At 44.2% G+C, this 121,896-nt stretch overlaps 1 protein-coding gene across 1 annotated transcript; it reads right to left on the minus strand.

Moving 5' to 3' along the window:
- Positions 1-46,400: 46,400 nt before the first annotated feature.
- On the minus strand, positions 46,401-121,264 carry Gipc2 (GIPC PDZ domain containing family member 2). Its single transcript, XM_006989491.4, has 6 exons — positions 121,025-121,264; positions 91,326-91,511; positions 83,374-83,554; positions 63,101-63,207; positions 56,562-56,643; positions 46,401-46,870 (listed from the first exon to the last, which is right to left on the minus strand). The coding sequence occupies exons 1-6, from the start codon at positions 121,262-121,264 to the stop codon at positions 46,722-46,724; spliced, it is 945 nt and encodes a 314-aa protein (XP_006989553.1). The 3' UTR covers positions 46,401-46,721.
- Positions 121,265-121,896: the final 632 nt, after the last annotated feature.

The following is a 121,896-nucleotide window of genomic DNA, read 5'->3' on the forward strand; positions in this document are numbered from 1 at the left end:
AACTTGTCTCGTCCAGGACCTGGCCCGTGAACTTGTCTTGCCCACAACTGAGGTAGATTCTCATATCAGTTAACCAAACAAAACAATTCCACAATGTCATGCCCAGAGGTTAGTTAGTCTCCAACGTGATTCTGAATTCTGTCAAGGTGGTAATTAGCACTAATTATCACAGATGATTGAACAAATTAGCAGAAGAGCTTAACAAAGAGGAGAAAGAGGAGTCACAGAGGATTCCAGGGATGTTAGCCCAACTCCATCTATGTAGTAACAGTGGGATTTCCATACAGATAAAGTTGCAAGACCAGATTGAGTAGCTTACATCTCCTCTGAGGGATATTATGGTGGAGCCCTGTGCATGGTGCACACAAGGGGTGTATACAGTTCTATGCCATTGAAACCCAAAGTGCACAGTCAAGAACAAAAGATGATGCTGAGAGTAGATGCTGAAGACAGGCTGTAAAGAACTAAGAGAAAACAAAACTATGTATGACAGATGTACCAGCATTTGACTGCAGGCTACAAACATAAAAAATGCACAGATCTTCCTCCCATAATCCACCAGAAAACCTTTTGGCTCAGTCCTCAGGAAGAGAGCTCCTGAAGAATATTGACTAAGTTGAATTAGCCAGTGTTGCATCATTGCTAAAAAATTCACACTCAGGGAAAAGAAAATTAGGGATATTCTTTATGAGAATATAAACCAATAACAGAGTCCCAACCCTTGCCCCCCACCCCACTGATGTTTTAAAAATGACAAACTCTAAACATTGTGAAATGACACTAATGAATTGAATAGATTTGTTTCCCAAACTTATGGGTGTTGTCAAGACATTTAAAGGGTCAGAGTTTAGCCTCAGTACTGTGAGGAAATGACTGAGGGATGTGCCCACTTTAGGAGCCTCCCAGTCACACAGGAAACTCCAAATTATGAGAATAAACTATTGCAAACTGTATTCACGCCAAAATTGACTAGTGTTGCTCCAACATCTATTCAAAGGCAGCCAGAGTCTCTCCCATGGGGATGTGACTTCCAGTGAGCCCAAAAGGATTCATGCCAACCTGCGAACAACACAATGGATCCTTCAGAACTTAGCAATGGAGCTTCTCTTGCTGGAAATACTCATGAGCCTTCCAGGATTCTTTCTCCTGGAAGCAAGCTGCACCCAAGAGTTAGATTCCCAAGTTCATCCACAAATGTTTAATGGAAACTCTTCCTAAAATAGTTCACAAACATGAGTAGGATGTTGAGGAAGCACAGGTGGGAGCAGATGCCAAAGCAGAAGGATGTGCAGGGCTGAGACCCAACGGGAGAAAAGGTCAGATTGGATGGAATGGTAGTGCAAACACAACTGCTAAGGCACACTCAAGGGCAGACACAACTGCTATGGCACACTCAGGGCAAACACAACTGCTATGGCACGCTCAGGGCAAACACAACTGCTATGGCACACTCAGGGCAAACACAACTGCTTAGGCACACTCAGGGCAAACACAACTGCTTAGGCACACTCAGGGCAAACACAACTGCTAAGGCACACTCAGGGCAAACACAAGTGCTTAGGCACACTCAGGGCAAACACAAGTGCTTAGGCACACTCAGGCTAGAGTTCAGGGTATGTTTCCCTCCGCCATTTCTTGTTTTTACTCCCACAGCCTGGAGCCCAGCAGGCTCAGTGCTCCAGATGAAGATCCTGCTGGTGTGGGGTGAGACTGGGCAGAAGAGGAAGCCGTGAAGACAGTAAAGTGTGAGAGCAAGTGTCCCGGGGTCACAACAAACCTTCAGACAACAGGGCTGATCCAGGGTGTGCTGGCCTCAAGGCCACTGTGTCTTCCCAGAATCCATTCCTAAGGCATAGGGGTTATTGTGAGCAAACCAGTTCAGTATTTATTAAAGGGTAATAATTTTCGTAACTGTTCTATTGCTGTCGCTAGTGTGGACAGTCTTGGGGCTGAAGTTTCAGCGACTATTCCTGTCAGCTAGACCTCGCAGTCAGGATGCATGTTGGTGATGAGTCCCTCTTCACAGGTGAGAGGCTCAGCTCTGCTCCACCTCACACGTGTAAGCATGTGTGAGAATCACGTCGCTTTTTTGTAATTCCTGGTCTTTAGGTATGGATTATCTGAACAGTGTTTCATTCTTACTGATCTTAGGCAGGGAAAGCAAAGGAGGAAGGGTCATTCTGTCCACTGCTGAGGAAAGAAGCAAATGACAGCCAGACTTAGGAAACAGGGTGGAGGCGCGAGCATTTGCAGGGCACATCCTGGTGCTATGGTTTGACCATCTTCCAAAAATTCATGTATTAGAAACCTAATTTCCAAATTTATATGTTAACGGCTTGAGAGGGTATGATCTTTGGGAAGCATCTGTGATTAGATGAGGTCGTGAGAGTGAGGCCCCTATGGTGGCATTAGTGCCCTATTTTAATTGAAAATGAGTTTTTTCAGAGACTATGTTCTGATTATAATTTTTCCTCCCTGATCTTTAAACAAACAGGTAAATTAAAAAGAAAAAGAAGGAGGAGGAAGAGAGGAAGAGAAAGAAGGAGGAGGAGGAGAAGAAAGCACATAAACACACACACAAAAAAAACAGTAAAACAAAAAATTGGAAACCATAATATTCAAGCAAAACACCACTAAGATTTAAAAAAAAAATAAATTCCCAAACAAAGCAATATGAGGGAAAATGTCTGCAAAAATACCATTGAGTTTGTTTTTATGCTGCCCATCGATTGCTGAGTATGGTGCCTGCCCTTAACTGTGGTTTGTATACCCAGTGAGACTCCATTAGAGAAAACTAATTTTTCCTTTGCAAGCAGTTTGTGTCTTGGTTAGGGTTGGGAGTTCTTGCCCACTTCCCCCTTTTGGTGCTGATACCCCATCTGGCTTGAATCTCTGCAGGCCCTGTGCATGCTGTCACAGTCTCTGTGGGTTCATATGTGTGAACGGTGCCTTCATAAGAAAAAAAAGAGAGGTTCAAGCTAACGCTCATGCTTTGTCACCAGAACCTCAGCAATAGTGACAGCACACAGGTCCTGAGCAGAGGCTGAACAGATGTCAGCATCATGCTCTTAGACATCCCAATTGATGACATCAGTCTCGGATACTTCAGAATTACAGCAACAGGAAGTAGACCAAGACATCCGATGCTCTAAGCTCCAACCTAATGTTTTATGCTTTCTAGATCTCCTGTATCTTCACTGAGGACTGATCTTCAACAAAGATTTGGTTACAATAGTCACAGAGCAGCCTCTGTATTCCCTGCTAAGAAGCATCCTTAAGCATCCTTAAGAACTATTGAGTTCTTTCAAGTCTCCAAGAGTCAGTCATACCTCCCTATCTATACTATTCCAGAGTTACAAATTATGAGAGAAATTTTATCAGTTCATCTTATGAAGTTAAGACATTCTTGAGACTTAAAAAAATTCCCAATAAATACAATATAAAATAACTATGACAAGTAGAAAAAAATCTAAATAATATTACCCATTGGAATTCTATATTATCTTTAAAAAATAATGGACCATAACCATGTTGGGTCTATTTCTCAGAATAAAGAATAGTTCAAACAGTGGCTTTGTTAACTTTATGTGTAATTTAGCATCTTAAGTATCCTGTCTTTTGACTACTGGGTTGTGGATCTAATTTCTCATCAAATTGCAATGTGACTTTGTGACTTATGCTATGAATGCATTAGGGAAGTGTTCACAATTGATAACATTTTGGTGGGCTGTGTTTTATGAATGCTTCCTCTACATTATCAGCATGACTTTGCCTTCACTTTCTTTTACCTGTCATTAACAGAAGTTACTATGCTTCCATCAAACTCAAATCCAACCCACATCTATTTTCTGAAATATGTGAAGAAAACTAGAAGAACCACATTCAATCTGGCTGAAAGTGAAGACACTTTTCCCACTAGTGAGAAGAGTATGCCTGGTATTACCATTACTTTTTTATTCCGGAAATACTAAATGAAAAGTTAAAAAAAAAAAAAACAAGTCAAGGTGGAAAGGCTGGAATAGAATTAGAATCATAATTGGTGACAAATAATTTCATGATGACAAGCCAAATCCACGTGTACACTTGAAGAAACGTCTTTATCAATCAATAATCCTCTTACTCCCTAGAAAAAATAAACAAAATTTGATCATTCTCATTTTATTTGTCAGTTCTAACTCCACGGTGCTATAAAAGCATTTGTTAATTAATTACGTTAAAGCAGTGTATCCAGTAAGGCACATCCAGGTTGTCCTTGAACACCTCAGACAGATGACGTGCAGACAGCTGATCTAGACAGTCTCAGAAAGACTGAGCAACTGGGCACAAGAAAGGATGGGGCAAAACATCTCTGGATGAAGTTTCAGAAATCTGTAAGATGTTCCCAGTTATTTCAAAAACCTTTCCCAAAAATGCCTATCAAATTTAGTTGCAAAAAAAACTCTAAAATCTGAGCCCCAGAAAGCAACCTTTCCTCTACTTACTACACAGACAACAGGGTAATTAGGAATGTGAAAATATCTGTGAACTACACAATGATGTTGAGCTATAATCATTCAAATGCATAAAGATTGGTCACTAGGGTTTTTCTGTTAACTTGTTTTACTTGGCATTTAAAAAGCTTTAGAAGGGATAGAGAGAAGGGTTGGCAGTTAAAAGTGCATGTGTTCAAGCAAGGGGACCAGAGTTCAGATCCCCAGGACCCACATAAATTCCATGAAGACACAGTGGCCTGTCTGTAATTCCAGCATCAGAAGGCAGAAACAGTTACCCTCAGAGGAAGCTAAAGAGATGATACATACAGGAGTTCTGAATTTAGCTCAGAGACACTGCTTCAAAAAAAGACTAGGTGGAAGAGCGATCAAGGAAGATTTCAGAGTCAACCTCCAGGCTCTGCATGCATACAGTGCACATACATGCATCCACATACATGCAAACACAGATGCATATACAAGCGTGCATGTATACCATACATACAAACACATGAAAAGAAGAAAAAGACAAAGTGAAAAGCTTTAAAGAGTATAATAGTATCATTTATTATTGATTGAGTTTGTTAATTTATGGCCAATGGACATTAAAAACCAAGTCCATTATTGGAGACTTCCCCTCTTCTTAAGAATGATATTTGATTATCTCAATTTCCCACCCCAGTTTACCATGACTGGCAATCTATGTCATTAATATTTCCTATATTCATTCTACAACCACAGTCTCTTTCCTACCTCTCAATTTGTTGGATTAAACTAGATTCTTTCCAAAGACAAAAGAGTCTAACATGAATGTAAAATGATCCCACCCCTGCAGGTTTTAGCCTCCATTAGTAAACAAAAAGCTAGCATACTTCCATGAGTCTAAAAGACACCAACAGCTGCTGTATTACATAACACTACAAAATAATATTTTTCTTGGTAAAAAAATTGGGTGAAATTCTAGGGAGCATCTAGAATGATTGTCTTTCTGGAACAAATAATTGTGTTGATGGGAAATTAAGACAAAAACACACATCTGCATTAAGAATTCAAACACAATTCCCAAGTGAGACATTAGAATTCCATTGGATTTTATGGGAGGAAATTATTGTAGCTTGGTTAAAATGTGCATGACTCTGGCCAACTTTAACCACATAAGACTGCTTTTCATCTATGTGTTTTGGTAAACAATTAGTAAAACTAAATTGATTTAAAAAAAAATACTTGAGCATCTTCAACAGCCCCAAAATCAAGCACTTGGCTTCTGTGCAGCTGACCCCAGCCATGATGTCTGTACACAATGGTAGCTACCCCAGTTTATTCATTGGCTTTTTTCCATTCTCCAAAATACCCATGAATGTAGCTATATGCTCTATATATAGCAATGAAGGCTGTCACTATGTGCCCCTACCTAGAAAGAGTATACATTCCTCCCCTCTTGTTGTGTTCTCTATTGGATGGATCAGTCACTTTGGAAAGATTACTTACTGTTCTTATAAAATACTCCAAAGCAATCCCACTTCCTGGGGAACCACACCCTTGTCATCATCAAAAGACAGCTTGACAGACAAACAATCACAAGAAGATGGCATGTGTTGAGTCCAGCCTGTGTTCTTTATAGCTCAACCTATAGTTCTACAGACAAGCAAATCCATGAAGGGAACCAACAATAACCTTTAAAAGATTTTTCTGTTTCCTCATTGGAATATAACCTTGAAAAGATTTCTCTGTTTCTTCTCATTGGAATAATAACCTTTAAACGACTTCTCTGTTTCCTCTCATTATTTTTAATGTCCTTCTTTAAAACAATATCTTAAAAAGAAGCTAAGGATTAATGATCAGTGATAAAGTGGGAAGAAGCTGAGTCACACATTGCATTGCCCATCCCCAAGTTTCAAGGACAGCCTCAAGGCAGACAAGGTGAGCAGCTTATCCATGACCACAGCCAGCGACACAAGACTGACGTATTTCAAACCTGACTCATGAATGTGTCTGCACTGCCAGGTTAGCATGGAGCTCTTGACAACTGAACTAACAGCCTGGAAAACAAAGAAAAAACAAAATACTACCATGATCAAAATTGTTTTGTTCTTAAATTTTGATAATGTTGGTATAGCCAAAACTCATCTTGGCCATAAAGCAGCCTTAGGAAAACATCCATAAAATCTGAAGTTTTAGGCAACATATCTTCCTAACTAGTCATGTGTAATAAAGTCACCACAAAAAGTTTCTGCAATGAGCCACTTGCTTTGTGGAATTACTCTCTATAAACCAGTGAAAAGTTGGGGAGCAAGGGAGCTCTCTTTAGCTGAAAAAGAAATTATCATAAAAGTGATGGTTCAAAATAGCACCCCTGAAGAGTACTGTAAGTCAGAAGCACATCATGGTGTGAACAGGTCCAACTCAAGATTTTAAAAGGCCAAAACCAAGGTGTTTGCCATAATGAGCTCCTTCTGAAGGCTCCAGAAGAAAATCCACTCCTGTGCTCTGAACGTTCTGGGAAGCTTGCTCTCAGTTTCTCTCGTGGTAGATGACATTCTAAGTCTTGTTTCCTTCTCATTCTTCACCCAGAAAAGGAATTCCCTCCCCTGAATTGGGCCAAGTGCCCATCTTGGTGAATATGTTGGTTTAAGCCAGTCAGGGTCAACCTCTGGAGCCAGATGTGATATCCACTTCATGGTTGACCAAAATGCAACCTAACACAAAAGACATAAACACCAAAAGAAAAAGAAAAAAGAAAAGCAATCAACTGTGGTGATATTTTGTTTGTACTCTCAGAAAATAAAGCTTGCCTGAAGATCAGAGGACAGAGCCAGTCACTAGCTTAAACATAGAGGCAAGGCAGTAGTAGCACACACCTTTAATCCTAGCACTCAGGAGGCAGAGGCAGAGATCCATCTGGATTTCTGTGAGTTCAAGGTCACACTGGGCTACACAAGATTAATCCAGTCTAAAAGAGAAACAGAGCCAGGCAGTGGTAGCACACACCTTTAATTCCAGCACTTGGGATCACACACCCTTAATCCTAGCACTAGGAAGGCTGAGACAGGACGTGATATGGCTGGGCAGAGCAAGGAATATAAGGCTGAAAGAGACAGAAATTCGGTCTCTTTCAGGCTGAGGAGTTGATGAGGTAAGAGGGGGTGGCTGCGGCTTGCTCTGTTTCTCTGATCTTTCAGCTTTCACCCTAATATCTGGCTCCTGGTTTTTATTATAAGACCATTTAGGATTCATGCAACTATCAACAAATGCCTATTGCACAGAGGAGATAAATTCTCCAAGGTCACTATCAAGAGCTTCACCTCTCATGAAAAACTAGTCATTGTTATTATGTAACTTACGGACTCCTCGATCCTTAGTGTTAGAACCCTGTCTAATTTCCTCATGTTTCAGCAATTACAGCACAGAAAATTAAAGCAATGTGCCTGGGGATACACATCTCATTAGGCCGTTGAAAAGAACATTGCCCAGGTGTTGTTATTTCTGGTCTAACCCTCCTGGTATGTTATTACTACACAAACAGGATGAAAATCAGGCCATGTGATGTGTCATTTCTGTTGTTCTATAAACACAGAGTTTACTGGCAAAAATAATGTGTTTGCTAGATTTCTAAGGAAGGCCGATAGGGAAAAAAAAGATTGAAATGGGGTGGGGGGGGCAGTACAATATCTTTTGTTTTTAACTCATAGAACCCTAGAGCTCTTCTGGAGGTCGAGGAAATGTGGCAAGGGACATCGATGATAAGATCCAAATAGTAACACATTAGGCTCATAAATTCTGGTTCCAGGACTGAGCAATGACTGGAAGACAGACAAGTCCTTGGCTCTGCCCTCAGCAACCTGTGTACCTGGGACCTTTCTCAGCATCCTCATTAGTGGTGCTTGACCTGAGGAGATACTCTTTGGGGTGCAAAGAGGAAATCTCGTTCTGGTTAACTTTTAAAAATCATAGATGGTGATGTCATCAAGGTCATCCATATTGTCACATATGGTGGACTTCCTTCCTTCATAAGGCTGAATGACATTCTGTCATAGTCACTGTCCTGGCAGGAATATAGGTCATCTAAAGAGACATCTGTGCCCTTCCTTTTAGCTACCAGACTACTGAATCAGTGTACACCCAGGTATACTAGACTCTAGTGATGGAAGAAGAAATGGCTAGGAGACTAGTGCCAGGCAGAGGTGGATCTTGTCTCCCAGAAAGAGATCTGTTACTTGTAGCTGAGACTGGGGCAGAGATGACAGGGATGATTAGGACCATGCCTTGGCTGGGATTGCTTAGGTACATCCCTCACCTGCTCTTTAAACCTGAACCTAATGTTAGGAGCCCAAAATGGAGTGAGGGTCACTGAACCTCTTTGGTGCTCTCCCAATGTGGCCATATCAAACAAATCTCCTTTTTCTGCTTCTCACTACTAGTCTCTTTAATTGGCCTATTAAGGGTGGTAACCAATCCCAGTTCATTAGGGCATCCAGGACCAGGCTCTTACCTAACAACTCCTGTAACAATACCACAATTTCTTCATCCACTCTTCTTTGGATTTCAAGGTACGTTCTCTTTCTTAGCTGTTGTGGAGAGTGCGACAATGACCATGGGGGTGCATATACGCAAATATTTGTTGGAATCCTTAATTGATTTAAACATATTGGTAATAATCTTGGAGTACCAAAAATGTGCTGGTGTTTCAATAAAGAAAGAAACAAAATACTTCCCCTTGGGGTAGTCTAGCCAAGAGTAAGCCCAGATTTGAATTCTGCTCCTCTCACTATTTCTCCCAGCTGACCCAGAAAACAAACAAACAAATGCTATCAAGCAATATCCATAAGTTGTCTTCAACATTTATGGTGGATATTTATTTTATATGGCTGCTTTCCACCTCTCTGCTGTTTTCAGCATTTGTGACTATAATATACAAACATATCTTCATTACTAATTGGTCAGGAGCACAGCAGAGGACCTGCCTTAAGATTACAGCTATGCATTAGCTTGGATTGTAAAAGCTGATTACATGGGAAATCCAGGCAAGTAAGTAAGGTTGATTATTACACTGTATTAAAGGCAAGTTAAAGAACTGGGCTGAGTACATAGTAGGACAGCAATCAAGTCTTAAGTGACCTCAGGGTGTATCATTAACTCAGATGTGGAGTCCACCAGAAGTTCCAATCTCTTTGAATATAAGGGATATTTTCAAAATATTCTATCACCACAAAATCCTAACTTTGTTTCTTTTAGGTAACACCATAAAATTGAGGTTGTTGGGTCATGTGGTAGTTCTATTTGAGGACAAACACTTCATGACTCCAGTTATCTGAATATTTCAAATGATTAAACTCGAAGAAGCAGAGCACACAAGGCTAATGACCAGGGGCTTGGAGTGAAGAGGAAAATGAGGAGCAACTGATCAAAAGATGCGCGGTTTCAGCTATGCCAGGCAGGGAGGTCAGGAGGTGGACCCCCAAGTTGTACTAAGATGGCAGTAGCCCTTACATTACCAGTAGTACCACAGGAACAACAAACGACATTTTAAAAATATTTAAATCCTCGGAAACCTGCATACTGGGGCCTGGGAACCTAGCCGGGTCTCAGAACTGCGGGTCATTTTCAGGCAGGTCACCTAGTGACAGCCAGCTGGTGGGACAGAGAGACCGGACAGGGGGTAATCGGGATGTGGATGTGCACTGTCTCCCGTGTGCGCATGTGTTTGAACACGTGGTCCTCAGCTGACGGCACTGTTTGAGAAGGTTGTTGGAACCTCGTGTGCAGCCTTCCTGGAAGTGGATCAGTAGGGGCCGACTTCGAGCTTGTACAGCCTGGTCCACTTCCTGTCCACTCTGTGATTCTGGACTGAAGATGTCATGTGACCAGCCAGCCTCCTACTCCTGCCGCATGCTTTCTCTGCCTGCTGCCATGCCTCCCTCACCGTGATGGAGTCTCACCCCCTCAAACTACACACATATAAACCTTCAGGCTGCTGCTTGTCAAGGATTCTGTCACATAATCCAAGGTGCCTGTCCCAGAGGCCTGGAAACCCTGTCTAGAAGTAAGAGCCATTGCAGATGAGGAAGAGCCCATTCCAGGGCCAGCTGCTCCACTGGACTGTCAGTCCTAGCCTGTAAGTTATGTTAGCATCTCATCAGGAGTGCATTTAATCAAGTTTTACTCACTCAGCTTCCTTCCACATCCCTGCCGGCCTTTGTCCTCCAGGCCTTCCTGTACCTTCTGACCTAAATTCTCTTTCTAAACATAAGCTGAATTGCATAATTGTGTTATGCACAGAACAAATAGTTGTAGAATAACATCTGCCTTGCTAACAAGACCCATGAGGTCCGGCACCAGCTGTGACTCATCCTGTGATCTCACCCACCAGACCAGCAAGGCCACCACCTCCCAACCCACCTTCACATCATGCAGGCCTCCTCCCAACCCACCTTCACATCATGCAGGCCACCTCCTCCCAACCCACCTTCACATCATGCAGGCCACCACCTCCCAACCCACCTTCACATCATGCAGGCCTCCTCCCAACCCACCTTCACATCATGCAGGCCACCACCTCCCAACCCACCTTCACATCATGCAGGCCACCACCTCCCAACCCACCTTCACATCATGCAGGCCACCACCTCCCAACCCACCTTCACATCATGCAGGCCACCACCTCCCAACCCACTCTACATCATGCAGGCCACCACCTCCCAACCCACTCTACATCATGCAGGCCACCTCCCAACCCACTCCACATCATGCAGGCTCCTCCACACTGCTTTCCCTCTACTGAAAGCCCTCTCCAGACTGGACTAGAGAAGACCTTGTCATTTTCTTAACAGTACATTTTTAAGTTGCCTATTCTCTCCATTCCCTTGGATTCTCTTTCAGCATTACTTAGAACACTGTTTTATTTTATATCTAGCTTAGATATTTAATGAGCTTACAAAGTAGCAGGTTTCCTTGTGGCATTTTCATGTATACTTAAATTTAGTTGAATCTTCCTCTGCAGTCTCCTCTCCCCCATCACTCAGTTACCCTGTCCTTGTACTCTGACCGCCCCTGTGTTCCCCCTTCTGCTGTAATATCATGTGGAACAGTATTTACCCCTTGGTTTCCTCCAGGACAGGATCTGTGTCTTGTTTACCATTGGGCTGTTCGCCATTTTGGAGTAGATGGAAGACAAGTTAGTATGTGTGGAGTTTAACCAGTTGAATCATTCAATGTATAGCTAGCCTTCAGGCTGAAAGTATACTTTCTTCCAGCAGGCAACAAAGCGTCCTGACTTTTGGTTCAACCTATGTTTTGAGCAATCCTCATTCCTGCCTCTTTCTAATTTCAAAACTAAAGCACCCCTAGTCCCAACTTTTGGGATTAATGAGGGCAGAGAAAAGAGATTTCCAAAAGGTCCAGTCCACACACTCCAGACTCAAGATCAAATCACCCTGCCACTGGTTGAGAACTTAATAACCTACTGAGAGTGTTGGATTGTATCAATGCAAAGAAGTGAGGGCGATGAGTGGACAAAGCCACCCACCCCTCAGTGAGCCGCAGTCTCGTTGAAAAGGATGGAAGCGGTGTGGACAGAGCTGCTCCACTGCTCCACCACACCTCACCTGATCCTGCGGTGTGGACACACTGCCGTCATTCCACTGCTCGCCACACCTCGCCTGATCCTAAATCTCTCTGCTCCATTTACTTTCCTTGGAATTCTGTCTTGATTCCTGTTCCGAAAACCTCCACCCTTTTTTAAAGACGAGCTTTCCAAGACACTGTCAGAAAGCAGACTTGTGCCCATATTTCATTTTCTTTTAAATGAGACTTCCTGCTGGTCCCTCTTCATGGAACGAAGAAAGGCCCACTTTCCGTTATTTCCATAAACATAATCCATTGTTTCAGGACTCTAGCTATGAAGTCTGGCTTCTCAGATGAATCATCCAGAAGTCTGTAAAGTAGTCAAGATTCCTTAAGGTCCCTACTTTGTGTATATCCTCAGACTATATTCCAGTTCTCTGTATTTCCTTTCAAGCTCCTAGGTATTTGGAAGGACATGAACCTTGAGAAATACTGTCCTAAGGTCAGCATGCATTTAACCTCAGAATCATGTATGTACACTGTCCACATCTCACCCACACAACTCCTGGGCCTATTTTCCTAACTCTTGGAACGCGTTTGCTCATGAATATCTAATCTAATCATTTTTTTCATCCCCTGGCCACCACCCCTACCTAGTCAGATTGGTCGTCAGAATCCAGCCCAGTCCATTCAATTAAAACTGATCACTGTACTTGGGTCCTCAAAAACGACAGCTCATGTTTACATTCTCGTTATCTGAAATCCCATAGTACCAATTATTTAAATCATTATTTACACTCATTAATCATGGTCCTATTACCTGTCAGCATGTTTGTGTGTTTAGTTGGTTGGTTTGGTGTTGGGTTTTTTTTTTTTTCAAGACAGGGTTTCTCAGGCTGTCCAGGAACTTTCTCTGTAGACCAGGCTGGCCTTGAACTCAGATCTGCCTGCCTCTGCCTCCCAAGGGCTGGAATTAAAGGCATGCACTACCACGCCTGGCCTCATTTTACCCATTTCTTATTTATCCAGATGACTATAAATTAGAATTACTGAGTATTTATAGATTAAGTAATCCTAAAAGCTTCAATTTAAAGGGGGATAAAGTAAGAAATGCATAATAATGGTAAAAGTCCAGAGAATCTGATATTATAGGGAAAGAGGATGGATTTTACATTGAGTTCCAGAAAGAAGTTTTAGCATGAGATTTACTGAGGGATATTTATATGCTGAGTACTGTGTTAACTGTATTGCTCATGTTTAATCCTCACAGCTGTCCTATGAAGAAACAAACTCAAGAAGTCTCTGCATTTCACTGACACACAATGAAAACCCTGAGATGATGTGGTTGACCCTGAAGACCATGAACTTTCCACTACCTACTCAGTGTGCAACAAGGACCTCCACCTCGACGCTACCCAGCTTCTTCTCCCTTGAAGACTCTAATGTCACTTGGAAATCTCCAATATTGTAAAACAATTTTATAAGAAAGAAGAAAACTTTCCAGAACAATCAAATAATATTAAACCATGTATCTACAAAAAAGAAGGGGAATTTTTCTGTCATTCAGCAGTTTTCATTTTTCTACTCAACTCTGTGGTATGACATGAAAGACACTTAAACTCCGAACATTTTAAGATTGTTTTCTTTTTATATTCTTTAATTTCTTTTTTAAATTTCATGTGTATACTGTATTGATATATATACATGTCATTCTCCTTCCTTTCCTCTCTCCAACTTCTCCTGTGTCCCCTCCCCATTACCTCTCAAATTCACACCCTCTCTTTATTATTGTTGCATATATATATATTACACAAATATATAAATACAACCTGATGAGTTCATTTAGTGATACTGATATGTTTGTGTTTTAAGACTAACTACTTGTCATTGGATAAACAATTAGGAGGCTCCTCCCTGGAGAAGACTGATTCTCCCTCTCTCAACAGTCATTGATTACCTGTAGCTTTTCATCTGGGGGAACCTATGAGAATTCCCCCATTCACATTGACAAATCAACTGCTATTGTCATTGTTCAGGTCTTGTTTAAGCAACCAACCATATTGTGGAGACTTTGGGGTGCAACTTCCCTATCGTGTATAGGAGACACAGCCTTGGAGCAGACATTCAGGTCCCTCTGGCTCTTAACTCTTTCCACCCCTTCTTCCACAATAGTCCCTAAGCCTTGGCTGTTGGTTCTGTGATAAACAGGTTGTTTTATCTTTGGAGAATCTGATTTCCACTTCATAAGGCAAGAAAACAGACAATTGAGTGGACTGTCTCACTGCTCATCCAAGTTAGAGTTCATGCCTGAGTATCTGTGGTTTCTTTGCCAACTTATAAGAACCCCTACTACCTTTCCTAATCGCAGAGGTCGGATCACCAGCCCAAGCTGAAGAGCACTTAGTGTCATGCTAACCAGAACATCCTCTTGGCTTCCAGGCCTTTGGCTGGTGCTAAGAATTACTTCATTGATGTCAACGTGATGAAAGCTTAAGATGAGGGCACCACAAAGCCTGGAAGCAGATGCAGAAGAGCCACAGCCTCATACTCCCAGCTGTCCAGCTGCAGTAGGAGCAGCCAGGAGCACACTAGACTTCAGGTCCCAAGCTCAGGGCTCAGTCTACAGGAACTTGGGTCTCTCCAGTCTTTCTAGAACTGATTCCTCATCTATAAATGAGGAGGGTGATCCCTGCATGCTCATTGCACAGATGTGGGAGAGGATCACATGGGATATTTGGGTGTGAGCACTCTGTAAAGACTGAGACTAGATTGAGGCCCCCCTCAACGCTGCCACAACGAACACTAGCCTGTCTCACACCTGCTTCTTTGTCCTTCTCTTCTAGATGGTACGTACCACAGGGGTAGAACCAATAGTGTTTACCACTTTCTCCTAGTGTTCACCATAGTTCTGGGCATTTAAATGGTGCTCAGTAAGTATTTTCAAGGTCAGTGGGTGGGTGGATGCATGGATGGATAGATGGATGGATGGATGGATGCATGGATGGATGGATGGATGCATGGATGGATGGATGGATGGAGTCCAATAGTGTTCATTTTTTTCCATGAAATTCTCACACCATGCCAAAAGATGTCTGATGTTTTCTGATTGACAAATTTGCTTCACTGTGTAACTGAAAAATGCCTATCCAACACAGCTGCCTGAAGAACTATAGCACAAAAGAAACAAAACAATACATACAATCGATGCCACTTTCTCAGTTTCTCCTTTAATTTAAAAGTTCTCATAGAATTAACTTCTAAGCTGATTTCTATACCCTAAAACCACGTGTTTCTATATACAGATTTCTTAATATGACTAGATGGAGTATTTTTTTAAAGATTTATTTATTATGTATAGTGTTCTATCTGCACATATGCTTATAGGCCAGAAGAGGGCACCAGATCTCATTATAGATGGTTGTGAGCCACTATGTGGTTGCTGGGAATTGAATTCAAGTCCTCTGGAAGAGCAGTTGGTGCTCTTAACTGCTGAGCCATCTCTCCAGCCCTAGATGGAGTATTTTAAACATAAACTCAGTCATGTAAAACTCTCAAATATTTCCTTGTGGGAGAATAAAGCAAAGAGTTTAGAGGCCCAGAAGTAAATAACATACACAGAGAGGATGGGGCAGACGGGAGCAGGAAGCATTTTGTAAAAGACAATGATTCAACCAGAAAGCTTACAGACTCTGTCATTCCAAACATCTGAAGGCAATAAGAAGACACTGGGAAGCAAACACATGGCAGAGGTTTCATGCCCCAATACTGTGAGTACCTTAGAAATACAAATAGTCTTTTCTCTGCTTCTATGTGGAACAAATATGCAGACCTAGCAACTCAATCAAACCACCAGAGGTTTTGTTTGAGGGATATTTTTCCTTTGTGGTGATGAGTCTGCAGAGGAGCTGAGGACAGAGTGATCATGTGACACCATTGTCATTCTGGAAGAACTGAATAAAGTCTGTATCACTATAGAAAGTTGAGGTCTGGAAACATGGTTCAGTGGGTAAAGTGCTTATTGTAAAAGCATGGGAACCTGAATATGGATCCCCAGAACCTACACAGGATGCAGTGGTGTATGTCTTTACCCTAGCATTCCTCTGTGAGAAAGGAGGTAGAGACAGGAGAAGCCTGCAAGCTCATAGAACATTAGCCTACGGTAGAGACTCTGATCAATGATACTTCCCCCTGCATGGGTGGAGAATCTTGAGTTAGTTACACTTGTACTACCACATCCTTTCGACTACACTCAAAACAGTTCTCAGGCAATAAGGTTGTATCACTGGCATTCTATTTTCAGTGTCACAGAATCTCAGTTCGTCATGCTAATTATTCCTGCACTTTCTGATAACACAAGTCATAAACTAGTCTTTATAGAAATAAAGTTAGGATCAGGATTAAAATTCATTATTAGTTGAAATGTTTGCCTAAGGAAAAAAACTAATTATTATTTATTAAGTAGGCCTTTGAACTTGTTAAACATTCAAGCAAGTCTTATAACTCTTTTCAACATTTGTAAGCCAGGAGATGTTAAGTATGTGAATACTCGGGGCTTCACATCTTATTGCAATGGACCAGAGACCAGTGTGTATGAGTATAAAGCCTGTGATCTTCCCATTGAATAACACCACTCAGAAATTGTGGTAATGTTCAAACACAGATAGGTTCTTTTTTTTTTTTTTTTTTTTGAAAGCCTGGATATAAAATAAAGAAGAATAGAAATATGTACATGCAAACTCAAAGTAATTACCACCTTAATTAATGTAGAAATACTAGAGATTCTTTGACTCTAAAATGTTCTCTATGGCAGAAGAAATTACAGTAATTAAAATGTGTAGGAAACCCTGAGCAAAGGAGGAAGAAAGAGTTTGCTCCTACAGATATTCAAAAACAGTATACAAAGGGGGAAATAATCATCTCATCGTACTGAGAAGGGGGCAGCTCTGTTCTTCCCCTGCTCTTGCTGCTGGCTGACGTAGGCTAGGGCACACCCTGGGAATAAATGGAATGTGCTCTTACCAAGTCAGCAGTGACACAAACAGGCTGCTCCAACTGACCCAGGTCAGTTCACAGGCCAGCTCTCCCTGGACGTTTGATTTAAAAGAAACGACTTTTAAAAAACTGTCTAAAGTTTGTATTTCATCCATGGAACAGGAAAGGTGCTTTCGTTCTCAGCTCTGAAGCAGGAATGTGATCGGTTTGGCAATGACTGCCTCAGGAGCACACACCTGTAATCTCCTTTATCATTTTTTGCATCCCTCTCAGACCATCGTCCCTAGAATCAGATGAAGAATAACTTGTCTCGCTACATCTATGCAGTATACTCTGAAATTATAACATAGGAGTTTGTTATTCTCTTATCCTGGGATATCTGGATGCTATCCCAGATTAATATTCATTTATTCAGTAAGCTTTCTTGAAAACCTACCATATCACATACAAAGTGCTAAGATAAAGGGATTGGGCCACTCGGTAGGTAAAGGTGCTTGCCTCCAAGTCTCATGGCCTGAGTTAGATGCCCAGGATCCACATGGTGGCAGGAATGAAACAACTCATGTCAGTTGTGTGTCCTCCACACAGGAACCATGATCCTCAGGCCCACAAATATGTAGAGGCACATACACACAAAATTAACTATTTAATAACTAAATTGAAGGATACCAGGAGTTTCAAAATGAATCAGATGGAGTCCTACCATCAATATACCTTTACCTATAAGAAGAGAAACAGGCAGGTTTTCCACTAACGAGTTTATACTAACAACAAGTGTTGGGACAACTACTGTGACCCTGGAGTTCATTTTGGGTACAAAAGAAGTGAAGACAAAAGTCTATGCGTCCACAGAGAAGTAAATAATGTCCAGATGAAGCAGAGAAAAATTCCAGGGGCAGTAGTTTTAAAGATCCAGGAGGAGTGAGCATTCTGAAGTGAGCTGTGTACAAAGGAGAATTACTTTGCTGGACAAAAACCTCTGCTTCTGGAAATGAGATGGAAGAACATGCATACACTAAGGAAGGCAGACTGGGAAAGGCAGAGGGATATCCAAGGCTCCCAAGAATGTCCCCATCTGGTGTTGAAGCTGGAGACTAAACAAGGTAGCAGCATTTCCCTCTGAGATTTTTCCCATGCATTTCATTCATGCTACAAATTAGTAAATTGTTTACAAGACAATCAAGCCTGGTACTGAGTGCCAGAGATAGGAAGGAACAGCAGTTAGTGGCTGAGTGTAAAATTATCCTAACACAATAGTTCCGATGAGAAACAGTGGCTCCTCTTAGGAGACGTCCTTTGACTCCCAAAAGATACCAATGTTTCTGGGTATTTACTTTTTCCCCTGTCAGTGCCAACCCAGCAGCACAGTCTCTATATTTTCTAGGCTGTGGGGCTCATGTTGGCTTCGTTGATTTCACTTGAGTAACACAATCAGCCAAGTGTAAGGCCTGAATGGACTACGAAACACTGCCAAGTTTTGATCTCCCCTATGCAAAAGGAACCTTACTTAACATTTTGCTAATTTCTAGAAGCATTTGAATTTGCCCCTCTCTGGAGTTTCCACCTATTCTAAGGAAGGGAAAAATAGTTATAGATTTTTGTTGTTGTTGTTGTTGTTGTTGTTGTGGTTGTTGTTGTTGTTTGGAGACAGGGTTTCACTGTGTAGCTTTGGAACCTGACCTGGAACTCACTCTGTAGACCAGGCTGGCCTCGAACTCACAGAGATCCACCTGCCTCTGCCTCCTAAGTGCTGGGATTAAAGACATGCACCACCACCGCCCCGTTTATAGATATTTTTTAAAGACAGCAGATGAAGTACAAAAATCAACACTAACTAATTCAATTCATGGAATGATTTAGAAGACCTATCCTGCTTTGGGAACTCTAATGGCAAGTTATATCGGTATAAGCCACCAAAGCAGAGGGTGGGGAGAAATGAGTCAGCTGCCCAGTCTCTTTGCTTACCCCCTTCTCCCTACCACCTCTTTAACCCTGGCCTCTGCTGGCCTCAGAAAAGATAGAGCAAGGTAAAAATGCCTTTAAATGCTGCTAGTTTTTAATATTTGTTTTGTGTATTTCCTGTAGAAATTGTCACCTTCCTGGAATTATGACACATGAAAATTGGAATGCATTAATCCAAAACTGAAATGTAAACAAAGTTAGTCACTGCCTACTCTCAAGTGAGTCCTTACTAGGAAATGAACTTGAGGAACTTTGGCTACAGTGGAAGATGGTAAATGTCATTATCCACTTGGCTGTATCTTTGCCCAGGAATTCACAGTGATGGTTCTTCTGAGAGCGCATTTCAAAGAGAAGTTGATAAAATGACATGAACCAGAACTGAGCTAAGGACAGCCCTGCCCCCAAAGGAGATGTATCCTCTTTTACATCAACAGCCGGAAGACACAGCTTTGCTGTGTTTGTTCATCCAAACACTGCTGAACAGGAGCAAAATAAAGAATTGTACTGTATCTTTGAGTTGCACTTCATCTACTACAAAATGATATTTTTTATAATGAAATCATCACACAGGGACAATTATCATGGAACATTAGTTTAAGATGTGTTACATTCATTTATGCTGTGGAATATTTGTGTTTTTTTAAGATTTATTTATTTATTATGTACACAGAAGAGGGTTCAAGATCTCATTACAGATGGTTGTGAGCCACCATGTGGGTGCTGGGAATTGAACTCAGGACCTCTGGAAGAGCAGTCGGTGCTCTTAACCTCTGAGCCATCTCTCCAGCCCACAAAATGATATTTGATGGTGATTCCAATTAAAAATCAGAATAGCCAAGATCCAAAACTGTTCAAATAGACCAGAAATTCTCAAGTAATAAGTATGTAGTTCAATGTCATTTCTCCATCCCATACGGTATTTTCATGACTCTGTGGGTAAAGTATGATCCTGCTCTTAACTACATCCTATAGAAATTACATAGGAAAAAAAAAGCCAGGCAGTGGTGGCGCACACCTTTAATGCCAGCATTCAGGAGCCAGAGGCAGGAGGATCTCTGTGAGTTCAAGGCCAGCCTGGTCTACAGAGCCAGTTCCAGTACAGATTCCAAAGCCACACAGAGAAACCTTGTCTTGAAAAAAAAAAAACAACAAAAAAAAAGTTACATATTGGATGTTTGGGGTGACTAGTCCCATTTTTAAAAAATAATTCTACTTGAAGCCAGTGAGGGCAGGCTGAAGTTTTGATTCTGGTGGATTACACAGCAATCCTCTGTTCTCTGAACCAGCAGCATGTGGTCCTCCAAGAGCATCCCACGGGTCCTGTCAGCACCAGCCTTGTTACCTCACTCACTTGGCTCCTTGCCCTTCTCAAGGGCAGAAACAAGAGTGTGTCAGAGCCCATTCTTCAACACTTGGCCCAAAATTTACCCACCTGTTTGTTGCTGGTGGTCAAACTTTTCATTTCCTTCTTGCCTCAAGCGTGGTTATTTTGTCGTTTGTTTCTCTTCCCTCCCTCAAACACTTGGACCCCCGTACCCTTTCCTTCCTTGACCCACCCATGATAGAACTTTCCACACGCTTTGTGACTACAAACCTCTCTCTCTCCTCTATGGGCCTCTATTCCCCTCCATGGTAAGCTGCTAGAACACCATTAGGTTCACAGAAGTGTTTTTGTAAATACCTTATTTGCTTGCTCCCTTGCCTGTTTGTCTGTCTGTCTCTCTGTCTGCCTAAGTCCCTGGGTTATGTTTTATAATTTAGCTTCAAACCACATTTTCTTCTTCAAGGTTGAAGGCTTTTGCTTAAGGACTTGCCTGGGTTTCGCAGCCCAGCTGCCGAGCCTACAGTTAAGGCAACGCAGCCCTCTGCTACTCTTCCCTGGCCAAGGCCACCAGGTTCTACCCAGAAACCCCTTCTACCAGCCCAAAGTGAGAAGTGTTCAAATCTATGTCTTCTGTCAGAAAGACAATCCTCAGGTTGCCACATGATCTGCTGCAGTCCACACCCACAGCGAAGAAGCTCTGAGAAGGTTCTGTGCTGTGCTATTTCATCTCATTTAATCCTTAAATTCTAAGAGTAAGAGGTTATTCTATCCATTTTACAAATTAGAAGAACTAAAATTTGAAACTGATAACCAAACAGCTAAGTAACTAGTAGGTTAGAACCACAGAAGTTAGAAGTAGGTTAGAATCACAGCCAGATGTGCCCATCTCCAATGCCGACATCACTGCTACTTCCCCTGAGTCATGTAGCTACACTGCAGGTGGCCTCCAAATACTCTCTACCCAAAAAGCCCATCCTCGAAAAAATGAAAAATACATCCTCAAAATAGAAGTCACCAAGTCTAAGAAAAGGATAAAACTTGGGGGAGGGGGTGCATTCCCAATCAAAGGCATTTAATGACAGTTAAGACACAGCTATGCAAAGTGTCGACATTCTGGTTAAATAATGGTGCCATGTTTTCAGGAGTCATAAAAGATCCACAATAATTATGGGGAAAGTCCATCTCTGAACTAGCTGTGAGTAATACTGCTGGAACAGAGAGAACACTACCAGAGAGCTAAAATTAATTACAAAGTTGTAACTGTTTTTCCCACCTTGCCTTTTCAAGCACACAAACTATCTCATTAGTTGTGAATATAAAATAATCTAAGCCAGAAGTGACCAGCGTCCAAATGTCTGTGCAACACACAATGTTCTCCTACCACCAGATGACTGAACAAGATTAATGTCAGAGGGCATTTCCACCAGCGCTTAACTTTCTAACACTTGCCTTAGACAGAGTATCAAACTATTTCCTTGATCACATGACAGATAAAAAGTAGGGACCAAATTCACACGGGCGGGGGCAGGGGATGGTGTTTAAGAAAGAGCCAGCATTTTCATACACAAATCTGGGCTTTTTCATCAAGCTTTCAAGGTACCTCTGATTTATCTCCTCCCCCAGCTACCCTCCCTGACTGCTTGGTCCACTGCCAGCCATGAGTAAAACTCCACTCGAACATTCTAGCCACAGATCTGCACCAGTTTTCTAACTCTTTCCCATGGCAAGCCCTTCACTCTGTGCTCCAACAGCCCCAAAAGACCCCTGGAGCTGCCTGCTCACCCTTCGGGTTCTAGCCTGAGGGCATTCTTCATTGGAGAGGCCTTCCCTAGCTATTAACATAAATCCAATCTCGCATTTGACTCTCCTGGTGCACTTTTCTCTTTGCCTAGCGAATGCTGGCTGGTTTCACAAGGACGTACGTAGTCCTCGGTGGATTTATTACTTAGCCCTTTACATCAGCACCCAGCTATTTCGTTCATCATCAATTTTCCAAGATTTGACCGTGTCTAGAAGTTAAGAGTAGCTCCAAATGTTTGCTGAGTGGAGGCTGGAGAGATGGCTGTGGTTGGGGGCATTTGTTGCTCTTGCAGAGGACTTCAATGCCCAGTATGCACATGGCGGCTCACAGCCATCCATAACCAGTTCCTGGCCATCCAACAGACACATGCATGGTGCACATAAATGTTGCTGGAGGGCTTCTCTCCAGGTTCCCCAAGCCCTGCAGTCCCACAATCCACTTATAAAATAATCACTCAGATGCTTATATCACTTATAAACTGTATGACCGTGGCAGGCTTTTTGTTAACTGTTCTTTTATCTTAAATTAACCCATTTTTATAAATCTATACCTTGCCACGTGGCTGATGGCTTACCAGAGTCTTTACATGTTGCTTCTCCTGGCGGTGGCTACAGTGTCTCTCCCCTCAGCCTTCCGCTTCCCAGAATTCTCCTCTCTCCTTGTCCCACCTACTTCCTGCCTGACAACCTACTTCCTACCTGGTCATTGGCCATCAGTGTTTTATTTATATAAAACAATATCCACAACACATAAATCCATGCAGGCAAAAAATTCATAATCATAAAATAAAATAAATCTACAATCTTTTTAATTTGCTAAGTAAACCAAAATCCATAATATCCCTATATCCTTTACCAAGAAAACCCTCTATCAAAAACACTATTCTTCCCCAAACAACAGACACATGCATGGTGCACATAAATCCATGCAGGAAAAAATTCATAATCATAAAATAAAATAAATCTAAGATCTTTTTAATTTGCTAAGTAAACCAAAATCCATAATGTCCCTATATCCTTTACCAAGAAAACCCTCTATCAAAAACACTCTTCTTCCCCAAACACACCTTCTCTACTACCTTGTGACTGACACTAAACAAACCTACCTTTCAATCAGACCTCACTGCAGTTCACTTTCCTTACCTAAATAGCTTACACTATTGAATTATTCCTAATCAGCTGATAATAATAACTGACTTTAGTGCTCACATGACTGGTGGGTGATGTCATTCTGTATGCTGTAAATATGTGTTGCTCTGATTGGTTGATAAATAAAGCTGTTTGGCCAATGGTGAGGCAGAATAAGGTTAGGTGGGACATTTTAACTAGAGGGAGAGGAAGGAGAAAGAGCAGAGAGATGCTGCTAGCCAACACTATGAGAAGCAATGTGTAAAGATACCAGTAAGCCATGAGCCACGTGGCAAAGTATAGATTTATAGAAATGGGTTAATCTAAGATGTAAGTGTTAGCTAGGGAGAAGTCTGAGCCATTAGGCCATACAGTTCGTAATTAATATAAGCCTCTGTGTGTTCATTTGGATCTGAGCAGCTGCAGGACCACAGACCATGGGAGCTGAACAGGACCAGGAAAACTTCAGTTACACATGGCTTTTGAAAGTGGTGCTTAACATTGTCTGAAACGTAAAAATAATTCTGCATCTACACTGACAAATGTAATTTCTACATACATGTTCAGTTCACTCGTATGTAAAATGCTCTTCTCCACTGGGAAAATTGTTAATAGTTCAGATTGTGCAACATGTCTGCTGCCTTTATGTGTCTGCGCATCATGTGTTCTATGTATAAGAATCTTCTGTATCTCACCAGCACAACTACCTGATTAATTTAAAAAAGAATTCATGAAACCATTGTCTCACCCCTTTTGTCCAGATCACACATTCCTGAGATTTCGCTCCTCGGTGTCTCTGGAAGCCACTCACATCTGGCTCCATTTCACCACATCACCATCTTCAGGCTGCAGAAAGCTTCAGCAGTGGTTCTTCACGGTCCCCTACGCCCACCACATCTCTCTCTGTCCATTCTAAAAAGCCAGATGCTCTTTCCAGGCTGGGTGCAGCTCTTGCCCACCCTCACTGAGGTAGGATGCACCATGACTGTCTGCCCCCTCTGAAAACAGGGCCCTCCCCAGACTGGGGGCTCACATCCTCCCTCACCTCTTGACCTAACTGCCCATTCCTTCACCCTTCATCACGAACTTCTTTAACCTCTGAGGAAGTACCTCAGCTACTCCCCATCCCCACCCCCGGGTCGGCTCCTCCACCACAGTTAAGAGCTCGGTTTTTTCTCTAGTCCTGAAAGGGGCTGAAAGGACATATCTAAGTGTTCTCCTTCCTTATCCCCGGCCATCCAGAACATGTTTATGTTGTCCTGTTATTTCCACTTTACTCCATTCATTAAAAAACAGTAATAAACACAGCAGAAGTTGAACAGTTATGTTTAATTGACTGATAACTACAACTAAAGGTTATACAATGAGGAAGCCACATGAAACACAGAGGCATGCTCATCGGGAATACACGTGCATGGGCTAGAACCATACCTGCTAATACAAAAATGTTAGACGAAGGTGATGAGATTATGAGCGTTCTTTTCACCTTAAACAAAGGCTAGCATTTTAGAAAGTCTAGTAACCTCTTCAGAATCACTTCCCGCGGCCTGGAAAAGCAAGGGTTCACAGCCCTCTCACAGGCAGTACTGCCCCAACCCAGCCTCATCCCAACCCCTCCATTCTATTCTTCTTGATCCTATTAGGTACATGAAGAAACCTTTCAATCTATTCTGTCTTTCTTTATATATTATGAACAGCTTAGGGGGGAAATTATTGTTTCGAGTTACAACGCCACATTGTAGTCTATAATCCGGGGAAGTCAGGACAGGAGCTCAAAATGCATGGCCCTGAATGCAGGCCTGAGCTCTTCCACACCGCAGGAACTGTGGAGAGCGCAGCCTGGAACTGTAAACCATTACAACACCTTCTCCCCTACACTGCTCTTTGTCAAGCTGTTTCATACCGCAAGAAAACTGAAGGTGGGACGGAGATGTTCACATCGTGTTTCATCGTCACTGTCGCTGGTTAGGAAGCTGCAGCGCAGCAGCAACCGAGCGGCAGAGACGGGTCGGGCACGGAAATTACCGTCAGCGCTTTGAGGTGCAAGTCGGGGGTGGGATGGCTCAGGGGTGCATCCACTGAGATTCTCAGCACAGCACCTGGAACTAAAAAGAGATCCATCCCCGTCAGCAGGGGCAGAGCTGCACGAGTTCCGGTCTCCCCAGGGAAGGGGGGTCTTCTCCTGAAGCCGTTGTAGCAGGCAGCCCTGAGGGCTGGGACTCCCAGCAGACAGATCCCAGAGTGCTGTGGTAGAGGCCGAGTCCTGCCTTGCAACCCAACAAGTCACTTCTTTTGCCCTCCGAGGACTGAGTGGGGGCACAGATGCCACGGGGTGTCGGAGGAAAGGGGACTCACCCTCCTGGTATCGTTTTGTCAGCAAGGCTGAGTGAATCTCCTTCACTTACGCGTTTGTAGTTGGCCTGTTATCCCCTTAAAACTAGTGTCTAGAAGTGAGACAGAAAGAGCAAGGGGCATCTCCGGCCCTTCTCAGCCATATGATCAATCTGACATGATACACAGATCTACTTTCCTAACAGCAGTGGATGCCGGCGTCCACTCCTTCACACCTGCTGTGGTGACAGTGGCCGATGACAGCTCGTTATTGACTCAGTCTGGAATTCTTTACTAGTGTGGGCAAAGCGTTTTCCACATTGTATACACACTCATAAACTCCCTGGTCATTTTTATTTCTTCTTTTCTGACTCCTTTGATTAATTGCCCTTGCCCATTTCTCTACTGAGATTTTCATCTGTTCTTACACATTTATAAGATACAAAAGTATGTAAGTCATTCCTTCATCTTAGAACCATGACACATTGGGCAGGAGTCAGAATGGCAAGCCTAACAAAGCCATGATGTTGAAAGTGATCATTTCCATGTTTATCTAAACTTTTACTTAAAGCAAAGTGAGAACTTCCTTGAAAAGAGACAGCCTTTTAGGACAGATAGATGTGAAGAGCCCATGGAAGTGCTTAGATTTAATATCTATTAATAATTTTAAGAAATTCAATGATTATTAATACAGAAATATGAAATTTCCTTCACAGATATACTCTATTTAAAACATATTGAAGATGTGGAAATCTGAAATTTGCGAGAAAAAAAAATTCAGAGAGTAATTACTTGTCTTCTCTATCAATTAGAACTGCCATCAGAGAGAACTTTATCAAGCAAAATGAGCCAGAACCATAAAGACAAGTATTGTATACTTCTATCACATGAAACCATTTCTATCACATGAATCAGTTTTCACAATAAATTACCCCTGATATATGTGTGTATGTCTGTGTGTAACCTATTGGTTCTGCTTCTGTGGAGAACTTTGGGTAATATTGGATATCTTTATGGGATAGACCAGATAGCAAAAAATAGAGTTTATTATGATATCATCAAGATTGAGAAATCAGGGGCTCATCCAGGAGGAAGGGAGAAATGGAGAATGAGTGTATTCTAGCCAGGGGAGTTGCAAGATGGGTAACAACATAAAGAATAAGTAGTTCAGTTTGGCAGAAACATCACTAAATGGGAATACAAATTGGAAGGAAACTACAGTATAAGAGGATAATATTTCAGCATCAGTTAGCACATGCTAGACAGTACACTCAGTGCTTTATAGCTCATTAAGATCCAACCAGAACTGTTGAGGAAAGGGCAATTATCAACCCTTTCTATTTTATTATTTAAAAAATACAAGTTCAGTTACATTAAGTAGCTTGTCTATGGTCACACTTTTTTAAGTGGCTAAGGCAGAATTCCAACTGAATTTTTTTTTTAATTTTTGGACATGTCTTCTAACCATTACTAGATCATGTGTTATGCTAAGGAGTTTGCCCACCATAGCAAAGCCCATGAACAGTCAAGAGCTGTTTGACATCCCAAGTTGCTGAGGAGAGTTCAGGTGACACTAAGATAGAACCATTGTGCTGTGGAGGTTCATTAAGCTGCGGTCTATTAAGGGTAGCCCCTGGGGTTGCAAGTTAATAGCAATGAGAGCAATCCAGATATAAAAAGTATGAATGTTTGAACTAAGGAAAGGCGATGGCAAAGAAGACGCAAGGATATCATTCATGGACATCCAGGGTGTAGGACCAGCAGGATTGGATGATGAAGTGGTTTTGTTCTGTCCACCTGAGTAAATTAGGACCCCATTTTAGAATCCCCTGCCCTATTCAGTTCTAAGTTTGGTAATACTAAAAGAGAAACTTGTACAAACTTTGGAGAGCGAAGTAGCAGTCACTATCTCTGATGGTCTCTGTGGTTTACTCATGTTGAAAGAAAGAAACAAGTGCTAGAAGGTGTCACTCTCTCCTTTTTTTTTCAATTCCGCATCCTGAGTCTGCTCGCTCTGTGCACACTGTCTTTCCAGCCCTGTAGACCAGCAGCAATGCAGGACCAGATGCCTGCTGTAAACTCACAGAAGTAACGGCCAACAACAGACCTTCTGAAGACTTCTACACAAGCTGCTTTCAGTCCCACCCCAGCTGACGCCCCAGAAGCTCTGACTTGTCCACAAGGCCAGGGTTTCTAGAGGGCTCCTTGGACACTCTGCCATTCACCAACTCTACTCTGTCAACCCTTGCTTTCTCACCTCGAGTTCCTCATCCAAGTAGGTTTTCATGTAGCAGTTTAAACAGATGGTTCCGAAATCTGGATGGGGCTGCAGAGGACCTGTGGCAATCACAATGAGTTTGAAAAGAGTAAACTTGGAAGATCTCCATCATTTTATTTCAAGACTTTTTCTAAGAGTTCTGTAACCAGTACCTTGTCTTCTGCTGAGAATTCTTTGCTGCTCCCTTGTTGGCTAGTGTCTGATGTGCCACTAACGTTCTGCCCATGAGGTCATCCCTGGTTCCACTGAAGTCTGTTCTTCCACTTTACAATACCGTTGTATTCTAGGGAAGTCATCATTTTCTGCTTTCTATCATTGCTATTTTCTGACTTACTGCTCTCATCCGGGCTCTAAGCTCTATAAGAACCAGGAGTGTTTCTGTTCCTTTCTTATATTTCCAATACCAAGGAAAGTTTCTTGCATGTAAGAATTCTCTGAAAGTTTGAATCTTATATCCAAAATCCAAGACCTGCAGACACTAACTACACACACCAGTGGTCACTGCAATTTGCTCTTTGGTGCAGAGCTTAAATATTAAGACATATGTGGTGTTTTCTTGAGGAAGAAGGGGAATTTTGTAAGAGAATTCAGTGGGTGTAGCAGGAATTCTTAGAAGGTCTTGTTAATAAAATCAAACCTGAGGCCAGTTATTGGGGTGAAAGCTGGAAGATCAGAGAAGCAGAACAAGCCACAGCTACCTCACCTTGCCAGTTCCTCAGCTGATCCTGTTTCCTCAGACTGGAAGCCTCTGAATCCTCATCCAGAATGGGTCTTAGCTGAACTGTAGCTCAAAGCCTAAATGTTTAACCAACCAAATGCTTAACCAGCCAAATACTTGTAGTTTCTGGTCCTCACACCTTATATACCTTTCTGCTTTCTGCCATCACTTCCTGGGATTACAGGCTCGCTTTCTGGGATTAAAGGCGTGTGTCACCATGCCTGGCTGACACCTGCCACCAATGTGGCCTTGAACTCACAAAGATCCAGAGGGATTTCTACCTCTGGAATGCTAGGATTAAAGATGTGAGTGCCACCATTTTCTAGCCTTTGTATCTAGTGGCTGTTCTGTCTCTGACCCCAGATAAGTTTATTAGGGTTTATTAGGGTTTATTAAGTTTATTTTGGGGAACACAGTACCACCACAAGTGACCATGAAGAAAGTATAAATAATGCTGCATACTTGTTTCCAAGTACTGCTCAGTTATGTCACCAAAATTATCCATCAGACTTAACTTACTGATTTAGAAGAGGTTGCAATCTCCAAGTCTTCTTTATGGCAAAATACTGTTTTGTGAAGAATCTCTGTTAACCTTTTAAGATGGCACGTCAGCATTTCCTTTTCCGAGATCCAGCAGAGAAAAGGGGCAGTTGCCTTGGCAACATCAAACCCATTAGTAGATGGTATTGATAGGAGGGCAGGAAGTGGGGAGGAAACATTGGCTGTCCATATGCCCCCACACGGATGCTGTAAGAGACCTAAAAGATAAAGCTCAGATCTGAACAGCATTATTCACTGTAGAATGGTGGAAGCAAAGGCAGAAGAGATCAATGTCATGAAATATTAAATATTTCAGGTTTGCTGACTGCAATCTAAAATATAATACAGAAAACGTATGCTCAATGTTTCAGATTCAGGATAAATAAATGAAGAAGTTATCTTTCTTGGTGGACAAAACTTTTAAGCTTTGATTAGCTAAGAGATAAATGCAACAAATTATGAAAAGGTAGATGGATTCATTATTTCAATGACATTTTGTGGGAATAATAATCAGTCTCTTGGGGTTTGAGGCCAGGTGGCCACTAGTTATCATTCTACAAGCTGACCTTGAACACCCACACAGTGACATGCCCAATACACTTGAACCAGCATTGGACACAAACACAGAGCTTTCACTGCGGAGCAATGAACGTCGGGTAGATTGAGGGAGCCAGGCAAGGAGTAGGCCTGGGAAAACAGGAGTGCTGGGTGCCAACAAGGCCATGAATCAAGAGCACGGGATCAGAGATCTCACCAGAGCTTCTGTTTTGCTTTCCTCCTCCACAGCTTTCCTAACAACCACCCGAACGGTTACTGTTACCGTCCTGGGGAACAGGATGAAGAGAGTGAGGCCCAGAAATGATAGTCACACAGCCGGTAAACATGCCCCACGCATGACAGAAGGAGCCTTTCCAGCCCAGATGAGGTGGAGTGCGGCTGTAATCCCAGCACTCTCAGTGTTCCAGGCCACCGGAGGATACACAGTTACGACCCTGTTTCCAAAAACATAGAGTAAAATGGGTCTGCAGAGGTGGCTCGGCTATAGAGTGAAATGGGTCTGCAGAGGTGGCTCGGCTATGCAAAGCCCTTGCTGCTCTTTCAGAGGCCCAGACTTCAGCTTCCAGAACCCAGGTAGGGTGGCTCACAACCACCTGTAGCAGGCTCTAAGGAATCTGATGTCCCCTTTTGGCCTCTGCATGCTCATGCACAAACACACACATATACATACATACATAAATAAGGCTAAAACTTTAAAAATAGTAAAATAAAATCGAATGACCTTTTTAAACATATTCTTACTATAGCTTTATAATTTATATACTTATCTGCAATTTATTTAATATAAGTATTTTTCAGTCTTCAATATTTATGCAGTTTAGGCTATGTTTACACCTGTACCTTTGCTCTTAGTAACTGGAAGTCCCCATGAGACATAAATGTAGCCTTTCTATTACTAAAGCCTCAGGAAACACAAACTCACTAAGACTTATGTGATTGGTAATTCTTTTGGAAGATTCTGCTGTGAAAAACCTTAACTGAATTCTATTTATTATTTTTCACACTTACCAAATAGTCAAAAAGAGAGAAAGAGAGAAAATGTTTGAAGGCAAGAAATGAGTGCCTAAGAGGCGAAAAGGATAACTGAAGGTATAAATATCCGCTAATAGAATGCTAAGCTATAAAAAAAGAGAAGAAACCAAGCCTGAGGACTGTGAGAATGATGTCCGGACCATCCGGTCGGGAGCTGAAAGTCCGAGTTTGGACTAAGTGTTGAGACTGGACTTCCCCAAGAACAAGAATCCATCTGTGTGTCCCCAAGACCTCATAGCAGGAGCTGCAAAGATGTTTTGAGGCTAAAGTAATGCATCCTTACAGGAAACTAATTTAGCAGAAGGAATGGGAGGGAGGAGGAGGAGGTGGGAGTGCTTAGATGCAGACTTATCGGGTTCGGAGGCAGAGACACATTCCCCTTGCCTTAGGCAGCTCCCCAGTCCTCATGCGCTGGCTGAGTCCGAGAAACCCTTGCCCTCCTCCTATGGCAACAGAACTTACTAAACTTAGACACTTGAAACCCGCACTAAATCACCATGCACTCGGCTACTTCTTTTCCCTAAAATCTAGTAACTTTTCTGGGTTAACTGGGAAGGAATGGTGTTTGTCCAAGTTCTCTTTTTCTGACATTTCTTTCTACCACCTTTGAGCACTTGGCTTTCTCTCTCTGACAGAAAGTCTGTTTTGACAGATTTATACTGAGATTTATGTCAACTGCAGTTCCAAGTAGAAATGCAGGGCCACTCAGATTTGCTTGTGGCCGTTATGAGAATTCTGAAGCAGTCAGAGGTCAGACACTCCTACCCAACTGGAAAATTCTCACACAGACATATAAATATATAGCCATCAAAAAAAAAACTCTTCACTTTGTGTAATACATTTCCTGGGAAGAAATCCAAAAATTTCACAATCGATCCATGACCAGTTCAGGGAAACCTTCTCAAAACTTTCAGAAAGAAACAAGACCATTGGCACAAGACACAGGGTCCGGACCTCTGCATCTGGAGAAAGTGCCTAGAAATCCTGAAACTGGAGGACTCTGTCTGAAGGACTCATCAAGGCCAGCATAGGTTCCAATTCACACTAGGAAGCACATTAGGAGGGAGATCTAATTGGAATTAGAGTGTGTTCAGAGAAGAATGGAAGCCACTCGTCCTGGGATTAGATAGCAATCTAAGAACATTTTTTAGCCACTCTTACTGATGAAATCATAAGATCAGAGGAACTCACCACAAACATCAACAGACCATCTGGTTTCAGTGGCAATACACTTATCAGATGCAGGGTGTCTTACTTGAGTTTCTGTGCTATGATAAAATACCATAGTCAAAAGCAACCTGGGGCAGAAAGAGTTTATTTTGCTTTATACTCCCACATCACAGCTCCTCATCCAAGGAAATCAGGGCAGGAACTCAAGGCAGGAACCTGGAGGCAGGATCTGATGCAGAATCCATGGAGGGGTGCTGCTTACTAGCTTGCTCCTCATGTCTTGCTCAGCTGACCTTCTTATAGCACCCAGGACCATGGGCCCAGAGGTGGCACCACCCACAGTGAGCTAGGTCCTCCCACATCAATCATTAATCAAAAAAAAAAATGTGCACAGGCCAATCTTATGGCAGTATTTTCTCAATTAAGATCCCAGATATTTCTGGATTTGTGTCAAGTTAACAAAACAAGACCCACCGGCACACACACAGCAGTTTATGATTTTGTTAATTCAATTCTTGTGTTAAATGGAATGCAGCTGGAGGTGAGTGAGGAAAAGCTTGAATGTAGAATTTCTTAAGTTGCTGGAAATTTTGTATACATTTAATGAACAGCGCTTTGTCTTAATAGACACTACAAGGTTAAGCCAAATCTCAGTCCTTTGGGGTCATGGGGAACTTTGGCACTATCTCAGTTTCCAATATAAATTCACAGTCCTTCTGAATCCTGGACTGATTTTTTGGCTGTTTCCTTGGCTGGTGGAATAACACTTCATACTACTTAGATATCAAAAAAAGAAGAAGAAGAAAAAGCTTGTCAATCTGGGGGTGGAAAAACACCTGTAACTTTAGCACTTAGGCAACAGAGGCAAAAGAACTGGAATGTAAGCCAATCTGGGCCGCACAATGAGACACTGTCTAAAAGAGCTTTTAAATGCTTTTAATTTGTTAATGGCTTATCAAAAACCAAAAAAAAAAAATACAAGATGAAATGTTACTCAGGAAATTATTTCTTTTTTACTTTAATAAAATGTAGCTTGTACTACTTATCTCTAAAATGGTGAAAGATCATTGTCCCAAACAGGTGCCTTGCTTCTCCTGGGACATATGCCCACCAACATGGTCATCACCAACACAGGAGGAGCCAGGTATCTTATGCTAACATTTCTCTGTGGTTTTAAGACACACACATTCAAAGATGCTCCATCTTTTTTCCTGCAGTAAAAGTATTTGTAATAAATAATGTCACAGATGCTTAGCATTCTCTAAATTTCTTCCTTCTAGTCGGTCATTTGTTCTTTAAACACTTTATCTGACACAGTTTCAAAGTGGCCCTCAAGAAATTTCCAGGAAACTAATATACAAATCCACTTTAAAAGTTATATCCCCCCCACCCCCCGCCAGTTGTGATAGCGCATGCTGGTAGGATTTGCTGAAGGAGGCGGAGGCAGGAGGATCACGAGTTCGAGGCCAGCCATAAAAAAAAAAAAGAAAAAGTTATATGCCCTAAAAATTGATCACTTACATCTCTGAGATAAGTCAAAGCCTAAAGCAAAACAATTGTCATTTATATAACCTTAATTGTCTAGGATTATCCAAATTTCATGTATTTAAACATAGATTGAGCTATCTAATAGTAAGGATTTTGCTAAATAATAGATACAAGGTCAACCTTTGCAGCCATTTAAAAAAATATAGAAGAACATGAAACATGGATACTTCTTTTTTTTTTTTTTTTTTGGTTTTTCGAGACAGGGTTTCTCTGTGTAGCTTTGCGCCTTTCCTGGAGCTCACTTGGTAGCCCAGGCTGGCCTCGAACTCACAGAGATCCGCCTGCCTCTGCCTCCCGAGTGCTGGGATTAAAGGCGTGCACCACCCCGCCCGGCGAAACATGGATACTTCTGAGCTACATAGTTATGATAGAAAATAAGATACAAATGAAAAACAGTATTGGAATATAATCCTGATTTTATAGAAAGGGAAAGAGAAAATGTACACATCAAAATAACAATTGTAGCTTTATTGGAGTGGCAAATCATGATTTAATCTTTGCCTTCAATTTTTTCATACTTGAGCTTTTATTAAAAGACCTCATTTTATTAAATGTATTTTGAAATATTATAAAAACATTCACTATGATACATTCGGTGAAGCATCCTGAAAAGGTAAAAGGTGAAATATCTTCTGGACAGGCTTACACTACCAGAGGAAGTAGGGCCTCAAGTCCAACCAAAAGGGTTTGGTTACCCACAAAACAGCTGCGCCCCTGTTGTACCAGCGAGCACACACTGTGTGGCAGGTCGCCTGGCTTCTGATATGCTCTGACTGGCGCTGCTTGCTGGCCGCATTCTTCAGAGGAGCCCCTTCTGCAGTGGTGACTGCTGATGCAAAGTTCCTTCTGGTCAAGAGCTGAGAGTAAGTGACTGTTGTATGCTCAGGCCACACCAGGACATCTACGTCAGCCCTCCATGCCCAGGGACTGTTGCAGAAGAGAGGGCAGAGAGTGTAATAGCTGGAAAAAGGAGAGGGGCACTGTAAATACCGGCTTCTGGACATGACATGGCTGTGGTGGTATTGTGTTCCCCAAAATATTATGTACCTTAATAAACTTATCTGGGGTCAGAGAACAGAAAAGCCACTAGTTAGGCAATGATAGCACATGCCTTTAATCCCAGCACTCCAGAGGCAGAAATCCATCTGGGATCTCTGTGAGTTCAAGGCCACATTGGAAACAGCCAGGCATGGTGACTCACGCCTTTAATCCTAGTGAGTGATGGTAGAAAGCAAGAAAGGTATATAAGGCGTGAGGACCAGAAACTAGAAGTATTTGGCTGGTTAAGCTTTCAGGCTTTGAAGCAGTACAGTTCAGCTGGGATTCATTCTGGATGAGGACTCAGAGGCTTCCAGTCTGAGGAAACAGGACCAGCTGAGGAACTGGTGAGGTGAGATAGCTGTGGCTTGTTCTGTCTCTCTGATCTTCCAGCATTGACCCCAATAACTCGCCTCAGGTTTGATTTTATCAATAAGAACTTTTAAGATTCATGCTACACATGGCCATTGCAATCATGAACGCACAGCAGCTGTGGCCACCTACATGCACACACGCATGCACACACACACACACACACACACACACACAAATAAATGTAATAATTTGATTATTATATCAGCATCATGCTACATTAAAGTATTTAATTGGTCAAACTTTAGTACATTGCCTCTATGCTCTGCAACCATTCATATAAAACATGAATCATCTTTTCCCAAAACAAATTCTGTGATGGAGTCTTCCACTGCGTAAGACTTGGCTTGCACTGGGGCACAGGAACAGAAAGGCTGGGTCCCAGGTGGGGGCTACAAAGAGCAGAAGCATCCTCTGGGTGTAGAAATCACCCCTCCTGTGGCCTACTAAGGAAACAAGGCTTTGAACTTTGTCCCAAATGCTGCCTCGTTTTATTTTCTCTCAATTCCTTCCAACTATTCTAGGGCCAGTCACCTAATCCCTTTCTTAGACTAGATTCTATTCTCCGTAACTCAGGATCATGTAGAGGAAATTCAGCTTAAAGGGGCCTAGGGACAACAAGCAGAATTAGGACCATGAAGAGAGGGGCCCTCTCTCAACATCAATAAGCCTGATGCTCCATGTAGAGATTATACGCTGTCTTATATAGGTTTCTGCTGCTGCAATGAAACACCATGACCAAAGGCAAGTTAGGGAGGATTTATTTGACTTACACTTTCACACCATAGTTCATCATTGATGAAAGAAGTCAGGACAGGAACTCAAACAGGGCAGGATCCTGGAGGCAGGAGCTGATGCAGAAGCGTGGAGGGTGCTGCTCACTGGCTTGCTCCCCACTGGCTTGCTTAGCCTACCTTCTTATAGAACCCAGGACCAGCAGCTCAGGGATGGCATCACCTACCATGGGCTGGGCTCTCCCCCATCAATCACTAATTAATAACAGCTGGATCTTATGGAAACATTTTTTAAACTGAGGCTCCCTCCTTTCAGCCAGAACCACAGAATCTCAACTCAAAATAGAGCCTTTTTGTATTTTTATTTGTTTTTTTAATTGTTGACAAAGCTATCCAGCATCCTTGACCCCTTGTCAATTTAACACAAATACATCCTGTTAAGCCACAATCTTTTCTTTCTTGTTCATCCCCAAGATTTCACATTAATATCATCACAATATAAAATATTTTACCAACTTAAAAAGTCCCACAGGCTTTATAGATTCAAACACTTTAAAATTCAGTCTCTTTAAAAATCCAAAGTCTCTTTTAAAATCTAAAGTATCTTTTAAAACTTCAGTCTCTCAACTGTGGACTCTTGTAAAACCAAAAATAAGTTAAATACTTCCTTACTTCAAGAAAGAAATACCAGAGCACAGTCAACATCAGATCAAAGCAAAACCAAACTTCAACAGGGTAAATAACTCAGTGATCAATATCTGGGACTCACTCACAATCTTCTGGGCTCCTCCAAGGGGCTTGGGTCACTTCCCCAGCTCCAACCTCTGCAGCACACACGGCTTGTCTTCCGAGCTCCAGCAGGGTCCGTTCCTGTACTCCTTGCTCTCACTCTCTCAGTGGTCATCCCATGGTTCTGGCTTCTCCAAAACACATCCCATGGTTCTGGCGTCTCCAAAACACTCGGGTCTTCTGCTGCAACTGGGCTGCACTTTCACCGATAGCCTCTCATAGGCTCTCTTCATGGTGCCAAGCCTCATCTTCTTTGCATAACCTTCAGTCCTGGCCCTTCAAGTGCACTGAGGCAGCCTTCACCGATGGCCTGTCCCGGCCTCTCACAGTGCCAAGCCTCAGCTGCTCTCCATGACCCCTTCATGCAGTCAAAACCAGTACCACCTGGGTGACTCTCATACTACCAAGTTCAGCGGCCCACATGAGGAACAACCCAGGCCACCTCTGGAACACAGCTTCTGTGATACAAACTCTCAGGAATCACTTCCCAGAAGACTTCACCTCAGTGATGCTGGTTTCTTCTTAACCACAGCTAATTTCTTAGCTCCAGTTGAACAGCATCAGTTGTCCCAGGAAAGCACAGGTTCTAATTCAGTGGTTCCGGTTCTGGTCTCCTGTCAATCACAGCAGACCCTTCCACCCTAGTGCAACCAGAACCACAGACTCTCAACTCAACAAATAGCTCTGATGGAGTCTTTTTGTATTTGGGGTTTTGTTGTTGTTTGTTTGTTTTTTGTTTGTTTTTTATGTGTTTGGAGGGTAGTTTTTCATTTGGTTTTGTGGAAGTTGTTTTGGTTTGGATTTTGTTTGGATTTGGTTTATGGTTTTTTGAGACAGGGTTTCTATATAACTGTCCCGGCTATCCTGGAACTCACTTTGTAGACCAGGCTGACCTCAAATTCACAGAGATCTACCTCACATTAGGCCTCCATTTTCTGCATTGCTCTCAATATTCTTATCTTTGAAGTTCCCACAGAAAAGCTCACCAAGCTCTGAACAGTCAATGGTTTTTCTAGCCCAAAGTTCCAAAGACTTTTCACAATCCTCCCCGAAACAAGGTGAGGTCTGTCACAGCAGTACCCCAGTCTCTGGTACCAACTTGTCTTAGTTGGAGTTACTAGTGCTGTGATGAAACACCATAACCAAAAGCACCTTGGGAAGGAAAGGATGTAATTTTCTCCCAGCTCTATATAACAGTTCATCGTCATCAAAAGCAGTGAGGGTAGGAACTCAAACAGGGCAGGAACCTGGAGGCAGGAGTTGATGTAGAGAGTGCTGCTTACTGGCTTGCTCCTCATGGCTCTTTCAGCCTGCTTTCTTATAGAACCCAGGACCACGAGAATGAGGTACCACCAGAGTGGTACCACCCACAGTGGCCTGAGCCCTCTGGCACAAACCACTAATTAAGAAAACACTCTACAGTCTTGCCTGCAGCCAGCTCTGATGGAGGCATTTTCTTCGGTGAGACTACCTCCTCTCTGATGACTCTGACTTGTGTCCAGTTGACTAAAAGTAGCCAGCATGTGCCCTTAAAGAGTTGTTAGAATACTCCAGATCCATAGAAAATGAGTCATATAGGGTCCCTGTGACTGTCAGTCAAGAAAACACAGTCTCTCACGGGCTACTAAGATCATGTCCAACATGTGACTGGGATATTTGGTTTCAATTGGGAAGAGGGCGACATACCTAATAAAACAGTATGAACAGAGAAAACAGACAGTGGTGTAAAATAATGAACCACAAATCAGCAATGTCAAGGAATCTAGATAACTTAATGCCTGGCATTCACCACCTAATTGTCCATGCCACTCCTGGAGCCAATGAGTAAGTTCTGGAAAGTTATGTAATCCGATTATCAAAGCAACATGAAGAAACTAGACAGAGTAAGAGCGATGCCCAGGACAGGGCTTTCCCATGGGTGTTCTGTGGCGTTCTCTAGACATGACTTATCATCCTTTTGCTTTCGCAACTCTGCTATTCCCTGTGAATATGTGATATAAGAACCAGTTATAAAGCCCAGAGCAAACCTTTCGATGGAAGGAGTTGACTTATGATCAGGCTGCGTCTCTCCTAGGAAACTCCACCTCCTATAGACATCATCCTACAGAAATCATCCTTGTCTGTACTGGACCACAAAGGCACAAGTGTACCCTATAAAGTAGACGGTCTTTATAGTTATAATTATAGGAAACTACGGCAGATACTACTTTTAAAACTTTCAGGTAGAGAAGGTTGCTCAATGGTTAGGTAAAACTGCTTCCTGCACAGTCTGAGAACCCGTGAACCCATGTAAAACAATGGATTCAGCTGCACACATCTGTAATCCCAGCACTCCGACAGTGAGACTGAATCAGCCAGAAGCTTAAGGACCAGCGAGCCTGGAGGACAGAGTGCATCAGTAAAAGTAGCAAAAGACCCTGACTCAGAACAGAGGAGGAAGATGAGAACCAACCCCCGGAAGTCATTCCCTGACCTCCACACGTACACAGAGGCATGGGAGCCATTGAACACATGTCATTACTCAATGCAAATGCAAAAGTCATTATTAGTTAATTAGCAAAGGCACCAAGGCGCCATACAATTTAAAAAATAAAAAATAAATGAAAAATCTTCTTTTTACAAATCGCCTTTAACTACAATTAATGAACCTCCCAAGCAGCGACAGTAGAATTAAAACACAATTCATCAGAAGAAAGACTCCTGAGATAAACACAGTGTTATAGCTCAAAGCGTTGGTAAATTACTTAAACGCCACAAAGAGTGAAAAGCTCAACCGACCACAGTTGAAACAGTAAGATCTGAATCAACCTCTTATCAGAATTCTATCTTAATAAAGATAAAAGCTTTTTCATGATCTACACAATATTGACTATTAGCTGCAAAGAAGCTTGGCTTGTTTATTCGAGCAAAGAACAATTTAATTCACAATTTCCTGTGTGCTCGATTCTCATTCAAAAGTTTCACAGCCATGAATTAAGCTTTAAAATTTGTAATGTGCCTGTTTAATTTTATGTTTGGTATGAAGTCTTCTGTAATTTTCACAGGGTATTACCCACAATCATTCCCGCAACTCTCCACTGTTCAGAGCCTCTCTGGGCTAGTGGAACCTGGCCTGATTTCCGTAGAATTTGTCATTCAGCCTCAAAACTCTCAGAGACCACCAAATGCAATCCCAGGGCTCAGAAAAGAAGCTGAGTATCCGAGACACTTTAGCTGTCAACTGGCTATGCTTGAAAATCAACTAGACAAGTCAGAATGAAGATAAGATGATACCAAACACCCGACTTGCTGTCCATTTCTCAGGAGAAAGGCGGCTTCGAGTAAGCAGCCTGGACAGGTAGTGCCACCTACTGGTCAGACGAGGTAGAAAACAAAGAAACAGGGTTGACCCACCTGAGCCATGAAATGAGTACGGCTCACCTGAATGAATCTATCTGGAAGGGGGTTAATTCACTTTAATTTTTTATTATTATTTTACGCATCTGACGGGTTTGCCTGCGTGCCCGTCTGTGCACCACGTATGTGCCTGGTGCTCATAGAGGCCAGAAGAGGGCGCCAGATCCCCTACAACTGGAGTTCCATAAGGTCATGATTCACCGTGTGGGTGCTGCAAATCAAACCCAGGCACTCTGGAAGAGCGTCCAGTGTTCTTAGCCGCTGAGCCATCTCTCCAGCCCCGGGCTAATTCACTTTAAAAGACTAACCCAAACTGAGCAGTGGTGTTTAATCAAGAAAACTAAAGGAGCAATATGGTCGTATTCCACGGAACTTTAGAATGATCAGTTAAATGCCACTGACTCCAGCCCAGTCCACCTTCACACTCCAGAGCCCCAGTTAATTCAATAAGTACATCCTCTGACAAGCTGAATATTTGATCATCTGGGGGAGGAACGTCTTTTCTTTCTTTTTCTTTATTTGTTTGTTTGTTTGTTTTGTTCTATTTCATTCGTTTCATTTGAGGTTTAATATTGAAAACATCCTTTTTTGAATATTCCTTATTTATTCGAGGCAAAAAGCAAAATACTTTGTTCATTGTGTTCAAAATCAAGTACTCACTGTAGCTAGAGTTTTCCTGCCTTGCCCACAGTCAGGACAAATCTTTGTCACCCGCCAGTCCCACAGCCGCTCAGACCCAACCAAGTAAACACAGAGACTTATATTGCTTACAAACTGCATGGCCGTGGCAGGCTTCTTGCTAACTGTTCTTATAGCTTAAATTAATCCATTTCTATAAATCTATTCCTTGCCACATGGTTCGTGGCTTACTGGCATCTTCACATGCTGCTTGTCCTGGGGGCGGCTGGCAGTGTCTCCTTCTGCCTTCCTGTTCTTTCTTTTCTCCTCTCTGTTAGTCCCACCTATACTTCCTGCCTAGCCATGGGCCAATCAGTGTTTTATTTATTGACCAATCAGAGCAACACATTTGCCATACAGACCACCCCACAGCAACTCACAGTTGGAGTCAAATCAGTGAAACCATGAAATCACCTTAGGCAGGAAGGCCCGTCACATGTGTAAGGCCAGTCCTTACTCTCCAAGAAACAGCCCAGCCTTCATCTTCTTAATCTTCTCTTTGAAGTCATTCTAGCAAGAACTTGCTACAGCCATGACTACGCTGGTAAACACAAGTGCCAGGCTTAGTTATTACTGACTTCAGTTTTCGTAGCCTAAAGAACCACTGCGTCCAAGTATGGTTTCCATCCTAAAATCAATCATTTATCCATCTGAATCTACTCCCGGCTGGACCAGCCTCTGGGGGCTGCTCCTCCGCAGACAGTGAGAGCAGTTGGTTGAATCTACAACCTTGCTTTCTGGGCTCCCGTTCCCTAACAACTTCCCAAGTGACTTGTACATTTTACATTGTTCCCATAAAATATTAGCAGAACTAGCTTTGCAGATCTGAGGGATTACCTGAAGACTGGGTTCAAATCCTGGATTTGCCACTAGCCACGCATGTACCCTGGGGCAAGTGACTTAATTTCCCACAACCTATTTTCTTTAACATTGAAAATGAAGGTGGTTGCTAAGGACTGTGTGAGGTGGTTAACTGAGCAAGAAGTGCTTGCTGACATTCCTCATCAGTAACTGGGATAATCTTCAAGTTTACAGTTTCCTGTCGAGCAGCACTCAGACTGTCTTTAGCCGCAGATAGCCCACGGGCCACAGGTTGCACAAAAGCTGCTGAGATAACAAAAACGCCAGGAGTACAGAGAAGGAAAGCAAGGCCTGAGCACTCGCAACATCCCTGCCGCTCATTCAAACAACACTTAAAACCCTAAAACTGACAAAACGCCAAAGACACTTTAAACTTTCCAGATGTGTTCATTTTATGCGCCTGCATGTGTGGAAGTGCACCATGCACATGTCTGGTGTCCCCAGAAGCCAGAAGAGGGTTCGGATCCCCTGGAACTGGAGTCACAAATGATTGTGAGCCACCAGATAGATGCTGAGAACTGAACCCAGGTCCTCCTCCGCAGCAGGAAATGCTCTTAACTGCTCGATCATCTCTCCACCCTCAACTCCAAACCTTTTGATAACAAAAACTGATCCATCCCTTTTTTATGAAAAGGTTTACATTTTAAGAAAGTGTGCTTTGAACATAAGCCTTAGATTATAACTTACTTTTTGATCAACATTAAGTTTTGCATCTACAAGTAGAAATACACTAAATAATATATGCTAGGATAGTATCAAAATAATTTATTGTTTTATATATAGATCAATAAATCCAAAGCCAGACATTAAAGTATATGGTTTTTATTCTAAAATGTCTTCCCAATAAAGCAGAATGTTTTGTCTGACTCTATTCGATGCTATTGTATGACATACATTAGCAAATAGTTATATTTACCCAAAGCTCCTTTGAAGAATCTTTTCGTTTCTCCTCTTTGTTGCCACTTGAAAATGATCCATGACCATGCCCTCTTCTCACAGACACGGACTATTCCAGCTGACATGACTCAGTTCTTAGAGCTCAGTTTGCAGGTGATGGTGCTACTTTGTAACTTCACAAATTTAGAGCCATTTTATCACCACGTATTGAGGGCTAGTAATTACTTTTATATTGCACCACCCAGTGTCAGGAACATAAAAATGCATTTGACAGAAGGCAGCTTTTCCCCCTCTGTTCACTAGCAGCCTGGGTAACTTAACTCCCCTAGGCAGTATCACCACCAGGGTAGCAGCAAGGCTGTTGTGAGCGGCACATTCTCAGACGTCTCAGAGGGCAGGGCCATTCTGTAGTCTGCGTTGTGCATCTGTGCTCTGACTAGAAGATCTGTCACAGTGTAGAAAACCCCTTTTGCAGAGAAGGTCATGTTGCCACCACCTACAGTGGACAGTAACTGCATCACAGGATACCAGAGAGTCACCCGACATGGTGAAGGATGGGCAACCCTGGACTTGGTGAAGACCCAGAGACACCTGTTTACTGGTGTTAGAAAGAGAAATATTAGAAATCACACATCCTCAAGGAAGGTAAGACATCTCTTTTTACCTAACAATCAGCTGCATTATCATATTGATTTAGTGATTCAGACATGGGCCAACAGAACACTACTTTTATAAGTGAACTTTTGAAGACTTTCACATAGTAAAGCCTATATAATTACATTTCCTTTTTTTTTTCTTTTTTTTTTTTTTTTTTTTTTTTTGGTGGTTCAAGACAAGGTCTCACTATGGAGCTCTGGCTGTCCTGAAATTCACTATGGAGACCAGGCTTGGCCTCAAACTCACAGACATCTGCCTGCCTCTACTTCCCAATGCTGAGATTAAAAGCACACAACATTATGCCCGGCATATAATTACATTTTTTAAGACACCTCAGAAACCAAAAATATACATATTAATACTTAGAATCATTAGGATGTGCATCTGATCAGGACCCAGATCAGAGCTCCACTGAACCTGTCTGCAATCCCTGCCACCATGGGATTCTTACTGGGACATCCACACAGACACACTGTTTTGAATGGGAGGGAATCAAGGAAAAATCAAATAACTGTCTCCCACTGAAGGACAAAAGAGTACACAAGAAGGCCTGGGGAGAATGGTCGGGGGAGGGGGGGAACCTTGCTGTTCGAGCTCGAGGACCTGAGTTCTTACCCCAGCGCCCATGTGAAAGTCAGGGGTAATGTGCATCTGCAGTCGGTGCTGGGGAGGCAGCTCTCTGGGGCTCCCGGCCAGTCGGCCTAACCAATCAACGAGTCCTAGGTTCAGTGGGAGGCCCTGTGTCCAAAAAAATGAGCTGAAGAGTGATTGAGGAAGACACGGATGTCAGCCTCTGTTCTCCGCATGAGCACACACTGACACATGGCCCCACATACATGTGTGTACACAAACTCTCCACTCAGACTACACAAGAGAAAATGAAAACAACAAGTAGTGGTAATGATGGGGTCCTTTTCAAAAGATGATCTGTTCCCACAAGTGTAGAGCTGCTCAAATAATTCTGCACTGTGTGTTGCCAAAAGGTGCAAAGCTCAAAGACAGATGTATCTCCAGGTAGGGGGACAAAACGGCCTGAGGAACAACTGACCCCGCTGTCAGTCTCCCGGTGGAGGGGAGAGATGAGAACATTGCAGAGACTCCTCTCAGACAGCTGGGTCCAGCTGAGAGCCTTGGTAACAACGGTGGCCTTCGAATTCTAACAGACAAGAACAGTTGAGGTTGTTCATGGATACCGCTGCCTTGCATACCCAAGTTCTAGAAGTATCACCATGACGGTGATATTCCATAAGACACAGCAAACAGCACCAAGTTCTAGTCTTCCTGAAGGCCTCCAAAGGAGAAACTGACCGCTGCCGGTAATAGTCGATTAGCCAGGCACAGTGGCAGGGATCACCAGTCCCAGGTATTGAAGACTAAGGTAGAAGGGTAGTTTGGGCTAGGACCAGAGTAAACAACACAAAAACCGGCAAAGACAGGAGAAAAAGATGGCTCGACACTTGCGTGCTTACTGCGCACGTGTGAGGACACACACACACACACACACACACACACACACACACGCACGCACGCACGCACGCACGCATGCATGCAACATGCTGGGTATGGCTCCATGCATGCCTGCAACCATGGAGTGGAGTGCAGACTAACTATGAGAAAAAGAAACACTAAGAACAAGAAAATAATCAAGCACAAGATTGCTGGAGCTTGCTAGCTCCCAACCTAGCCAAAAAATTTAAAAAAAAAAAACAAAAAACATGAATTCCAGGTTCAAAGAGAGACCTGGCCCCAAAGGAATGCTCTCACTCATACACACTCACACTCACACTCACACACACACACACACATACACACACACACACACACAGGCACACACTAACCCAGACACACACTTGCACTCAGACACACACTCTCATACATACTCACATATTCACACATTCTCATACTCAAACACACCAAAAAAAATCACAATGATATAAAAAATATACAGTAAACATTTCAAATCTAACATCTAGTGACCAAAAAAAATTACACTTTTGCTATTGTTTAAGCTACCATGTTTCTATGGGCCCTCCTACTTCATCTGGTAACTTCCCCGTTCCTAAGACATCAGCTCTCTTTATGTGTCTAAGACTGTACAGGCATTTTCGAAGCCTCCGAAGAAAACTCACTGAACATTACCAATGGATCACAGCTGGAGCACACAGAAGAATTAACCAGTCTGTGTCCTCTGGGCTACCTGTGCTTCATGTTAATGACTCAAACGGCTCCTGTGCAGGCTTCAGATTAATAAAGAAAATCAGCCCGAGCATCGCTCTGCTGTGACGGAGGCAGTGACAGAAAAAGTAGCGTCGTGTCTGTCACAGGAGGACAGAGTTATCTAGGCATTAACCCAGCATGAAGAAGGCATTACTTCTGGTCCCCAGAACACCCCACCCCCGGTTGTTACTTCTGATTACTGCTGCAGTGCCCAGCATCTTTCATCAGATGTACTAGAGTGGTTGGCCACGCTGTCTTCCACCTCATTAAATGATCTGTGCTGGAGCCATTTATTTCCGTTTCTCTTACATCCGTGAAATGTCCAAGAAGAGTGAGGCTGTCATTTCCTCTCAATCTTCTCAATAAAGCAGGGGTGAGAGGAAGGGAGCCTAGGACTCTACAATCACAGCTAATGCACTCCTTCCCACTCCGCCCTCCTCCTTTATTTCCACTGGGGAATCAATTTCTGACAGCATTTCCTCCGATGCTTGGGAGGCTGAAAACGATCGCCGCTTAAACCACATACTCACACAGCAAAGACAGCATCTCAAACACAGTTATTTTCTGAGCAAATGTGTTTCAAAATAAAAATGCTACAAATATAAACCCTGGCCTGGAGGCCTTAGAAAAGTCAGCAGGAAAGAAGCTATAGGTGAAAACTGAAATAATACTTTAAGGTCTGAAAAGAACAAAAAAGTACAACGGCTTCTACCTATCACCTTTTTACCTTGAATGCCCACCCACCCCAGACCCCCTCCCTACACACACACACACACACACACACACACACACACACACACACACACACACACATTTGCGTACACAGCACAAGTTCAACCAATTGCTCTTAAGAGCAATTACAAATTTTTTAAAAATCAACCTTACTTTTACAAAGCGTGCCCTAGGAACCAGTCAGCCAAAGCAACCTCCCCCTGCTGCTGCTCATTTCAAAATGAGCACCTGCTTCTACACTGGCAGGTGTCACCTGCGCTTCACTTCCTCCACGTATCCTGTTAGGTTAACATAACAAAATGAAGATGTTATGAGGTAAATCAGACTCTGAGCCTAATTCCCACAATATTAAGATTTTGGAAGAAAGGAGTCTGGAGATGTGGCCCGGTACTAAAGGGCACTGGCTGCTCTTGCAGACCACCCAGGTTCAGTCCCCAGCACCTACACGCCCCTCACAACTGTGTATACCTCCAGTTGGAGAGTTGTAGACTGTTACAGACGCCCTCTTCTGGTCTCCTCAAGCACTGCATGTGCATGGTACGCATACAGGAAAGCACATACATGGAATGATAAATGCACAATTGTTTAAAAAGATATTGAAGGAAAAAACGCCCCCAAAGCTGTTGTAATCAACTATTTAATGTGGAAAGTAAGGCATGAGTGTCAACGGAGAACAAGACCATGGGTGTAGAAATGCCCTTTTAAAAAATCACTGTTAGAAACTTTTGAACAAATATTGAAATGGATCATACTTTATCTTAAGCATACTTACTACATAGGAAACTATATTAAACATTATCCATAAATCAAAATTATATTCCGTAGACTGTATCTCATACACATGAAGCTAAAGCAGAGTTCATAAAGTTATCTAAGAGTCCCCAGGAAGGCTGCCTTCAAAAGAACTCTGGTCATGTCTGCAGGAGGATCATCCACACCATCATCGTCCTTGCTTGACATCACCGATGGCTCCCCACACGTCAAACACAAATTCGTCAGGAAAAGCAAAGTCTCCCAGAGTCTCGTCAAGTGCCACAGCAAATTCATCCGGGTTGCTTTTGTCTTTTCCAGCTTCAAACATGGTCGTGGCTGTCAATGATAATTTGTAAAGGTTAATGAGCCATGAGCCAACATCGGAGGACTGACTGTGTCCACTTATCAGATATGAAGCTGTCGCCTCTGCCCTGTCCCCAACCTGAGAGCCCATCCGTTGGGAGTCTCTACATTCGTTTGGGATTATTTTGTCCTGTTTTGTCTGGTGTGGAGTGGATGTACATGCATAGAAAGACCAGAAGGCGGCCTCAGGTGTCAACCCCCGAAATGTCATCCACCTCTTTTTGAGACTTTGCCCTCACGGGCCTGGAGCTCACTAGTTAGGCTTCGCTGGCTGTCTAGCCAGCACCAGGAATCCTCCTGTCTCCACTTCCAACAGTAAGTTTTAAAGCACACACCACCATATCTGGTATTTTGACCTGGGCTCTGTGGAGCAAACAGTAGTTCCCAGAGAAGCATCTCACTGAGTCCTCTGTGCAGCCCTGCAGCATCTGACGGCTGGAAGACACGCGATTAGAAAACCTCATGACTAACCTCACCAGGAGTGTTAGCACACACAGCCCCTCCCCTTCCCACAGTCACTAACACTCTGTCCCTTCAGTCCACCCCTACTCCCAGCTAGCTGGGTATACTCTCCCCTCACCAAAGGAACATGTACAGCTGGCCACACAGCAGCTGGATTTCGGTGGCATCTTTCTTGAGCACCTTCTGGTTTAGGATAGAATTAAGATGCTATGCATGGTCTGCCTTCCTAGAAGTGACTTACACCCTGTGTTCTATGTCTGGGAAACAGCATCCCCACAAGCACACATTCCCAGAGGACTTTCCCCAGGATCTAGAAGGCCATTTTTGCTTTGCCCTTATAAGCGCTCACAACCACAAAGCATTTTTTAATGCCACATATTACAGCTAAGTGCTGACCTCTTGTGGCCGCCCTGAGAATATTTTTATGCTCCTTTCACCACAGAACTTTGACCAACACACAGTCTCCATTAAGTTTGTAAACATTTAAAGAACTTTCAGGTGTAAAAACCAACCTACTACTTAAAATCTTTACTGTATGTATGTATTTATATGTACATGTATATATGTGTGTGTATGCGTATGTATGTATTGTATATATGGGTAGTGTGTGTGTGTGTGTGTGTGTGTGTGTGTGTGTGTGTGTGTGTTAATGGAACTCCAACTCAGGGTCTCATGTATTCCAGGTAGATGCTCTATCTATGAGCTGTACCCTTAGCCCTATAATGCATGTTTTAAAAATATTTTATTTAGTCACTATTTTTTATGTGTATGGGTGTCTTGCCAGCATGTATGTCTCTACACCATATATATGCAGTGCCTATGGGGGCCAGAAGAAGGTGGTACACGCCCTGTGACTGGATGTTACAGATGACTGTGAGATGCTATGTGGGCCAGGTCCTCTGAAAGAGCAGCCAGTCCTCTTAATCGATGAGCTGTTCCTCCAGCCTCTACAATGCACTTTTTAATAAAAATCCACTCCGGACTTCATTGATCTCAACTTAGAAGCTCTTCACAGTGTGCATTGCTTTACAGACCAAGGCAAGGACCCATGGAAGAAACATCATTAATATACCTTTCTAACCAGCTATAAAAGGTATTGTGGGGAAAATGATTTAGAAGCTGCCATTTTAATTTCCTTCCCACACATTTCTAGCCTTTTTAATAGAATAATCTTTTAAGTTCTGAAACTGCCAGAATTAGTCCAAAATCCTAAATTGGTATCAGAAAACACTGTAGGTCCACAGGTAGTTACACTGTTGCTTTAAAGCTTCCAGATGGAATATATAATGTATCCTTGAGTTAGATCACTCCAGGGGACTCAACATCTTCCAGAATTTTTATTTTACAGATAACATCTGGAGGTACCCTGTGTTAGCTTGGCTAGTTGAAAAATCACAGCTTAAATTACAACCATTGATGTACGTTCATCCTCAAAGTTATTTCCTACAAAGACTCATTTGAAGCCAGGTGGTGGTGGCCCATGCTTTTAATCCCAGCACTTGGGAGGCATAGGAAGGCAGATCTCTGAGACTGTGGCCAGCCTGGTCTACAGATCAAGCTCCAGGAAAGCCAGGGCTACACAAAGAAACCCTGTCTCAAAAAACAAAAAGAAAGAACATTCCTGAAAGCCAAGAAACACTGGCTCTGCAGAGAAGTAAAGTCATGCATTTGTCTGTTAAGTTAGGCTCACATTTCTGAGTTATATTTCATGCTAATCGTATCTGAACAACAGAAATTCCTAATTTAACAACAGCTGACATTCTTCAAATAATGACTCTTCTTACACTTTGCCTCTCTAAGTGACCAGTCACACTACTAATCATGTATGATGACAATGACTTTGTGTCAATTAAAGGAATTTGCTACAGATATTTAATTAAACTGACGAGGGACCACTGGGTGATTTTGATGGATTTTTTAGAATATTTAATGGTCTACATTTCTGAGCACAAAAGAAAATTCACTCTTCTTTTTTAAGATTCTTTTTCGAATTATATTTATTTCTTCAGTGTGTGTGTGTGTGTGTGTGTGTGTGTGTGTGTGTGTGTGTGTGTGTGTTTGGGGAGCAGACATCTGGTACACCACAGTTGTGAAGGTCAGAGGACAACTTCAACTTGCAGGAGGCAGTGCTCTCCTCCCACCATGTGGATCCCTGGGGCCAAACTTGGGTCACCAGACTTAGTGGGTAGTGACTTTACCTGCGGGGCCATCTCATCAACCCAGAAAATTTATCCTTAAAGACTTACGTCAAACTCATTTATAACCATTTGTACTATTATCCATTATTCTGCTGTACTATATTTGTATTTTTTAAGATTTAAGAGCTTGAAAGATGGCTCATCTATTATGAGCACTTATTCTTGCAGAGGATACAGGTTCAGAAGCCAGCTTTCACATGGTGGCTCACAATCATCCATAATTCCAGTTCCAAATATGAGAGGCAAGCCAGGAAGCAATAGTCCTCTATGGCCTCTGCCTCTGTTCCTGCCTCTGTTTTCCTTCCCAATCTGAGTTCCTGACTTGGCTTTCCTCAATGGATTGCAACTAATACATAAGCAAAATAAACATGAGGGATACATAAGCCAAATAAACCTCTCCAAGTTGCTTTGGTCATGGTGTTCCATCACAGCCATAGAAACCCTAACTAAGACAATACTCTAGATTGCCATGTAAGAAATTGAATATCCATGATGCTACCATATTTTAAGCAAACCTGGGCCATGCAGATACCACACACAAATGCTATGGCACATGGCCCCAGCTGATATCCCAGGAGACTAATAATAAACCTCCAAACAAATAGGATTCCAGGTGGTTCTGGCCTTGGTTGTAAGAGGCCAGTCATCTTGTCACCCCAACTGAGATCCAGACAATACTGAGCAGAGACAAGTGGCTTCCACTGTGCACTTCAGTTCCGTACCATGGAAGCTCTAGATATAATACACTGGATGTATCATGTAGATCCCTTTTAGAGTAGTTTGTTTTGCAAATATAGGAACCAGAACAGCACCGTAAGATAAGAAGTCATATTTTCAGTTTTCAAACTAGAAAGGGGAGAACTTAAGTAATAAACCAAGGTCACAGAAAAGCAAGGCAAGAACTCAGAAACAGATATATCTGATGATAAAACCACATCTGTAGTCATCCTACCACACTAGTTTTCATGCAGACTTCCCTACCTCTATATCTCTTCCTGATAATACTTCCCCAACCAAGCACAGTGTGCACATAGAATCTGCTTCCCTGGGACCAAATCATCATGCAAGGTCTTACTAACTCCACCCTCATCCATAAGATTCATGCCTACACTGCAATGGTTAGCAATTTCTCTGTCTTCTAGTGGTCATGGGGTTGTTTTCCTCCAACTGGACAATTAATGCATACTAGTGATGCTAATTCATAATTGGTGAATTTGTTGTTTTCCTTATGTATGTGCAGCCCCTGGTTGTCCTCCTGAATTGTGTTCCTAGATTAAGGCTGAACTGTAACTGTGTACAGGATTACAGCAGGTAACATATAACTGTGAGGTGGAGTGAGCACAAAAGAACAAAACCGATATGGAGTATGTTGTTGCAAGAAATAAATGTCAAGTGTAAATGTACTGGTCACCACCTAACTTCAGCCCATGACTTTCTTCAGGGCATAAATCACCACCTTACATGTTACATGTGTGAATGATTCTTGCCTCTCATTAAAACACAAGATCTCTAGAAGCAAAAATCATAATAATAATTCCAGTTCCAGGGGATCTAATGCTCTCTTCTGACCGCTGAGGGCATCAGGCATACACATGGTGCACATAAATACATGCAGGCAAAATACTTATACACATAAATGAAATAATTGTTTAGAGATTTGTTTTATTTGGGGGGCTGGAGGGATGGCTCAATGGTTAAGAGCACTCAAGTTCAATTCCCAGAACCGACATGACAACTCACAACCACCTGTAATTCTAGTTCCAAGAGCTACTATGGCCTCTTCAGGCTTCCATGAGCACCAGTTTATTTTATCTCTATTTATTTGAATGTATGTTTGTGTGGTGAGTACAGGGTATATGTGTGTGAGTGCAGTACCCCTAGAGGCCAGAAGAGAGCGTCAGATCCTCTGGAGCTAGAGTTACAGTGGTTGTGAGTCACTCACCATGGGTACTTGGAAAGCAACCCACATCCTCTGGAAGAACAGCAAGCAGCTTAACTGCTGAACCATCTCTCCAGCCTCCATATCTGCATTTTAATAATAATTAGTTCTGACTTATATAACTATGAAAAGTTCTAGTGTTGAAGACAGCCCTGAGGTCCTACCTTGAAAGCACTGTTCTCCTGTATTCTAGCTCATGATCCAAGAACGGATTTGAATCCCGAATCCTACCCTGTTTGCCATTACCTGTAGCTTCTCGGCTGAAGACTGATGTATGATATCACTTTCCAGCAAACACTGCCTAGTCCGTATTTCTCAGGTCCCTGCCCTCTCTAAACCCTCTTACCCCTATTTCCATGCGTCTGAATTACCCCCGCAAGCCTGTGTCATGTATCTGAATCCCAGAATTCCCCCCAAATGTAGGTTCTAGAGATGAGGTGACCCTGGATGGATGTACACAGGACAGTCTTAACACTACCTTTCTCTCCTCCGACCATGCCCACCTGGGGTTCTGCTGTGTTGGAATATTCATTTCTTTCCCTAGATTTGGAGGATTTTCTCCTACACTGACTAGATTTTCTGTTCCTTTGGTCTTTAATCTCAGCTCATTTGTCTGCCCCATGGGTTCTCAGGTTTGGTCTCTTGATCATGGTCCAGAGATCTTGGAAGCTTGTGGGCTTGACTGCCCAGTTCTCTTCTTCACTGGTATGTAAGTGGGAGATGTGTTGACCTAGTCTTCCGGTCATGGAGTCTTTCCTTTGTTTGATTTAGTTTATTGATGATGCCGTCTGCTGTGGTTTTGTGCATTTGTTGTTGTTGTTGTTTTGTTTTGTTCTTATGATTCACTGAATTTTTCATTTCAGTACTTCTTTTTGTTTGTTTATTTGTTTGGTAGGATTTTGAGACAAGGTCTCACTGTGTAGCCCTGGCTGTCCTGGAACTCACAGAGACCCACCTGCCTCTGCCTCCTGAGTGCTATCATTAAAGGAGTGTGCCATAGCACCTGGCACATTTCCCTTCCTTTTTACTGACTTTCTTTTCTACACTCAAGATTGATTTTCTTACTTCATTTATCTGCTTTTATGTATCTTTATGGATCTTGTGTGAAGTCCCTGGTCGTTTTTACAAGTAAGCTCTTAAATCCTTTGCCTGACATTTTACCCATTTTAGTTAGTATCTTTGAATTCAATTGCTGCAGATTTATGATCTTTTGACTAGCTGAGGAGTTACATTGCCTTGCTTTCTATGTTTCTTGTTTTTCTGTGTTGAGAGGTGTGCATCTGTGGGTTGTACATCTCATGCAGTTTTATCTGGGATCTTAGTGAGCAGCCTGCTCTTAAGGTTCAGTCCCAGCACCGCTCGGAGAGGAGAACACAAATTACTCAAAGAGCAACAACAGCAACCAAACAAGATACAGCGGTGCACTTAGATTAAGACCTATACTATATCACCAGTTACCATGAAACAGACTGTGAGATGAGGTTAAAATTATTCAAGGTTGATGTAGAGACAAAAACAAGGAAATAATAGGGTAGGGAGGGGGTGGGGCAGAAGAGCCCCAAGTAAGGAAACCAAGAATGAATGAGAATGTTATAAGGGGAAAGTTGAGGGAAAACTTTTATTAAAAAACAAAAGTCAAAAGGAAGTCACCTAATAATAATAATAAAAATACATAAACAAAATCAGAGAAATGATAGAAACATAAAGCTTTTAGAAATAAGATAAAGTAATAACAGTATACTGGAAGCATGATAAAAAGAAAAATAGAAAACAAAGAAGAGGAAAATAGATGGAATGTTAGTGTCTTCTCCTGAATCCTTTAAAACTGCAGTAAGTCAGGTGGCCCTAGGGGCCAGGGCAGCTGAACTTGTAGATTCTTGTCTCTCTTCATTTATGCCACTTCTATGCCTGTGTGGGTCACATGGCAGCTGTCCCCAACTTGTTGTGGAATATTCCTTTATACTGTATAAAATATGTCACTCTGATTGGTTTAATAAAGAGCCTAATGGCCATTAGCTAGGCAGGAAGAGGTTAGGTAGGACTTCCAGGGACAGAGAGCTCTGGGAAGAAGAAAGGGAGAATCACCAGCCAGATGCTAAGGAAGCAGGATGGGCAGTACAGAGTAAAGGTAACTGAGTCATGTAAAGAACATAGATTAAAAGATATGGGTTAAGTCATAAGAACTAGTTAGGAACAAGCCTAAGCTAAGACCAAGGTTTCATAACTAATAATAAGTCTCCGTGTAGTTTTCTGTGAGCTGGCAGCCCACAGAAAAATCCTCCTATCCTAACTGCCTTCCCTTCCGTGGCTTCTTTGCGTGTGAGGGGCTTCTGCTAACTACATTTAGCTTTGCATTCTGTGGGGCAGGCAGGGGCTGCTGTGGCCCCCCAACCTCTCAGTTCATACACCATGGCGTTACTAAAGTTCCAAATGAGGGAGCATCTCCCAAATGTGTTAGCAGTCAGAAAAGTAAGCACAACTCTGTGTGGGCAGACATGTCTCTGAACTTTTAAAAACCCTCTAAACCACAGGGCATGGTGGTACATGCCTTTAATCCCAGCACTCAGGAGGCAGAGGCAGGCGGATCTCTGAGTTCGAGGCCAGCCTGGTCCTCAGAGCGAGTTCCAGGACAACCAGAGCTATTACACAGAGAAGACCTGTCTCGAAAAACTAAAAGAAAAAAAAATTTTTTTTTAAATCTCTAAGCCTTAAACACCCTGAAGGGGAAGGGAGGCTGCCAGTGCCAAGTGTCTCGTTGGAGCCACAGAGTTCCCCATTCCTGTGGCAGCCCCAGGTGGCTCAGGGTTGATCAACCTTCCGGCATCAGGGTCAGGGCTCTTAGACTCCAAAGTCATTGTTGGATAATGAGGCCAGCTCCCAGACACTGGGCATGGGACCGCATCTCCTATAACTTCACTGCCATCCTCCCAGTCTCTGAATACCTCTTCTGGCTGTATGTCATCCAGGGCTGTAGTAGATTGACTTAGGGCTCCCTGACCACTAGAGCGTGGGCCTACTGCTTGAAGTGGATAGATGCAGCAGCGTGGGAGAAATCAGGCCACACTGTGCTGCAGCCAGCCCCTTAGAACAAAGATCAATTCCCTGCTGCTGAGACTGAGAGGGTACTCCAGTCTGGATGAGGGGTGGCAAGCCGGTCCCTCCCACTACAACTGCAAGATAAGTCTAGGGTCCTGACTAGTACTATCTCCATAACAGGAATTTAGCAGACGAGGCCTAGTTAAGTCACATGGTATGGGACTTCCCACCACACCCCTGAAAAGCTATGAGACACAAACACACACACACATACATACATACATACATACATACATACATACATACATACATACATACATACGTGCACACCAAAAGTAAAGAATAAAAATACTCTGAGAATCTTAAGCCTCTTTCCTTCAGTTCCTCATCCTGAAATACACTACAAGGTGGCCACCTCTCCTAACGCAGCCCCTCTCTGGACCTGCAGCCTGCACACCCCTCCCCAGCTCCTAATAGAACATTTTCTGAAGGGTAATCCTATGTCGGCTCCTTTCTGCTGAACCTGCCACTTCCATTTTTAATTTTTTTGTAATTTCTAACACTGACTTGGGATTGTCCTTTATTCTCAGAGCCCAGGGTGGCTCAATTTTGAATAACCACCTCTTAGAGTAGCGGCACCCAGCCACAGCCCTCTGAGACATGGGGAGTGGCACAATAGACCTCTTCCTCAAGTGTTGGGGGGTCACCGTCTCATCAATTGTGTCTGGGGCATGCGGGCTCCGCGGCTTTTCCTGGGCGGCTCGCCTTACCTCCCTGGAACCACCCAGCCTTAGCTCCGCGCTCTTTCCTTCTTTGTGCTGAGCCACCTTTCTGTGTACCCACCGGTCAGCTGCCCTGTCTCTCCCTGTATGGATTTCCCACTCCTTCTCTCCTATAAGAGTCTGTTCTTTGTTATCCCAACTCCTCACTGCACAGAGGCAGCTGCTCATGCACACTTTGTCCGCATTATCTCCGGAGGTACACATCTGGTCTGCATTATCTCCGGAGGTGCGCATCTGGTCCACATTATCTCTGGAGGTGCATGTCTGGCATTCTTTGGTTTGCATGTGAATGTTGCAGCTGCACCGTCTGTGTGCAGTGCCCTTGGAGGCCAGAAGAGGGCATCAGAACCCCTGGAACTGGAACTGTAAGTGCTTGGAGCTGCCGCAGGCGCGCTGGGAACTGGAACCCAGGAGAGAGTGCTCTTCGCTTCTGAGCCGTCTCTCCAGCGCCCAGATTTCCCCATTTTTGACGTCAAGACCCATGTCTGGATTTTTCGGTTATAAAAACCATAAATTTCTCCTATTTTTTCCTCCTTAATACAGTTGGAAATAAGGTTTTTTGTTTTCATTTTGTTGTGCACTATTTGCTACTGGTAGAGTTTTAGTTGATAAAGCAAGAACCTGACACATTCGTGGTAGCACAAGAAACAACAGGAAACACCCAGCAGCCCACTGCCGAGTCACTCTTACTCATGAGTTCTGTGTCTTTTTCTTCCTATTTCAGGAATCCTACTAAATGGTGTACAACTTTGATATCATAAGACATAATTTAACCAATAACCAATATAAATGTGGCCCATCAGATAAGAAAACTTTTCATATGCATCATTTAGCTATATGTTTTCATGAATATTTTAATGCAGGAAATAGGATAAAGGTGGTATTATTCACAGTGTCTAGATTAAAAGTTACATTTTTTGTTTGGTTTTTGATATAGGGTCTTTTTATTATGTAGCTCTGGCTGTCCTGGAATACACAGTGTAGACCAGGATGGCCTTGAATTTACAGAGATTCACTTGCTTCTGCCTCCATAGTGCTGAGATTAAAGGTGTGTGCCACCATGCCACGTTTAGCTAAAATTGTAAAAGTTAACAGCAGTAATACCCCCCAGCAAGAAACTTGGTAAATCACTATTCGTTACTATTTTTATGCTCTTTCGTACTCCAGAAATCCTTTTCATCTTGAAGAGTACAGTTGGCTACCGTCTATAAACAACATGGAAATTATCACTAAGAGTGTGGCCTTACCCAAGTCAATATCTCGAATTCCCATGTACAGTTCGAGGAGATCGTCCACCTTTTCGATCGCCTTTGCTTTGGCTTCAGAGGGCTTTAAAAAGAAAACAAGATGTTGCATTTACAATAAAGTCTCTTGACTCTCAGGGCACACCCAGCAGGAAATCTGGTCCATTAGCTGATTTTAGTGGATGTATCTGAAATATACCTTACAACCTTATAGCTAAATGCAAATCAATACAGTAAATATATAGCAATGGTGTCAGCATTAAATATTATGGATTCAAGGGAGGAAGAGAGGAAGAAAGGGAGGGAGGGAGGAGGAAGGGAGAGAGGGGGAGGGAGGAAGAGAGGGGGGAGGGAGGAAGAGGGGGGGGAGGGAGGAGGGGGAGGGGGAGGGAGGAAGGGGAAAGGAGGGGGAGGGACGGAGGAAGGAAGAGGAGAGAAGAGCACAGTTCCCAGGTACTGAACTACCTAAATGGGAGAAAGATGTGACCTCAGTGATTAGACAGGAGTTTTAAGGCGTAGGAGGGACAGAAGCCAGAGGTCTTCAGAAGAAAGTGATTTAAGGGCGGTGTTTCCAGGGATGCAGACGTGTCAGACACACAGGGGAGAGACACCGTGAGCAGACGGTAACACACGGAAAGCCATGGAGTTGTAAAGTCTCATAGAAGAGCACATTACCATCACTGTAAGAAGTCCATGGGCCTGGAGAATACAGTTGGAACACATGACTAGGAGTTGGGGAGCATTGCCACTAAAAGGTTGGGAGTCTCCGAGCTCTTTGCCATGGTGTGTGTGTGTGTGTGTGTGTGTGTGTGTGTGTGTGTGTGTGTCTGTGTGTCTGTGTGTCTGTCTGTGTTTATGTGTATGTATGTCTATGTGTGTACCTGTGTCTGTATGTTTCTGTGTGTCTGTGTGTGTTTCATGTATATGTACATGTGTGTCATGTTTGTGTGGATGTCATAGTCTGATACTAAGTGCTCTCCTCAATTGCTCTCCTTATATTTTTTGAGACAGGGTCTCTCACTGAGCCTGGAGCTTGCTGACTCAGCTAGCAAGCCCCTGGGCACCTCTAGTGTCCACCTCCCCAGTGCTGGGATCACCAGTGTGTATGACTCTGTACATGAGAAAATGCCAGTGCATTAGGTATGACTGTACATGTGTGAGGAGTGAGGGTATGTGTGTTTATATAAGTGTGTATATGTAAATGAGTGAGCTTTTGTGCTGCATTGTGTAATATGTGAGTGTGAATTTCAGGAGAGGGTGTGTATGTGATGTGTACATGTAGAGAGGAATGTGGGTGTACACATGTATGTGAACATATGAATTTGTGTGCATGCGCAAGTATGTAGAATGTTTGTATATAAAGTATGTGTATGAATGTGTGAGAATGTGTGTGTGCATTTGTGTATTGTGTGAGTGTGTGCTCAGACTTTCTGTGTATATACATGAGTTTATGAGTATATATGTGGGGGGTTTGGAGTATGCAGGTGTATACACTTATATGCTGGTGAGATAAATGTATGCCATTCGGTGTGTATGTGTGTATGTGTCATTGTGTGAATATGTGAGCATTAGTGTGTGTGTGTGTGTGTGTGTATAGTGTACGCATGTGAGTGAATGTGTAAAAGATACATGAGTGTATCTGCAATTGAGTGGATATCAGTATTTCTGTGTGTACACATGTGGAGTGTCTGTGTGTGTCAAGTGTGTGGACATGTGTGTATGTGTGGGTGTGTGTGTATAAGTATTGTGACTGTGTGTTTGAATGTTTGGTGTCATTGCCTGAATTTGTATGTGAGTGTAATTGTATGTGAGTACATATGTGTATTTATAACTGTGTGGAATGTGTGAATAATGTGTATATATGATGTCTGTGAATGTATGAAGGTAGTACAGAGTATGTGTAAGTATGCATGTAAGTGTGTGTGTGTAAGTGCATGTGGTATGTGTGAGTTATGTATGTGGGTGAGGGTATATAAAGTGTATGTGTGTGCATATGTGTGAGAAAATGTTAATGTGAGTGTACTGCCTTGTTGGGGCTCATACCCAAGGCTTATGCACTGTAGGCAAGCATCCTACCTGAGTGACACCCCAGCTAGGGCGCATCATCTATAAGAACTAAAACTTGTAAAGTAAATAACAAGACTGATTGCTCTCGCTTCATTGCAGTGTTTTGAGTTGTCTGTAAAGTTTCAGGCTACAAGTGTGATGGTCTGGATGAGAATGGTCCCATAGGCTCATAAATTGGAATGCTTGGGTTAGGAAGCGTGGCCTTGCTCAAAAAGGTGTGTCTCTGGGGGGTGGGCTTTGAGGTTTCAAAAGCCCACACCATCCCCCGTTAGCTTGCATGCCCCCCACTTCCTCGATTGTGGATTGAACGTAGCTCTCAATTACTTCTGCAGTGCCGTGCATGCCTGCCCGGGGCGATGCTCTCCACCATGATGGTGGTGGACTCACCCTCTGAAATTCTAAGCTAAATGAACTCTTCCTTCTGTAAACGGCTTTGGCCATGGTTCTCTTCACAGCAGTACAACAGTAACTAAGACATGAAGTAACTCAGATTTTAACCTGTTTCTACCCAGCCTAGGTATAAGCTGTGCTAACAAGTGGCAGCACCCTCATACACAAATGCCACCGGTATCGGGCCACGGGTCTCCGGAACAGCTCTTGACCCATCACCTCCTTCTGTCCACATTCCGTTTGTTTGGGTTCTCATCCTTTCAGGCAGAGGCTTCCTAATTCTCTTCCCTGCATTTCCCTCCCAAATCCACCCTGCTCAACAGCACATCCCTGGAACCAGGGAGGTCTTCTAAAACACAAATTGATAGTGTTGCTGCCCCCACCATTTTAAAGGGATCCCCAGTCAACCGCGGGACCTTTGACATCCTCATCCCATCTCTTCCTCCAGCCTCAGCATCACCCACTCTCCAACCTCACGGGCAGGCAGCGTGCACTCTCTCTCCCCAAGCCCACGACTGTTTCATAACTCATCCCCCACTTGCACAAACTCCACCACTTCTGCAGGGAACCGCTGGCTGACCTCTTGTCTTCCCTGGTCCCTGACAGCCTCTTTGTGGTGGCACTGAGTGTCCTGAACTGTTCTTCAGCCCTGCACCCCTGGTTCTTAATAGCTCCCGTTAATGCCCGCCCTCTCTGAGGAAAAGGGTCTTTATTTGTTCTTGTATCACCAGGGCCCCGACTGTGCCAGGCTCAGCAAACACAATGAATAAAGAATGAGTTCTGGGAACGGAGCATCATCCTCGGCTCCCCGGGTTTGTGCCAGGTTAGAATAGAGATTGTTTACAATCTTGTAAGTTTAAATCCTTTAGAACCTCAGTTGCAGGCTACTTGTACCGATTAAGTATTAGCATCAAACTAGCTTCTTTTCATTATGAGCTAGTTTTAATTGACCTACTTAATTAAGCAGACTATGCAAATGGATGAATTTGTAAAGTTTGCATTGAATAATTCTTTCCAGCACCCCAGACAGACTGCAGGCTCCCCTTCCTCTCACTGTAGCACCTCATACCCAATGGGGGCTTAACAGACACGCGCAGGGTGTGCCATGGCGGTGCCCCACATGCCGTACTTCCTCCACACGCCGGGTCCCGTCTGCTCACTTATCCTCACAGCTGCCAAGAGTGTGCCCCACTGCAGCTCCTGCCCACTGATTTGACGTTCTCTTACAGATTCCTGTCTTCTGGGGAGGCATGTTCACTGATTCAAGGGACAGTGACCATCTTCAGCAACACACCAGGAGGTGGAAGGAGCAGAGGAAAAAGCAAAGGCTCGACCACTAGGTGTTCCTACCCTGCTGTTGTGCAAGAGACTCATTGCAGCTCATTTTCAAAATGCTTTGGCTCTACTGCGTTCACAGCTGTATTTGCCGCTGTGCTAGCCAATCTTAACCGCCAACTTGATGAGACGTAGAATTGCTATGGAAACACACCTCTGTGCATGTCTGTGAGGGAGGTTCTGGATTAGGTTAACTGGCAAAGGAAACCGGCTCTCACCCTGGGCAGCACCATTCCTTGAGCTGAGGACCCAGACGGAATAAGAAGGAGAAAGTGACCTGAGTACCGGCATGCATGTCTCTTTGCCTCATAGGCAGCAGCTCAAGTTCCTGGCCACCATGCTTTCTCCAGCATGAGGGACTGAATTCCTGACTCACCTTCCTCCTCAAGGTTCCTCAAACACACAGCATCCTGAGTGACTCACACAGCCCCAAACGGCCTTTACCTAGTGGTTCTTCAACTGTCCACTCTAAGGAACCAGCCCTTCCCTGACGCTGGACACTGTCATCCAAAAGCTCTAGGAACCACTTTGTAAACAGCCACCTACTGGTCACCTGACTCATTCTCTGCTCTGTGAACCTGGAGATCTGAGGGCAACATTCACACACAGACTGTGAGACCTGGGGATCTGAGGGCAACATTCACACACAGACTGGGGATCTGAGGGAACATTCACACACAGACTGGGGATCTGAGGGAACATTCACACACAGACTGTGAGGCCTGGGGATCTGAGGGCAACATTCACACACAGACTGTGAGGCCTGGGGATCTGAGGGAAACATTCACACACAGACTGTGAGGCCTGGGGATCTGAGGGAAACATTCACACACAGACTGGGGATCTGAGGGGAACATTCACACACAGACTGGGGATCTGAGGGGAACATTCACACACAGACTGGGGATCTGAGGAAACATTCACACACAGACTGTGAGGCCTGGGGATCTGAGGGAAACATTCACACACAGACTGGGGATCTGAGGGGAACATTCACACACAGACTGGGGATCTGAGGGGAACATTCACACACAGACTGGGGATCTGAGGAAACATTCACACACAGACTGTGAGACCTGGGGATCTGAGGGGAACATTCACACACAGACTGTGAGACCTGGGGATCTGAGGGAAACATTCACACACAGACTGGGGATCTGAGGGGAACATTCACACATAAAGGCTGTGAGGGCCTGTGCCTGGGCTCTGCTCTCAGGAGCTGCGGCCTTGGATGCCTTCGCATCTACGGCATCACCCACCATCCCCAGTGTGATGGATGGACCTGCCCCTGCCCCTGCCCCTGCCCCTGCCCCTGCCCCTGCCCCTGCCATCCTCAGTGCATGGGTGGACCTGCCCCTGCCCCTGCCATCCTCAGTGCATGGGTGGACCTGCCCCTGCCCCTGCCCCTGCCCCTGCCATCCTCAGTGCATGGGTGGACCTGCCCCTGCCCCTGCCATCCTCAGTGCATGGGTGGACCTGCCCCTGCCCCTGCCCTTGCCCCTGCCCCTGTCCCTGCCCCTGTCCCTGCCCCTGTCCCTGCCCCTGCCCATCCTGGTCACTGCCACCCACCCCCCTGCTGCTCTCTTCCTCACCTTTGCCCTCCACATGTCTTCACCTTCCGACACTTTCCACTCAGATACTGACCTTTACATTGACAGTCAGTCAATAAGTGAAACCCTTGCTTCCCTCAACCTAAAATAAATCCATCATTAATTCACTGATGCTGCAAAAACTTGAGTTCCTTTGAGATTCTAGCCTGGGTGGCCAAGACTATGAACCAACAATAGATGAAACTAAACAAAATAAAGACATGAGCCCCGCAGTATTTGGTGCTTTGGGAAAGTCGGAGAACTGCACCCTGTGACAGATATTCCGAGAAGACGGTGTAGGTGAGGTGACCGCAGGCAGAAACATGAAAAAAGAAGTGAGAGACCGGAAGGGGGGGGGGGGTGACAGCAGCCGGAACACCCTGAGCACAGGGAACGCTGGGGTCTGGTGAGGAGGAGGGAGCCGGCTGAGCAGAGGAACTGGGGCAAGGCGGTATAAATGAGGTCAGAGTGGGAAGGTGGGGTCAGGCCACAGGCTTGGGAAGTCTGAGGCCTCAACTTTTATTCTCAGGGACCCAGGAAGCCCCGGCCTCCCCAAACTTGCATCTCTAAAGGATAACCCTGGCTGCTGTTCCCAGCACAGAAGGAAAGAGGAAGGAACAGGGAATGACCCAGCAGCCTCCCGGGGAGGACAGGTGCCTGGAGTCTCAGGGCGTCCAGGGGAAGGTTGTTGGAGGCTGGTTCATTGCAGGCTGGATCCACAGTTTCCCTGGCGGGAGGAGCGTACAGCATGAAGGAAAAGAGTCAGACATGACTAGAAAATATTTATCTTAGGAGACTGGACATCTCGGATATAATCTTTCATTCTAACAGTCTTCATAAGTGCATGTCTCCTGACTCATTTTAAGTTTTTAGAGACTTCAAATGTCCATAGACAAGTCTAGACAAATGACCTGCAGGTGAGGGGGCTTCCCGCAGACCACAGGCTCTCTTCCACGCTTTGGGGTATTTTCCTCTTCACAGCTCAGTGGTTTTCAGGAGGAGGAAACATTGCATGAGGAGGAAATGAATTCAGAGCATGTGCTCTGCACCCAACCAGCGCCTTTTACTCACCGGGATTACTTTAGCTTTATTTCCAGCTCTAATAAATGTGCATAGCTGTATATTTCCAATCAGAATGGGAATTAAATGAACATAACATACCAGTTCTTCTACTGTGGCAGGACCTTTTGATCTCAGACGAAGAGTTCCTCTTGAAGTACCAATTTTTTCTGTTGACGTCTTTCCAGCTTTTGACCTTGGTCCTATTTCTATAAAAACATGTGAGTAGGAAAGGCATGAACTCAGAAAGAATTCCAACAGACTGTGTGAAAGTGGAGGCATTTCCTTAAGGAAACAATATGTAGTTGTGGCAGATTTGATAAAGAACTTGCCTTCTTACAGAATCACCTAAAACACAACAAGCCCACCTGGCCTCCGTTATTCTCGTGGGTGTGTCTATGGGACAGCTGGATCAACAAAACAAAAGCATGCCCTGAGATGGGCTGGAAGCTTTGGGGAAGAAACAGTAGGATAAAGAGTTGGCTTTATTCTCAGAGCAAAAAGCTGTGAGAGGCCAGACAGCAGCCTGGAAATCTCATCTGACCTTCATCTTGATCTTGAAGAAAAGAAAGAGAGGTCTGAGAAGGGCCAGAGCACTGGAACTTGACGCTTTGTAGACAAAAAAAATCCACCAACACACGGACTGCCCTATGAGGCCTGTTATCAACCCCATTTTACAAATAAGGGAGGTAAAAATCAGTGCAGCTGAGATTCAAACCAAGTCTTGCCAGGCATGGTAGCTCCTGACTAATCTCAGCACTGGAAAGGCTGAGGCAGGGGGATTGTTAAAATCAACTCATATGATGCCAGACTCTTGCCTCTTTATTCAACCTCTGCAGCCCCACACCGACCAGAAGCTGGAAGAGCAAATTGAAAGGTGACATACGGAAGGGTGAGGTCGGGAAGAAAAAACCTGGGGCAGTTCCACAGAAGGAACCAGGGGCCGTCCAGAGGGGCCAGCCCTGTCCTGGGGCTGCCTCTGCCTGCACTTTATTTGTTCTTCTTTTGCAATGAACGGAGTGGCTTTGCAAGGCACTAATCCTAAGCAGCAACAAACCCAGGGAGGGCAGGGAGGGGAACTGGGAGAGGTGTGCCCCATCTAGACCTCTCCAGTAACACATGCCCTGTGGGAACAGGGGCCCTGCTTGACCAGATTCACTCACTGTTTGCCGGTGAAACTGGATATTCAGAGGCTTGTATCAATTTCCTGATTTTTTTTTTCAGTTTAAACTATTATACCCGACCCTTTAAAAATAACACAGTGGCAAAAATAAAAAGAAATCAGAGTCTAAGTAAGCACAGGCTATCAATCCATAACTTCTGCAAATGTGCCCAAGCCCCTTTGGCTGGGGCCTCTCTGCAGCTACAGCTTAAGGCCAGGTCCAGGGGCTCTACCACCGGGGAGACAGCTGGGCTTGTAGACAGTGAGACAGAGCAGGCTGCTAGATGCAGCAGGTAGAGGGTTCTGTGCAAGCTGTAGAGGTACAGGCATCATAGGTACATGTGGACGCATTCTTGATAAGACCCCTAGACTGGCCCCCATCTTCTGCCAGGTTTTGTTTTCTTGCTGGGAATCTAGGGCAATGGGATTAAGAATCTTACACATTCATTTTAATCTGAATTAGGGACAGAATCTCCAAAACACAAGTTTTCCTCTGAAAGTTACCATCGGATGAATAGACAGGCTCCCCAAAAGGAAGGAAGCCATAAATGGTGGTGAGCCCAAATGCTAGTCGGTGACTGAGCAGCTTTCCAGGTCACCGAAGCTGCCCCTCCAAATGACCGCCAGCACTGGCCTCGCCAGTTACTACATGTCCCCGGGGGAGAAAGAATTCTCAGCTGCTCAGAGCACAGTTCCAAAAAGAGTGTCCAATGAGAAAGAATAGGTCACTCCGTCTTCAGCACTGGCCAGCAATGGAAGTGTGCCCAGCCAAGGGTCACATCCTAAGGTAGGAAAAGTCAGGTGTTGTAGGATGTTATTTTAACTGGGCAGAGATATGTTACATTTGTCTATGCTGTGGAACATTACTTTAACTATGTAAAGACGTGTTACATTTGTCTATGCTGTGGAACATTACTTTAACTATGTGACAGTGTGTTACATTTGTTTCTGCTGCCTTTGTTAACTATGTAGAGATGTGTTGCATTTGTTTATGCTGTAGAATATTACTGTAACTATATAAAGGTATGTTACATTTGTTTCTGCTGCCTTTAACGATGTAGACATGTGATACATTTGTTTATTCTACATTTGTTTAATTATGAAAAGATGTGTTGCTGGTTCACCTTGCCTGCCTAAGGCACCTGGTCTAATAAAAAGCTGAAGAGCCAAAAGCTAGGCAGGAGAGGGATAGGTGGGGCTGGCAGGCAGAGGGAATAAGTAGGAGAAATCTAAGCTGGGGGAGGAGAGAGTGAGGGAGAAAGAAAAGCACATGCCTAGAGCCAGAAGCCAGGCAGCTGCCGGTCAGAAGTGAAAAGCAATGAATGTAAGGTATACAGAAAGAAAGGAAGGTAAAAAGCAAACTTAGGTCAAGACAAACAGATTAAAATATGAGCTAAGCTAAGGCTGAGCATTCAAAACTAATAATAATTCTGTGTCCTGATTTGGGAGCTGGTTGGTAGCCCAAAGAAAGCCTGCTACAGTCAGGCTTAGCTGAACAGTACCAGCAAGTGAACAACACACACAAAGGCACACACCACACCAAAGTTTTACCATGTACTAACAGAGCTCAAAACCGTGCAGTGCACACATGCTCACATCACTCCACCTCACTAGAGACTAAACAGCACACAAAGTACGCTGGGTGGGTGGCACATCGACACCACCACCACTACAATGTCACCATGCCACCTGCCCAGCAGCAATAGCGCACGCCTTTAATCCCAGCACTCGGGAGGCAGAGTCAGGCGGATCTCTGTGAGTTCGAGGCCAGCCTGGTCTACAGAGTGAGATCCAGGACAGGGACCAAAACTACACAGAGAAACCCTGTCTCAAAAAACAAACAAACAAGCAAAAAATTTCTTCAGAGTAGACAGTAAACTACTCCCTTAACACATTTATGATTTATGCTAGTATTACATCCATGTGTCTAATTGCATGCATATTAGCATCTGGTTCAACAAGTGTTGCTCAAAGGTTTGTGAACTTGATCTAGAAAATGAAACAGCTCCATACGCTGTTGAACCAATAGAAAGTTTCTGGTGTTTGCAAAGCTAAGGACCCAGATGCAGGACTGTGCGCCTTCCGAAAGGTGTGATCGGCCTTCTGTGAATTCAGCTGGCCTCTGGGATAGACGATTTTAATTGCCAAGTTGACACAATCTCAGTCTCGGTGAGAGGTTGTCTCAGTCAGGTTGGCCCTGTACATGGCCTTGGGGCACCTTAATTGATGTAAGAAGACCCACCCTAAAAGTCAGCGGCACCATGCCCCAAGTTTGGGTCCTGGACTATAGAGAAACTGAGCTGAGCCGAAAGCATGTGCGAGTTCCTTCCTTCTGCTCTCAACTGTAGATGAGAGAGGACTGTTTTCAGTCCCTGTCGCCATGACTGCCCTGCTACAGTGGACGGTAGCCTGGAACTGGAGCTAAAATAAATATTTTCTCCACTTTCTGCCAGGATATTTTATCATAGCAACAAAACAAGGCTCGGGTGAGTCTCCACTTTATCTTACTCTTTGCTGCAACACCAGAATCTAGAACAGGAAGCTATGAAAGTCGCAGTGTGAATATGATTAATAAGTTACCTTTAGAGCTACAGAAAATGAGCAAAAATACAGAAGTTTCCCATATACTCCATGCCCACCCCAGACTACCACCCCATAATCAGCACCCCACCAGAGCAGGAACATACCCCAACTGTCCTCATCACCCAGAGTTCATGGCTGATACCGAGGCTCACCTCTGGTGTTCTATTTGTCTGTGAAACTGCTTAATGGCATGCACCCATCACTGAGTATCATGCAGAATATTGTCACTGACCCAAATCTCCTTATCACAGAATTTATTTTTATGATCACCTTTTTTTTTTTTTTTCTGACAACCGTTTTCCTTGGATCATGTGATATCCAAACTAACCACTTGGTGGCACCAAAGCAGAAGTTAAACATTAAGCTCTGGCTTAGACCAGCCTCCAGATTGCCGCCACCTAGGTTTTCCAAGATTAGAGGAGGTTTCAGGTAAGTCAACTTGTCCCCACAAGACAACAGGCAGGGTGATCCTGCTCATTCAGGCTGAGGTGGTGGAGGAGAAAACAGGTCTAGTGTTGGGGGAATGTTTTAAAGATTCTGAATGTTGATAGTCTGGCCTAATTTGGAGTACAGCCTACCTAAGCATGTCTGGGCAGTCAGGCCAAGCCCTCAATCCGTCAGTTCACAGAAATGGGTGGACACAAGACTTCTCTCCGGGATGAGTTAGGAGAAGATGTAGTTTAGACTGTAGACTATGGTGACCAGCCCTAACCTGTGAAATCACTGCACGCATCCGTAAGGGCTCCCAGGTCCACCCAGGTGCATGCATACCCGCCTCAGACATCACTCAGGATACAGAACGCTCCAGCTTTCGCTGCTTCTGTAGTTGAACTTCCTATCACCGAGAGAGCTGTGTTCCTCTCCAAGCCTTCTCGTGGCCGTTATATCTTTCCCTCTAATTATGTGATTTAATTTTAAAGAACATGAGCTGATGACGACATGGGGAGCTATAATTGCTGTGAAAATGAGGCTGAGTGCTCGGGAAGAACTCCATAAGAGTTGAAAGAACAGGGGTGTGGGCAAGATGGCCCTGGAGATTAGGAAAAGTATGTTAACAACCATAGTTTCACATACCTGACTCTTTTTTTTTTTTTTTTTTTTTAATGGAGGCGCTCACATGTGTTCATTAAGGTTGTGATTATATAAGAAAAATTTCTGGTTAGGAATGACAGTCATACTCCAGAGACAAAGGTGGGAAGATCAGAAGTCCAAGGCCAATCTTGGCTACATAGTAAATTCAAGGCCAGCCTGGGCTACACGAGACCCTGAAAGGAAGGAGTGAAACAGCTGAGCTGGGCAGGTTTCATACGATTCCGTTTGTGTGCTCAACCCAAAAGAAAGGCTTTTCAGGAGCCGAGGGACAAAGACAGTCGCCATGTGCGTCCCATCCACAGAACCACACAAAGTTGTCCTCTGACCGCCACCCATGTGCTGTGACACGTGTGTGCCACATATACACACTAACAATGATGATGGTGATGAACAAAAATAACTTTAGAGGCCATTTAGATCAGGAATAATAAAATAATATATATTTTTATGTTTCAAATTAAAATGCAACATTTAATACAGCCATGAATTGCTTTAGTAACTATTTAGTTGACATTTTTAGCCCCAAAACTCCGAATCTCAGCTGTATGCTGGGGAGATGGGGAAATGAGCAGGAAAGTGTTGGACTCCAGTCCCAGCCCAAAGCCGGGATGTGAGTCCCAAGGAAATTAGTGCAGACAACATGACTTCATGCCCACCATGCCCTGGCGTTTTAGGTCATCTTGTGAGGACTTTCTGCTGAGATGTGATTGTCTCCACCTTCTCACTTCATTTTCAATGTGGTTCCTAAGGTTTCATAGCTCACGGCTGTGTTCTAAAGGCTATGGCTAATGGTTTACCCTATAGGACAATCAACCTTTGGCCAAATCTGTACTGTGATCCACAGGCAGTGGTTAAGAGCATGGACTTTAGACTCTGAACACCTCAGCTGGCATCCTCGGAGCCTCCATCTGCAACTTGAGAGTGAAGTCCTTATCTGTAAGCAGGAGGCATCTACAGTGCTAAGCAGGCACCCGGGGGCTGATGCAGGGGGCCTGGGCCTGGCAGCCTACTCCTGTTAGCAGACTGTTGCTGCCGCCACCCAGAGGCTTTTGAGAGAGAGAGAGAGAGAGAAGTCTGCTCTTCACTCCTTCCAGAACAAAGCTGTTCACATTCTCTCAGAAAATGAGAAACCAAAACAAAAAACAACAACCAAGAAGCCAGGCAGTGGTGGCACATGCCTTTAATCCCAGCACTCAGGAGGCAGAGGCAGGCGAATCTCTGTGAGTTTCAGGACAACCTCGTCTACAGAGCGAGTTCCAGGATAGCCAGGGCTACACAGTGAAACCCTGTCTCAAGCAAAACCAAAAAGAGAAACATGCAAAGGTCCTTCTTCATAAGCTCAAAAAGTTGTCACTTTGAAAACCAAGCACACAGCCCCCCCCCCCGTGTGTGTGTGTATGTGTGTGTGTGTGTGTGTGTGTGTCTGTGTGTCTGTGTGTGTGTGTCTGTGTGTGTATGTCTCTGTCAATGTCTCTGTGCATTAATCAGCATATATTTTACCCCTCTCTTAAATAAAGCTCTTCCCTTCAATTGAAAGTAACAGCAGATAACCCCACCCCACTCACCCCAGGACTCCACTCAGAACCCCCAAAGGATACAGATTTAAGCAACGCCCTCACAGGCACTCCATACTGGAGAGCCTCCAGTCTGTCTCCCTGATGGGAAGCCTTAAGAGGAAAGGGTCTAGTGGAGAATCAGGGTGATGAATAGAATCCCAGGACTCTGGTCTCTGTCCCTTCCATCCCAGAAAGGGAAACACAGCTCTCCCCTACGTGCCCTGTGGGGTTCTCAGCTGCCTCACAAGCCAAGCATTCCTATAGCTTCCGTGTCTGCTGCACAGCAGAGGAAGAAATGTGGGAGGGCAGCTCCCTGACCTTGCGGCAGGACTGTGCCGCTGTTTGGGCTGCAGACCCAGGGGTGCTTGCTGTCCCGGGATTCTCAGAACTGACCTAGTCTCTGGGACTGATCGTTTCACGCCAAATTCACTAGGAGCAGATCCGCCATCTGTTATTCCACAGGAAAAGAGAATGATTTTACACAGCACTGAAACCATCCCTCTGCATCAGCCCTTTGAGTGCTAAGAACTGCACACTGGTGTCGTTTTATAGAGCTGTAAACACACGACCTGGGGAGTTAACTCAAGTGCTCTCATTTGAAAGTCTATGTTCATTTTTTCCTTAAAAATTTAGTTTTATTTTTAATTATATGGATATCTGACCAGTGGGAAGGGTAAGTGCACATGAGAGCAGGTGCCTTCCGAGGCCAGAACAGGACACTGGATCCTCTGGAACTGGAGTTACAGGTGGCTGTGAGTGGCCTGATACGGGTGCTAGGAACTGAACTCTGGCCTTCTGGAAGAGCAGTAAGTGCTCTTAGCTGAGTCATCTCTCCAGCCCCCCAATCCATGTTCTCAACTGCAGCTATTAGAGACCCAACAGGGCTCCTGTGCTTCGTGTTCATGGGCCAGAGTCTTCCTTTAAAAGGGCCCAGCCTTCAAGAGTAAAGATGGCGAGACCACAGCCAAGGGAGAGGCAGAGCAGAGAGCAGGACAGAAGAGAAAGTGTTCCAGGCAAAGTCAAAGACGCCAGAAGCAAGGAGATGAGGCTTCAGAGTCCCTCCCAGCGGGGTGACTCGGCTCGTTTGCTCTCCAACTTCCTGGGAATGATTCATCTGAAATTTTCCTCCCACTGGATACCTGAGCCGCTTAGCATACTGGGCAGCAGATCAAAGGGCTGGGCATGAAGGGCGTTCCCTTAGGTTAAGGCTCTAATAGGGGGTTAGCAATCACGTCTGACGCATGTGTATGTATGTGTTTTAGGCATACCATGCTTTTAGGGTTGTTGTTTTTTTTAATTAGTTGACAACTTTTTGGTTATTAATTTTTTTTTTTAAGGCATGGTCTCACATAGCCCAGACTGGCCTTGAACTTACTATGTAGTCAAAGGTGATCTTGAACTCCTGGTCCCCCTGCATTCACCCCCCACATAATGGGAGCACAGCTTGAAGGATTTTAACATCCTGGTTTATGTGCTACTGGGGACCAAACCCAAGGCTTTGGGCATTTTGGGCAAATACTCTACAACTGAGCTACGTCCCAGCACCAATTGGTTTTTCTTTCTTCTTTCTTCTTTTTCTCCTCTGGGGGTTGGGGGAGGGGTCCTACTCACGATATAGATCAAGCTGGTCTCAAACTCACAGAGATCTGCCTGCCTCTGCCTCCTGAATGCTGGGGTCAAAGGCATGCACCACCATACCTGGCAAATTTTGTTTTTAATAAAGGTTTACAGCTTGCTTAAAAAGAATCTCTAGGGGCTGGAGAGATGGTTGAGTGGTTAAGAGCACTGGCTGTTCTTCCAGAGGACCCAGGTTCAATTCCCAGCAACCCCATGGTGGCTCACAACTGTAACTACAGTCCCAGGGGATCTGACACCTTCACACCAATGCACATAAAATAAAGTTGTTGTTGTTGTTGTTGTTTTTTAAATATTCTTATAGTTATGTAGCTTGGTCTGTTTGAGGGGCCCCTGGCAGTGGGATCAGAATCCATCCCTGGTGCATGAGCTGGCTTTTTGGAGCCCATTACCTATGGTGGGATGCCTTGCTGGGGGAGGGTCTTGGTCCTGCCTCACCTGAATGTACCAGGCTTTGCTAACTCCCCATGGAAGGCCTTACCCTTTCAGAGAAGGGAATAGGGGGGTGGGGGAGAGAAGGGCTGGGGGGAGGGGGAGGAGGATGAGAGGAGGATCTGTGAATGGTATGTAAAATGAATTTTTAAAATTTCTTAAATTGAAAAAAAAGTCTCTATATTAGTAACTTGCTGGGTTTTACACTGAAAATACTTAGACCAATGTCACTTAGAATTCATATCAAACATCTGCCACACCCCATAAAAGCCAACCTGGCTCTTCATTTATCTTCCACAGAATAATTGTGACAAATGTCAAAGCCATGTCCAGCCAGATATTAGAAAGCCAGAGTTAGTTCTACCGCATTAAAACATGACTAGTGACCATGCCATTTTGTCCTTGTAAGCACTTTAAACCTTGAACAAAACAGAATGTGTGTCAAGAACAGATAAAACACAATGTGTGTCTAAAACTGAAGTCTTCCTGACTTTCCCTAGAGTTGCTCTGCACCCCAAACGCCCCTTTCTAACTTTTACATCATTCTTTTTTGCAGCCTCGAAGACCAGACTTCCTGCCCATTGGCCTAGGCCACCCAGCTCCCACCCCTGCAGCATTACTTTCTCCCTAGAGTCCCACTGCAGTCCACAGCCCTAAGCACTTACCGTTTCCTCTCTGCTAACCTGCTAGATAAACATCTCCCACAGCTCCTCCTCCTCAGATACAGCAGCATTGGTCTGTCTGACACAATCCCCATAACTTCATTTTGTGTTGTTCTTAATCCCAGGATGATGGCTCACTGTCAGCCTCTAAGGCACCAGTGTGTTCCCCACCTGGCTTTCAGGCTCCTCTGACATGGCTGTAAGCAGCTTTTTCAGCTGACCCGCTACAGTTCCACAGGGCCTTCCTTCACTGTCACCCCCAGAAAACCTCCTGCCTTGGATCATGTCTTTCCCATCCTCCCAGGGCAAGTTCAAGTGCAATCTTCACAGAGGGTCCTTCTGACCTAGTCCAACCTACTCCTATGTCCCCTCTCATAATACCCAATACATGCCCAGTGTGTTCTAAACGTAACTGTAATTCCATGCATAAGAAATGCCAGGGCAGGGGCTGGAGAGAAAGTTCAGTGGTTAAAAGCACTGGCAGCTCTCTCAAGGGCTTGGGTTTGGTTCCTAGCACCCATATCTGACAGCTTATCACCTTTAACTCCATTTCTTGAGGATATGACACCCTCTTCTGGTCTCTTCAGGCACCAGGCACAAACAGACATGCAGACAAAACACTATATGTGTAAGTCTTTTTTAGAAGTGTAAAAAACAAACAAAAATAATTGCTGTGGAATAATCCTTTTGTACACTATGAAGATTTGTCGCTTGGATTGTTTTAATAAAAAGCTAAATGGCCACTAGCTAGGCAGGAGGTATAAGCGGGATAGCAAGACACAGGGAAGGCAGGGAAGAAGAAAGGCAGAGTCGCCAGACAGACAGAGAGGAAGCAGCATGGGCAGGACAGAGCAAAGGTAATAAAGCCAAGAGACAGAAAGTAGATTGATAAAAATAGGTTAATTTAAGTTGCAAGAGCTAGTTAGTAACAAGCCTAAGCTATCGGCTGAGCTCTTATAATTAATAATAAGTCTCCATATTGTGAAATGCTATGGAATGATCTTTTTGTACACTGTGAAGATGTGCTGCTCTCATTAGTTTAGTAAAGAGCCAACTGGGCAGGAAGAGGTGAGATAGGAGAGCCAGACTGAGAAAATGCTAGGAAAAAGAAGGGTAGAGTTGCCAGCCAGACGCAGAGAAAATAGGATGTGTAGAAGATGAGGTAATAAGCCATGAGCTACTTGGCAGCACATAAATTAATAAATATGGTTTAATTTTTTTATTTATTTTTTAAATTACACTCATGATATTCATTACTTACACTCATTATATTAATCACATTTGTGGTATTCATAGATTACATTCACAGTATTCATTCAAATATATATACTTTTTAATTTTAAATGTCAAATGTCATTTCTTGAAAGGGGTAGGAGATCTTAAATACAGTCTTACAGCACAATGGGAGAACCCCAGAGGGCAGAAGTTCGCTACTGATGTTTTACAATCTTGCATCTAAGCTGTTAACGCCCATTATTCAGGATACACAGACAAGGAACTTCCCTTAAGCATTCAGGAGGGTGGAACCTAGCAGGGAATTAGCACTGGGAGGATATCAAGGTCAAGGTCCACAAGCAAGGCAACAGTTACCCAAAATGGGGGTCAGGGCCCTGCAGGTCCCCTTTTTATTAAAATATGAGCTTCTGACTTGAGTTGCGTGGGACATCAGCAGGTCACCTTACCCATCATGGAGACACCTGCCCAGGCCACACAGGTGCTCTGTCTTAGGTTGGTGAGTGCTCCCCAGGCATTACCCATCTCTGAATACTCATTATCATACCGGCTCAATCGTGTGTGAGCTGCATGGTTAATTGCTGCCAAAGATCTCAAAGTGGCACTGGGCTTGCAATCTGTGTGTTCAATACAGAAAAGACCCACAGAGGTCCTATCTCACCCATAGCCAGTAGGCTAAAGGCAACTGAGCCAATTCCCTTCCTTAACGAGCCATACTGTATGTTGGAGTCCTTGTAAGATGGTATCCCAAAAGCAACTGGAACTTGAGTTTATAAATTTATAATTTTCAAAGCCAATTGACATGTATATAACTACTGAATTAAATTTATCATGCCCAATAGAATGAAAGATTAACTAACTGTGGTAGCTACTTTTGTTGCCAGGGTCTCCACTGTGCTAGCTGTAGTAAGCAATTATGAAATGGTAATCCCAGAAACAGTAGCAGCGGTGTGTGCCATTGTTATAACAGCAACAGTGGCAGCAGCAATGTCAAATTCTCTTCTGGATTGTGTGGACATCCACTGGCATGGATACAACTCCAGGAACACGAACCGCCAAGGCCCGTTTTTCTTGATCCCAGCATGACTTTAGCTGGCAGCTCTTCTGGATAATCCAATTTCATGGCTACAGTTCCTAGGCTTACATTAATGCTTGCCAAAGCTGCCCATATTGGGCTCTCAATCTCCATTGGCGGGTTTAATTTTGTTTTTGTTTTTTGTTTTTGTTTTTGTTTTTGTTTTTTTGGTTGTTGTTTTTGGCTTTTGGTGTTTTGTTTGTTTTGTTTTTCGAGACAGGGTTTCTCTGTGTAGCTTTGCTCCTTTCCTGGATCTCGCTCTGTAGACCAGGCTGGCCTCGAACTCACAAAGATCCACCTGCCTCTGTCTCCCAAGTGCTGGGATTAAAGGCGTGCCCCACCACCACCCGACTGGTTTTGTTTTTGAGACAGGGTTTCTCTGTATAGCTTTGCACCTTTCCTGGAACTTGCTCTTTAGACCAGGCTGGCCTCAAACTCAGAGATCCACCTGCCTCTGCCTCCCAAGTACTGGGATTAAAGGTGTGCCCCACCACCACCCAGCCAATATGGGTTAAATTGTAAGAGCTACTTAGTAACAAGCTTAAGCTATTGGCTAAGCATTTATAATTTAATAATAAGTCTCTATGGGGTTATTTGGGAGCTGGCAGGCAGGACAGGATATTCTCCTGACAAACAATTGTCAAAGTGGATCTGTCTTTGACCACCTACTAATACCACACATGGCTCTGTGTGTGCATGCATGAGCACAAAGACACACACACACACACACACACACACACACACACACACATACACACACACACACCAATCCCCAGCTGTAAGCTTCATGAGAAAACCCATCTGTCTTAGTTTTGTTTGGGTACACTTATTTGCATCCTAGGATCCAGAGGACTCAGGTTGTTCTGGCGATCATGGTCCCACCCTAAAGCCCCATGTCTAGTCAGCGTGTCCACTTTCAAGCCAAGCTAGGGTGAAGGAAGTCTTTTGTAAAATGGCCACTCTCAAAGTTCTAACACCCTGCATCCTCTGGTCAGACAGCCCAGAACTTTGATGGGAAGTATCTGGTCCTTGACATTGTCAAGAGCCTGGCATAGCCATCTGTCTCATGGCATTCTCTTTGGGGAAGTTCCCATCCAGCCTTCCCACTCCGCCCTGTTCCATCACTCTCCTGGAACCCCTCTGATCATCAGTCAGCTCCTGAGTGAACTGTACGGTCCATATCTGCAAGCAGCAGCCTCTGAGACTGCATGATATTCTGAAGCAGGAACACATATGGTTAAACCTTGGAGTCAGCCAGATTCATCTCTCCCTGCACTTTCACTCCACCCTATGTGACTCAATGAGTGATTAAACCACCCCAGGCCTCAGTTTACTCATCTGGAAAAGTCTCACCAGAACAGCATGAGGACTAACTTAGGTCCTAACAGTACTAGACCTGCCAGCACTGACTTCCAACTCTGTGACTACTCCAGTACTATTCCAAGTACTCCACACACATAACCCATGTATAATTTAGAGATGCTATGGATTAGGACGCAGATAAATCTGTGTTTTATAACACCAGTGGTCATGGAGCTAATAGGAATAAGGGGAAAGAGGCAAACACCAATGTTTTGGCTCAGAGTCCTTAACCTTCTCACTCGCCCTAAGGATCTTCAATCACACATCCAATAAATACCTGCTATTACTGTTAGTGAGATTAGTAGATTCTTAGTGTGTTTGCCTCTTTATGCAAATGTAAACTCTTGAGGAGAGCAAATCATGACCCCCCCCCTCCTCACTAAGACCCTGGACACTGTCCACCTCCTCCTCACTAAGGCCCTGGACACTGCCCACCTCCTTCTCACTAAGGTCCTGGACACTGTCCACCCCCTTCTCACTAAGGCCCTGGGCAAACAGCTTTAAGTTTAGGATGACTATAGGGAGCAAATGATTTCTTGCTTAGAAAGTACTTATAGAAGAAGATTGGAGAGATGGCTCAGTGATTAAGAGCACTTGCTATCTGAGTGTGAAGACTTCAGTTCAAATCCCCAGCACCTACATAAGAAAGCCAGGCATGGGGCTGGAGAGATGGCTCAGCCATTAAAGGCTAGGCTCATAAGCAAAAACATAAGAAAGCCAGGCATGGCTGCACACACCTCAAACCCCAGGGTTGGGGGAGGGTTCGGGAGCAGAGTCAGGCAGAACCTAGGAGCTCACTGGCCAGCTAGCCTCACTGAAACTGAGCTTTGAGCTCAGTGAGAGACCCTGTCCCAAGGTAATGAGACAGAGAGAATAGGAGAAGCTACCCACTGTCCTCTGGTCTCCACATGTAAGCCACACTAACATGCATCTCCTTCCCACACATGTATTACACCCACACACACACTAACATGCATCTCCTTCCCACACATGTATTACACCCCCCCACACTAACATGCATCTCCTTCCCACACATGTATTACACCCCCCACACACTAACATGCATCCCCTTCCCACACCTGTATTACACCCCCCACACTAACATGCATCTCCTTCCCACACATGTATTACACCCCCACACACACTAACATGCATCTCCTTCCCACACATGTATTACACCCCCCACACACTAACATGCATCCCCTTCTCACACATGTATTACACTCCCACACACACTAACATGCATCTCCTTCCCACACGTGTATTATACCCACACGCACACTAACATGCATCTCCTTCCCACACGTGTATTACACTCCCCCCACTAACATGCATCTCCTTCCCACACGTGTATCACACCCACACACACTAACATGCATCTCCTTCCCACACGTGTATTACACCCCCCCAGACACACACACACAGAGAACTCTTACAAATGTGAATGGCAGCGACTACCTGATATATAGCTGTTTTCCACCATGTGATCTGAGGTGAGACAGCAGGTTTCGACAAATGTCTGCTCATCGCCAACTCGTCTGTCCCTGCGTCCGGTACATTTCTAAAATCATTCCTTGCAGAAAAGGCTATCCCTCTGCAAAGAGCTGCAGGTCCCTTGTCTGAAATGTTTAGTCAGAAGTGCTTTGGTTATCAGCTTTTCAGATCTGGGGACATCCCTGTGTACGATGGGACACCCTGGGACGGGTCAAGACCGCACGTGAGCGTCATTTGCATCTCATACACCCCGAACTCACAGCCTGAAGGCCACTGTAAACAGCATTTTTGACGTATCTGCTGTGGTCCATCATGTCGGGTCACCTATGGAATTTTCCATTTCTAGTCAGAACCAATGTTCAAAAACTTTCAGTTGGGGAATGTTTCTGATTTTAGATTTTTTTTCAGTAAGGGATGCTTAACCTGTAACCACAGCTAGCTGTAACTGAAGACTCTATACATCAAGGACTACTGTTCAGTTTTTAAATGTATTTAGTCTTCACAACAGGTTAATGAGGTAAACTCTGTGGACGGCTTCACTTTTTGTATGGGAAACCAAGGCCCCAAAAGACTGAGGAATTTACCTGTTATCACACACCTGGCAGAACAACATACTTCAGTATTGCATTTCATCTCTTGTAATTCACCTCGTATTCTCCAGGGTAAGGTAGGCAGGTGTGGTGGCCCACGCCTGTAACTCCAGCCCTTGAGATGCAGGAACCCAATAACTGCCTCTGCAAAGTGGAAGCCAGCCTGGCCTCCAGAGGGGAGAAGTCGTCTTCTTCTTCTTTTTTTTTTTTTTTTAGTGTTTGAAATGTTGAAGAAGTTGTGTAACACTGAAGAACCACAGCTTCCCTCCAAAGGTGCTACAGGCAGCGTTTGAAAAGAGCCCTCCCTTAGAAGCTGACTCAGGACAATGACATCCCAGCTGTGTGTGACTCAAAGGACTAACCACCCTCTTCGCATACTTAACATCCTATTCTGATGGGTACACATCACAGAAAGGAAGCCTCTAAAAGCAGACATAGCAGACCTGCGACAAAAATCTAAATACCCCCCAAAATCTAACCCGCAAATATCTTAAGAGGAAACCATTTCCTTTCAACCCCCTTTCTGACTTGGTAAACACGGGTCTGCTTCTGGTAAAAGTCACGTACTGGGCAGATTCTCCAGGAAAAATGAGTTGAGACTCATTTAAACAAAAGGGGGCCAAAGCTACACGGACCCACGAGTTATTTCCCTACAGTTCAAAGGTCTCCTGGGGAAGGGACGGTTTGCTCTGGTTTCAAGAGTCTTCTCAACGGTAAAGTGGATTTCCACAGCCTGGGACAGTCTGGGTTTGCCATGAACAGGGTTGAGTTTATTGTGAAAGTTATGTCCCTTAGCACTAGCACAAGGAGAAAGGAAAAGAGCCAAGCCCTAAAAAATACCTCCGAGACATTCCAGCCAACACTTGATAAGGGCTGGAAGGCTGCCATGATGGGGGCTGGAGAGAGGAAAAACTGGACCAGACAGCAGCTCGGCAGGAGAAACCGTGTCAGGTCGGGGGAAAGCTGCACCTCACATTTCCAACAAGGAAACCCTCCAACCCAGAAGCTCTAAGTGCTGTGGTTTTGCATGACTCACTGTGAGAAACAGATACGTGATGGTGTTTAATGAATACTATAAATATATACAAACACACGTAACTGAAACAGACATGCGTTTGTAACAAATGAAACATTCCCTGGGGCTGGGGATGTACCTCAGTTGGAAGACTGTTTGCCTTGTATTCATGAGGCACTGGGTTCGGTGCGGAAACAGGGTGTGTTAGTACTCAGTTGTGACTCTGGCCTTGGGAGGTAGAGGAGGACTAGAAGTTCAAGGTCATTGTGGTGGTTTGAATGAGAATGACCTCCGTAGGATCATAGATTTGGATGCTTAGTCATCAGTGAGTGACACTACTTAGAAGGCAAACTTAGATTAGGAAGAGTGTCCTTAGAGGTGTGGCCTTGTTGGAGGCAGTGTGTCACTGGGGGTGCAGAAGCCCAAGACCAGTGGCTCTCTCTCTTCCTGCTGCCCGTGGATCCCTGATGTAGAACTCTCAGCCCCTTCTCCGGTACCATGAGTGCACTTGAGCTGCCAAGCTCCACACCATGAGGATAATGGACTGAACCTTTGAACTGTAAGCAAGCCCCAATTAAATGCTTTCCTTTATATAAGAGCTGATGTGGTCATAGTGTTTCTTCACATCAATAAAACAGTGACTAGGCCAGTCATTATCAACCACAGAGCAAGTCTGAGGGCATCCTGGGCTACATGAGACCCTTTAGCAAACAGAATAAAACAGAACAACCCAGTATACTCCATTCTATGTATGAGGTACTACGATACTTCCAACTCTGTTCTATTTTGTGTTCTATGCACTGTGTCTGGTCCCACTAGTTGCAAAAGAGTGACTGGATGGCTGACCAGCACAAAAGATCCCAAGTGGCCTTTACTCCTCTCTCAGCCCCAAGGCCAACTCAGGAGAACCCAATGGTTCTGCTCTTAGAAAGAATGAGAAGGACACCTACGAGGTAGTCTCCCCAATCTAGCCATTCCTCACTGTGCCAGTTCCTCTTCCCTCCGCTGCTTAAGTGCTGGTGTCTCCCACGAAGCTCTGATTTCTGTCCTTTGTCTTCACTCTGAATCAGTAGATTTGTTCTTAGAGCATTTCAGCTCAGTCATTCATAAAACCCTTCTAGGCTTCAGTTCTCAATGCCCACCAGCCTCACACATTTCCAACTACACTGTTTCATGGATTTCAAACACATTAGATCCCAAATTGTACTTCTCATTTCTCTTCCCTGTCTCCTTCCTAAATCTTCCCACTTCCCTCATCTCAAAGAGTCCCCCAACCAACCCACAAATCTGTGGGTCATTATTTGCCATGTCTCATTTCTTTACCTCTGCATTCAATAGCTTTGCAATCCAACCTAATTAACGTTCAGGAAGAACAATAAACATTCAACAGTCAACTCTCTAAATAAAAGTTCTATCGAGGTAGCTCAGCTGTAGGGTACTTATCTAGCATGCTCTGGGATTAATCTCAAGTACTTCGGAATGGAGGGTAACCTACTCTAACGATCTTAAGCAGTCAAGCTGATGCCCTATGGTAGGGCTAGGAAGAGATTCATGTCCACAAATGGTTACGGCATACCCTTATCTGTTCCAAGCCATTTTTCCTCTCCACATCTGTTGGGCTAGCCTTAATTCAGGACTCTGTCTTCAACCACAGATAACACAACATGATCTTTCTGATTTTCTGACTTCAACCTCAAATCCCATCCATTCATCTGATACAGTATCCAAATGTCATTCTGAAACCGACAGCTCACTACGCTGCTGCCTCCTAAACCCCATCCTTGGCCTTCCATGGACCACTCTTTGTCTTCACAAATAGGGCTTTTGATCACTTGGGCCCTCCTGACTCTTGGCTTTCATGCCTTACAACGCCTCCACCCAACACTTCTATTTCCAACACACTGATGTGTGCAACATTCCCAAATATACAATGGCATTCCATACTGAGCTTATCTGTTCCGTTCCCTAGGACACCAGTCTCCAGTATGTGCATGGAACAAGCAGCTGCTCACCTCTCAGATGCAGCTCAAAGCCCTTCTCTCAAAAGCTTTTCCTGGGCTGGAAATACAACTGAGAGAGAGAACAATTGCCTGGTGTGAGCAAGGACCCATATTCAATCTCAGTACCCACCTCCCTCCCAGAGCTTCTCCTAGACACTTTACTCCCAATTTTTATACTTCTAGTGCATTTACCACTTCAACATCCATTGCTCAATTGATTTATTTTCATATTCATTTCATCTCACTAGATAGGAGCTTACAGATCTGAATCTTAGCATATGAGAGTACATGGTACAGAGAATGAACAAATATCTTTACCTTTAGTCCAGAGACAAAGGGGGAGCCCCAAAATGCAGGGTCAGAAGATGGCAGCGTGACAAGGCTTCCTTCTGAGAAAGACCCCCCAGACTCAGTCCACTGAAGGGAGAAAACCGCTACAGACTCACTATTCCAAAATCAACCTGCGGATAGCCCAATCCCCACACCAACAGAATGTGGCCTCTAACAGAATACCTCCCTAGCCAGGGGCTTCTTCAGCATGTCAGTGGGCGCCACGAGGCAACAGAGACGTTCCAGGTGTAGCCAGGCACAGAAGTTATTTATTACACATGTCTCTGAAAGTCCAACCCTAGCACAGTCAGGACTAAGCATAGTGGCCCCAGCAACCAGCAATTCACACCCAAATTAAGGGGTAAGAGCAATGTCCATATGGACATAGGGACCCCAGGGGTGTTAGTGTATACAACAGCCAGGAGGGATGGCATGTGCTTGTAATTCCAGCACTTGGGAGGGAGGAGTAAGTCAGGAGTTCAAGGTCATCCTCCAATATACAGTGAACTTCAAACAAACACAACAACAAAAGTGGGAAAACGTGGGGAAAAAAACAGAAAGAAATAAACTCAAAGACAGATTATGCTTTTGAGACAAACGTAGGAAGAAATTCTATTTCTTGAGTTATACAGAGAACAGTCTGCATCTGAAAGACCATGCATCTGAGGCCCCTACTCCCACCAGCGTCAAGATCAAACATCAGAAGAGCATGTGGAAGGGCTGCTGCTGCAGGGAGGCCTGCACACCTCGCGCCTCCTTCGAGGAGGAGAAAAGGGTGTGGATGCTGCTGCTGCAGGCAGGAGTCTGGCAGCGCCACTGCTGGCTCCTACCATGGTCCCTGAGAAGCCAGGAGGCCACGAGCATCCTCTCTCAGCCTCCAGTGGAACTGTCTCCCTCATGCAGCACAACCCCCACGGCATGTCTATTATCCTACAAAGGGTCCCATGGGAACAGAGAACTTCCTAATTCCACAGATAGAGGCGATCTGTCACTCACTGGAAGGCAGAAGGCCATGTGTAATTTTTTCCACTGTTTTCATTAGCTGCCTTGAGAAAACAACATTAGAGACAAGTTAGAAGAAATATTTGTGTTATGTGGGCATCAGCAAGAACACAGGGTGTGTGGGGTGGGGTCAAGGATGAGTCAGGGCAGGCCCAGATGATTCTGCTGAAGATATTTTAGCACTGAGGTGCATGAGGCTTCCATCTGACTTATTAAAATAGTGCCGGGTAGTGAGAGAAGCTGGTACATTCTCACACCCATGACATGGCCCTGGAAGTTTGACCAACAGTTGAGACACAGCTGCTGTGGCTAAACCAGGCATGTACAGATGTGACCGGAAAGGGGGAGTCACATCATGACATCCCAAACTCTAAATGTCAAGGGAGAAAGTGTTTAAGAAGTCTGTGAAACAGAGTGGATGACTGTTAGATACCACTTCCATGCATATGGAACCCTCGGCTGCTTGGGTCCCTGGAAAACAACTGTGGTTTGAAGAGCTCCATCAAAAATCTGCCTGCTCAGCAAAGTGAGACAATAGAGCAGAGATTGGCTCGGCCCCCGCATATCCACCTCCAATGCCCAGACATCTGACTCTGCAGAACCAGAAGCTGGTTTAGAAAAGGTCTTTCTGGCTGGGCGTGGTGGCGCACGCCTTTAGTCCCAGCACTCAGGAGGCAGAAGCAAGTGGATCTATGTGAGTTCCAGGCCAGCCTGGTCTACAAAGCGAGAGTTCCAGGACAGCCAAGGCTGTTACACAGAGAAACCCAAAACAAAACAAAAAGCAAAAACAAAAGAAAAGATTCTTTTACTGGAAATTTTTCTTCCCCCTTCCATAGCTGCTTTCCTTCTAAGGAATATTGTCTATAATTTCCTGTATTCTTCATTAGTACGGTAGATAAGAAGGGTAGTGAAAGCGCACGTCCCCACATGGCAGTTTTCTCACTCTTAAATAATGAGAAAAAACCAGTTTCTCTTTGTCTGTCTGTCTCTGTCTGTCTCTCTGTCTCTCTCTGTCTGTCTGTCTCTCTCTCTGTCTCTGTCTCTGTCTCTGTCTCTGTCTCTGTCTCTCTCTCTCTCTCTCTCTCTCTCTCTCTCTCACACACACACACACACACACACACACACACACACACACACACACACTCAACTTACCAAATGCCTTCTTGGGTTCTATTAACTGCAAAGTAAAGAGTTCCTCTTTTTTCAGTTCCTTTAGCTTCTTAGCAACTTCAAAGTGACGCCATCCAACAATATTTTCTCCATTTATGCATTCAATATGATCCCCCACACAGATCGTCTTAACCGAGTCAATGGTGCTGCCATCTTTAATTCTCTGAAAGAAAGAAAATCAATGAACTATCCAGTGGAACTGTGTGGCGTTACTTCTCGGGCTCCTGAGATACATCATGCTGACATATTTACAATATAGTTTAAAGCTCACTTAAAGATGGAAAACCAAGCAAGAACGAACAAGCATCCTTTCCCCCACCCTGCTTTGTCTTCCTTCCATTCAGAATTCAGCTAGCTCACAGCCACCATCTCACACAGCATTCCAAACTACACAGTGATAAATGATGCTCACTCTGTCTCACACACACACACACACACACACACACACACAGAAGCCAGATGAAGCTACAGGAGGCTGTGATGCTGGCAACCAAACACACCCTCTGGAAGAGCAGCAAGTACTCGTGGCCACTGAGACACTTCTGCTCCATGGACAAGTGGCTTTTTTCTATTTTTAATAATTTCAACAAGAGACGCAGAGAGCTTAAGCTCTGTCTAGTGGCTTTGTGTTTAAATCTGTTGCAAATGCAAAGACGCTGTGATAGTCAAGGAGACCAGTGTCCCCTGATTGACAAGCATGGTTAACATTTCAGAAGTCAGAGTCTGCGCTTTGACATCCCATCAGTGAGGGTGAGGTCTTACTATTGATTTGCATACTGTTGATTTGCATACTACCAATTTGCATTGATGCATTTTAAATGAGACAAGCTTAGGACCCACGGAGAAACTTCAAGCTCTTTGATAGGGTAGTTTTCATTTTTACATTTTTATGACGTGTGTGTGTGTGTGTGTGTGTGTGTGTGTGTGTGTGTGTGTACACGCACGCGCGCAAGTGGCATGGCAGGCATGTAGAAGTCAGAGGACAGCTTCCAGGAGCCAGTGTCCCAAGGACACTCCCCTCAGCTTGTCAGGCTTGGCAGCAAACACCTTTCCTTACCTGCTGAGTCATCTCACCAGTCCTGTTTTTGTTTTTGTTTTTGTTTGTTTGGTTGGTTGGTTTTTAAAGACATCTCTCTAGGTAGCCAGGCTGGCCTCAAACTTGTAATCTTCCTGACCTTAGTTCCTAAATAATGGGATTTCAGGCCTGTTCTACCACACCCAGTTTATTAAATTTTACTTCTCTACAATGCACCTGGCATGCAGAGTTTCACCATAAGAGTAAAATCCATTCGATGGCACCAAGAATTCTGAAGGTATCTTACGGAAAGGGACCCCAGAAAACTCTGCTAGCTAAGAGACCCCAAAACATATGCAAGATCTCCCCAGTGATGAGGAGGGAACAGAACAAAATCCTTCATGGGAAGGACAGACCAGGCCAGGCAGGTCAGGGGCTTGGCTGCTTTGTTATAAAAGTGTATGGACCCTACCCCTGCCAGGGAGATGTGCGACACCACATCTGCCTGATCAACATGTGTAAGAGCTAAGCAAAACCAGAGGTAGCCAACATCTCCATAATGCTGTTATCAGGAAAATCTTGAAAAAGATGGAGCTTAGCATGATAAGCATTTTTAATTGTATTATTGCATACCATAACCAACAATAGATTTCATTTTACTTCGATTCTAAAAATAGAGTTATGTTTTTTTATTCTAGTAATTATTAAAATACTGTATACAAATAGCATGCTAATACCCATTTAAATATCCCTCATTTATTATTACACACAAAAGGTAGTAAAGCCGGAAGTCTCCGAATCTAACTGACGTTGTTTTACTAAAATTCATCTGTAGCCGGGCGGTGGTGGTGCACGCCTTTAATCCCAGCACTCGGGAGGCAGAGCCAGGTGGATCTCTGTGAGTTCGAGGCCAGCCTGGGCTACCAAGCGAGTTCCAGGAAAGGCGCAAAACTACACAGAGAAACCCTGATTCGAAAAAAAAAAAAAAAATCATCTGTAGTGGGTAGCTGTTCCAGACTTGACCTTGAAACACTGCCCTAGTGTATCAGCAGTCACCTGCCTATGACCTGCCCCTGGGGCGTGGCCGGGAGGAGACCCCCTAAGATGCATGCTTGCTCTCTTGACTCCTTGTGATCCTGGATGCTGGACTGCAGACTAAGTCAAGAGTTCTCCAGAGAACCACACTGGACTGCACCTCATCTCTCCCAGATCCTATAACTTACCCTTGGTGGCTGTAAGTTACCCCTGAAATAAACCTCTCTTGATTACCAGCGAAACTACGTGGAATTGCCTCGTTAATTGCCGCTATATTCATCATCTCTTATGCAACTAACAGAAACAAACATGGTCACTACGACACACTGTTTAAAATGCAGTTCTGCCGGGTGGTGGTGGCCACGCACCTTTAATCCCAGCACTCAGGAGGCAGAGGCAGGCAGATCTCTGAGTTTGAGGTCAGCCTGGTCTCCAGAGCACATTCTAGGACAGCCAGGGCTACACAGAGAAACCCTGTCTCAAAACCACCACCATCCTCACCCCCAAAAATCTACAGTTTCTAAATTGTTGCAGAAAAGAAGATTAAACAAAAGATTTTTCTTCTAAAGGGAAAAAAAAACTATTAGACACACTGCTAAATAACCATTCTTAAGCACCATGGGATTTGAAAATCTGCATTTAACTTTGACTTTTTTTTTTAATTCTAATTGATGTCTTGATACACCTGCAGCCTATTTTCCTCCCTTTGGTCACTTATATCAAAGAAATTTCAATAACCTCATATACGTATCTTTAGTTTTTTCAACACTTGTAATCTTATTTAAAATAATGAAATATATAAGCTTAATCAGATAAAAGACTTAGAGGAGATGGATGACTCTTACCTGTGAATTAAGGGTCAGGGTCATGAGGAGACACTGTCACCCAGTCTGTAAGAAGCCAGAAAGGTCACCAGAAAGCGTCCAGAGTACAGGAGGAAAGGCAGGTTGCAGAAGTCGGACAGGAGCAGGCAGAGACCCAGGCAGCAGCTGGAGACAAAGCTTCTGTGAGGACAGACGTGGATTGGGGATCAGGAAGAGGAAATGAAGGAGACCCACCGAGAAGGAGCCGGAAGACACACCTGATGCGGAAGCACAGTAGTGACCTGGCTGTTTTAAGTGATCTGAGCCGACGCCTAAGCCAACAGAATAAAACTGAGGTGGTGGGTGTCTTAGGGTTGTTACTGTGATAAAACACCAATGATCAGGCCGGGAATGGTGGTGCATGTCTTTAATTTCAGTATTCTGGAGGCAGAGGCAGTAGGAACTCTGTGAGTTTGAGGCCGCCTGGTCTACATAAAGAATTCCAGGGCTATGTAGAGGGACCCTGTCTCTTACAAACAAAACAAAACAAACAAACAAACAAACAAAAATGAAAAAGAAAAGGTTTAACCAGTTTACATTCCCTGGGTCACAGTCCATTGAGAAGCCAAGGCAGGAACTTAAGGCAAGAACCAGGAGTCAAGAACTGATACAGAGACCATGGAGGGGTGCTGCTTATGGATTGTTCCTCAGGACTTGCTCAGCCTGCTTTTCCATACAGTCCGGGGCCACCTGCTCGGGGTGGCAGTGCACACAGTGAGCTAGGCCCTCCTTCATCAATCAGGAATTAAGAACATGCCCCAAAGATCTGCCTAAAGACAATCTGATGGAGACAGATTTTCTCAGATTCTCAGCTGAGGTTCTTCTTCCCAGATAATTCGAGCTGTGTCAACAAGAGAGCTCACTCTGTGAAATGTTAGTTGTGAAGCATGGACACGCGTGTGTCCTGGAGAGGGGGAGGCAAGAGGACGCCGGGGGCTCCCTGGCCAGCTAGTCTAGTCGGTCGATGAGCCCAGATCCCAGGAAGTGATCCTACCTTAGAAAGGAAGGTAGCTAGCTCCTGGGGGACACCCGATATTGACCTCTGGCCTCCACATATACATGTGAACAATTTTTTTTTTAATTTAAATTGTTCGGCTAGAACCTCCAGCTTACTCCTGCTTGATCCAAAAGGTGCAATCTCCCTCTCCAAACGCCGCTCTCTCAGAGAATCTCCAACAAAGAAAAGGCGCCAAAAAGCCCAGTTCTGCATTCTGGGCAGCGGCAGCTGCTCCTCCCCTGGAGAAGTCCCCGCCTAAGCATTCCAGCTTTTGACCAAATTTGGGCACAAACCCAGCTTATGGGAGACACATCATCACCCCTTGCCCACAGGCTATATAAGCTCCCTGTAATTCAGCATGAGACTTCTCCTGCCTCGAACTCTGGGACTGGAGAACTCACCGGGAGTTGCTTTGCCCAAATAAACCTATTCTTTTGCTTTTTCAATTCAGCTAGATCTGGTTTACTGTGTGGGCAGAGAAATCTATTAATGCAATACCGAAAACCTATTATAAATTATAAACTTCTGAAATATAATGTGTTTTAACCATCAAACAATAACTTAACAGAGATTAATAATATTTGTCAGCATATTATCTGGTCCCAAGGATCAAGAGGCATGAAAAAGAAACATTATTTGCTAATGTTTCTTGAGTCATTTATATTATTCAATATTTGCTTAAGAATCTAAAGAACTTTTTCTCTCATCTGGTTTTGGAGATTAATGCTGCAAAAGGCAAAGAAGACATATTTAATCTGGATCTAGGCTGGTGGCAAGCAAGCAATCCTCCTGACTCTCAACATGTCTCCACACTCTCATCTATTATTTATAAAAGAAAATACAGTATCACAAATAATGAGACAACAAACCTCACATCCCTTCCAAAGTGGTCCCCTGAGGAATTGTCAGCACTTGGATAATTTCCTGATCCAAGGAGTATAACCAGTCTCTCAACATAAGGACACATCAGAACATAACAGATTAGGGACTGAAGAGATGGCTCAGAGGTTAGGAGCACTGAGAACTCAGGTTCAATTCCCAGCACCAACATGGCACTCACAACCATCCCTAGCCGTTGATAACTCCAGTTCCAGGTGGTCTGACACCGCTCTGGCCTCTGCAGGCACCAGGTAATCATGTGGTGCACGGAGGTACATGCAAGCGAAATACCCACACATATAAAAAAAATTTCTTTTAATCAAGGAAAAAAAGAGATTAAAGAGAACCCTACAAAAAGCTGAGGAATTATTCCAGGGACACAGAAGAACTAACAGAAAGCAGGAGGTTGCTCTGGGACTACAGGAGGGAGGGGGTGTGGGGAAGGTAGCCAAAACCAAAGCGGACTAGAGGCAAGTTTTTCTTGTTTGTTTGTTTTTGTTTTGTGGTGAGACAAGAGCTCAAAACAAGGCTGATTTCCAGCTCTCGACAGAGCCAAAGGTGACCTTGAACTTCTGATCACTCTGCCTTTACCGGCTTTGGGATTATAAGCGTGTACCTGTATGCCCAGTTTTATGCTGTGCTGGGTACAGAACCCAAGGCCTTGAGTATGTAAGACATACTCTACCCATTGAACTACATCCCCAGCCCAGTCAAATCAATGTTCAATTCTTCTCAATTTCATGATTGTGCTATGGTTAGATGTAGCACAAAGAATACTTTTGATCTTAGTAATCACACTCTGTAGTTGGGAGTAAAAAAGGATGCATATGGAGATACAGATATAAATGTATACAAAAACAACATAGCAAATTAGCAAATGATAAAAAGTGGACATTTATGTAGGTGACATATAAAAGCTATTTTTATAATTATAAAATTGTAATATTTTCAATTTTGAAATTATCCAATTTATAAAATTTTTATCATCTGTATTTTAAAGTACTCAGTATTTATCTTACCGTGCCCTCTGTCCCCAAAGGACTAGTGACTAGTACTCTAAGGCAGGCACATGTTTGACAAGACATTTAAAAAAAATAGAAACAGCAGCTCTGAATGTCAGATGCTAACATCTAAAGCTTCCACCCTCGTCTGCAGACATAGGCAGGCTCTGCTGCCAGGGCCTGTGTCCTGAACTTCCCCTGGATGATCCCACATGACTTTCCCAACTCAATGGTTTTCCATTTGGTCACCCACTCAACCTCCAGTGTTCCAAATTCCTATCTTCTGCGGAGCTAAAAATAACCATCTTATCAAGCGGGCAGTTAGAGCAGCATCTACAGCTAACATAACAACCCCGTAAACGTTTCTTTAACAATGACGTGCAGCAGCAAAGAATCGCATAACCTGTCCTGTGTTGCACGAAGCCTGTCGCTAAGTCATAGCCCAGTGCCTAGAAATGCTGGCCCTAGAGTCAGACTTCTTGGGTTCAAATCCTGAACCTGCCTGGTTGTATCCATCTGTAAAGTGGGGTTGGTAACACTGCCCACCACGGATTGCAAAGACACACTGACAAACGCAGGGACGGCAGAGTAAATAACGATGATTCTAGGAACTTCAAGAAGCAAACGGCCGCAGATGCCGCTTTTCAGGGTAGGTATCAACTGGAAGGGCAAACAGGGGAGCCTTCAGGGTGGCAGGAATGCAATTCCTATGGATCTTACACCATTATACCAGTGTTAGTCAGTGAACCGTCATGAAGCTGTAGATTTTTTTTAAATGTTACTAGACTATAACATAAAAGCAAATTAAAAAAATGCATAGTGCCAATAAAGTAAGATTATTGTGAAAATGGGAGCTAGATCAGTTGGAAAAAGTGCTGGCCGTGAGACCCTGAGGACCAGAGCTTGGATCTCTAGCTCCCACATAAAGAGCCAGGCAGGCATCTGTAATTCCAACAACGGGGAGGCAGAGACAGTCAGATCCCTAAAGTGCTTGACAGACAACCTAAACTAACCAGTGAGCTCCCTGAAAGGCTCACTGAGATAAGTGACTGAGGAAAACTGAGGATCATCAACCTTTGGCCACCACACACATGAACACATATACATGCCTCTACATGCATGTGTGCACACCCACACGAACACAAGCACCTCTGTACACATAAAATTAAATGAAAATAAATCGAAACAGGATGGCTGTGAAGGTTAAACAAAAAACGTGAAGTGATAAGTGTTTGATAAGCTTCTCAGTGGCTGCTATACAGGCAGCCACCCCACCTCACCCCACCCTCCTCTAGGAGGTAGGATCACCTGAGCCCAGTTCAGGGACAGCCTGGGCTACATGGCAAGACAGTGTCTCAAGAGAACATTCAAGAATTGTGTCTGCACTGGACATATAGAGATATTCCCTTGGTCTCAGCAATGTGACACATAGCTATTTATATAGATGTTGTAACTCATCTAGAGATGTTTTGAGCTGTACAAGAGGGTATACATAGGTTCTCTACAAACCTGTGCTATACAAACAAATGCTATGCTATTTGTATTACACACTTGAGCAGGCACAGATTTTAGCACGCACAGGGGTTCCTGAGCCAACACACACACACACACACACAGAGTGGGGGGGCAGCTGTACTCATTACAGCAGAATGTTTACTTCTTAGCTATTCTCATTTTCATACTATTTTAAATCTCTTACCTTTACAACTCTGTATTACTCTTTTTGTATTCATACAAAAGAATTACACTGTTCAGATAATTCTGAAGAACATTTTTTTAAAGAAATTGGTGCAGTTAGAAGTAACATTAAATCACAGGAAATCATCCCGGACATCCTCAGAGATACACAAGCAGGGCGACTTCCCAGAGTAAAGGGAAGGCACCAGGGCCAGGCCTTCCCACTCAAGAAGTTCTAAATTGTAGACACTGTTTAAAGCAAAGGGAAGAATTTCAAAAAGAATATAAAAAAAAAAATGCTGTCTTCAAACGTTTTTTAAATGACAGTGAAATACCTATTTGTGAATCCAGCCGAGCTACTTAGCTCTCCCTGAAGATGATTTCTAATTCTCTTTGACCTGGCAGTTTTCTTAATTGGGCCACCCTGTGATTTCTGTCTTTTTTTTTTTTTTTTTTTTTAATCTTACCTTGATAAAAGCATAGCCAACGCCATTATCTGTGATGGTGAGTCCTAGCGAATCCTCTGATTTATAGACGTTCACTTCCTTTTTTATCCCTTTCACATGGGCAAATATGAAATCTTCAAGACCCAACTGCCCGCCGAGGAGCTTTGCCATGTCAATTCTGGGTGTGTTTAAAGTACAAAATAAGATCTGTAAGAGAAAGGAAACTTTTAGAGCAGTCTGGTCATTAATTAACTTATTTAATAAGTCTTCAATTTATGATGTAAAAGTCCCTGTCATAACATGTATTAGTAAGGTGGTGGGTGGGTAGAATTTGAGGCCACATTCTCATGTTAACATCAGACGATATCTATTGGATATTTATGAAGACCAGTCCCTAAGCTAAGTCCTTTACATCCACTGTCCCCTTTAACCCTCACGATGACTGTACAAAGGGCACTGTCATCCTCCTGTCACAAACAGGAAATGGAGACTTAGCAAGATAAAGTAATTTGCTTTAAGGTCACAAAGTGTCAAAGCCAAGGATCTGAATTCAATCAGGTGACCCATTGCTCACACCTTCAAAACATAAGGTTCTAATCCCAGAGGGCTTCATGAAGCATACACATGATAGTGACTCAGGGTGATGAAAATGAATATAAAAAACAGTAAATAGATTTTTTTTATTTAAAAAATTTCCTTTTACATACCAACTCCTGTTCCACCTCCCTCCACCCACCTACCCCTATCCTACCCAACAGATCTTTTTAAATGAGAGAAATTTTATTCTTTTGCATCATAGTGCTACAAAACAGACATTTAAGTGAAGGTGTTGGACCTCTTGCCTAGCATGAATCAGGCTGTGGGTTTGCGGGGGCGGGGGGGGGGGGGGGGGGGAGGGGCGGTCCCTACTACCTAAAGATGGCTAGCCCACATAGGGCCCACCTTGAAAAAAATTGTTGTCCTGGAACTCACTCTGTAGACCAGGCCGGCCTGGAACTCAGAGTTCCGCCTGCCTCTGCCTCCCGAGCGCTGGGATTGAAGGCGTGGGCCGCCAGGCCCGGCCCTTTGCAGGCCAGTACGGGCTTTTAACACAAAGAGACAGCCTTGTTGAGTTACTTCCACTCGCTCCTGTGCTCCTTTGTGAAACACCAAGGTCACTATTGGTTTCTAACAGGCTCAATGCCCAGCACAGGAGAGAGGGTACAATTTAAATAGTGGATGAAATGTTTTAGGAATGAATTGTACGTCAATAACTAACAAATACATTTAAATTTTAAAAAAGAAATGGAGGGACCAAGCATGCTGGCACATGTCCTTAATCCCAACATTCGGGAGGCAGAGGCAGGGGGACCTCCGTGAGTTCCAGACCAACCTGGGCTACATAGTGAGACCCTGAGGCTTGGACGGCATTGTTAAAGTTTGGGAAACATCCAGAGTTCTTACAAAATTGAGTAAGGTATTATGCATAAAAAGAACTTCACAACCCAGCACGTTCTAAGGGTCCTACACTACTATTCCCATAAGACAGCATGTTCTGAAAAACATCTACAAGTATATGTGAGAGGTTCTTAAAAGGCATGATCAGAGTAAAACTGGGCTTTGCTCATTTTTAAAGATGAGAACCAGGATAAATTTCATTTCCCCCAGAAAACGTAGGTGGTGGCTATTCCTGGTTGCCAACTAATAGCCCAAGTTGCCAGGCACACCTGTGAAGGATTTCTAGTTAAGTGGATCATTTGAGGTAGGAAAAGCCACATTAAATCCATACCACTTGAGTTCCGAATCTGGGCCACACCTTCTCGTAGTAGCCTACATAAAGGACAAGGAGGAAGGAAGTTTTTGCTCTTTGTCTGCTTGCTCTTGTTCTCATACCACCAGCAGTAGAGCCTACGAAGTACACACACACACACACACACACACACACACACACGTTGAAATATACATATACTCTATCAGTTCTATTCTTCTAGACAACTTTGACTAGAACAGTATTCTTACTGTGTATTTTTAAACTTTAATTGCTACTTTCCCAGTATTTTAAACTTCTACCACGTACTTGTTACTACTGATCAATGAAACTCACCTGGCTAAGACAGAGAAAGCCTAAGAGTAGAACCTGCAATATAAATTAATGCTACATTTCTTTCGGTGATACCATTACACATTCTCTTGATACTTTGTGGGTAGCACAGAATAAATATCTGTCACTAGTGCTTCAGAAGGTATTCTAGTCCATAGTCAGATGAACACATCTTCAAAAACACATCCAAATTATTTTTAAAACTCCAGGAAGTTCATTTCTAGCTCTCTTTTGTTTGATATTTTCCTTAAACAGGAACTACCCTGGCCAAAGATTGTACATGTTCCAACAAGATGTGGGGGGGAGGAGCTATGGTTTGTACACCTAGAAGTGCGTTATTTGTGGGTGTGTGTTTTTGAAGTAGTCTTCTCTCATACAATACATCCTGACCACAGCGTCCTCTTCCTCCCCTCCTCCCCACCACCTCCCCCCTTCCCCTTCCTTTTTCCTTCAGAAAAGAGAAGGCTTCCAAGAGACAACCAAACACGATAAAACAAGATACAATAAGGCAAGTCAAAAGTCCTCACATCGAGGCTGGACAAGGCAACCCAACAGGAAGAAGAGTCCCAAGAGCAGGCCAAAGAGCCAGAGACTCTTATGGGTGTTGTTTTAAGGGTGAGCAGGTGAGACGGTTGTCTCCTGTGGCTACCTACAGTAGCAATGCTAAAGGATTTCATGGAACGGTCTTCTGTATCTCAGTTTTCCCACTACCTTACCTTCTTTCTACCCTTATCTCAAGTAAGAATTGTAGAAATGCCAGTCATTGTCACTGTAGAAAATAAAAAAGGGAAACAAAAGCCTAGTAACCCTCCCTACTCTCACGAAGGGATTTTCACTCCACAACTACATGTAAGAAAACATCGGCGTTTGTTCCCTTCGTTAATGACTAGGTTCAACCTGAACTATTCTCTTTTTTTCAGATTTATTTCATTTTTAATTATGCATATGTGGATGTGTCTATGTGGGGGAGTATACATCTGAGTGCAGGCGTCCAAAGAAACTAGAGGTGTTTGGTCCCTCTGAAGTCAGAGCTACAGGTGGTTGTGAGCCAACTGATGTGGGTGCTAGGATCTGAACTCTGGTTCTCTGAAGAGCAGCAAATGCTCTTAACCACTCCACCATCCTCCAGCCCTGGGCATTTGTATTGTCTGAGTTTCAAAGGCTGGTCTACATATTGAATTCCAGGCTAGCCAAGACAGTCTAATAACCCTAAAACAACAACAACAAAAACCTTCCAAAAATTTCAGTGTTTTCTGCTATATAATGCCCCAGGCCTTAGTCATTGTTCTATTGCTATGAAGAGACAATATGACCAAGACAACTCTTATGAAAGAAAGCATTTAATTGGGGCTTGCTTACAGTTCCAGAGAGTCCATTATCATCAAGGCTGGGACCATGACGGCTTGCAGGTGTGCTGTTGGAAAAGTAGCTTAGAGCTACATCTTGATCCAAAAGCAGAGAGAGAGACTGGACTTGTCATGGGCTTTTGAAACCTCAAAGCCCACTCCTAGTAACAGACTTCCTCCAACAAGGCCACACGCCCTAATCCTTCTAATCCTTTCAAACAGTTCTACTCCATTGTGACCAAGCATTCAAATATCTGAGCCTATGGGGGCCACTCTTATTCAAACAAACACACCCTCAAAGGATAAACATGTAATATCAAAAAACTTTCATAACTCAAAATTATTTTCTATGCTGACACTGGGGCAAGGTATATCTGTCCTAACATGGGCTCCCATTTCCACTAAAGCACAGTGGGTACAAGCATCTACTTCCACTGAGAACAACATGCTGAGGAGATGAAAGTCTTAAAGGAGAAAAGAAATTCAGCGTTAAGTACAGGAGACACTGATGAATTATGGGTACCAGCCACTTCTACATTTGATGTTACAATAACTCCTGGTGGTGGTGTCTTTCAGATTAAGCAACACTAATCTGAAAGTCCAAATTCAGAACGTTCCACAATCCAAAACTTTTTGTACCTCAACATGATGTGGAATATTCTATAACACAAAATTGTGTTTTCTGCCCAAAATTACTTTTAAAAGTATTATACACCATTACCTTCAGTCTATGTGTATGAGATTTAAACAAATTGTAAGTGAATTTTATGTTAAATATGCAAATATTCCAAAATCCAAAATGAAACTGGAATCTAAAATACATCTAATTCTAAGCCTTTTAGATAAGGGGCATGCAACAGAGAGGTGTGTTTGTTGGTTGGTTGGTTTTAGTTCAGGGTTCCAAGCATGATTAGAACATGCCTCAGGGGCGGCTAGGTGGCTCAGGGCGTAGAGGTGATTGCCAAGCAAGCCTGACATCGTGAGTTCAATCTCCAGGACCCACATAAAAAGCCATATGCAGTTGCTTGCCTCTGTAATGTCAGTACTCCCTCATAGAGATGTGAGGCCAGCGGAACCAGCCAGTTTCAGCACTTGGGCAGAAACAAGAGAGGCCCTGCCTCCAAGCAAGATGGAAGAAGAGAAGCAGCTGCTGAAAGATGTCCAACTTCCACCCAGGTGCCGTGTCCTACACAAGCTGCCTCCCAAAGTAATCTTTAAGAACACACTACCACTGAACTGTATCTCCAGCCTTGCTTTTCCATTTATTTTTCCCAGCTTAGAAAATAATGGCTTAGAGAGAAAAAAGGAAGTCTTGTCTGGGACTCCAGCCATGACGAACCGACTCCAGTCTCTTTATCCGTCAATGCTTCTCTGAGATCGAACATCTGTATAGGGCCATCTTGTCCCTGTCACTTCCCAATGCGGTAGCACAGCTAATCCTTCTGAGTGGGGTGTAAAGGTAAGACTCCTGTGCTCTCAGCAGGTAAGGGCATCAGCTCAGATCCAAAGGAGTGTTCGTTTGTCTAAGGTCAAAGTCGTGACAAGAGTAATTCAGACTCAGCCGGGCGGTGGTGGCGCACGCCTTTAATCCCAGCACTCGGGAGGCAGAGCCAGGCGGATCTCCGTGAGTTCGAGGCCAGCCTGGGCTACCAAGTGAGCTCCAGGAAAGGCGCAAAGCTACGCAGAGAAACCCTGTCTCGAAAAACCAAAAAAAAAAAAAAAAAAAAAAAAAAAAGAGTAATTCAGACTCTAGTGATATATATATATATATATATATATATATATATATATTTATATATATATATAAAACATTCAGTCTTCAAGGGAAAGCGTCTATAGATCAGAGAGTGTGCATTCTATACTGTGTGGAACTAGTTTGTGTAATAAATTATTCACTTCCTAAAAGGAATAAGACAACTTCTGGAAGGAATTACTTCTCAATGGCTCTAAAAGTCATACACACTGGGCATTTTAACAAATACCAAAATACCAGTAAAGCATGATTGCTCAACTTGAATTATAATAATTGAGGTTTTGTTTTTAATGTTGCTTCTGGTAACTTTAAACTATTTACATTTATTTCTTCATACTACAAACATAACCATACCAAAATCTCATGCCTACTATTTTCGCATTAAAACATCCATACTTAATCTCTGGTACCGCTTTAAACAATGTGCCACTCAATATAAAAGGCCTTAATACCCGTAGTCACTAGAAACAGTCTCACAGCTTAGAAAAGATATAAAATTGGCAACAAGACAGACATTTGGAAACATGATACTGTATGCTTTATTTAGACCTTCATGAGGATATTGTAGAAAGCCCTGCCTCGAACAGGGTAGAAGTTTCTATAAATGATCCACGTCTAAATTAGCCTCCCTGGGTCAGCAGTGGCAAGCCTTAAATAAAAACTGAATCACTCTTTGTGATCCTTCACCAGCACAACACAAGTACTTTCCCCCGATGTTTCTAATGACTAAAATAGTATGACAAAAGAATTCTATCCAAAAAATGAAAGTCAAACCCATATTTTTAAACCACCAAATGACTTCCCAGAATAACCAAGGATCATATTTTTCTGCTATGAGGTCCAATCAAGGGAACTATGTAACCAAGAAAATCAAAATCACAAGGCAGGTCTTGAGACATGAGAAAAGGTTAAAAGGACATAGGTTTTAATCTTGTCTGTGTGGATGCAACCCAGACACTAACCCAACAAGTGAGACATCGCCCTCTCCCACAATACCCCTGCAATAAGAAGACAATTGAGAAGGTACTTGCCAATTTTAATATATCATAAGTCAAGTGATACTTCCAAGTACCCAGCTTCCATAACCAATTACCTTCCATAAAGTTTCCTCTTCCTCAATACGAAAAATAATGAAAAACACAGCCAGGCAAGGACACTGGCTCAGTTGTTATATCCCGACCCAATGGGATGGCTTATGAACATAGTAAGTGTGTGACGAGGTCTGTGAACTGGACTTTCCAGACGCATCAGCAAATCTGCACACACAGTTGTAAAGATGCCCATTCGACATTAAGGGAACCTTTAAGCTGAATATCCCACTGTGTTTTGCAAAATGCTCATGAAGAACTACGTTGAGTTCTTCGGGGAGTCTGACCTATAACACTTAGAATAAACTGTCTAAAGAGCAGGTGATGTTTAAAAACCACCTAAACGGGGGCTGGGGAGAAGGCTTAGCAGTGAGATTTGCTGCGCTTACAGAGGACTGGAGTTCAGCTCCCAGTGCCCATGTCAGAGAGCTTACAACCACCTCTAATTCCAGCTCCAGGGATGCAATGCCTTCTCCTGGCCTGTGTGGGTTCTAGTATGCATGTGTGAACACCCTCACATACACACGTATGCATATGTATGCACACGCACACACTAAAATTAGACCAGAATTATGGCATGATGAGACACACAGACACCCAAGTGGAGTGAAAAGGGAAGATGGTCTGTTACCACCGTCTAGAGAGAATTCTGACAAGAAGCTGCACTGGTGGAGGGTACACTAGAGGGACTGTCAGGACGAAGGGCAGAGGGAACAGGACATGGACGTGTATTCCGGACCAAGACGTTCAAAAGATGTCAGGAGAAGACACTTTTGGGCTCCCTAGATGAGGTAAATGAAGAATTTGGGAAAAGAAGGTGAACACCACCTCAGGAACTCTAATCTTTATTAGGAGATCGGAAAATGTAAGAAACGAATCAACGGATAGAGTGGGGCAGTGGCTGAACACACAAGTGTGGTTTCCCTTACTGTGTGCTAAGAGCTCTCTGCTGGGAGTGGATCATGCTTGACCCCTGCTCCCTGCCCCCACCCCCTCCCCCACCGCCACCCCATTCCCACCACACAGCTTCTTCCCGCCCTGTTTGCCAGCACCCCATCTACTCTGCCTGTGAGGTCCCTGGTAGTGGGGCAGGCAGAGCATTTGGAGGAGAGAGGACCTAGCAGGGTCAGAAGTCTTCCCCAAAGGCTGGCAGGCTCCTGCAGGGCTCCATGCTCTACTCCCAAGAATGTGTCACCACACCAGAGCCAGGACAAAGAGTCCCAGGCCCCTGGCTCCAGGCTAGGTACTGGCTCTGTGACTGTGCTACCTGCTTCTATTTTTATGCCCACACATGCCCTTCCTCCAGCCCTCCTCAGATGCTTGTGATGCGGAACCCTCCTCGCTGCTTTGAGAAGGGGGTGGGGGGTGGGGAAGCAATCCTGCTGCCCCTCCACTGCAAATGTACAACCAACTTCTTCACCTCCTGTCTGCCTTTGCCCTCAGGCAATTTTGTTATCACTAGGTTAACTTCCGGTCTGGGGTTATCCTTTGTCTCAAAGTAATTGTGAGTACAGCCTCTTTTGCTCTCTGGATTATTTGGCTGTGGGATATAATTGTATGGTCTCCTGTTCTGTTTTGTTTCCTCTTAAGAAAACCGACAGACATGGCCCTGTGTGTTAGCACACTGAGACTAAGACATATATAAAAAGAAAATTCTGGTAAGATGGCTCTGTGGGAAAAGCTCTTGCAGTATGAAGCTGATGGCCTGAGTCTGGTCCCCAGAACCCTTATGAAAAAGACAGATTTGATGATGGTATCTAAAATCCCAGCATCCAATAGCAAAATGAGAGACAAAGACAGGAGAATCTCCAAGGACCAAAGAGCTTGGGATAGCACATGCAGCAGGAACAATAAGAGAAAGCCCTCCTCAACAAATTGGAAGCACAGAACCATCTCCTGAACATTGTCCTCTGGCATGCACATACCATGACCCTCACGTGTCTGAAGAGGAACAGACAGACAGACACACAGACATAGACACACACACACACACACACACACACACCACCACCACCACCACCACCACCAACAACAACAACAACAACAACAATAATAATAACTTATGATTAAAAATAAAGGAAAATCCTATGACTCAGGTGCTGGGAAGAGGCTGTACTTGAACATTCTGCCACAGATAGCCAACCCCAGGCCCCTAGTCTGGGCTCCTGGGGCTGTGATATGAACATAATTACCAAGATCCTAAGAGATTTAGTGTAGAGAGAGCCAAAAATTAGCTTCAGCGGCTGAACATGAATGCATGTTTAGCAGAATGATAAGCTAAGAAATATCCCCTCATGGTTCTGTATGCTTAGCAATAATACACAGAGAAATACCCTCCCAAAACCCACCTCCCCACCCGACCTCAAAGCCTATGCTTTCTGTTGGGCCGTGCTGATGCCCCACCTGTCAAGAACCTTGCAAACCTGCCCAAAGCTTCAGTAACCTGTGACACTTTGAGACATTGCAACCACATGCTCTTCTCTGCACATTATATTCCTGTAAGGGCTAGAACTGTAGTTCAGGGCTTGCCTGGCATGTGCCAGCCCCTGGCTTCCTATTTCTAGCATCTAAAGAAAAACCAAAGCATTCCATACAACTGATTTTAAAAGCCAGCAGAGGTCTCCTCCTGTCCTCCCAGTGGAAAGCATCACCTGCAGTAGCTGGGGCAGGGGTGGCAGGTAACAACCACTAAGGAAATGGAGGAAACCTGTGAGAGCTCTTGGTTGTCACAATGATCATGTGATGCTGGCATTTGCAGGAGATTTGGAAGGGCTCAGAGATGCCACATGAACTGCCTGGCTTGGTGAAGAAATGGGTAACATTCCAAATAAGTTTCAAGTGTCCTATTAGATATTCCTGCTGAGAAGGTGAGAAACACATTCATTTAAGCCTAGACTCTAATTCTGTGTTACAAGTGAAGTGAGTATTTTTTGTTCTGAATTCTCCTAGACTGCAGTGACCATGCAAATCAAAGACCCATTGGTTTTATGCAAATGTTTACCAAGAATCGTTCATTTGAGAAAATGAAGTCACTAACAGAACCCTACCCATATTATTTACTTTTTAACAAGTGTTTCAGTCAGCTCCTGGTGTTGCTATGTTTATTTCACGTGTAATAGTGTTTTGCATGCATGTATGCCTGTGCACTGTGTATGTGTCTGGTACTGAAAGAGGTCAGAAGAAGGCCTTGGGTCCCCTGCAACTGGAGTTACAGGCAGTTGTGAGCTACCACATAGATGCTGAGAATCTGGAAGAGCAGCCAGTGCTCTTAACTTCTAAACCATTGCTCCAGCCTGCTATGAAAATGTATTTTTAGCCAGGTGGTGGTGGTGGTGGTGGTGATGGCGGCGGCGGCGGCGGCGGCGGCGGCGGCGGCGGCGGCGGCGGCGGCGGCGGCGGCGGCGCACGCCTTTAACCCCAGCACTCGGGAGACAGAGCCAGGCGGATCTCTGTGAGTTCGAGGCCAGCCTGGGCTACCAAGTGAGCGCAAAGCTACGCAGAGAAACCCTGTCTCGAAAAACAAGAAAGAAAGAAAGAAAGAAAGAAAGAAAGAAAGAAAGAAAGAAAGAAAGAAAGAAAGAAAGAAAGAAAGAAAGAAAGAAAGAAAGAAAGAAAGAAAGAAAGAAAGAAAGAAAGAAAGAAAGAAAGAAAGAAAGAAAGAAAGAAAGAAAATGTATTTTGTCTTCTGGTTTTTCCAATTATCTGTATACTTAAAAACCTTATTTGTTTCTCTCTAATATTGTGATTAATTAATATATCACTCTTAAATTGTATGCATAGATAGATAAAGTTTAAAGTATTATTTCAGAGTGGTAATGATGGTATCACATGTTTAGTATTAGACAAATTTGAGCATGAAGTTAAGAATCATTTATGAAGCCAGGCTTGGTGGCACACAACCTTTAATCCCAGTACTTTGGAGTTCAAGGCCAGCCTGGTCTGCCTAACGATTACAGAACAGCCAGAACTGCATAGAGAGATCCTGTTTATTTTTTTTAATTAAAAATCATTTATAAAGGAAGGAGAGGCTTTGAAGGGAGGCATGCAGGAGGAGGAGGGTAATTTTGAGACCAGTTTGGGCTACATGGAGATTTCTAGCTAAGCCTGACTACATAACAAGACCTTGTGTTGTCTGGGGAGAAAAGGGAGAGAGGGTGAACTTTGGATTTCGAGAGACACTCGGGATCAAAGGTGTTGCCCTGCACTGTCTTCATACTTCACTTGTGCTGAGAGCTCCAGTCGCCTCCACTGTGAATCGTGATCATTTCTAGAGGCTCGGGAAGGAGTCATCACTGTGGATAAGGTAGCATGTGTCAACAGTAATCACGTTCTTTCTGTTCCTGGTGTGTACTTCCCTTCTCCCACCCGTTTACACAGAGGGAAAATCAAGCTAGGAAGTGGGAAATACGAAGAATACAGACAGAGAATGAAGTAACGGGGATGGGAACATCCCAGCTATAACCAGAACGTGAGCTAATGTCAAATGAGGGGTATTTTGGGAGGCTGAATCAGAATTGGCCCTGGATCAGGAAGGAAATAGCTCTAACACAGACCAAGAGGCCACCCCTGCATGCAAGTGACACACTGATGTGTGAATCACGGTAACAATGATACAGAATCACCATCTCCTTAACTCTGACACTGTGTATCCCTCCAAGGCCACTTTAACACTGTAACTTAGGAACCTGTTACTTTTACAAACTGCTATGTGGATCCTGGGTGTCAGCCACCAAATAAAAACGGTTGGACCTGTCGCTCTACACGCGCTTTATCTCCAGGGAGATTTTTATACACATAACAATGGTGCTTTCTCAATGCTTGAGTTCCTAGCTGGCTCAGCCACTAATAGAGGGTTAGACACATTTCTGAAAAGTGAACACGGACACGCTCTAAATCCCTTCCAGTTTTTCAGATATCCAGAAAAACTGCAGAACCTTGTAGACCAATAATAGAGAAATGTAGGTTAGTAGTCACTTATTACAATCAAACTTGTAGTCATATTAGGTATGTTTTCAAGGTCAAACAGAGATATTTTAGATAGAGAGGTGGTCTTCAAACACTTCAGAGATCTACAGAATGTGACATTTAAGATGTTTTAATGACATAGATTTTTTTTTTATGACTATGAGACATGTCTGCTCCTGGCAGCACCAATCCACTTCAGGACCTGGCTGGTGTCAGCCAACTCCAAGCTTTGATTTCCAGCTATTCATTTAACACCCAAACACTCAGCATACCACGCAAGAGCTACAGTTCCTAACGCCAAGCTTTGCTTTTTGGTTTTTGTTTTGCCTTTTTTTTTTTTTTTTTGGATCCTAACCCAGAGAAGCCACCTCTTCACTGCCTTTCTCCTGCCTAGGTCAGCAAGCAGCTAGCCCAAAGGTATTAGTTAATTAGTTACTCCTCTCTGAATAATTAGTTTCAAGAAACACCCTTGGCTAACTCAGGGCTTTATCCTCAGGAGACAGAGAAAAACAACGAAAGAGTACAAGAGTCTTCCAGGAGACACAGACTTCTTAGGAATCATTAAGATGTGGCTCCGCCTTGCTGACACAATAGCAGTTGTCCTAACCCGGGGACACACACACACACACACACACACACACACACACACACACACACACACCACAAGCTCCCAGGCTTCCCCTCCCAGGCCTTTGTCTCTTTCTTAGATCCGCTCTTCTCCTGCCACTACCAACCGTGCGGAACAGGTGTTGAGTGCGCTTCTAACCAGCTTCACTTTTAAAGCACGGGGAGAGAGACAATCACACCATTGTCTTTACCAAACATACACAGAGCCCTGAGCCCGGACACTAAGGTTCTAGCCTTAGTACCACATAAATCATGCTTGGTGGTGCAGTCACACAAAGCCCCAAATTTAGGAAGGTGGGAAGGAGTGTCAGAAACTGATGATCCAGGCCTGGCTAGATGGGTGAAGGTGTCTGTCACCAAACCTGATGACTTAAGTTAGATTCCGGGATCTATACAGCGGCGGAAGGAGAGACCCAGCTCCCATAACCTGCCCTCTGACCTCCACAACCATGCCATACCAGTGCACCCCACATACAAATAAACAAAGGTAATAAAAAAATAAGAAGTTCAAGGTCTTTCTTGGTTACAAATAGAATCTGAGGCCACACGAGACACTGCCGAAATAAAAAAGTCTACTGAAGTGATCAAAGTGTAAGCACAGGGCTGGAGAGATGGCTCCGAAGTTAGGGGCACTCGCTGCTCTTGCAGGGGACCCAGCTTCAATCCCCACATAGCAGCTCACAACCACCTATAACTCGAGTTCTGGAAGACCCAAGGCTCCCTTCCAGCCATCGCTGCACCTGCATACACGGGATATACACAGCCACTCATAAATAACTTTAAAAACTACAAAGATCTGTGTGAGACTCATTACCATAAAAACCAAGACAGTGGTTACTCTTGGAAGCAAGTGGGAGGAAGCACTTGGAAGGCCCTCCTGGGACAAGGTCTGTCTCCTGCTGCTCCTGGCTCCAAGAGCCTTCAACTGCTCCATTAAACCTGACATGTGTCTCATGTGCTCCCCTCTGCCATGTTTACTTAACAATAAAATCTCTTCTAATGGAGGATGAAAGGAAGAAATGTTGGCAAATGTTTGGTAGCTGTTGGTGCCGGGCACAGGAATAAATTATATTACTCTCTTGCTTTTGCATGTACAGTTTCCATAATAAAAAGCTTCACATCATAAAACTTAACTGTATCCTAATGCTGGCCCCTGCCCAGAATAGCTCTCAAAATCGTAGAGGAGAAATCCATACCCTGACAAGACTTACCAATGTTCAGGGAGGGGCATGCACTTCAGTCCCCATGTGGAGGGGGTTTGGGTGGTCTGCGCCCTCCAGCTAAAGAACAGGTTAACAGGAAAGAGCACAGGAAAAACTTCCAGGTAAAGGAGAAGACAATGCATGGAAGTCCTAGAGAACAACATGTTCCAGGTAGGCCATGAGATAATGCGTGACTTATCTTCCCCTAATTTAAGACATCTCAGAATGCGGACCATGGCCAGCTCCTCTCCTGCAGGACTGTTCCATCTTCACCTCCCTCCACCACATGACACTGCAGGCAGGATAGAGTTGAATCCTGGAGCCACAGACATGAGAGGGTCCTGGCCCTCCCTCACTGGACCCTGACACAGAGACTCTGAGAAGCTGATTTATGACTCATAATGTAGGGCACAGAAAAAATGTAGTCCCCCAGCAAAAAAAAGAAAGAGGAGGTAAGAGGTGTTTTGCTGTTAAAAAAAAAGTGTGTGTGCATGTGCATGTGTATGTGCGTGTATGTGTATGTGCGTGCGTGCGCGCGTGTGCGTGTGCGTGTGCGTGTGTGTGTGTGTGTGTGTGTGTGTGTGTGTGTGTACAAGCACGTGTACAGATGAGACACTCATGGGGAAGTCAGAGGACAGTCTCAGAGGTCAGTCCTCACCTACCTTGTTTGAGGCAGGGTCTCTCTTTTGTTGTTCACTGCCATATTCACCAGGATAACTGGCCCTAAAGCTTCTAGGGATTCTCCTGTTCTATCTTTCCATGGCAGCACTGGGATTATAGACTCGCTCCACATTCAGCTTTGTGTGTTCTTGGAATCTGAAGTCAGGTCCTCACATTGGCACAGCAAATGTCTTACCTGCTGAGCCATCTCCCAGCCCTAGAAAGGAGCTCATTAGGCACTTGGTCTAGAACAGTTCATTACAGCAGCCCAGACAGACAACGGGCACACACACAAATTGCCCCAGATTATCTGAGTGTCTCTAGTTCTTGCATAACACACCGACTGCATACTCCAAATAGCTAGAGGAACGAGCAGAAGTGAGGGCCCACCATCTAACCAGCTCTTCAGCTAGTCTGCTCAGCTCAAGAGCATACCCTCATCTCTGAACTTCTTTTTAAAAGTTTTTGTTTTTTATTCGTGTGCTTGTGTGTGTGTGTGTGCACATATGAGCACGTGCCACAGCAGGAACATGAGGTCAGAGAACAGCTCGTAGTAGGCCGTTCTGTCCCTCCAGTATTCAGGCGCCAGGTATGGAACTCAGATTGCCAGGGTTGCCACAGGCGCCTTTACCCACGGAGCGACCTCACCAGTCTTCCCCTTTTGTTTCTCAAAATGAGTCACTTTCTTGAATTTTTCACGTGAAAATTAAACTAATGTTCATAGGGGAACACTAAGCATGCAAAGCGATTGTTAACACATTTCTAAGTTCTTAGGCAAGACAGCACAAATCCAGAAAATACCAGCAAACCAAACATTATTTATAAAGGAAACAGCAAATGCATGGTTGATTAAGCTCTACCTGTAGAACACGAGTCGGGCATTTCTGCACCATCTAAAAAATAAGTCACCTTCCTGGCCTGGAGAATAAAGCCGCACAATCCAGGAGACTTGAGTTCCTCTGCTGTCTATACTGTCAGCTTAGTCTCACTGTGTCCACCATTGTCTCACTGTGTCCACCATGCATCTCACTGTATCCACCATGCATCTCACTGTGTCCACCATGCATCTCACTGTATCCACCATGCATCTCACTGTATCCACCATGCATCTCACTATATCCACCATGCATCTCACTGTGTCCATCATGCATCTCACTGTGTCCACCATTGTCTCACTGTGTCCATCATGCATCTCACTGTGTCCACCATGCATCTCACTGTGTCCACAATGCACATTTATCTAACAAGGGTGTATGGCAAACCATCTGGTGACTTAAGAAACAAGATTTTTTTTTAAACAGCCCTGCTCTCAGGAAGAGAGAGAGAAGTCACTGAGTGTAACTCAGGGTGCCAATGCTGTGGGGTACAGTGTGGTGATATTGTATTCCCCAATATATGTGCACCCTAATAAACTTATCTGGTGTCAGAGAACAGAACAGCCACTAGATATAGAGGCCAGAAAATGGTGGCACACACACCTTTAATCCTAGCATTTCGAAAGCAAAGATCCGTTTGGATCTCTGTGAGTTCAAAGCTGCACTGGAAACAGCCAAACATGGTGACTCGTGCCTTTAATCCCAGGAAGTGATGGCAGAAAGCAGAAAAGTATATAAGGCGTGAGGACCAGGAACTAGAGCCTGCTTAAGCTTTTAGGCCTTTGAGCAGCAGTTCAGCTGAGATCCATTCAGATGAGAACTCAGAGGCTTCCAGTTTGAGGAAACAGGATCAGCTGAGAAGTTGTCGAGGTGGGTCAGCTGTGGCTTGTGTCTGTCTCTCTGATCTTCCAGCATTCACCCCAATACTTGGCCCTGGGTTTGTTTTTATTAATAAGACCTTTTAAGATTTGTCTTATAGTACAGTGTGCACTTGCCACATTCAAAATGAGTAGGTCCATAGGGAAAGTTTCTTGGCAGAACTGCAGTTAAGAATGGAATTAAAAAAGACTAGGGTTGGGGCTAGAGAGATGGCTCAAAGGTTAAGAGCACTGGCTGACCTTCCAAAGGTCCTGAGTTCAATTCCCAGCAACCACATGGTGACTCACAATCATCTATAATGAGATCTGGTGTCCTCTTCTGGCATGCAGGCATACATGCAGACAGAACACTGTATACATAAGAAAGAAAGAAAGAGAGAGAGAGAGAGAGAGAGAGAGAGAGAGAGAGAGAGAGAGAGAGAAAGAAAGAAAGAAAGAAAGAAAGAAAGAAAGAAAGAAAGAAAGAAAGAAAGAAAGAAAGAAAGAAAGAAAGACTGGGGTTAAAAAAACATTGAAACAAAAAAAAAGCATTAGAAAAGACACAATGGGAAAAATGCTTAAAAACTACTAAATGTGAGGTTGGAGGTGTGACTCAGTTGACTAACATGCACAAAACCTTGGATTCACACCTCAGCATCACATAACTTGAGCATGATGGAACACACCTGCAACCTGGCACTCAGGAGGTGGAGGCAAGATGATCAGAAGTTCAAGACCATCCTCATGGACACACACTTTAAGACCAACCTGGCATACATGAGACCCTAACTAAAAAGTCTGAAATGTACAGAGAAGCCTGTCAAAACACATGATGAGAGTAGCAGCCACAGGGGGAGACTCAGGAGGTAGCAGGGGGCTACCTTGGTTGGTGGAAGGTATTTAGAAGTAACCAGAAACTCCGAAGACTGAAAATATCAAAGAACTGGAGAACATAAATTAGGTAGAGGAGGGGGACCTAATTCAGGGTGTCTCTTTAGCACGCACACATCACTAACCATCAGTAAATCCTTTCCAAAGACCACTGGCGTTCTGCCCCAAAGTTCACTCCCACATGTAACACACTGTGAATGAGAACGCTGCCTGGAGACTGTGCTCCAAGGGGGCACTGAGGCCTTGGGCTTGCAGGTCTGGAGAGACGGCTCGGAGAGTACATCACTCGCCATGCAAACCTGAAGACCTGCATTCAGTCCCAAGACCCCCGTTTTAAGTTGGGGGTGGTGCTGGAGAGATGGCTCGGTGTTTAAGAGCTTCTCTCTCTCTCTCTCTCTCTCTCTCTCTCTCTCTCTCTCTCTCTCTCTCTCTCTCTCTCTCTCTCTCTTTCTCTCTCTCTCTCTCTCTCTCTTTTCTTTTTTTCTGGAGCTGAGGACCGAACCCAGGGCCTTGCTCTCTACCACTGAGCTAAATCCCCAACCCTCTTGCCTCTATTAAAGAGGACTCTGGTTATTGGCACCCACTTTAGGCAGCTCACAACTGCCTGTAACTCCAGTTCCATGGGTTCTGATACCCTCTTTTGACCTCCGCAGGCATCTGCATGCACACAGTGCACATACAGGTATACACATGTACACATAAATAAAATAAACTACACGTGGCCGTGTGCACTGGTAGAGCCCAGTGCAAGGGCAGTAGAGGTAGGTGGGTCCTAGGGCTCGATCACATCCAGCCTATTGGGCTCCAAGTTAGTAAGAGATCCTGTCTCAAACAGTGAAGTGGACAGGATCTGAGGACCATCACTCGAGGTTGACCTCTGGTCCCCATATACATGTGTGTGCATGTGCGTGTGCGTGTGCCTGTGCGTGTGCGTGTGCGTGTGCATGTGCGTGTGTGTGTGTGTGTGTGTGTGTGTGTGTGTGTGTGTGTGTGTGTAAGACAGCATTTGGCTAACTAAGGAGATACTGGAAACTAATGGCTGCTGGAGGAGGAGGTCTGTTTTTCTTCAATAGAGTAGCTGCTGGTAAGTTTCCCATGCTGAAGTAAATAACTCCCTACTCGTGTTCCATGAAAGCAACCCTAACTAAACTCACTGGGTCAAAACAAAAAAGGACAGGAAAGTGGGGGGGGGGGACTTGTCAGGAAGAGGGGTTCACAACAGAAATAGGAGGGAGCCAAACAGGCCAATGGTGGGTGAATCTGATCAAAATGCACAATACACATATATGAAATTGTCAAAGAATCCATAAAAAATTAAAACTAGGAACAAACGGAAAGGAAGAAAGAGAAAATGAAAGAAAACGGAAAGGATGGAAGGAATGCAGATAGAGGGTTTCCGGTTTACTGTTGAGTGGCTGGGGGCAAGACCATCGACACACAGGCTTGCCCTGGGCACACTCAGGAAATGCTGCTAATCCTGCAACTTTGGACCTTAACAGAACTGTTTACTGAGGAAACTATATAGTCTTGGAGTGATTTTCCCTGACATCCACTCTCTGAGGGGCTGTTTCCGCACAACAGGAGGCGGCCAAAGCTACCTCAAGTACCTCCCAAGGTCAGCTGTGTTTCTCCCTCATGCTCTGCTGGGCTTACTTCATTGTCCTCAGAAATCAACAGTAGCATTAATTCCAAATTCCCAATAGCCCCACCCCCGCCGCCCCCGCCATTCTGTGGCATTCCTGTCACTGGGAGAGGGGGGTGTCTGTGAATCCCAGCCCCCACCCCGCTCTGGTCTTCCTAGAGTTCACATGTGTGAGTCAGGTCAAGAGCAGTTCTACCTGCCAGTTAGCTGTGTCACTGGGGAACCAGTAAAGACTGAAGAACACTTTATATTCTCCAGAACGCCACAGCTTGGTGCTGGTGCCAGAGAGGTAAGAAAGGAAAGTGCTTCCAAGAAGCCTCGAAAGGCAGCTTCCCATATGCTGTAACTCACGTAGGAAGTGACTTTGCTTGCAAACAGCTGCAGATGTCACCATTTACAAGATGAATATGCTAATTAGCTTGACTGCTGTAATTGCACTATATATATATATATATATATATATATATCAAATACTGTGTTTTACACCTTAAATACATACTTTTTTTATATTAAAGGGAGATGTACAAGCATGAAAATCTGAATTTGAATACCCAGTTGGGCATGGCTATGTATGCTTGTAAGACCAGGTCTGGAGAACAGTAACAGGCAGATCTCGGAAGCTTGGTGACCAGTTGGCCTAGCCAAAAGGGCAAGCTTCCAATTCAAAGAGACACCATGTCTCAATACTAGACATAGAAAGCAATAAAAGAAAACACCTAACATCCCCCTCTGCCTCTGCTTGTGCACACGAAGGTGTGTGTACACCCATGTGCTTATGCACATGTGACATACACACACACACACACACACACACACACACACACGCTGAATTAAATTGAAAATAAAGAAAACAGGTTAAAGATACAATATTCCTCACTTTCCCCACCGAGGGCAGTCACTCCTGCATTCAATATAAAAAGTTAACATCTACATTAAGCATCAGCACTAAAGCTTTAATGCTAATGATGCAGAATTATAAATACTAAATCTGTGAGGATTCTTTTACTTAACAAATAAGTTTTTCATAATAAATATTAAGCCATGGAGCTGGAGATATAGTTCAGTTGGTAGAGTGCTTGCCTAGCATGCACAAAACCCTGGATTCAGTCCCCAGCACCCCATAAATTGGGCATGGTAGCGCACACCTGTAACCCCAGTACTCATAAGGCTGAGGAAGGAGAACTGTTATGAGTTTGAGGATACTGTGGGCCGCACAGCACATGACTCTAAAAAAGAAAAAAGAACCCACAAGAAACTAAACAAAATTTCCAAGGATGTTCCAGGTCAGGTATAGCTTTTGGGCCCTTGGAGTTACATCAGGAAACAAAGAGGACAAAAGTTCTTGCCCTTGTGGAGCTCTTATTAGCACAGGACAGAAAGTAAAGTTGTATAGTTAGGACAGTAGAATGTAGTGGAGGAAAATTAAACAAGGCAGTAATTGGGGGGTTCTATGTATCTAGAGGGGATGATCAAGGTCAGCCTTGCCAAGAGGAACACCATGCTCCCAGAAGAAGCCCATCAAAGTCAACAGTCATACAAAAGTCCTCAGGGGCCTCCAGCATTCAAGGAAGAACACAGCCAGACTGGCTGGGGCAGAAAGAACAATGATATAGAGATGACGGGACCTGGAGTCCATCATAGCATCCTGGCTTTTCTCCCAAATGAGATGAGACTCCATGGAGGGTTGTGAGCACAGAATGAGATAGTAACTACATCCCGGGAGAGACAGCAGTTCTGAAGGAATTTGGCTATAAAGGAGAATTGGGAATGGTAAGTTTAAGAGAAGGGAACACAGCCTGGAAATATGGCTCAATGAGTAAGAGCCATGATCTGAGTCCCTGATAATGACCCAAGTCCCTGGTAATGACCTGAGTCCCTGATAATTACCTGTGTCCCTGATAATGACCTGAGTCCCTGATAATGACCTGAGTCCCTAGTGACCTGAGTCCCTGGTAATGACCTGAGTCCCTGATAATGACCCAAGTCCCTGGTAATGACCTGAGTCCCTGATAATGACCTGAGTGAGTCCCCAATGACCTGAGTCTCCTCTCTGGACCCACTTAATCAGCTGGACGCAGCTGGCACATCTGCAATCCCAGCTCTCCTACAGTGAGATGGGAGGTGGGACAGGGCAATCAGCCAGAAGATGATGGGCCAGAAGTCCATGGAGTGGCAGAAAAAGAGAGACCCTTCTTCAACAAGATGGAAAGTGAGAACAGGCTCCAGGGATGGGAACAAATGCCATGAAAAGAACCCTGGTTGTTTTTCCACTAAGATTAGTAATGACATGTTTGGAAATGGAGAGCTTTAAATTTTAAAATCACATTTTGGTTTTGGCCTGGCATGATCACACATGCACATGGTCCTAGCTACTAAAAAGACAGAATTGACTGGAGCCGAGAGTTAGAGGCAAGTCTGTGCAACAGAGTGAGACATCCATCTCAAAGGGCGACGACACTGCTTTACACATTTGTGTATTTGTCAAGAGAGAATGAACCGCACGATGGTTCACTCACTCATTTGATGAGCTATTTGGCATATAACTATACAAACTGATAAAGGTTGCACATCTGTAATCCAAAATGTTCCCAAATCTGAAGCTTCTTTGAGTGTCAACATGGCACATGTATAAAATTCCATACCTGACCTCAAGTGATGGGATGAAGACAAAATCTGAGCATACACTCAAAGTGGTCTATAAAATTACATTCAGGTTGTGTATAAGGTGAATATAAAACTTAAAATTAATTTTGCTGTGGGTATAAAGTACATATATAAAACAGAAGTTAATTTTCTGTTTAGACTTGGGCTCTATCCCCAAGACATTTCATTATGCAGATGCAAATATTCCAAAATATTTTTTAAAAGTCTGAAACACCCTGGTCATAGTGTTTCAAGTGAAGGAGGTCACTGACCAGTATAATCAAGACCACGGAAATAATTCCTGAACCCTGGAAAGAAACTGAGTCTGAGTTTCTGGTTTCTGGATATACAAACTTCTAACCACATTCGAGTGTATGACCTGCTCCTACAGTCTTTCCTCATAATAAGGATTTTGAAGACATATCATGCCACCAACTGCTTGCTGAACAGTTACAGTAGTTAAATATTCAAAACGCCTCTTCGACAAAATGTATAACCATACTCAAGAGCTCATGAGCTACAGTCACAATGACTCAACTCTTTTATGTAACCCGATTTCTTAAAAATACTTTAGAGATTGGGGAAATGGCTGCATGGTTAAGAGTGCTTGTGCAAGCATCAGGACCTGAGTTCAGATCAACACAACGTAGAAGCTGAGTACAGCTGTGCATGCATGTGAGCCCAGTGTTGTGGGACAAAGACAGGAAGATTCCAAGAGCCCATGAGCCAGTCAGCCTAGGTACTGAGGGGATGGTCAGATTCAGTGAATGGCTCTGTCTCAAGGCAATAAGGCAGAGGACAGAGGAAGGCACCCCAAATTCTGTTCTGGCTCTTGTATTCAAACATCATGTGCATGTACACATTCTCATGGGCATGAACCAAAATATATACCATACACTCATATATATGCTACACACATACACCACCCACTCCCAACACACATATACACACACAACAAATGAAAAAAGAAAGAAAAAAATGCTATTCAGCTTTCTAAAGAGATGTCCTTCATTTGTGTGATGAGTTAACCAGCCTTTTAGAGTCAGTTACTTACTTTTTTTCTCTTTCTCTCTCTCTTTTTTACTGAATTGCTCATTTAGTTGTGTGGGGGGAAGCATCGGATAGAGGCTCTTTGCATAATTGGCCATCTGTTTCAAAGCAATGATTACAATAGTCTGCACCCAGCCAACATCAGTAACAAATCCAAAGCAATTCGTAGGCTTCATTCACTTCTTCCTCCAGGGACCAGGAAACAGCTGAAACCCACAACAGTCATTTCACAGTATCATCTTCTTGTTTTTGTATTTGTTCGTTGAGCATCGTGATGGGTTCCATAGAGATGATTTCATTCAAAAATATCATGTACTTTGACTGTATTCATTCCTCATACACTCCTTATCCTGTAAGGACCCTTCCTTTTCCCACAGTCTTGTTTCTACTTTCATGACATATTGTAGCAAGAATCTTAAATGGCCTTATTAAAAAAAAAAAAAAAAACCTGGAGCCAGGTATTGGGGTGAACGCTGAAAGATCAGAGGAACAGAACAGGCCACAGCTAACTTCACCTCGCCACCTTCTCAGCTGATCTCATTTTCTCAAACTGGAAGCCTCTAAGTCCTCATCCAAATGGATCTCAGCTAAACTGCTGCTAAAAGCTAAAAGCTTAAAAAGGATCTAGTTCATGGTCCTCATGCCTTATATACCTTTCTGCTTCCTGCCATCACTTCCTGGGATTAAAGGTGTGTGTCACTTTGCCTGTCTGTTGCCAGTGTGGCTTTGAACTCACAGAGATCCAGACAGATCTCTGCCTCCAGAATGCTAGGATTAAAGGTGTGTGCGCCACCATTTTCTAGCCTCTTTGTCTAATCTAGTGGCTGTTCTGTCCTCTGACCCTCAGATAAGTTTATTAGGATACACAGTATATCAACCACAACATATACATATGTTATTATATATGTACACATACATCTTATTAATCTAGCATATATAAATACATATGAAAATGGGCAATGTTGGTCTGAGTCAGGCTTCTTTCACTTAATATGATTATCTACAATTGCATCCATTTTCCTTCAAACAACATAGTTACATTCTCCTTTACAGTTGAATAAAGCTCCATGAAGTGTGTGTATGTGTACATACACACACACACACACACATATATAGTATACACACACACACACACACACACACACACACACACACACACACACACACATACACTGTCTATCCATCAGTTGACAGACACCTAAACTGATTTCATAGCTCAGCTATTAGGAACAGTGCAACAACAAGCATGGCTGTGTAGGTACCTCTATGGCATGCTGATTAAAAGTCCTTTGAGCAATGACCCAGAAGTGGTACAGTTTGACTCGATGGCATGCTGGCTTTAGTTTTTGGAGTGTTTATACTAATTTCCCAGTAGCTGCACGAACTTCCATTCCCACCAGCAGTACGTAGGGTTCCTGCTCTCCCTCTACTCCCTGCCCAGCACTTGGTTTTGTTTATTGTTGTAATTGCTGTCTATATAGAGAGATATAGATTATATAGCTATAGATATATAGATATATAATAAAGAGAGTGGATATATGCAAGACGGCACATGTGTGGGCCAGAGGACAATTCTGTGGAGTTGATTCTCTCCTTCCCCCTTGATATGGTTGCAGGCCACTAAGTCTGTAAGACAAGGGCTTTACCACTAAGCCAAATTGCCAACCCTGCTATTAGTTTTCTTAAGAAGAGAAGAACAATTTTGAATTCGGTAAATTGATCTCAATGGAGTTTTGATTTGCATTTTCCTAATGACTAATACGACATCTTTTGGATACAAGGGCAATAAGTATTTTTGTGTTTGAGTTGAAAAACTATTTGCTTAAAAGATTTTTCTTGGCTGGAAATATGGCTCAATGGTTAAGAGCACTGGTGCCCTTGCAGAGGACCCAGGTTCAATTCCCAGCAGCTACATGGTATTTCATAACCATCCCTAACCACAGCTTCCGAAGATTTGATACTTCTTCTGAGCTCTCAGGGCACTGCATGCACACAGTGCACATACATACATACAGGCTCCCACCCATACACATAAAAATTTAAGAAATAAACATTTTATTTTAATTTTTAATGTGTGGTGGCATACACACTTAATACCAGCACTCAGGAGGCATAAACGGCTGATCTTTGTGAGTTCAAGGCCAGCCTAGTCTACAAAGTGAGTTGCAGATCAGTCTGGGATACATAATGAAACCCTGTCTCAAAAAAAAAAAAAAAAAGCAGTTTTCCTGGATTTGTATTTAGGATTTGAGTGCAGTTCCTAAGAACCTTCCAGCTTCTGTGTAAACAATCGGAACCAGGAAACTGAAATCAAGTCTTGGCTTCTATGAGCATACATATTCTGGGAAAGCTGCTTAACTTCTCAAAGGCACACTTGCTCCAACTATAAAATGAGACAAAACTCAGTGAGGACAGAGTGGCCACACCACTCACTGCATGCCTAGCACAGCTGCGGACACAGGAGCATCTGAATGTCTGTCTGCATCTGCCTCAGTGGACCTCAGACTCCTTCCTCCTCCCAGGAGAGAGTGCAGTGTCTCTTCTGTCCAGGAAAGAGTGCAGTGTCTCCTCTGTCCAGGAAAGAGTGCAGTGTCTCTTCTGTCCAGGAAAGAGTGCAGTGTCTCTTCTGTCCAGGAAAGAGTGCAGTGTCTCTTCTGTCCAGGAAAGAGTGCAGTGTCTCCTCTGTCCAGGAAAGAGTACAGTGTCTCCTCTGTCCAGGAAAGAGTGCAGTGTCTCCTCTGTCCAGGAAAGAGTGCAGTGTCTCCTCTGTCCAGGAAAGAGTGCAGTGTCTCCTCTGTCCAGGAAAGAGTGCAGTGTCTCCTCTGTCCAGGAAAGAGTGCAGTGTCTCCTCTGTCCAGGAAAGAGTGCAGTGTCTCTTCTGTCCAGGAAAGAGTGCAGTGCCTCCTCTGTCCAGGAAAGAGTGCAGTGTCTCCTCTGTCCAGGAATGAGTGCAGTGTCTCCTCTGTCCAGGAATGAGTGCAGTGTCTCCTCTGTCCAGGAAAGAGTGCAGTGCCTCCTCTGTCCAGGAAAGAGTGCAGTGCCTCCTCTGTCCAGGAAAGAGTGCAGTGCCTCCTCTGTCCAGGAAAGAGTGCAGTGTCTCCTCTGTCCAGGAATGAGTGCAGTGTCTCCTCTGTCCAGGAAAGAGTGCAGTGTCTCCTCTGTCCAGGAATGAGTGCAGTGTCTCCTCTGTCCAGGAAAGAGTGCAGTGCCTCCTCTGTCCAGGAAAGAGTGCAGTGTCTCCTCTGTCCAGGAAAAGAGTGCAGTGTCTCCTCTGTCCAGGAAAGAGTGCAGTGTCTCCTCTGTCCAGGAAAGAGTGCAGTGTCTCCTCTGTCCAGGAAAAGAGTGCAGTGTCTCCTCTGTCCAGGAATGAGTGCAGTGTCTCCTCTGTCCAGGAAAGAGTGCAGTTTCTCCTCTGTCCAGGAAAGAGTGTGTCCTGCCACTTTGGCCCCTGCAGCACTTCTCTGGAGTCAGGAGGCTTCTGAGTGCACTGTCCATGCCATTCTCTTACTGGGGGACTCTGTTTTGAATACACTAACATCTCAATAAGTAAGTGTACATCACCATGCTCCTCACTGGAGAACAGGGTAGCGAACAGAATCCCCATGGTGTGCTGCTTCTTCTTCTTCTTCTTCTTCTTCTTCTTCTTCTTCTTCTTCTTCTTCTTCTTCTTCTTCTTCTTCTTCTTCTTCTTCTTTTCTTCTCCTTCTCCTTCTCCTTCTCCTTCTCCTTCTCCTTCTCCTTCTCCTTCTCCTTCTCCTTCTTCTTCTACTACTACTACTTCTTCTTCTTGTCTGTGGGCTTTTGCTTTCTTTTTTTGTATTTTTTGTTTTGTTTGTTTTTTGTTTTTCAAGACAAGGTTTCTCTGTGTAGTCCTGGATGTCCTGGAACTAGCTCTGTAACTTAGTTTATATTCTTCCTGCCATCCTTCTGATCACAAGAATGCATCTTAGGTATGTGATCGGCAACAATTGTTTTAAACTAATTTATTTATTTGGCTTTTCAGGACAAGGTTTCTCTGTGTAACAGGCCTGGCTGTCCTGGAACTCGATTTGTAGACCAGGCTGGCCTTGAACTCATAAAGATCTGCCTGTCTGTGCCTCTCGAGTGCTGGGATTTAAGGCGTGTGCTACCACCACCAACTTTTGCTTGGGTTTTAGATAGTATCTTGCCTTGTATGTAGCACAAACTGACTTCAGACTTGCTCTGTGGCCTAGGCTGGCCTTGTGATCCGCACCATTCTCAATATCCTCACCACTGGAGGTTTGGGTTTGTTTTTAGTCTACTTAGTGTACTGCAGAGTGTGTGCACTGGACACGGCAGTCACAGAAGAGCTGTGTGATGTCATCTTGATTTCATTAAGCAACTTCAGATTCAGGGTCAGCTACTGGGACATTTACACGATACATAAACACATTTATTATTCGACAATTTCATACACGTGCATAATGCATCCTGGTCAGACCCCCCACCCCCATCCCCCTCTGACTCCTGGAAAGCCCCAATCTTGCCAACAATCACTTCCCTATCATTTTGAGTTTAGTTAGGCTGCCTCCACGAGCATGAGTGTGGAGCTATCCACTGGAGCAAGGGCAACCTCCGAGGGTCTGCACCACTGAAGACATGACTCCCTCTCTCTCCCAGCAGCCCTCAGCAGTCAGCTGCTCCCCAGGAAGGAGCAGGTCACCAGCACTCTGTCCTGCACATGCTCATTATACTCACTAAGCTTTTTTTCACTTTATTTTGGGGAGTGGGGTGCCATTGTGCCACAGTACAAATATATCGGTCAGAGAACACCTTGCAGGAGTCCAGTATCTTTCCACATGTGTATTCTGAGGATGGGACTCAGGTGGTCAGTCTTGGCAGCTACCTCACCCACCATTCAGTTATTATAATCCAGCTGGAAAACTAATGTTGGCTATACACACAAACACGCTGATATACATATATTGTTGCTATAAAAATGTGTTTATGGACTTTGCACATCAAAACACCTTATGCTTACTGCTTCTCTTGGAATTTTATCTTGCTGGTCAGTGCACTGGAAACTGAAAACATTGAACATGTTTATCAAGCTACTACTAAAAGACTGGAAAAACTGGTTATCATGCAGTTTTACAGAAATTGGGTTCAGGAAAAAAATGGGCTCACATATGGGTTCTGCCATTTACCATGTGTGATTCTGAATCTGAACCTCAAAGCCCTAGTTTCCTCTTTGTGAAGCAAGAACACAATAATACTTTCTTCTTAAGGGTTAAGTAGATGGACTAAAGTCATGTGTATCGATAAGTGATAAGAAAAACTGTGGCCAGCGGTGGTGGCGCACGCCTTTAATCCCAGCACTCGAGAGGCAGAGGCAGGCGGATCTCTGTGAGTTTGAGGCCAGCCTGGTCTACAGAGTAAGATCCAGGAAAGGCTCAAAGCTACACAGAGAAACCCTGTCTCAAAAAAACAAAAACAAACAAACAAACAAAAAAACTGTGTAAAATGAATTGCTAAATGGTCTTATTGATTGAAAACCTGGAGCCACATATGGAGTGAAAACTGAGAGATCAGAGGAATAGGACAAGCCACAGCCAGCCTCACCTAACCAGAGAGAGCTACCTTCTGGATACCCACGCCTATATGCCTTTCTGTCCCTGCCCTCCTACTTCCTCTCTCTGCCCAGCTACATCACTTTCCTCTTTCAGCCCAGCTCTATCGCTTCCTGTCTGTATAAACCTCCAGACCTCAATGGTTACCTAGTGATGGTAATTAAAGGCGTGTGCCACAAAGCCTGGCTCTGTTCCCAGTGTGGCCTTGAACTCCCAGAGATTCGAATGAATCTCTGCCTCCCAAATGCTAGGATTAAGGGCGTGTGCTACCATTGCCTGACCTCTATGTTTAATACAGTGACTGGCTTTTTCCTCTGATCCTCAGATAAGCTTTATTGGGGTGCACAAATAAAGTATCACCACAGAACTGCTTGTATAAAACACTGAGTCTGGAGTCCCTGGCTACAGCAGAGAGCTTCAAGCTGTCTGGTATTGTGCTAACAAACTCACTAGCCTGGGGACCAGAGGACCCAAGCTTAAATAGAAACCTTGCTTTTTTTCCTCCCAAGCTACGTGACCTTAATCAAGGCCCAACCTCTTTGCACGTCAGCCACTTGTTTAACTGGCCGGTATCAACGGTATTAATTACAGTTTTTAGAGCACTGACCATATCCAGTGTAATCTGCTAGGTTTACACACCGACTCCTCCAGTCTGCATGTCAGCCTCCTTGGCGGATAGCCTTATCTCCATTTGATAGGTGGCTGATGCTCGTCAACCTTGGCCAGGGCCACCCAGCTACTGCGTGATGGCAGAGCCTGGCTCCACAGCCGGCTGTACCTGTTAACCTGCTGCCCGCCTCCCCTGGGAAGGCGAAAGGAAATGGCTGCTTTGACATCACCTTTTCAGTTAACAGTGCTGTGCAAACACTGTGTTATGATGGTGGTCCTTTGTTCAAAGAACTGAGTGACACAAAGACCTTGGGGTGTGTCCTTAGAGTCTAGAACCCTGAAAGAACAAAGTTATACTTTTAAATCTCTTTTCTTGGGGCCAGAGAGATGGCTCAGCAGCTTAGAGCACCGACAGGTCTTGTGACAGCCCTGGTTAGATTCCCAGCACCCACATGGCAGCTCACAACAACCTCCAGTCTCAGGGAGCCTGACCGCACAGACACATGCAAACAAAACACCCACACACATAATTGTTTTACTCTAAAAAATTAATAAAAAATGACTCTTTTCTTATTGAAACTTCACCTTGACCTCAATTTCACTTAAACAGACCTGATAAACAATGAATTTTAAAAGAAAGAAAAAAAAACATGCGCACAACTAATTACAGAATGGATGTGTGTAAGCTACTCTGTGTCGACTGGACATTGCTCTCTACACTTCTGGAAGCCCACTGCAACAAAAGCCTGCACTCCTAAAGAGACAAAATTGTGTGTGTGTGTGTGTGTGTGTGCGTGTGCGTGCGCATTCACACAAGAGTGGATAAAGTGCTTTCATGTGTACAGTGTGCAGGTGCATGTGAAGGCCAGGGGCCATCCTGAGCATTGTTTCTCGGGCTCAGTTGTCTCACTTCCAGTAGCCTAGGCTGGCTCAGGCCCCAGGGATCAGTCTCCCTAGGCACTGGGGTTACAGTGGGTGTCTAAGCTCCTGCTTTTTTTCCTGTTGATTTCGGGAATCTGAAATCAAGAGTCTCCTGCTTTTGCCGAAGCTCCAAAACATTTACCTCGCACCTGCATTTGCAGGTAGCTCTTCTGGGCAAACATAAAGGGGCCACAAAATTTCCCACAAACTAATGTATTCAAGAAAGAAACTAGGTGAACTCCAGTTCCGGGCACCATACATTCTCGCTAAATTTCCTGATCCCTTTTCAAAGACACCTTGGGAAAATGGTGAAGCTGAGCTCTTGCGTGAAAACTATTAGTCGGACAGTTTGCTATGGTTTTCTGAGTTACCTCCTTTGGAATAACAACCCAGGTTTTTAATTTCTTATATATTACCAAAGCATTTCTCTCTGGAGCTGTTAAGAATAGCAGTAGTGGGCAAAGAGAGCTTCACTTTGGACCCACCAGGACGTCTTTCTCCTTTACTCTGGGTGTGTCCAGGAAGGCACTTCAATTTTTTTCCCTCCCCTTTATCTCTGCTTAAGACTCCCAGTGCAACTCTGATAGAAGTCAAAGAGTAAAGTCCAGATCCGGTGGAGGGCATTCATTTGTCCCGGCAGATCTGCGTCCCGGAAGGTGCTGGCGCACATCCTACCCTGCACGGCTGGCCCTGAGCACGTCCACCGCCGACTCCTCAACAAAAGAAAGCCTAGTCGCCCGACCCCAGTGACCCACAATCCGGATCTGAGCAGATAGTTCCATCCGGCCCCAAGACTGCTTTTTCCTTGAGCTCTCTCTTCCCCCGAGGCGCTGGAGACCGCCCCACCCTGCTGGCGACTTGAGGCTTGGGGACTGCGCCACCAGCTTAGGCGGCGGACAGGCTGCGCTCCCTGCGCTTACCTCAGACGGCTCGATCTCAAACACGCCGGCGATCTTGGCGTAGAGCTCCTGGATGCTGGAGAACTCCTCCACTCGGCCCGTGGCGCTGCCGTGCGCCAGTTGTGCGTGGAACACCAGCCTGCGCGCCGGAGCTGGGGGTCCGGGGACACCCTCGCGGACGCCCGACCTCTCGCCCTCCACTAGACGCGCCGTCTCCTTGGACTTGGCCGCCTTCTTCTTCCCGCGCAGTCCAAGCGGCATCTTGCAGGGCCGAAGGCGTGGGCCACCTGTGCTACCCGCGCCAGCTCCTCGGCCTCGGACAGTGGACTTTGCGCTCAGGGCTCCGGCCCCAGCTCCCTGCAGGTGACAGCGGCTGTTGGGCCAATGGCAGCAGCGCTTCCGCCTGGAGGCGCGGGCTTCAGGCCCCCTCCCAGTGGAGGACAGGGCACCTGAGCGAGGCAGTCACTGCTCTCCATGGCTCCTATGCATAGCAGGTCAACTCCCTTATCGGCCCAGGCCTCCTCTGAGTGAAAAAGAATTGATTTTAATGAAGATGCTAACAAAGAAATCTTACAACTAGCTTGTTGGCCTTGCCTTGCCTTCCAGAATCTGGACACTCAGCTAGGTATGGTGGATGGTTTGGGCCAGTGATTCCCCCTCCCCCAACCCGACAGACAGACAGACAGACAGACAGACACACACACACACACACACACACACACACACACACACACACACACACACACACACGGCACTATTAAGGCTAGGGCCATGAGTTTGAGGCCAGTCTGGGCTACAGGATGAAAGCCTCCCAAATTTTAGTATTTACGGGAAAATTAAAAGAAGGAAAAAGGACATTATGTTATGTCCTTTACAGTATGCAGAGCAGGGCA

Source organism: Peromyscus maniculatus, chromosome 6, assembly GCF_049852395.1.
Source record: "Peromyscus maniculatus bairdii isolate BWxNUB_F1_BW_parent chromosome 6, HU_Pman_BW_mat_3.1, whole genome shotgun sequence".
NCBI classification, from domain to species: Eukaryota; Metazoa; Chordata; class Mammalia; order Rodentia; family Cricetidae; genus Peromyscus; species Peromyscus maniculatus.

Coding starts and splice junctions, on each gene's coding strand:
- Gipc2 (XM_006989491.4), bottom strand. CDS start 121,264: ATGCCGCTTGGACTGCGCGGGAAGAAGAAGGCGGCCAAGTCCAAGGAG. Junction 56,644..63,100: donor CTGCCACAGTAGAAGAACTG/GTATGTTATGTT, acceptor TTCTTTTTAAAG/CCCTCTGAAGCCAAAGCAAA. Junction 46,871..56,561: donor AATTCGAGATATTGACTTGG/GTAAGGCCACAC, acceptor TATCATTGACAG/CCACGACCATGTTTGAAGCT.